General features: G+C 35.1%; 2 protein-coding genes across 2 annotated transcripts; one reads left to right on the plus strand and one right to left on the minus strand.

Moving 5' to 3' along the window:
- Nucleotides 1-25,297: 25,297 nt before the first annotated feature.
- LOC129256807 (protein phosphatase 1H-like) lies at nucleotides 25,298-87,670 on the plus strand. Its single transcript, XM_064097574.1, has 9 exons — nucleotides 25,298-25,525; nucleotides 29,861-30,137; nucleotides 45,484-45,610; nucleotides 53,403-53,669; nucleotides 58,144-58,256; nucleotides 58,866-59,069; nucleotides 68,198-68,369; nucleotides 78,121-78,272; nucleotides 83,114-87,670. The coding sequence occupies exons 2-9, from the start codon at nucleotides 29,893-29,895 to the stop codon at nucleotides 83,310-83,312; spliced, it is 1,479 nt and encodes a 492-aa protein (XP_063953644.1). The 5' UTR covers nucleotides 25,298-25,525; nucleotides 29,861-29,892; the 3' UTR covers nucleotides 83,313-87,670.
- Nucleotides 87,671-91,619: 3,949 nt separating this feature from the next.
- LOC129256806 (striatin-interacting protein 1 homolog) lies at nucleotides 91,620-130,958 on the minus strand. The gene is made up of 21 exons (XM_054894993.2): nucleotides 130,944-130,958; nucleotides 130,298-130,367; nucleotides 126,617-126,691; nucleotides 125,964-126,095; nucleotides 124,231-124,351; nucleotides 122,229-122,297; nucleotides 120,800-120,906; nucleotides 120,085-120,212; nucleotides 119,399-119,581; nucleotides 115,245-115,408; nucleotides 113,048-113,113; nucleotides 112,611-112,674; nucleotides 111,600-111,671; nucleotides 102,272-102,346; nucleotides 101,721-101,818; nucleotides 101,250-101,376; nucleotides 100,432-100,532; nucleotides 99,919-99,985; nucleotides 99,217-99,321; nucleotides 97,226-97,430; nucleotides 91,620-94,945 (listed from the first exon to the last, which is right to left on the minus strand). Exons 1-21 carry the CDS (start codon nucleotides 130,956-130,958, stop codon nucleotides 94,674-94,676), a joined length of 2,316 nt encoding a protein of 771 aa, XP_054750968.2. The 3' UTR covers nucleotides 91,620-94,673.
- Between the last annotated feature and the right edge of the window lie 13,221 nt (nucleotides 130,959-144,179).

The following is a 144,179-nucleotide window of genomic DNA, read 5'->3' on the forward strand; positions in this document are numbered from 1 at the left end:
GTTTTTTGGTTGCGCATGGTATCCACTCGTCAATTTAAGTGCCCCCCCCCCCCCCCCCCCCGGAGTACAAACTTGTTATGGTAAGAGCACTGAGCAGCACAGTGTTAGTACAGACGTAACCTATTCCACCCATGGAGAACAGCTAAACCGAACCACATGCATATTAATATATTTGCCTTCCTTGCATGATCTGTACAGGCCTTTTCTAAAATTGAAATGGTGAAGCTACATTGGTTGTTTATCATGTTTGATTTCTTACATTAAAACGATATAGTTGTACAATAGTATAGTGTATAAAAGAAAATTAAGATTTCAAAATAATGTTCATATAAGAAGGGAGCAGTTGGAAATTTCTCTATCCATACACTGCTTCAGACACCATAAGACATTGAGAATTGTGCGCATATGTTTCATTGCACAGTAATTACTTTCTTTGAACTTTTTCTTGAAAAAAATAGGGAGTATTTATTTGCTCCTCCCCCCTCTCTCTTTACCATATTTCTCCCCATCTCAGAGTTTTCTTTGGGCTTTGTTTCTAGAAAGAACTGCCTTCTTCAGATTACTTTCTTGTCTCAATATCTATTCCACAATTATAGACATCTTCAATATTATGTAAATCTACAATTTGCTATTATTACACTACAGGATGCCAAACTCTACAACCTCACAAAATCACATATGTCACTATACATATCTGTTGGAATCATATGCTGATTACAAAGAAGAGAGTGATAATCTGGACTTTTTTTTCTTGAACGAGTCAGTAGTAGAGACTGATCACTCTAATTTAATGTGAGTTTGCTGAAAATAAGATTGAAAATCCAGATGATCAGAATCACTTGTTTCTTCTGACCCTGAATCTGATCCTGACCCTGATATAGAACTGCCATCTCCAGATCCAGAGAAGACATCTGCTGATCTCAAGATGGGTATTAAATTATGCTACCTTGATCCATGAATGTAGTGTGACCATGACCGATATATGGGGAAGATAACCAGCCAGCCGTGATGTGAAAGGCATAGCAGACCCTACAAGAAGAGTACAATGAAATATTAATATTTATCATTACATCCAGATGCAGATGTACAATTGCAAGAGGCAATCCCAGACAAAACGGTAGGGATGTGTCCTACTTCCTTTGGGGTAAATGCATTAGGGGAGCGTTTCATGAAAAGACTAATCCGACAAGTCCTCTTTTATCCAATAGTTACCATATAGTAACAGCGTTTCTCAGCCAATCAAAATCAGTGAAAATTGAATTGTCTGACAATTTGTCAGACAACAAATGTTAATGAAACGCTCCCCTGTTACTCATAAAAATCGCTTTAATTCAGAGGTTGACTATATGACCAAACTTCTGAAAAAAAAACTTTTGTTTTATTACTGCGAGGAAGTTCGTCTAATGAATTATCCTCAAACTGCAAATTAAAGTATCTCTAAGCAATTTATACAGTACATTTTGGAAAACGGTATATACCTTTGATAAATCATCCAATATCATACAGCTTAAAATTTGTTTTCCGCTCGCAAAATGTATTTTTCAAAAGAAGTCCTTTCTATAAAAAAAAATAATTAAGTAGGCCTACGCCAAGGCAAAACCGATTAATGTTTTTCACGTTCAAATTCCACCACTTGAAAACAGTTACATAATAGTTGTAAATCATTTTATCACCCGATGGTGACTTTATATAGACCTTTATTGTAAAATTCCCATCAATTTCATTCATTATTCATTTGATTTCTATTTAGTAGACCATGCACTGAACACGATATCAAAATCCCTGAAATAAAAGAGAACGCAAATAGATGTATAAAATAACGATGAAGTTATATTTAAAAAAAACCGGCACTCACCTTCATGCAGATAATTTAAGGTAAAAATGATCAACATCAAACCGAAATGATATTTCATGATGATTCCTTGAATAAAGAAGGCAATTACTAGGGCGAAGATGGGTTAGCTGTTGACTGCCTATTTATATCATAAATGACCTTCCTACAATAGCAATTACCAACTTTATATTATTTCTCTTCTTGGTATAACAAACAAAAATGGGGAAAAGGTCAACACCGGAATTGCGTGGTTTATCATGAAAACGAATTTTTCTTTTTCACCATTTCCTACATTGTCATACGTACAGGAAGGAGACTGGCTATACATCCAAAACATTAACTCTCCTCCCACTTTTCTTTGTCTCTGTCGCTTGCTTACAGATGGCAGTTCCATATGGACACACCCCCCCCAAAAAAAAAAAATAATGATAAATAAATAAATGAATAAATAAAATAATGAATGAAAAAAACAAATTAATAAATGAATAAATATATAGATAAATAAATAAATAAATAAATAAATAAAGATTTAAAAAATCACGACCTAAAAAGGAGAAAAGAAGACATGGGTAGAATATGACATCATTTTCTGAATGTTAGGTCAATATCGATATCACAAAATTAGATTTATGTAGGCCTACTAAAATCGTCAAAAATCCTGCTAGCTCGCTCCGCTTACCAGTGGCGTAGCTACGGGGGGGGGGGGCTTGGGGGGCACGTGCCCCCCCCCCCTGAGATTTGATGTGCCCCCCCCCCCCAGGTGCCCCCCTGAAAAAATTGGCGGAGCAAAAAAAAAAGAGAAAGAAGAAAAGAAAAAAAAAAGAAGGGGAAAGACAGAAGGAAAAAAGAAGAGGAAAATAAGAGGAGGAAGAAGAGTGAATAAAATAATGCTGTGGGAAGACTTGCAAAAAAAATCTTCCCTGTTATACTAAATAAAATTTTCGCTCGCGCTTTGCGCTCGAATTTCCTGTTCGATGAGATTCATATCTTGCTCAATAGGCTGATATGGAGCTTCAAATATCAAGTTCATATACTAAACATATTTCATCTCGGACATCGAGCTTTCATTATTTTTTTCCATATACAAATATTATGCACTCTGTAAAATGTCCGTTAATATGGTCTACATATCAACATTTTAAGATCACGCTGCGTGGTCGCATTATCTGATTTGCCAAGTTCCTATTGTCTTCGTGTATTCCATAAAGTTCTCAAAATATCCATTTTCAGATGTGACTGTTAAAACGTAGGCCTATAAGCTAGCGCTGCGCGCTCGCATTTGATTGGAAAGTACTCTATCAATTCTATATATTAAGCAAACAAAAGCCCCAGCCCTTTTTATTACATTTTATTTAAAAATATTCAGCTCGCGATTTGCGCTCGCATTGATTGTTAAAAATGAATTAACCACTGTAATGCGTATTCATAATTACAAAATGCTTAAAATTTATAGTTTTCAAGCCTTAAAAACAACAACTTCCACGCTGTCATTACGCATATTAGATAAACAAATAGAAAAATAACATTTTCATAAATTCCTGATAACTAAATTGGGTCTTTTCAGAATGGAATATCGACAAGCTTAGGAATAGTAGGAAGATAGTCACCATTTTCATATGACAAAATGTCCTTAGAATGTCCTTTGTTAAAATGATTTTAAAAAATATCAGATCGCGCTTCGTGCTCGCATCATTCATTAAGTGTGATCCACATCCACTTCACAATTTTCCTACACAGTACTTCAATAGTTTTTTTAATTGACCCTTTTCAGATCGTAATATCAAATGTTTTCAGCTCGCGCTTGCATTATTGATCTTCATGATTACAATAATGTATTCAGAATGCCAAGATTCTAGGTCTAAATCTAAAACATGCGCACGCATGTTTATTGAGATAGCCTGCATGTTAATTCTTTATTTAAAATATGCTTATCCAGTTTCAGATCAGAATATCAATAATTACAATGTATCTGCTCGCGCTTCACACTCGCATTATCAATGATACCCAATTAACCATATCATATTCATAATTTACAAAATATGAATAAAGTGTCCCGCTTTTAGGTCTAAAATCTCAATTTATTCACGCTCGCATCAATTATTGTTTAGTTACATACCTATCCAATTTATGATTACAAAAAGTACATAGAATGTCAAATTTTTAGGTCGAAGTGCCAAAAAGTTTTAGCTCGCGCTTCGCGCTCCCATTATTGAAATATGTACCGTATTCGTGGGTAGCTGTAAACAGTCCTTAACAGGTCTGTTTCTGATCATGCTAGAACATTTATTTAAAATGTCTGCTCGCGCATCAAGTTTGTAGTAATGATCTAGTTACATATACGCATCTTGTTCAGGATCACAAACAGTGCCTAGAATGTTCAATTTTCAGGACAAAATAAATGAAAGACAAAAAAAGAATCGCTCGCGCTTCGTGCTCGCACTTTTTATATAGGGCTTATGATATTATTTCATATTTAGGTTGTTTTATAAGAATAAAGCTAAGAAGTGATTGATCGCGGGTAAAATATAAGTGAAGATAATTTCGGACCCCACCCCCAGTCGGATCTGCCCTTGTGACATATACACACACACACAGAAAAAAAATGTTGCCCTCCCCCCCTGAAAAAGCAAGGACCCCCAGTGCCCCCCCCCCCCCCCCCAGGAAAAAAATCCTAGCTACGCCACTGTCGCTTACATGCGCAGCTTTAAAAAAAATCTTGCCCCATGTGCATGGAACAAAGGCACGGAAGCGTCGTGGTGTAGAGGTTCGGACTCTCGCCTTGCAATCAGAGTTCGAATCCCACCGCGGCCTAGCGCCCTTTGGCAATTAGGCGTCAATCCACACTGTGCCACTCTCCACCCGGGTGTTAGGCCCTTTGGTTAGGCCTAATACAGGTAGGATGCGAAAGCCGATATGTAGTTAGCCCCTTGTCGAGGCCCTGTCGGCTGCTTTCCGAGCGAAAGTACATGGTTAAGCAAGGGAGAGAGCGAAGCAGAGCGAAGCAGAGCGAAGCAGAGCGCCGCGAGACCTAATTCGCGCCAGGCCTAATTCGCTTCGCGAATCGCTTCGCTCGGAAAGCAGCCGCCAGTGCCTCGACAAGAGGCTAATATGTAGTATGCCTATAGCAATTGAGTCTTGGAACTGTTGGAATGCTTCCAAGGGAATGGAGAAAGTATACACATTGTGTGCGGACATTTCAGGATCCAATGACCGGGTGATAATAATTGCAATGCTTCGAAACAAAATGTCTAGCCCCTCAATTAAAGTTCTGGCTCATTACACCACTGGTCTCTGACTCTTGATCTATATCTGCATGGGCGTCAATCGGTGGAGGACGGGGGAGACGTGTCCCCCCCCCCTCCCGTGATTTTTTCAGGGGGGACACAATATCAAATGTCCCCCCATGTTTTTGTCACAAAAAAAGTGTGACCATCTGGGGGGGCGGGGAATATGTGCATACCTTCTCAAGGAAATGAGAGTTGATTCCCCTTAAAAAAAAAAAAAAAAAAAAAAAAAAAAAAACTGTCATGTAACTTTTCGATACAAATAACGGTGGGTAAGCAGCGCAGCTAGCCGTCTATGAGCCGTTCCTGTACGTACGACGCCGGGGTACACGTGAGCACCCACATGGAGACCCGCACGTGCGTGGTGGGGTTTTTTTTCATGTGGGTATGCACAGCATGAAAGCATAGGCGGATCCAGGGGGGGGGGCCGAGGGGCCCGGCCCCCCCCCCCCCCTATTGGCGGAGCAAAAAAAAGGAAAAAAATAAAAAGAAAGAAAAAAGAGAAGATCAAGACGGGAAAAGAGAGGAGAAAAAAGAAAGGGAAACATAAAAGGAGGAAGACGTGAATAAGATAAGGGGAATATAATTAAGACTTGAAAAGTAATAATAAAAAATCTTTCATGCCGGGATATCATTTTCGATCGCGCTTCGCGCTCGCATCGCCTTTTAGGTGATTTACATATCTTGCTCAATATGGAGCTTAAATATCAAATCTTGAAGTCAATATACAAAACATATTTCAGCTCGAAAATTTAACTTTCATTATTTTGTTTGATTTGCAAATTTGATTTTTTTTTTAAGTGTTCTGTAAAAAATTTTGTTTTATGGTCTGAATATTAAAACAAACTACTTAAAATCCCCATTTGATCACATGCAGTTTATCAGAAATTTCGGCTCGCGATTTCCGCTCGCATTGATTGTTGAAATATATCAACTCATGCATATATCTTATTCATAATTACAAAAATTCTTTAAATGTCCAGTTTTCAGGCCATAATATTAAGAGATTTCGCGCTCTCATGCTTAGGAAGAGAAATAGGAAGATAGTCATCATTTTCATATGATGACATAATGTCCCGGTCCTATGTCAAAACTCAAAGTAATAATAATGAAACTTATCAGCTCTTTTTAACTGTGATCCACATCCACCTCACAATTTTCCCACAAAGTGCTTGAAAAACAGAGCTTGAATTGACCCTTTTCAGAGCGGAATATCACATATTTTTAGCTCGCGCTTTGCGCTCGCTTTATTGATTTTCATGATAAGAAATGTATTTAAATTACCCTAATTCTACATGTTCTAGGTCGAAATCTGAAACACGCGTTTATTTAGATACGCAGCTTGTTCTCTATTTAAATCATTATCCAGTTTCAGATCACAATATAAAAAATTGTCTGCTCGCGCTTTGCGCTCGCATTATTAATGTAGGAAAATTTCCAATTACTCATTTTCATGATTTACAAATCATGAATAGAGTGTCCAGAATTGTTCCGCTCGCGCTTCGCGCTCGCTTCAATTGTTTAGTTATATACTTATCCTTTTTACGATTACAAAAAGTGCTTAGAATTTCCATTCTTGAGATAGAAATGTCAAAATTTCCAGCTCGCGCTTCGCGCTCGCATTATTTGGTAGTTAAAATATGTAACGTCATCATGGCTAACACGCAGCCGTTAACAGATCAGATCAAAGCGTATATCAAAAATAAATAAAACAATTTGTGCTCGCGCTTTACGCTCACATTATTAATGTAGGATTTGTAGGAAGCCGATTTCCAATTACGCATCATTTTCATGAATAGAGTGTCCAATTTTTAGGTTTGAATCTCGAATTTTTCAGCTCGCGCTTCGCGCTCGCATTAATTATTTAGTTATATACTTAACCTTTTTCATTCTTCTGGTAAAAATGTCAAAATTTTCAGCTCGCGCTTCGCATTATTTGATAGTTGAAATATGTAACGTCTTCATGGCTAACAAGCTGCCGGTAACAGATCCTTTTTTATCAGATGAAAACGTATATTAAAAATGTCTGCTCGCGCTTCGCGCTCGCAGCAATTATTTAGTTAGATACACATCTCGTTTATAGGATCATAAACATTGCCCAAAATATTTGAATTTTAAAACAAAATACATAAAATAAACAAAAAGCTCACACTTTTTAAATAAGGCTTATGATATTATATATTATATATATATATAAATATATTACCCCTTCAAAGAAACAAACAAAAATTAACTTCGAGCGGCCGATCGGGGAAAATGTGGGTGAAAAAAAAATCCGGCCCCCCCCCCCCCCTATTGACGAAGGCTGGATCCGCCCCTGTGACATACGGTACATGTAGCGGTGGAGTATGAGGAAAGTGTAATGGATCTGGAAAGTATACCTATAAAAGTGACATGCTTGCATGTTGCTATTGTGTCCCCCCCCCCCCCATGCTCAAGTTTGGATTGACGCCCATGTATATCTGCATCCTCCTCCCCCCTTCTGATCTCTCCAGTCTTTCTTTCTTTCTCTCTCTCTCTCTCTTTCTCTCTTTATTTCTTTCTCTCTCCCCCCTCTCTCTCCCTCTCATCTCTCCCCCTCCCCCTCTCTCTTACACAACTACAAATCAGTATTGATTTTATGTCTCCTTGTAATACACCAATTATTACTAGTTGCGACGATCTATTCTGAATGCCTTTCATTGGTTAGCGTGGAATGTTCTTTTGAATTGAATTGATCACTTTCATCAGTTATTATTACACAATTAGGGCCTACCCAACCTTGGTATTGAGGTTGGAAGAAAGCAGAAAAAGAATGTAACATGATGGTGAAAATTTAAAAGAAATAGGTCTAAAATCATAAGATAAGAAAGTCAACAATGTTTGAAAAACGTGAGATCACCAAGTCGATGTTATTTGCAACCTTGCTAGCAAATTGTGACAAAATTAGAAAATCTTTCCCATTTGTGATGTATATAGTTATAAATACTCGGGAAATACAGTTGTCAGGTTTTTGTCTCTAAAGCACCGTTTCTGTAGTCCTCGTTGAAAATAAGATTCTTACTAAGACTGTTAAGTTTGAAATAGATTAAATTTTAGTCATTTTGTGTATATAGTTGTTCCCCAACTCTTCGATGCATTTAGGCCTATATAGATTTCTTTGTCTGATTTTGTTCCTACTTTAATCGGCGTTTCTGAATTATCCTTTATCTATCTTCTCAACCAAATCTGCCGGTTTTTTTTCCTTTTTTTTTTGCTTGTCAAATTTTCATCGGGGAAATGTTTCCCCCTCCATTGAAAAATCCTGGATCCGCTCCTCTGGTCAGTAGTATAGATGCAACACAGTTGTGTGTCGGTAGATTTATTCAAATTTGCAGACTAGATCAATAAATTATTAGTAATCAAATGAAGCTAAAATATTATCCGCGTTTTATTCATTATCAATGGAGTGACGTTATCAATTATAATGAAAATAAAGAGATTGACTATTTAATATAAGGACGCTTATTATCTATATCAAATAATTTGCATTTATATATCTCATCTCTTTTGAGTCCCAACTTATCTTTTCCTTCTTAGTAAATAATTTGTATATTCCTTTTTAACAAAACAGACACAAAGGAAATATGCTAGTCACACCCTTCATCCCTTTGTTTCCCATGCAGTTTCCCATGTAGTTTCTCAGTAATGATTACTTTTAAAAAGCGGCATACTGCGCCCTTAAAACTTCTGACGCATTTTTTTTAATTGAGAAAATAATTCCTTAAATGCCCGCCCCCGCATTTTATCAAAACAAAATAAAATGAATTGCAAACTTAGCATCGACGCGCATGGGCGGAAATCTGTCCCGAAGGGTAGGGGGGGACAACAGGGGCTGATCCAGCCTTCGCCAATGGGGGGGGGGGCGAAAAATGTTTTCAGCCAAATGTTAATCCCCGATCGGCCGCTTGAAGGTAATTTTGTCCGTTTCATTGAAGGAGTCCTCAGGGTCACTTTTTAGCTTTATTCTTATAAATCAACATAAATGTATAATATCATTGTTCTTATTTATATAATGCGAGCGCGAAGCGCGAGCATAATTTTTTGGGCAAATTTGTGTATTTTTTCCTAAAATTTGAACATTCTGGGCAATGTTTGTTATCCTGAAAAAGATGTATATACAACTATAAATATTTACTACGAACGCCAAGTGCGAGCAGAGGTTAACTGATGGAAATGGTACCTGTTAAAGACTGCTTGCAGTTAGCCATGAAGACGTTACATATTTCAACAATCAAAATAATGCGAGCGCGAAGCGCGAGCTGAATTTTTTTGAAATTTTTACCCAAAGACTGGAAATTCTAAGCACTTTTGTAAAACTTAAACATATAATAGGTATAATACTAAACAATTGATGCGAACGCGAAGCGCGAGCGAAACATTTTGAGATTTAGACCTAAGAACGAGAAACTCTATTCATGTTTTTTAAATCATGAAAAGGTTGAGTAATTGGGGGTCTTCCTTACATCCGGTCCTTACATTAATAATGCGAGTGCAAAATGCAGCCAGAAAACTTTCATATACCATTTATACGTTTAATTTGAATCGATCGAAAAGGTACTTGTTAAGGACTGCTTGCACTTAGTCATGAAGACGTTACATATTTCAACAATCCTTACATCCGGTCCTTACATTAATAATGCGAGTGCAAAATGCAGCCAGAAAACTTTCATATACCATTTATACGTTTAATTTGAATCGATCGAAAAGGTACTTGTTAAGGACTGCTTGCACTTAGTCATGAAGACGTTACATATTTCAACAATCAAATAATGCTAGCACGAATCGCGAGCTGAAAATTTTTGACATTTCTACAAAAAGAATCGAAAATTTTAATCAATTTTTGTAATCGTGAACAGCGTAGCTATATAACTAAACAATTGATGCGTGAGCAGAAGAATTCGAGATTTAGACCTAAAAACGGGACACTCCACTCATGTTTTGTAAATCATGAAAAGTGTGAGTAATAGGGGATCTTTCTACATTAATAATGGATAAAAACTGGATAATGATTGAAATAGAGAACAAGTTGAATATCTGAATAAACATGCGCGTGTTTCAGATTTAGACCTAGAATCTCGGCATTCTACACATCTATCAGCGAGCGCGGAGCGAGCTTAAACTATTTGATATTCCGATCTGAAAAAAGAGTCAATTTTAGCTGTATATTTCAAGCACTTTATAGGAAAATTGTGAGGTGGATATGGATCATTAAATTAATATCTTATTTATTAATGCCTAATGAGGGCGAGAAATCTGATGATATTATGGCCTGAAAACTGGACATTTCAAGCACTTTAGTCATTATGAATAGAATGCATCAGTTAAAATATTTTTAACCATTAATGCGAGCGCAAATCGCGAGCCAAAATCTTTGATAAGCTCTCATGAAAATCAATATTGAGACATACATAAATCGCCAATCAAAATGCGAGTAGCGCTATCTGCTACGTTTTGACAATCAGACTTTAAAAGGGATATTTTTCAATACTAAATGGAATACACAAAAAAAAATAGGTTCTGAATAAATCGAATTTTGCAAGCGCTCATTGCAAGTAGAAAATGTCAATATTCAGACCATAAAGCTGTCTCTTTTACAGAGCACTTTTTGAAAAATCAGTTTGTAAATCACACAAAATAATGAAAGTTCGATTTCCGAGGTGAAATGTATAATGTATATTGACTTCCAAACTTGATCTACAGTGCGTATCAAAAAAAAAATTACACTTTGAAAAAGCCCTGGGAATTAAAAAATATACAACATGTGGGTAATTTTTTCACATATAATCTTGGGTTTGGGTCTCATCTATCCAATGAAAGTAAAAGTTTTGACGGAATGTTACACTTGAGTGAGCACTGTCCATTTTTGTAAAGCTCGCAGAAATCTGTTTGCGCAGAAATGCTTGTTTTCACCGCTGTGTCAAGGGGAAAGGGCAAAATCAAACTTACCCTGCTGAACATTTCTCATACATTTCCCTTGCACTTTTAGTCAATTGAAATAAAACGGATACATTCAAGCATTTTTAACAATTTTGCCACCCAAATTGAAATTTCAACACTTAGTAAGCACAACCTTTACCCTTTTTGTGCCAGCTGGATCTGAGGACATAACTGAATCTGAACAAAAGTTTATATCAGACATCTCCAGCATTTTTTCACTAAGTTTTTATCATTTAAAGTGGGTTTACGTTTCATTTTTCATTTAATACTTGTTTCTCCACACTTTTCCCAAGGTTGACAATGATTAACAAAATAAAAATCAAGCCTAAGCCATTTCATGTAAATCACAGCTCAGTGAAAAAGCAAATATCGTCACGATGGCCTCGATGTGTGGGGGAGTGGGGTGGGGTGAAATGCACTTTTTGAAGTGTTTTGGGCAAAGAAACAAGTCAAGAAAGGTAAAAGATATCTTCAAATCAATTTTACTAGCTAAATTCCACTTGTTCTTCATGATTAAGGTCTACTTTTATTCGCATAACTATTTCAAAGTTCTGCGCAAATCATTTTTCACAAACTGTTCAAAAGTAAGTGGTGCTCACTCAAGCAGAAATATTTTTCGACAGTTATATTGTCATTTGCTTAAATGGATCTGTACCAATGTTCAAATGTGGAAAAATCTTCAGGATATTACAAGTGTATAATTTTACAGGATTTTTTCAAAGTGTAAACTTTTTTTTGATACGCACTGTATAAGCTCCATATTGAAAAATCATCTAACAGGCAATGCGAGCGCGAAGTGTGAGCGAAAATTTTATATAGTGACATGAAATAGTCTTCCCCTCATCTTATTTTATTCACTCTGGAAAACTTGACAAGCAAAAAAAAACAAAGGTTTTCACTCAAAATGTAAGGACATTTAGTCCAAAATACATGTATTATTTCGAATGTGAATGATGCATTTTTCTCCACCATAAAAGACCAAAAATAGTAGGGGGGACATTTGATATTGTGTCCCCCTACTATTTTTGGTAGGGGGGACACGTCCCCCCTGTCCCCCCTGGGATTTCCGCCCATGTCGACGCGAGATGTTAAGTTTATCCTGATGAAAAGTTGATTCAGCAAACAAGTGAAGTTTTTGAGGAAAATGCATCAAAGATTTTTAAAGTTATTAGAATTTTTTGTCAGACGTCATTATGTAAGCAACTTTCCCATTTATCGCGTTATATAAAATTGATCACGGAAACGTCATTTTCTAAGTATATAGGCCTATATCAACAGACAAATCGTGTTTTTTTTCAATTCAATTCAATTTTATTTCAATCATAAAATCATAAAATATATACAAAGTAACATGCAACAATCGAGATTTAATCTAATGAATGAAATTGGAGACTAATATGAAAGTAAAAAAAAACTTGTAACTCATAGTCCCCCAAAACAGGGAAAAGAAACACATGTTACGATATAATACAATCACACATAAACCATCACACACACATACTATGACACGCATGATACATAGGTACTAAAATAGAGTTACAAGGAATAGGAAGAGACGAGCTGTCTCTTCAATATGACCTTAAAAGATGACAATGTTGCATGACATAAAATTATTAGGTAAATTGTTCCAAATACGGGGACCGTTGTGTCTAAAAGAGTTGAGTAAGGACTGAGACGAAACCTTTGGGTAATGGTATTTTATACATGAGCGGGTATTATGGGAATGGATAGATTTATTAAGAGTAAACATTTGACAAATTATTTTAGGTGCAATACTATTATTATAACTTTAAACATCATTATGGCAATTAGGAATGTATATATATCATAAATCGTAAGTGTTTGAAACCTAAAAAATAAAGGACGAGAGTGAGCTTGAAAATGAGAATTTGTACATATTCTAAGGGCTTTTTGCAGTTTTTATAAAGATTCTAATTTAGTTTTCCCCACTGCTACCCAGGTAATGGTACAATAATATAAGTATGGTAAAATTAAACAGTTATACAACATCAATAATACATTTTGAGGTAGGGATACACGTAATTTACGGAGGATACCAATGTTTTTAGATATTTTGTTTGCAATATGTTGTCGATGGTCCTGGAAAGATAAAGTGTCATCAAGAATTATTCCTAAAAATCTAACTGAAGTGCACACATTCAAATTAACATGGTTTATAAGTATTCTAATATTATTACAATTATATTGGTTGGATTTTCTATTAAAATATAATACACACGTTTTGTCATTGTTTATAATTAATTCATTAGCATCAAACCATTGTATAACATTGTCTAATTCTCTATTTACCTGTAATATTAATCTATTGAAATCTTTATGACATGCAATTAAGTTGGTATCGTCGGCAAACAGTATAAAACGAAAAAAGGATGAAGAAGAGCTCAGATCATTTATACAGATCAAGAAAAGGAGAGGACCCAGTATAGAGCCCTGTGGGACTCCACACTGGATCCTCTTCCTATCGGAAACAAAATTATTATAACATGTGAAATGATTTGATTTGATTTGATTTGATTTATTGTTTTCTTCTGCATCCATATACATTCGTATAATACATTTCATAGGCGGATCCAGCTTTTGGCGAAAGGGGGGGGGGGGGCGCACTGCCGAGCGGCGCACATATTTTTGCACTTCACCGGCGCCATAAAAGAAAATGTTGAAAAAGGGGGTAAAGTCTGACCCTACCAAATGCTCTTTTCAAAATGTAGGATTTCCAGTCATGCCATTTTGCATGACCACACGCAGATAATATTTCCGGGGGTGGGGCAAGACTCGAAAATTTGGTGCACATCTCACATTTGCACATTTTCATAGTTTTCATGAAATGTTAATGAAAAAAAAATTGTTTTTCACAACAGCAGATCGCGAATGTGCCCCCCCCCCCTTTCCCCTTGCTGCGAACGACAATTCCCTGAAGTCCACTTAAACATATCTCATTATAACATAAATATACATCAATCTAAACATATAATCTTTCTAAAACATATATAGAGAGAGATTGAAAAACTTATTAAAGAAAGAAACAAGCAAAAAGTAACACAAAGTATGCATGTTATGTGCGATTTCAAAATATCGTGTAATAACCCTTTTATTGCGATGAGGCCAATACTTTTGTATACTAATAGAGATACAAGTTTTTTTTTACTATATGTATATATATATATACACAGGGGCGTCGATCCTTTTTTTAAGATTTGGGGGGCAAAATCATGAATCAACTTTCCAAAGGCGCTCAATATCACACAAAACAAACAAACTCACACAAACACACACACACATATGCATATATATATATATATATATATATATATATATATATATATACTTATATGACTCATGAGATAGAAACACATATCTCACCAACAAATTAATGCGAGCGCGAAGCGCGAGCTGAAATTTTTTAGTATACTGACCTGAAAACAAGAAAAAGATGCCTGTTTAGGACTGTTTGTAGTAACTCATGAGGAGGATACATATTTCACTACACAGATAATGCGAGTGCCGAGGACGAACTGAAATTTCTTTATATTCTGACCAGAAAGCTTGATATTCTATGCATTTTTGGTACCAATGATTAAGATGGGTATCTAAAAAGACAATAGATGCGAGCGCGAAGCGCGAGCTTAAAATTTTGATATTTCGATCTGAAAAAAATGACAGTTTAATGGACGTTTGTAATAAAGAACAAGATTGTATCCAGCAAAAGATTATTGCAAATCGAAGCGGGAGTTCTTTTGACGTTTAGTCCTGAAAAAGGGACATTCTATTCACCTATTTAATCATGAAAAGTATGGGGTTTTGCCACAGAAATGATGCGAGCGCGAAGCGCGAGCTGAAAATTTGTATATTCCAATCTGAGAAGCGGATAATTTAAGCACGATTTTAAATAAAGAACGAGTTGTGTAGCTCAATCTCAATATACGACTGTTTGCGTAATTATACACTCCCGGTACTAGCAACGGGTTTTAGCAAAGTTTTGGGCTAAACTATCGAATCATCTTCATAAAACACTATAGAAGCTGTCTTAAACTAAAGGCCATAGAGGTGGCACAATGTGGAATGTGTAAAGAAGAAAAGTGACTGACCTTCTTTTTATTAAAGCATTGGAAAATAAGATCAAATTAAAGGATTTGCTCTACGCTTTTGTATGATTCTGGGATTTTTAAAATAAATTAAAGATTTCATGACATCTGTCATTCTGTGGGCAACTGCCCCGCCCAAGTCCACTCTGTAAGGGCATGCGATAAGCTTTGTTATGAGTTATGACCATTCAACAATAAAATGTATAACCAGGTGCCGCTGATCATTCTTGACCCGCGCCGATCTAGATTTTGTTGGCAATATAGGCCCTTCTCCATTATTCTACCGGCGCCTATTTATTGGAACCAGGAGACGCTGATTATTCTTGACCGGCGCCGATTTAGAACAAGTAGTGCTGATTATTTTTACCGACGTCACGTAAGATTCAGGCAGTGGCAATTCATAATTGACTGGCGCCGATTTAGAACCAGGAGGCGCCGATTATTCTTGACTGGCGCCAATTTTTAGCCAGGTGGTGCTGATTATTCTTGTCCGGCGCCAATCTAGATTTGGGGATAATATTAGGATGTGTTTAAGTGATGATGATGTAGAGATTTATTTGAGATTGAATGTATTACTCTATGCTGACGATCGGCTGACGATACCATTGTAATGGCAGAGAGCCCGCCTGACCCGGAACTCCAAAAATCCCTGGATGCTTTACGTATATTGTGACTTATGGTATCTTGCTGTCAATACAAGCAAAACAAAAGTGGTTGTCTTCTCTAGGGGTAAAATGGAGAAAATGTTTTAGATATTGTTGATGATTATGTGTACCTTGGTGTAAATTTCAATTACAATGGCAACTTTAAAAAAGCAATCTCAAAACAAGCAAGCCAGGCAAAAAGAGCGATGTTTAGTGTACTAAAGGTCAAGTCCATCCCAGGAAAATGCTGACTTTAATAAATAGAGAAATATCAAACTAGCATAGTGCTGAAAATTTCATCAAAATCAGATGTAAAAATAAGAAAGTTTATTTATTTATTTATTTTATTTTGTTTTATTTATTTTATACTGCAGGGTAGGCCTGTTCAGTTCTTAAAACTGCTTTACAAAGGCGCCCTGCAGTTTAAAATACATGTCAAGATAACTATGAACAACAACAACAACAAACAACATCAAAAATACAAAATACAAAATATCTAACATCAGAAACAATTAACACCAAAATATAGAGTGGGAAGTGACAATTTAAACATACATAGCATTGTAAATCAATGGAATATAATTTCGCTCTTTATCAATTCGTATGAAAGGCTTTGCATAATTTTTTAAAACTAACAAGGAGGTACAAACTTGTAAATTTGAAGGAAGTGCATTAAATAATTTGGGTCCGACATATGCGAAAGATTTTCTTTTATGTTCAATTCTAGCTTTGGGAAGCTGAAGGGGGCATCGTAAAGAAAACCGTGTCCTGTATTTCACGGGCCGTTTACATACTAAAGGTTTTAAATAATTTGGAACTAAATCATTCATTATTTTATATACAAGAACACAATACTGATATTTTATACGCTGATCTACTGATTGCCACTTCAGTGACTGCAACAAAGAAATTGGTGATGTATTATAATCTTTTTTCAAAAGCATTCTGGCATATTTATTTTGAAGTTTTTGTATCTTATCTAAATGTATTTTTGCACTGCTTCCCCAAGATGTAATACAGTAATCAATGTAAGGTAAAATCATAGAAAAGTACAGCTTCTTCATGATATAAAAGTTATGACATTTTAAAGTTTCGCTTATTTTTCACAAAACAGTGATATGCACAACTAGGTGAGTCAGTCGATGATGTCCATCACTCACTATTTCTTTTGTTTTTTATTGTTTGAATTATACAATATTTTCATTTCTTATAGATTTGACAATATAAGGACCAACTTGACTGAACCATATGGTATTAAATAAAGCTAATTCCACATGTTCAGGGAGGAATTAATCGTTGTATCACTTGACAATGAGGAGAAAATTAGAATATTTCATATTTCATATAATAAAATACAAAAGAAATAGTGAGTGGATGATGTCATAGTCTCCTCATTTGCATACCAGCCAGGATGTACATATAACTGTTTTGTGAAATTAAGCGAAACTTTAAAATGTCATAACTTTCTTATTTTGCATCCGATTTTGATGAAATTTTCAGTGTTATGCTTCCTGGATTTTTCTCTTTTTATTAAAATCAGCTTTTTGTTGGGGGTGGACTTGTCCTGTAGCCATGGGCGGAAATCTGTCCCGAAAGGTAGGGGGGACAACAGGGGCTGATCCAGCCTTCGCCAATGGGGGGGGGGGGGGCGAAAAATGTTTTCAGCCAAATGTTAATCCCCGATCGGCCGCTTGAAGGTAATTTTGTCCGTTTCATTGAAGGAGTAGTCCTCAGGGTCACTTTTTAGCTTTATTCTTATAAATCAACATAAATGTATAATATCATTGTTCTTATTTATATAATGCGAGCGCGAAGCGCGAGCATAATTTTTTGGGCAAATTTGTGTATTTTTTCCTAAAATTTGAACATTCTGGGCAATGTTTGTTATCCTGAAAAAGATGTATATACAACTATAAATATTTACTACGAACGCCAAGTGCGAGCAGAGGTTAACTGATGGAAATGGTACCTGTTAAAGACTGCTTGCAGTTAGCCATGAAGACGTTACATATTTCAACAATCAAAATAATGCGAGCGCGAAGCGCGAGCTGAATTTTTTTGAAATTTTTACCCAAAGACTGGAAATTCTAAGCACTTTTGTAAAACTTAAACATATAATAGGTATAATACTACAGTGGCGGATCCAGGGGGTGGCGCAGGGGGCGCGCACCCCCCCCCCTAATATTTGAGCGGCGCCAAAGGCGCCGCTAAAAAGAAAATAAAAGAAAGAAAAGGCGCTGCTTGAAAAAAATAAAGGAAAGAAAAGAAAAGGCGCCGCTTAAAAAAGTTATACACAGATATAATATTAGCAACAGTAAGGAAAGACTATCCCCAGCAAAGCACAATAATATCATCTTCCTTATCTTTTAACTACCCTTTTCCCAACAACTTCGCCGGTTAAAAATAATCAGCAGTGCGCTGTCTGCATATAACTGGCGCAAATCAAGAATAATCAGCGCCACCTTAATCTAAATCGGCGCAGGACAAGAATAATCAGCGCCATTTGGTTATAAATCGTCGCCAGTCGAGAAAAATCGGCGCTGCCAGAGTCTTAACCGGCGCCGATCAAGAATAATCAGCTCCACCTAAATCTAAATCGGCGCCGGGCAAGAATAAACGGCGCCATCTGGTTATAAATCGGCGACGGTAAAGAAAAATCGGCGCTGCCTGAGTTCGTAACCGGCGCCGATCAAGGATAATCAGCGCCACCTATATCTAAATCGGGGCTGGTCAAGAATAATCAGCGCCATCTGGTTATAAATCGGCGCTGCCTGAGTCTTAACCGGCGCCGATCAAGAATAATCAGCTCCACCTAAATCTAAATCGGCGCCGGACAGGAATAATCAGCACCACCTGGTTAAAAATCGGCGCCAGTCAAGAATAATCGGCGCCTCCTGGTTCTAAATCGGCGCCAGTCAATTATGAATTGCCGCTGCCTGAATCTTACGTGACGTCGGTAAAAATAATCAGCACTACTTGTTCTAAATCGGCGCCGGTCAACAATAATCAGCGTCCCCTGGTTCCAATAAATAGGCGCCGGTAGAATAATGAAGAAGGGCCTATTGCCAACCAAATCTAGATCGGCGCCGGTCAAAAATGATCAGCGGCACCTGGTTATACATTTCATTGTTGAATGGTCATAACAAAGCTTATCGCATTCCCTTACAGAGTGGACTGGGGCGGGGCAGTTGCCCACAGAATGACAGATGTCATGAAATCTTTAATTTTATTTTTAAAATCCCAGAATCATACAAAAGCGTAGAGCAAATCATTTAATTTTGATCTTATTTTCCAATGCTTTAATAAAAAGAAGGTCAGTCACTTTTCTTCTTTACACATTCCACATTGTGCCACCTCTATGGCCTTTAGTTTAAGACAGCTACTATAGTGTTTTATGAAGATGATTCGATATTTTAGCCCAAAACTTTGCTAAAACCCGTTGCTAGTACCGGGAGTGTATAATTACGCAACCAGTCGTATATTGAGATTGAGCTACACAACTCGTTCTTTATTTAAAATCGTGCTTAAATTATCCGCTTCTCAGATTGGAATATAAAAATTTTCAGCTCGCGCTTCGCGCTCGCATCATTTCTGTAGCAAAACCCCATACTTTTCATGATTAAATAGGTGAATAGAATGTCCCGTTTTCAGGACTAAACGTAAAAAGAACTCCCGCTTCGATTTGCAATAATCTTTTGCTGGATATAATCTTGTTCTTTATTACAAACGTCCATTAAACTGTCATTTTTTTCAGATCGAAATATCAAAATTTTAAGCTCGCGCTTCGCGCTCGAATCTATTGTTTTTTAGATACCCATCTTAATCATTGGTACCAAAAATGCATAGAATATCAAGCTTTCTGGTCAGAATATAAAGAAATTTCAGCTCGCCCTCGGCACTCGCATTATTTGTGTAGTGGGATATGTATCCTCCTCATGAGTTACTACAAACAGTCCTAAACAGGCACCTTTTTCCTATTTACAGGTCAGTATACTAAAAAATTTCAGCTCGCGCTTCGCGCTCGCATTAATTTGTTGGTGAGATATGTGTTTCTATCTCATGAGTCATATAAATATATATATATATATATATATATGCACATGTGTGTGTGTGTTTGTGTGAGTTTGTTTGTTTTGTGTGATATCGAGCGCCTTTGGAAAGTTGATTCATGATTTTGCCCCCCAAATCTCAAAAAAAAGGATCGACGCCCCTGTGTATATATATATATATATATACATATAGTAAAAAAAAATTGTATCTCTATTAATATACAAAAGTATTGGCCTCATCGCAATGTAAGGGTTAATACATGAGATTTTGAAATCGCACATAACATGCATAATTTGTGTTACTTTTTGCTTGTTTCTTTCTTTAATAAGTTTTTCATTCCCTCTCTATATATGTTTTAGAAAGATTATGTTTAAATTGATGTATATTTCTGTTATAATGAGATAAATTATGTTTAAGTGGACTTCAGGGAATGGTCGTACGCAGCAATTAAGGGGGAAGGGGGGGAGCACATTCGCGATCTGCTGTTGTGAAAAACATTTTTTTTCCCTTAACATTTCATGAAAACTATGAAAAATGTGCAAATGTGAGATGTGCACCAAATTTTCTTGCCCCCCCCCCCGGAAATATTATCTGCGTGTGGTCATGCAAAATGGCATGACTGGAAATCCTACATTTTGAAAAGAGCATTTGACAGGGTCAGACTTTACCCCTTTTTCAACATTTTCTTTTATGGCGCCGGTGAAGTGCAAAAATATGTGCGCCGCTCGGCAGTGCGCCCCCCCCCCCTTTCGCCAAAAGCTGGATCCGCCTATGTACTAAACAATTGATGCGAACGCGAAGCGCGAGCGAAACATTTTGAGATTTAGACCTAAGAACGAGAAACTCTATTCATGTTTTTTAAATCATGAAAAGGTTGAGTAATTGGGGGTCTTCCTTACATCCGGTCCTTACATTAATAATGCGAGTGCAAAATGCAGCCAGAAAACTTTCATATACCATTTATACGTTTAATTTGAATCGATCGAAAAGGTACTTGTTAAGGACTGCTTGCACTTAGTCATGAAGACGTTACATATTTCAACAATCAAATAATGCTAGCACGAATCGCGAGCTGAAAATTTTTGACATTTCTACAAAAAGAATCGAAAATTTTAATCAATTTTTGTAATCGTGAACAGCGTAGCTATATAACTAAACAATTGATGCGTGAGCAGAAGAATTCGAGATTTAGACCTAAAAACGGGACACTCCATTCATGTTTTGTAAATCATGAAAAGTGTGAGTAATAGGGGATCTTTCTACATTAATAATGGATAAAAACTGGATAATGATTGAAATAGAGAACAAGTTGAATATCTGAATAAACATGCGCGTGTTTCAGATTTAGACCTAGAATCTCGGCATTCTACACATCTATCAGCGAGCGCGGAGCGAGCTTAAACTATTTGATATTCCGATCTGAAAAAAGAGTCAATTTTAGCTGTATATTTCGAGCACTTTGTAGGAAAATTGTGAGGTGGATATGGATCATTAAATTAATATCTTATTTATTAATGCCTAATGAGGGCGAGAAATCTGATGATATTATGGCCTGAAAACTGGACATTTCAAGCACTTTAGTAATTATGAATAGAATGCATCAGTTAAAATATTTTTAACCATTAATGCGAGCGCAAATCGCGAGCCAAAATCTTTGATAAGCTCTCATGAAAATCAATATTGAGACATACATAAATCGCCAATCAAAATGCGAGTAGCGCTATCTGCTACGTTTTGACAATCAGACTTTAAAAGGGATATTTTTCAATACTAAATGGAATACACAAAAAAAAATAGGTTCTAAATAAATCGAATTTTGCAAGCGCTCAGTGCAAGTAGAAAATGTCAATATTCAGACCATAAAGCTGTCTCTTTTACAGAGCACTTTTTGAAAAATCAGTTTGTAAATCACACAAAATAATGAAAGTTCGATTTCCGAGGTGAAATGTATAATGTATATTGACTTCCAAACTTGATCTACAGTGCGTATCAAAAAAAAAATTACACTTTGAAAAAGCCCTGGGAATTAAAAAATATACAACATGTGGGTAATTTTTTCACATATAATCTTGGGTTTGGGTCTCATCTATCCAATGAAAGTAAAAGTTTTGACGGAATGTTACACTTGAGTGAGCACTGTCCATTTTTGTAAAGCTCGCAGAAATCTGTTTGCGCAGAAATGCTTGTTTTCACCGCTGTGTCAAGGGGAAAGGGCAAAATCAAACTTACCCTGCTGAACATTTCTCATACATTTCCCTTGCACTTTTAGTCAATTGAAATAAAACGGATACATTCAAGCATTTTTAACAATTTTGCCACCCAAATTGAAATTTCAACACTTAGTAAGCACAACCTTTACCCTTTTTGTGCCAGCTGGATCTGAGGACATAACTGAATCTGAACAAAAGTTTATATCAGACATCTCCAGCATTTTTTCACTAAGTTTTATCATTTAAAGTGGGTTTACGTTTCATTTTTCATTTAATACTTGTTTCTCCACACTTTTCCCAAGGTTGACAATGATTAACAAAATGAAAATCAAGCCTAAGCCATTTCATGTAAATCACAGCTCAGTGAAAAAGCAAATATCGTCACGATGGCCTCGATGTGTGGGGGAGTGGGGTGGGGTGAAATGCACTTTTTGAAGTGTTTTGGGCAAAGAAACAAGTCAAGAAAGGTAAAAGATATCTTCAAATCAATTTTACTAGCTAAATTCCACTTGTTCTTCATGATTAAGGTCTACTTTTATTCGCATAACTATTTCAAAGTTCTGCGCAAATCATTTTTCACAAACTGTTCAAAAGTAAGTGGTGCTCACTCAAGCAGAAATATTTTTCGACAGTTATATTGTCATTTGCTTAAATGGATCTGTACCAATGTTCAAATGTGGAAAAATCTTCAGGATATTACAAGTGTATAATTTTACAGGATTTTTTCAAAGTGTAAACTTTTTTTGATACGCACTGTATAAGCTCCATATTGAAAAATCATCTAACAGGCAATGCGAGCGCGAAGTGTGAGCGAAAATTTTATATAGTGACATGAAATAGTCTTCCCCTCATCTTATTTTATTCACTCTGGAAAACTTGACAAGCAAAAAAAAACAAAGGTTTTCACTCAAAATGTAAGGACATTTAGTCCAAAATACATGTATTATTTCGAATGTGAATGATGCATTTTTCTCCATCATAAAAGACCAAAAATAGTAGGGGGGACATTTGATATTGTGTCCCCCTACTATTTTTGGTAGGGGGGACACGTCCCCCTGTCCCCCCTGGGATTTCCGCCCATGCCTGTAGCCTACTAAATAAGGTCAAGAGACTAACATTGACTAACTTTGCCAGTTGATATATTGCTTGTGATTTATTTGATAAATTGGTAGTCCCGATCGCTTTGTATATATGGCAGCGAGGTATGGGGATTTGAGAACTTGGTGCATATAGAGGTATTTTATAGACAATTTTTACGGAATATTTTGAGAGTTCATAAATCTACAGCGAGTTGTATTGTTTTTGGTGAAACAGGGGGGCGTTTCATGAAAGGACTTGTCGGACGTTTTATCCGACAAGTCCCATTTTATCCGACAGTTACCATAGTAACAGTACCTCTCAGCCAATCAACATCAGAGAAAGATATCAGATCTGACAACTTGTCGGACAAAAATGTTGATGAAACACTCCCCTGGTCGCTATAATTTATAAGCTGTCAAAACTGGTAGAAAGCAGAATGATAAGCTTCTGGTGTAGAATATTAACTGGGAAACAAACAAAATTATCTTATATGTTGTATAAATTAGTTAACATTTTACATAATGATATAAATAAACCCTTTCATTCGAAATGGATCACCAAATTTTGAAATATTTTAGACACCTGTGGGTTAATTGGGAAACGTTTTGGCACAACAGGAAGACGTAAATCACGCCCTTCATGGTGTTTATGCTGGTAGGTCTGCTCCCAAATCTCAAATTTGCAACCCTTTATATGATGGCGTAGATCTATTCATGATTTGCACCCCTCAATGGCGTCATCTTTAGCAACCCTAAATGGCGTGAAGAGAGAGAGAGAAAAGGGCTACCCTAATGGCGATTTACAAGCGAATATGGTGCTGAAATGCAACCTTTTTTGCCAAAGCCGTCGACGAGTCTAGTACGCCCGAGTGCCTGAAACGGGACCCTATAGCTTTTCGACGCTTTTGCTGGACGCGGGTGCGTAGCAGTCCATGTGGAGAGTGACCTCCCAACCCCCCCCCCCCCCCCCGGGCATGTACCATATCCAATTACCCAGGCCCTAAACGAGTTTTTCTCTCATGTGAAAAAAATTCACCCCCCTAAACAAGTTTTTTCGCGGGCTTCATTTACATATTTTGGCCCCTAATAAGCCCAGTGCAGTTGAGGTTTATACCACAATCGAGAAGAACGTTACCCGAACACTTTTCAGAATCGAGGAGGAAAAAGCCCCGGGGAAAAAGCTATATGGGGAAAAACCCATCATATGAAGAGTTTAGTTGCAAAAGGGCTTAGGTCCACTTTGGACCATTTTGAGAAAAACCATGTTTTTTATTCTCACTTACTGCAATATTCTTATGAGAAACTAAATTGTCATGATGTACTACCCTATCATGTGAACATAAAATTGGGTATAAAAGAAATCTACCTGTCTTCAATTTTTTTCTATAAATTCTTTTAAAATTTTCATTGTGGACCTAAGCCCTTTTGCAAGTAAACTGAAATGAATCCAATCTATTTTGATAAAAAAAGTGATTTTTCTTTGCCACTTTTTTTCACGTTTTCCTGTAAATTTCAAATTTTCTTTGTTTTCATCAAAGCGACTAAAAATTTAGAGGTTTTGAGACAGAAAACAATAAAATTTATGAACAATGGACCTAACCCCTTTTGACGAATGAGCTCTGCAGAAGAGTTTGTTTGCAAAAGGGGTTATATGTGATCCACTCCATGCAAGAAAATCATTTTTTTTATTCTCCTATATTGAATATTCTTATGTGAAACTAAATTTTCAAGATTCCCTACCATGACAACATAAAATTGGGTATAAAAGAAATCTACCTTTATTCATATTTTTTAAAATATTCTTTTCCAAAAAATTCGGTGTGGACCTATAATCCTTTTTGCAATTAAACTGAAATGGACCTAACCCCTTTTGAAAAAAAGTGATTTTTCTTTGCCATTTTTGATCACTTTTAAATAGGAATTTCAACTTTTCTTTGGTATCATCTTCTAGAGCTACTAAAAATCTATACATTGAGACCAAAAAATAAAATTTGATGAAAAATGGACCTAACCCCTTTTGCAAGTGAGCTCTTCAATATAAAAGTAATATACCGGTATCTCTAGACTATATGGAACAAATATAAAAGGACGTTTGGTTTGTCTTTAAAATAAAAAAAAAGCTTTGAAAAAAACCCATACCCCATACGTTTGACCTCACGATGATACCATTGACTAGTCTTTCAAAACCACTTTTTTTTGAAAATCTGTATTTTTGATACCCTTCACTTCAATTCAGAGCTAGCTAGCTCCAGGCCAGCTAGCTCTGAATATGAGTCAGTTCGCGTTCCATGTTCGGATCGGACACAAGTCAGCTAATAATAAAAAATGACTACATATTAGGAATAGAAACAGTTTTGTTGACAGTAAGTATAGGTCTAACTGTAATTTGTATCAGAATTCATATTCTAATTGTTATTTACTGTACAGCATATGGCATATTTGGTTGCATTTTCTATCAAAGAGTGACTAGAAACGGATAATGCCAAAATCCCCGGACAAAATCCGTCGCGCAATGAGATGTTTATCATTTTCTTGCACGACCACACGTTAGAGCGCTGGGAATTCGGCTCATGTGCAATTCGAATTACTGTATCACAGAAATGTGACATTTCCATTGAAAATGTTGTTGTTGAAAATGTCTACATAAGATATTGCACACGCCAGTAATTGAAATGGTGCTTCGTGTGCGCCATCTGAGTCGAAGCTCTTTAATAAGACTTTAGTTTAAGTTCAAGTTCGTCTTTTTAAATATTTATCCATATTGTTTTGTTCACAACTTCAAGTCAATAAACCAGGGGCGGGTTTCTGAAAATCGTGTTAACTTTTGTGTTAAATAAATTGTGTTATCTCTCTGCTGAATAACACGCCACTAAAGTAACTAGGCCCTACCTCCAAATAGGTATTCTGAAAACTGTTTGTTAATATCTGCGTGTTATCTCATTTCGTGTTATCTTCAGCCCACTCTGCATCTAGGAAAGAGTTCCACTTCCATATGCACCCCCCACCAAAAATAACAAAAGATTGTTGAGACTTCCGGTTCGTTCACTTAAGATTTTTCTATCATTTCTTTTACTGTTAATGTTATAGCAAGTTCCCCTAAGTCTGCGCTCAAAGCAGTCCCCCTTGTCTGCGCACACGCGTATCTGCGCAATTCTAGAAAAAGAAGATACGCTACGAACACTGACTTTACACATGCAATACACAGACAAATATTCATTAAAAAATCAGACTCAAAATGGTGGAAAAATAATGAATTTTGGGCATTTCATGTAAAGGCCTCAAAATGCAGCATTTCTCATCAAAATCTCTGAATCGTGTGCAAAGTGAATGGGTGCGCAGACATGGGGTACCTTTTTTTTTTCAATCTGAAAATGACTGCCAGAGGTTTTTTCCAAGAAAGTCCTACATTTCTTTCAAATTTGTATGAGATATTTGGTACACTTATACTCATAATAATATAAGGAACAATACCGGTACTATCTGAAAGATTTTGTGAAATAAAGAAATTTATGTTAAATCTTAACTCAAATTGTTGGGTGCGCAGACTTGGGGACCACCATCATACTTACCTTAGTTGGGACTCAAACTCACCTCATTTTATCTGCAGTCAAGACCTTTCCCGCTATGCTAGCGCGAGAAGCGCTGATACCTATACCGGAAGGGGTATTTTAACGATTATCAGCCGATAGTTCGACTAGTCTTGACTCACAGACCCTTTACTGACTAAATAAACCGATGTCTATGGACAATTACACGCACTTCTACTAGATCCTGCTCGAAATTTGACGGAATAAAGCCATATTTTGGTATGTATTTCCACTCCCCCATCATATATGTTCTATATTAGGGCTAGATATATTATTCTGAACCTTTTCCATATTTTTATTTTCAATTTTAGTGGGGGGTGCATATATGGAACTCTTACCTGCATCCAATCAAATGGGCTGTTAAAGAAACAAATCACGCAAAATTTTAAAGGAAAAGGGGAGTGCGCGAACGGTGACACGAAGCCTGATAGCCTTGAGGACTTCGTGATGATATTTTTAAATATTTTGATGTATACCAGTACTTCTTCATCACAAAGCATTGAATGAAACCCCTGTCATAGGCATATAAGAGAGGCATGTAAACAAAGATGGTGGATTTCCCTAGGAAATCCATCTTTGAAGATAGAAATCACATAAATTTGGTTCATTTTATTTATCTAGACACCTTCATCATGTTCATACACCTAATGCGTATGAAGGTGCAAAAATCTGTTAATAAAAAGAGGAACAATGATAGGTTTCTTACCAGACCAATCTCGTGTAGATCCCTCGATCCGTTTGTCAATAAAGCAAATAAAATAGGCTTTACCCTTGAACCGCTTCGTTATGACGTATCTTCGATTAGTGATGTTAGAACTATTTATAGATAAAAATTATGATTTAACAAATAATGAAATATGAAACTTGATTAAAAATAATTATTATAATAATAATAATTATCTATAATCAAGTATTAGATTTTATTATTTGTTAAATATTATAATAAGTTTTATCTATAAATTGTTCTTCAAAACAACATTTTGTAACATCCCTTGTTTATCCGAACTTAATACATAAACATATGGCCGTAGAGTCCCCGTACAGATCGAGTTAGAACTTCAGTCTCTGTAATTGGTGAGTGGAGCCAACAGAGTTCAGCGGAACAACCAATATAACAGAGACCGAAGCTTTGGTCTAGGTATGACTATGAACACTCAAGGGTTCATTAGACATTACATGCCGCTGTGCACAGAAAAATCAAGCTATAGAAGTCGTGTGTTGATGATGCCAGAAGTGGCGTCGCAGCACGCGTGACCCACTGGCTAGAAATCCACTGCCAAACGCGGTTCTTGGTGCGAGGTTTAACATTATGAACAGGATTTGTTATGATTGTGTGATTTGTGTCCAAGCATTGGGGCGAAGCAGCTCAATGGTGATAAGTGCAAAGATCAAACGTCAATGAACATTGGCATGTTGGGGGTATACATGTACATGTAGTTGAATTGCCATCATAACTTTGAAAGTTTATTTATCTAGTTCACGAAACAAGGACGAAAGGTAATCAAGTATCACTTATTGTTTTGCACGAAGTCGTAGGTCACATGATCAAGGTCTATTAAGAAAATGTCATTTATGGTACATGTAGTGTTTTGCTATCATTATGAATGGTGTTTTTTGTGAATAATTATTCAACATTTGTTTTGAAAGTCAGCACTGCTGCTATACTGAATCACGTATTGCAGGCAAGACTGCCAGAGGCATTCCACTTGTTTAATTTATGGAGGAAAACATTTAAATAGAAAAATACAAAAGAACAAGTGGGGGTATGACATCAGTTAGCTTATTAAATATTCATGAAGACATGCATACACGTAGAACTGTTCCACCAAAATAATGCAAATCTTTAAAATTTCATACAGCATCACTTCCAGCACATGTTTGTTAAATCACTGCATTGCACTTTTATATAGCAACATCATTGATTGCAGCTGAAACCTTGTTGCAGCGAAACAGTGATTTCATGTGAAAGTCTTTAAAATCAAGGGGCGGTATTCTGAACATGTATTGTCTTTTCTCCATATTTTATCTTTTCTCAGAGATATGACAAAATCGGTATTCTGGTGAATGTCATAACTTTTGTCACAAAAATTGTCATAAATTTCGTCTCTTCTCTTTAGCGCGCACCAAAAATACGCGGCTTTAAATGCGCGTAATCCTTTTATACAAGCAAAAGATATGACAAAAGTTATGACGGGGGTAGCAGTCATAAATTTTGTCATATCTTTTAATACCAAATATCTCGATACCCTGCCGACTGAATAACAAGCATAATTATATTATTTAGATTAGATCCTGGTATTAGTTTCACTCATCATCCATGACAATTTTCAATATTATATTTTCATGCTACAATTAGTTAGGCCCTACATATTAATTCCTCCTCTTTTTCTGTTTTCCTTCTCTTTCTACTTCTCTAAAATCCTTCACAGCTCCCTGTCTCTGTAATTAAACGCATCGATATTCGCGTAGTTGCGCGATGCCAACAACTGTATTGGGGATACGCCCTACCTGTCACGGGCCTTCCTATTGGCTAGAATGGCTCCAACTGGGAACTAACAATGATTTTGATTGGTTTGCTTCCGAAAAGATGGGCGGGAACTTATAGAGATATGACAGGGGAAAGACAATGTTCAGAATACCGATTTGTGACAATCATAGCGGTGTCACATCTCGGAGAGAAATAACAAAATTTATGACAGTGTTCCAGAATACCACCCCAGGTCAATTGCACTATTGCAGCTCTCATCAATTGATATATTTTTGATTTACTATTTTTCCATGGACTTTCATTCATATTTTTTTAATTGTTGCAAACGGTACACTGTATGTCAAAATTTTGTCTCTTTGTTTCTACCTTCACTCTAAAGTTTTATGGAGATCATATTTAGTCAAGAAATGCTCATTCTGCACTTATGTGCAAGGGTAAATTGAATGTTGTAGGTTTTGGGAATTGTTTTAAAATAAATTTCATTTTAAAATGTATTAGTTTCATGTCTGTTCTCTGATTAAGCTTTTGAAATGGCTTCACTGGATTGTTTTTACACTGGCAAAGTGAGACAATGTTATATTTGAATTAGCTAGCTTTGGGTTTTTTCCAATATTTTTCTGCAGCCAATCTGTGAAAGGAAGCGCTTTGACGGAGGATGCATCGTTTTAGACAGGCCGTGAGTAATGTGATGGCTAATGTAGCCACTATACAACACTCTGGCATTAATAGAGAGAAGACTATGGAAGGAGACCCAGAGAAGGAAGAAAAATATGAATATTCTAGAGCAGAATTCCTCCAGCTCAGTAGTGAAGAGGTTGCCATAGCAACAGACATTATCATTCGACCTATAATGGTTCCTCGAGATCTATCTAAACTACCATGGTACAGTGGTTATGCAGAGTAAGTATCAATGTGCGTTAATGGAGGAGAGGGGGAGGCGAAGGGGGATGTCAAGACACTTCAAAAAAATAATACACACTCTTTTGTATCTATATGGAGTTGACAGAACAAACATGTACATGCATAAAAAAGCATAGATGACTGGGGACAAATGCTTTATGTCTATGATATTATTAAAGTTCTTAAAAATGCAAAACTCCTTTAATAAATTATTGTATTGTCTGGAATATAACCTGTCCAGACATGCAACATGTTTGCCAAATGCAATAGTATGAAAGATACAAAAGGTTGATTTTTTTTCAACATCGAAAGTTTTATGGCATTTAAGTTTGCTTAAAATATTTGATGACAATATTCATTTTAAGTTTATCCTTAAAACCCAGTTGGTATAATTTTGGTGGTGGTATAAAACTATAAATTGAAAAATTCTTGTATGAAACCCTCTTACCAAATACATGTACATGTAAGGCCTACATGTACTCAGTCAGACCGCAGGTCCCTATGCTAATGAGCAAAAAGGCCAGATTCATCCAAATCATCTCGTGGCTGAATCCTCCTCCTTGCAAAATCTCGTGATTCGTGAGATTTTCTTTCTCTAAGAATTTACCTGTTTTAACCTCAAGTTAAATTAAATATTATTGCACCATCAGATAGAGTAAATGTTAATCTTTCATATTGGTCATTTATTTTGTATACAATATTTCGTTAAAAAGGTAAATTTCTGGCCTGAAAATGTGCCTCAAAACTGAATTTTCTTCCTCTGTTTTCTTTTGCAAATTGTGCAAAACTTTTTATTTTGAGCCTTAATGATATCTATATCACCATAAAGCTGAACTTCTGTACTTTCTCACAATGCCACTCTTGATATGCGGCACCTTTTAATCGGGTCAAGATCAGACTTTTCCCACCAAGGTACAAGACGAGATTTCTGAAATTTTGTACTTGAATGAAATCCAGAGTTCTGATTGGCTGGATAAGGTTCACAGAACAACAGGCGCGGGGTATTTGAGGAGATTACCACATGGGAAGTGTGACCTTCCCATGAACACAGGCACTGGAACCGTTGGAATTTGACACTGTGTGGTCTCTTTGACCAATCAGAGTGCAGTATTCTTGTTTACAAGGGTCAATCCACGTCAAATCAACCAATTTTCAGACAATTTGTCACCCGACCCCCTTCGATTTTCTTTAAACTCGCACCAAATGTTCCCCCAAGTGTCTGACGGAAAAATCTGAAATATTTTGCCCCAAGGTCAAACGGTTGCTAAGATACGGCCTCCCTTAGCAACCAATGCGTGACCAAACAACCAAATTTAAAAAAAATTTACTATTTTTGATTGACTGCTGCAACCAAGTTTAATGAGGTAGAGTGCTTATTTTCTGTAAATTGGAAGAACTTTTTAGTCTTAACATGCACAGTATATTACGGCACAGATCTAACCAGCCGTTATTGCGCACGAGGTGGCCGAAAATGGTGTTAAGCATCCAAGTCAGTGATTTTGGGTGCATGTTTGGAAGCTCATAACTTCCAAATTCAATTAGCTTAGAGCCCAATATTATGCATATTTGAAGACTACCACTTGCTCAACAGACCTACAAAAAATTGGCCCAAACGTGCTCGTCAATTTCTTGTAGGGCGCCCTCAAATTTGGATTTTTTCTAAAAGTTGCCAAGTTCAAGGTCACGGATCATCCCTCGTCCCATCGAGGAGCAACACCAATTTCTGTATACTGATAGACAATTACCTATATTTTCATGGGATACTTAAAATTTTTTGTGACCGAAATGTTTAATAGCTGGTTTACGCATTCGAAAATGGTCGTAAACACCCCCAAACCAATGTAAAACGATACATAAAGGTTTATCAGCACATTTCAAATTGCAATAAATCAAAAATGAAAAGCCAACAAATACTGGTATTGTCTGTAATGGTAGTCTGTAATTAGTACTAAAAGGATATGCATCACAAATAATTTGACTAATTGGCAATGACCTTGAAATATACAGCTGAATATCATCAAAAACAATAAATCAGGTCGATTTTCTGTGATTATAGGGCGCTAAACTGTATTTACAGGTACTTTCACTTGTGTGTCATTTCAACACAAATGATGATTTTAAGCTGATAATTGCAAATCTTGTTCCTGTCAGGTTCTTCTTTAATATCCAAATAATACATAAAGCAATATCTTTACCTTTTGACCTTGACATTGATCTAAAAATAGCTGTAAATGCCTTAAAATGAGCATATTCACAACACCCGTGAGCTTTACAACACATTTCAGAATTGATTTTCTCATAGACTAAAAGCCTGATCATGTTGATATTTGCAGTATTGGTAGTCCATAATTAGTACTTGGATGATCTAGTATTAATTCATTTGTTTTACAAGACAATGACCTTGAAAAGATGGCTGAAATTCACCCAAAATTGTTAATATGCCAATATCTCATCGTTAGAGGTTGTTTACACTGACTTTCACTTATGTGTCATTTTAACACAAATAATGATTTTAAGCTGATAATTGCAAATCATGTTCCTTTTAGGTTGTATTTTAATATCCAAATAATACATAAAGTCACATTTTTATCTTTTGACCTTGACATTGATCTAAAAATAGCTGAAAATGCTTAAATTTAGCATATTCACAACACCCATGAGTTTTACAACACATTTCAGAATTGATTTTCTCACAGACTAAAAGCCTGATCATGTTGATATTTGCAGTATTGGTAGTCCATAATGAGTACTTGGATGATCTATTATTAATTCATTTGTTTTACAAGACAATGATCTTAAAAATATGGCTGAAATTCACCAAAAATTCTTAATATGCCGATATCTCATCATTAGAGGTTGTTTATACCGACTTTCACTTATGTGTCATTTTAACACAAATGATGATTTTAAGCTGATAATTGCAAATCATGTTCCTTTCAGGTTGTATTTTAATATCCAAATAATACATAAAGTCACATCTTTATCTTTTTAACTTGACATTGATCTAAAAACAGCTGAAAATGCCTTAAAATTAACGAATTTTCAGCTATTTTTAGATCAATTTCAAGGTCAAAATATAAAGATGTGACTTTATGTATTATTTGGATATTAAAATACAACCTGAAAGGAACATGATTTTAAATTTACAGCTTAAAATCATCATTTGTGTTAAAATGACACATACTGTATGTGAAAGTCGGTGTAAACAACCTTTAACGATGGAATATTGGCGAATTAAAGATTTTGGGTGAATTTCAGCCATCTTTTCAAGGTCATTGTGTTGTACAAAAATGAATTAATAATAGATCATCCAAGTACTCATTATGGACTACCAATACTGCAAATATCAACATGATCAGGCATTTAGTCTGTGAGAAAATCAATTCTGAAATGTGTTGTAAAACTCATGGGTGTTGTGAATATGCTAATTTTAAGCATTTTCAGCTATTTTTAGATCAATGTCAAGGTCAAAAGATAAAAATGTGACTTTATGTATTATTTGGATATTAAAATACAACCTGAAAGGAACATGATTTGCAATTATCAGCTTAAAATCATTATTTGTGTTAAAATGACACATAAGTGAAAGTCGGTGTAAACAACCTCTAACGATATGATATTGGCGTATTAACAATTTTGGGTGAATTTCAGCCATCTTTTCAAGGTCATTGTCTTGTAAAACAAATGAATTAAAACTAGATCGTCCAAGTATTCATTATGGACTACCAATACTGCAAATATCAACATGATCAGGCTTTTAGTCTATGAGAAAATCAATTCTGAAATGTGTTGTAAAGCTCACGGGTGTTGTGAATATGCTCATTTTAAGGCATTTACAGCTATTTTTAGATCAATGTCAAGGTCAAAAGGTAAAGATATTGCTTTATGTATTATTTGGATATTAAAGAAGAACCTGACAGGAACAAGATTTGCAATTATCAGCTTAAAATCATCATTTGTGTTGAAATGACACACAAGTGAAAGTACCTGTAAATACAATTTAGCGCCCTATAATCACAGAAAATCGACCTGATTTATTGTTTTTGATGATTTTCAGCTGTATATTTCAAGGTCATTGCCAATTAGTCAAATTATTTGTGATGCATATCCTTTTAGTACTAATTACAGACTACCATTACAGACAAAACCAGTATTTGTTGGCTTTTCATTTCTGATTTATTGCAATTTGAAATGTGCTGATAAACCTGTATGTATCGTTTTACATTGGTTTGGGGTGTTTACGACCATTTTCGAATGCGTAAACCAGCTATTAAACATTTCGGTCACAAAAATTTTTAAGTATCCCATGAAAATATAGGTAATTGTCTCTCAGTATACAGAAATTGGTGTTGCTCCTCGATGGGACGAGGGGTGATCCATGACCTTGAACTTGGCAACTTTTAGAAAAAATCAAACTTTGAGGGCGCCCTACAAGAAATTGACGAGCAAGTTTGGGCCAATTTTTTGCAGGTCTGTTGAGCAAGTGGTAGTCTTCAAATATGCATAATATTGGGCTCTAAGCTAATTGAATTTGGAAGTTATGAGCTTCCAAACATGCACCCAAAATCACTGACTTGGACGCTTAACACCATTTTCGGCGACCTCGTGCGCAATAACGGCTGGTCAGATCTGTGCCGTAATATACTGTGCATGTTAAGACTAAAAAGTTCTTCCAATTTACAGAAAATAAGCACTCTACCTCATTAAACTTGGTTGCAGCAGTCAATCAAAAATAGTAAATTTTTTAAAAATTTGATTGTTTGGCCACGCATTGGTTGCTAAGGGAGGCCATATCTTAGCAACCGTTTGACCTTGGGGCAAAATATTTCAGATTTTTCCGTCAGACACTTGGGGGAACATTTGGTGCGAGTTTAAAGAAAATCGAAGGGGGTCGGGTGACAAGCATTGGTTGATTTGACATGGATTGACCCAGCTGCTTTATGTACTTGGCAAATGAAAAGTGTGATCTTGACCCGATTAAACCAATTCTTATTTTGAAACCTATATCATTTTAAAGCATACATATTCAGCCTTATCATGATCTAAAAATCATTTGGGCTCAAACAAAATAAAGTGTAAAAATAGCAGCTTTTGTCAGGTGAAAATAATTATTTTGTAGCATATTTTAGATCAAAATTTTAATCTATATTACAAAATCTTTGAATAAATTCAAACACATGACCTGAAATAATGATTCTTCTTCTTTACAATGACACCAAATTCATGAAATTCGATGCACAATTAGAGCAGCAATGACCGAATGAAAAGAGGTGTTTTGGTCCGCATCAGGCTCATTAAATATGCAAAACATCTCAAGTCATGAATATCACTTGGATGAAAGAAGCCACTTTCTTGGGACCTGCCGTCTGACTGTACTGTACATAAACCATGTAGCCCCAGTTCTGACCGGATGACAGATACTGTGCATGTACATGTAGGCCTACCTCTAATTCATTGTTCACTTGTGCGTGAAATTTATGCGTGTATTTTCCTATAATATGCTTTTCATATTATGTATACAAAATTGCCAATTCTGCCAAAGACATCATAAAACTGCTGTTCCCTTCATTAGGTGATCTGTCAATCGACACACCATAGGGATTTTTATTTTTCTGTCCTTTTCTTGTTTGCACAAAATCTCCAAATCTACATCATCAATTTTCTTCAAAATATCATCAGTTATGGGGACTTCTCATGTCATATGTGTATATTTGTCTTATCATAATTGATTATTAATTCATTAGCATGGAACCAGTTAATAATCTTAGTTAATACTTCATTTGTATTTTTAACAAGTAAATCAAAATCACAATTGAAAGCAACTAAATTTGTACCATCAGCAAAAAGGGTAAAATTTAAGAAAGAATTGAGAAACATTGGACTCCACACTGGACCCTCTCATGAGAAACAACATTATCAATAATACAATATAATGAAAACAGATAAATAATCCTTAAATCATACAAGGGCAATGCCACGTTTACCAAAATGAGCTAGTTTACTAAGTAAAATATTGTGGTTGATAACATCAAAGGCTTTGCTTCATTCGAGAAAAATACCAAGTGAATGTAGATTGTTAGTCATATTATTAAGGATGTGATCATTAAGGTTAATAAGTGTAAGCTCGCATGAGTACATATGATTTGATCTAAAACCGTATTGTGAATTATTTGAAAGAGTATTTTCATCATTGTGCTCTAAATGAACATGATGTGAAAATTACAAAATCATATTGTATATAATTTTATAATTGTAAAGTGAGTATTAATTTTATACAAATGTCTTAAATTTGATGCAATATGGTTCATTGAACTTGTAGATATGAGCTCTCTTTCAGCGCTCATCAGAATACATCTCAATCCATGTTTAGATTACGTTGAAAAAAGTATGTAGTCCAATAAGAGCTTCATCAATTTCCTTTCTTTCGATTTTGGGCTGGCAACTTGCGGGGCCCATACTTAAATTAAAAAAAAAATTGAAGGTTTAAGAAAATTGGCTTGATATGTTTATCAACATTATATATTTAGTCAAACATACAAATTATTTTAACAATAACAGGGAAATGAATTAAATATTTTTTTTAAATCCATGATCTCATCTTGAAAGTTCTGTATTTCCATTTATTCTTTTCATAAGCAAAAAAAAAAAAAACTAGATTTTAATTCGTCATGCGGACGAATTAGGTGGTCTGTCGTATAGATAGATAAACAGGAAAAAAATATTTAAACAGATATTAGATTGAAAAATAGATAGACAAACAGATTTACATAATCAAACAGATACATACAAGAAAGATAATTATATTAGATGGATGGAGTGATGGATGGAGAGATAAATTATAGGTGGTTATATTAATAAAACATAGACATATAAAGATAGATATAGAGAGACAGACATATAGATAGAGAGACAGACATATAGATAGATAGAGAGACAGACTTATAGATAGAGAGATAGATTGATAGATATATAGATATATAGATAGATAGAGAGATGATTGGTGGTTATATTAATAAAACATATATAAACATATAGATAGAAAGAGAGACAGACAGATAGATAGATAGACAGATAGATAGACAGACATATATATAGATAGAGAGACAGACATATCATGAAGCTATTACGAGCTATCTCGTAATAGCTTCATGCTGCGTGGTCCTATCGCGTTATGTAAGCGGGCTCTAACTTTCGCCTGGCGGCTCGCCAATTGATGTTAGATATCGTTCCTTCGCCCGAAGGAAGCGATAACAAAGGATTAAGAGAGAAATTGGAAGATGGTTCTCCTTCTCGTGATAGCTTCATGGATAGATAGACAGACATATAGATAGACAAACATATAGATAGACAGAGAGACAGAAATATAGATAGATAGAGAGACAGACATATAGATAGATATATAGATAGATAGATAGATAGATAGATAGACATATAGATAGATACAGAGACAGACATATAGATTGATAGAGATCGAGACAGAGATAGATAGAGAGACAGACATATAGATGAATAGAGAGACAGACATATAGATAGATAGATAGATAGATAGACAGATAGATAGATAGATAGAGAGACAGACAGACAGATAGATAGATAGATATATAGATAGATAGATAGATAGAGACAGGCAGATGGATGGATAGATAGATAGACATATCTAAACAGATAGATACATATATATTAGACAGAGAGAGAGAGAGAGAGATAAACAGACAGATAGATATACAATGTAGGTAGATAGACAGACAGACATATGGATAGATAGAGAGAGAGGGACGTATTCAAACAGAAAGATATATATTAGACAGAGAGATAGATATGTCATGTAGGTAGATAGACAGACAGATAAATAGATATGATATAAAAAAGTAATTATAATCTGTTTTATTTTGCAATATTTTAGCTATTATTTGTTAGAATTCTACGAAAGACCATTAGTGCCACGGAGAAAAAAAACCCACACTTTCTACTAATCTGTTATAACAGATTACGGTATTTCTACTAATCTGTTATAACAGATTACGGTACTTCAACTAATCTGTTTAAACAGATTATAATCTGTAATAACAGATTACGGTATTTGTACTAATCTGTAATAACAGATTACGGTACTTCAACTAATCTGTAATAACAGATTACGGTACTTCAACTAATCTGTTTAAACAGATTATAATCTGTAATAACAGATTACGGTATTTGTACTAATCTGTTATAACAGATTACGGTACTTCAACTAATCTGTTTAAACAGATTATAATCTGTAATAACAGATTACGGTATTTCTACTAATAACAGATTACTTCAAATAAACAGATTATAATAAACAGATTATAATCTGTAATAACAGATTACGGTATTTCTACTAATCTGTAATAACAGATTACTTCAAATAATCTGTAATAACAGATTACGGTACTTCAACTAATCTGTTTAAACAGATTATAATCTGTAATAACAGATTACGGTATTTCTACTAATCTGTTATAACAGATTACGGTACTTCAACTAATCTGTTTAAACAGATTATAATCTGTAATAACAGATTACGGTATTTGTACTAATCTGTTATAACAGATTATAATCTGTAATAACAGTTTACGGTATTTCTACTAATCTGTAATAACAGATTACGGTATTTCTTCTAATCTGTAATAACAGATTATAATCTGTTATTACAGATTATAATCTGTTTAATAACAGATTATAATCTGTTATTACAGATTATAATCTGTTTAAACAGATTAGTTGAAGTACCGTAATCTGTTATAACAGATTAGTAGAAATACCGTAATCTGTTATTACAGATTATAATCTGTTTAAACAGATAAGTAAAGATACCGTAATCTGTTATTACAGATTAGTAGAAATAGTGTTTTTTTTCCTCCGTGGCACTAATGGTCTTTCGTAGAATTCTTATAATTGATCGTGGGCAAGATAGCTAAAAAAAAAAAAAAAAATCATGTTCACCCGCGGACTCGAACCCCTGCCTGCATGATGGAATGAGAAGTAAGTCTGACGCCTAACCGATTGAGCTAGAATATTTCCCATAGACTAATAACACGTAAGCAAAACACCAGAATCTCAAATCCAATCTTGCAAGTGAATTACGGGCATGATCCCGACATCTGATCGGAAAATGAAGGAAACGCAACCGAAAGCTTAGAATCTCAGCTACAACATACTAAAAGCTCAGGGATAACTAGCAACAAAAATTGGAGATATGGCTTACGAAATAGAAGAATGTAGAATCTAGTTTTGAGAAAAAGTCATGTCCCATAGAGATTACACGCAAAATGAGTAAAAATGACATGCCATTATTATTTGCAATTTTTGAGGATGATTTGTCTATCAAAATGAAAAATAAAGGCAATAACTCAGAAAGAGTAAGAACTAAGCTACAACATATCAAAAATTGGGTGAAAATTGACCAATATTCACGGAGTTAGAGCAAGATTTGCATAATTATAATGACGTCATAATAGGCAAAATGGATTTTTTGACTTCCGACGCCATTTTGATGACGTCATAATATAATTGAGGGTCAAATGAGACATGAAATTATATCTCTAGTTCATACTCTATCAAAATATGAAAAAAAAATTGGGGGTCCCCACGCGTTCTGAAGAGCTACAGCGGATTTTCTATAGGCATGTTTTTGCCCATATATGGCCTATAGTGAGAGCTCGCGCGCACACGTGCTGCAAACTTTAACGGGTGTTAATTTCCTTATTAATGGTCGTAGAAGGTTGATCAAGGTATCAAATTGCTCAAAATTATATGATCAATGCAATGAAATAAAAAAAACGGTGTTTCTGAGTTGCATTAAAGGCGTTACGCGCGGAAACGCGCGCGCATACGTTTGCGCGCGCAATTTTTTGAAATGCTTAAAATGACCTAAAACGTACTCTGTTTTGGTCAAAAAGTGATTTTTAGCATTTTAAAATTTTGACGCGCGCGTCGTGACCTTCAGGTGACCTTTGATGACATGACCTGATGACCCTTGATCTGAAGTTTATGTCATGTGAATTTGATTTATTTTTGATAATTGATAATGGAGATATGATTGATAATGTGATTTTACAAAATGGCGTCTAGATGACGTCATGATGACGTCATGACATTAAGATTCTTGCAGAATTGAGGTCTTATTGATGTTGATATGTGGTGATATTTTGATGATTATTGAATATGAACTTTCTGAGATTTGCTGTCCACAAGAAATGGAGGAAATAAAAATAAGAAATAAATAAATAAACTAGATTTTAATTCGTCATGCGGACGAATTAGGTGGTCTGTCGTATAGATAGATAAACAGGAAAAAAATATTTAAACAGATATTAGATTGAAAAATAGATAGACAAACAGATTTACATAATCAAACAGATACATACAAGAAAGATAATTATATTAGATGGATGGAGTGATGGATGGAGAGATAAATTATAGGTGGTTATATTAATAAAACATAGACATATATAGATAGATATAGAGAGACAGACATATAGATAGAGAGACAGACATATAGATAGATAGAGAGACAGACTTATAGATAGAGAGATAGATTGATAGATATATAGATATATAGATAGATAGAGAGATGATTGGTGGTTATATTAATAAAACATATATAAACATATAGATAGAAAGAGAGACAGACAGATAGATAGATAGACAGATAGATAGACAGACATATATATAGATAGAGAGACAGACATATCATGAAGCTATTACGAGCTATCTCGTAATAGCTTCATGCTGCGTGGTCCTATCGCGTTATGTAAGCGGGCTCTAACTTTCGCCTGGCGGCTCGCCAATTGATGTTAGATATCGTTCCTTCGCCCGAAGGAAGCGATAACAAAGGATTAAGAGAGAAATTGGAAGATGGTTCTCCTTCTCGTGATAGCTTCATGGATAGATAGACAGACATATAGATAGACAAACATATAGATAGACAGAGAGACAGAAATATAGATAGATAGAGAGACAGACATATAGATAGATATATAGATAGATAGATAGATAGATAGATAGATAGATAGATAGATAGACATATAGATAGATACAGAGACAGACATATAGATTGATAGAGATCGAGACAGAGATAGATAGAGAGACAGACATATAGATGAATAGAGAGACAGACATATAGATAGATAGATAGATAGATAGATAGACAGATAGATAGATAGATAGAGAGACAGACAGACAGATAGATAGATAGATATATAGATAGATAGATAGATAGAGACAGGCAGATGGATGGATAGATAGATAGACATATCTAAACAGATAGATACATATATATTAGACAGAGAGAGAGAGAGAGAGATAAACAGACAGATAGATATACAATGTAGGTAGATAGACAGACAGACATATGGATAGATAGAGAGAGAGGGACGTATTCAAACAGAAAGATATATATTAGACAGAGAGATAGATATGTCATGTAGGTAGATAGACAGACAGATAAATAGATATGATATAAAAAAGTAATTATAATCTGTTTTATTTTGCAATATTTTAGCTATTATTTGTTAGAATTCTTATAATTGATCGTGGGCAAGATAGCTAAAAAAAAAAAAAAAAAAAAAAAATCATGTTCACCCGCGGACTCGAACCCCTGCCTGCATGATGGAATGAGAAGTAAGTCTGACGCCTAACCGATTGAGCTAGAATATTTCCCATAGACTTAACACGTAAGCAAAACACCAGAATCTCAAATCCAATCTTGCAAGTGAATTACGGGCATGATCCCGACATCTGATCGGAAAATGAAGGATACGCAACCGAAAGCTTAGAATCTCAGCTACAACATACTAAAAGCTCAGGGATAACTAGCAACAAAAATTGGAGATATGGCTTACGAAATAGAAGAATGTAGAATCTAGTTTTGAGAAAAAGTCATGTCCCATAGAGATTACACGCAAAATGAGTAAAAATGACATGCCATTATTATTTGCAATTTTTGAGGATGATCTGTTTATCAAAATGAAAAATAAAGGCAATAACTCAGAAAGAGTAAGAACTAAGCTACAACATATCAAAAATTGGGTGAAAACAGACCGATATTCACGGAGTTAGAGCAAGATTTGCATAATTATAATGACGTCATAATAGGCAAAATGGATTTTTTGACTTCCGACGCCATTTTGATGACGTCATAATATAATTGAGGGTCAAATGAGACATGAAATTATATCTCTAGTTCATACTCTATCAAAATATGAAAAAAAAATTGGGGGTCCCCACGCGTTCTGAAGAGCTACAGCGGATTTTCTATAGGCATGTTTTTGCCCATATATGGCCTATAGTGAGAGCTCGCGCGCACACGTGCTGCAAACTTTAACGGGTGTTAATTTCCTTATTAATGGTCGTAGAAGGTTGATCAAGGTATCAAATTGCTCAAAATTATATGATCAATGCAATGAAATAAAAAAAACGGTGTTTCTGAGTTGCATTCAAGGCGTTACGCGCGGAAACGCGCGCGCATACGTTTGCGCGCGCAATTTTTTGAAATGCTTAAAATGACCTAAAACGTACTCTGTTTTGGTCAAAAAGTGATTTTTAGCATTTTAAAATTTTGACGCGCGCGTACGCGCGCGTCGTGACCTTCAGGTGACCTTTGATGACATGACCTGATGACCCTTGATCTGAAGTTTATGTCATGTGAATTTGATTTATTTTTGATAATTGATAATGGAGATATGATTGATAATGTGATTTTACAAAATGGCGTCTAGATGACGTCATGATGACGTCATGACATTAAGATTCTTGCAGAATTGAGGTCTTAATGATGTTGATATGTCGTGATATTTTGATGATTATTGAATATGAACTTTCTGAGATTTGCTGTCCACAAGAAATGGAGGAAATAAAAATAAGAAATAAATAAATAATAAAGAAAGAAAATTCGGACAAACATAAGAGGTGATCTGTCATAGACAGACCACCTAATAAAGAAAGAAAATTCGGACAAACATAAGAGGTGATCTGTCATAGACAGACCACCTAATTATGTAAAAGAAAACCTGTTCAAAATAAAATACAAAAATGCTTGAGCTTCATCCATGCTCTCTTTGATTTAGTAAAATAGATTAACAAATCTTATTCGCTGAACCTGACTACACATACTAACTAGTATAAAAAAAAACTTGGGTGGAGATGTTTCCTGATGTGTACATGTAAATGAACAAATGCTTGTATATTTGTGATTATTATATATTATCTGACCCATTGAAAACCTATCAAATTGCTTATGTTGTATACAATGTGCTATTACATAACATTTGAAGAGTACCATGTAACTGTTAAAAAAAAGTTCAAAGATTTTCTTTAATATTTGAACATTCAATTTCATGAATGTTGAGGATACTTGTGTAGTTTTAACTCTACTTCCCACAGTTCATTTACTAACTTGATGATTCAATGAATGAATAATAAGCTACCTTTTTGTTTACCCATGTTTTAATGTAAAGCTGAATATTATCCATCATAAATAGGATTGAAGACAAAGGACATACATGTATCTTTCAATCAAAATTGAATTCTATACTTTTCTAGTCTTGCATTGAACAGTATGTGATGGGTTATGCAATATGCACTACATAGAAGAGTGTTGCTTTGCTAAAGATTAGGTTCATGAAAGAAAGCAAAGGGCTATAAAATTGACAAGGAATTGATTTCTATTTTAATGAAGTCAATGATATGATACCATTTTTGTCTTGCCTACATAGCAGAGCGAGACTACAGGCGCCGCTTTTCTGACGACGGCTGCGGTGACGGTGTCAACATCAAATCTTAACTGAAGGTTAAGTTTTTGAAATGACAGCATAAAGTATATAGACCTAGTATATGAAACTTGGATATAAGGTTTATATAGTCAAGTATTACTGAACAACTTGCCTTAGATTCAGGTCACATGACTTAGGTCAAAGGTCATTTAGGGGCAATGGACTTTTATAGACAATGTTGGAGGAATCAATATCAAAATCTTAACCTAAGGGTAAGTTTTTGAAATGCCATCATAACTTAGAAAGTATATAGACCTAGTTCATGAAACTTAGGCATTAGGGTAATGAAGTATTACTGAATATCCTGCCTGAGTTTCAGGTCACATGGCCAAGGTCAAAGGTCATTTAGAGTCAATGAACTTTGGCCAAGTTGGGGGTATTTGTGGAATTATCATTATAACTATGAAAGTGTATGGACCTAGTTCATAAATCTTGGTATAAGAGTAATCAGGTATCGCAGAATATCCCATGCAAGTTTCCGGTCACATGACTAAAGTCCAATGTTATTTAAGGTCAATGAACTTTGGCCATGTTGGAGGTAATTGTTAATTTGCATTCATAACTTTGAAAGTTTATGGATATAGTATGTGGACATGAGGGTAATCAAGTATCACTGACAAGTCTTAGGTCATATGATCAAGGTCAAATGTCATTTAGGGTCAATGAACATAGTATTAAATCATTATATGAATCATGTTTTTTCTGAATAATTACTTTTTATTAGTTTTCAAAGTCAGCACTGCTGCTATATTGAATCACGTAATGCAGGCGAGACTGCCAGAGGCGCTCCACTTGTATAAATGTACAACTTCCTAAATATGTCAACAGACATCTGTCTGATCTGTAGATCATGTTTTCTAGTGAAATTAAGATAATTGAAATCATCATATATAGCAGCTATGCCATGTCACTGATGCATGGGATGCTTATTCATCCATGCAGCTCTTTACACACCTGTGCACATCACTTTACATAGGCCTACAATAAATGAAAATCTTTTTGGTTCTGAATACACGTGAGTAGCTTTTCAAATCGTATGATTTACGCATGCAAGAGACTCATTGCACCCCTTTTAGAAAAGTAAATGAGGCAACAGCAGTCAGATATGGTTTGTCCAGAATCGTTTGTAAAAAATCGCAATACTGGTTGAAATCCTTACGTACAGTGTTGCATATTATAAATGAAAGCATATTGTGTCATCTCTCAGAAAAATAGGAAATAAGTCATGTTCATTGAAACATTGCATACTACATTTATGCTTCAATGATCACAGCAATATTTGAAAATGTGCATTATTGCACATTATGATTCATTATCATTCATGTGTGACCGATCAAAATTTGCAACTAGATTCAAAACAAAGGCTGCCCTTCTCTCTTTCATATGATATATAATTCATTATATTTTTATGTTGGCCAAGTTAGGAATTTTTGGGTTCCAACATAGTTCATCTTCTCATTTTGCATTGCTGTATGAAGTGTACAAATAATTCTTGTAGACACTTCACATCAATTACATGTTGTGCTAAGTTAAATGTTCTTTTCTTTCAGAGTTGTGAATGCTGGGAAGAGTAAACTAAATGAAGACCAGGCAGCTGCCAGACATATGTTTATCAATAATGAACACAGTCTAGAGAAAACACTTGATACAAGCCCTGGTAATGGTCTTCTAATCAAGGTAGGCAATTTGCACAAGTTTTATGCCTAATAAATTTTACATGATGTAGGTTTAATACAAGTATGCATGTCATCGGGTCATAATTCATGAAGTCATTGCAATGCTTTATGAACAATTTGGATAATAATTGTTGTGTTATTATTATTGATGTTATCAATGTCAGAAAAAGTGGTAGTAGTAGTACTTTAATAGTAATAGTACCACTAGTACTACTACTACTAGTAGTAGTAGTGGTAGTGGTAGTAGTAGTAGTAGTAGTAGTAGTGGTGGTGGTGGTATAAGTAGTAGTAGTAGTGGTGGTAGTAGTGGTAGTAGAAGTACTTAGTAGTAGGTCGAAGAAAAACCAGGAAAAGGCGTAGAAAAGGTTTGAGCAAGAAATGAATGATTTAAAGGGAATGTCTCTTTTGTCCCTCAATGTGAGAGGGATAAGAAATAAAGAAAAAAGAAGGTTACTATTTCATTCTTTGGAGAAGAAAAATACGGATGTTATATTCTTACAGGAAATGTTTTTCACAGAAGATCTAAAGAACATTGTTAAAAGAGACTGGAATGGAACAATTTTTAATTCATATGGAAGCAATCATAGCAGATGTGTTTCAATTTTAGTGAAAAAGAATACTCAAATACCTGTTAATTTGATTTACTCATCAGACGACGGAAGGTATATGGTTTTAAAGATAGTCTTAGGAAGGATACTATTAAAAATAAATGACAAAAATGTATTTTTGGTTAATATTTATGCTCCGACAGAGAAGAAGAATAAAGAATATTTTTTCTTAAAGTTGGAAAAGATTGTGAGTAATTATGATTGTAAGACTACTGGTTCACATGTTTTAATCATAGGAGGTGATTTTAATTGTGTTAACGATCCAAGTATTGACGTGAACGGTAATATTAAAACAATATATAAGAAACCAAATGGATATATGCAATTTGTTAAAAAATTTAAGATGGTTGATGTATGGAGAAAAATTAACAAAAACAAAAAACAATATACCTACATGTATAGAAGTAAGTATCTAAATATGTCATCGAGGATAGATAACTGGCTAGTTCAAAATGAGTTTGTTGATTACATTTACAATATGTCCATTAAACCGGTCTCAATGTGTCCAGACCATTGTGCTATTACTATGACAATACATTCATCACGTAATGCTGCCCATGGCTCTTCATTCTCGAAAATGAATAACTCACTCCTGGAAAATGGTGATTATAAAACTGATACTAAAATGAATTTAAAGCAGAATGTGATCCTCATTATATTTGGGACCTATGTAAGTTGAGACTTAAAGATTATACTATATCTTTTGCTAAGAAGCTTAGGAAAGCCTGGAAGGAAGAATTAATTTCATTGGAAAAAGAATTAGAATGTTTATATGTGCAACTTTGTGCAGGTAATTCGGAGATAGAAGAACGGATGATTAGTGTTCAAAGAAAAGTTAATATGTATTACAAAAAGCAATGCGATGGTGCAAAAGTTAGGTCTAGAGTTACACATTTTGAAGAAAGTGAGAGCAATATTTCATACTTTTTAAATTTAGAACATAGGAATAGTACAAAAAAATATATATCAGGGATAAAGATAGGAAAGAAAGTAGTAACTGATAGGGACAAAATTATAAAGTCAGTAGAAAAGTTTTATTCTTCATTATACACAACACAAAATCCCGATCTTTTGTTGATCGAAGCGTATCTTAAAGAAATAAATCATCCTCATTTATCTGGTAGTGAAGCCAAAGAATGCGAGGGACTGATCTCAATTAAAGATGCCACAAATGTGTTAAAGGGAATGAGTCTCAATAAAACACCCGGTATCGACGGATTAACAGTAGAGTTTTTTAGGGAATTTTGGGTTGATATACAAGATCTTGTTGTAAATAGTTTAAATGGAGGTTATAGCAAAGGTAAGCTTATTTTTTTGCAGAGAAAGGGTGTTGTAACTTTGTTATTTAAAGGTGGAGACTCGATGGAATTAGGTAACTGGCGACCAATTACATTACTTAGTACTGATTACAAAATACTTGCTACAGTACTATCAAACAGACTCCAAAAGGTTTTAACTCATGGGCCCGTATTCTGATAGCAGGTTTAATTTAACCATAGTCTAAAGTTAACCCTGGTTTAACGAAACCTCCTCTAAACCTCACCTCTGGTCGAAGTGTAGTTTAATTATTTTGGTATTCTGATAGCCAGGTTTAACTAAACCTGGGTTAAGCCCTCTTTTAACCAAGACTAGCACCTTTTTTAATTTAGTAAATTACTGCTGCAGGGATTGTCTGCAACAAAGTTGAAAAAAGTCACTAAAGTTGTTTTTCTCAAAAATTTGGATTTTATGGAAACTAATTACAACTATTGTAGTGAAAGAAAAACATTCATCACCCATATATGGTAAGAATTTTTCATTCAGATTATCTTTATTTTTGTTAATTACTAAAACATTTCAATCCCAAACCAATTGACTTACACAGTTTTTTGTGTATCAGTCCCATTTATTGCTTTTCATGTTTGTCAAAATCTAAATTGAATAGATTCCCCTCACCCACTCTAGAGTCTAGACTAGATCTAAAACAATAACTTAAGAGGTCGACATCTTTATTCTAACTATAAGTAAGGGAAAATTTTTGAAACTTTTGAGACTAGTCTTGGGCCTAGGCCCAAGATCTACAGCTAGTATCCATCTGTTTGGAGGAGAATTGAACAATGTTTTGACTTTTTTACTTTCCTGAAGCAAGACGTATTCTAGTGGAACAACCGAGACAGAAGTGAAGCTACATATTACTAGTATTGGTCTAGGTCTATTGGTTGTTCCGCTGAACTATGACAGTCTACGTTGGCCTCTCACCAAGGCAATGTGATATGCCAGTAAAATATCCGAAATTTTTAAATAAATCCCCAGAAACGACGGTTATTCCTGTCTACAGTGTTACTGTTAGATCTGACTATCGCTATGCCCATGCATTGCTTGCCAACTAGGCCTGGCTAAAGTTAGAATTAGTCCAAGACATCTAAAACTCTACTCCTGTTTTTTAGGTCCATATCTGTTTCTTTGAAGAGTTTTTATTTTATTTAAACATTTGGGGGACTTGTTTAGGTTTCTAGGTCCAGGACTAGAAAACGGGCCTAAACCTAGACCAACAGCTCAGTCTAGACTAAGGCCTAGATTTATGTAAGAATTTAGATCTCGGCCTAACGTTAGTCTGTGCTATCTATTTATTCTAGATTATATTTCTAGCCTAGCCAGTAGCCCTAACGTTAGGACTGGCTGATCTAGTCTACTGTTTGATCTAGAATCTCTAACGCTGGCCAAGATCTAGACTAGATAACTTAGACTAAAAGTTAGACCCTATCTAGATCTATATCAATCTAGGTCTACATGTAATAGGTCTAGATCTAGAGATTTGTAGACTCTCAATGTAGATTCTTAATGAAAAAATAGTAAATATAGGCTAGTCTAGATTAGACCAAAAGCTTCAGTCTCTGTATTTTGGTTGTTCCGCTGAACTGCGTTGGCTCCACTCACCCATAGTAAAATGTCAGAAATTGTTAAATAAATCCCCAGAAACGACGGTTATTCCTGTCTTAGTCTAGATCTACTCATCTAACGTTAGGCCTGAAAAAGGAAGTAGGCTAGAGATCTAATGTTGGATTATTTCTAGGACTAGATCTAGGCCTAGATCTAAAGCTAGGGACTGTAGTTCCAGATCTAGAGGTCTAGCAACCCCCCTTAAAACTAGAACTAGAACTAAGACTACAGCTACATGTACTATATGTAGTTCTCTATGTAGCCAAACAAAAGTTTAATAGCATTGACCATTGTCTTAATCTTATTTTGGTGTGTGTAGTTACCATACAAACACATATTTTGATGAATAAGAAAATGTGTCTTGCAGATTATTTTACCTCAAAACATATGTTATCTAAATTTCATGAGCTTATGCCTATGTCATAAAATGAAGAAGTAGTTCAATCTACAGGATATGTTTACACATTTATTGATTTAATATGCTGTTACCATGGCAACAGTTTCCAACACACACAAATATATGTCTTGCAGATCTATACCTCAAAACCAATGTGTGAGCCAACTTTTATAAGAATTGGTTGAAAACTAATGAAAGAGTTCAAACCACAAGATTTTCACCTAATTTCATTATATAATATGTTGTTACCATGGCAACACGATTTCTGATACAGGCAAAAATATGTCTTAGACATCTTCACCTCAACATTAATATATGTGCCAAATTTTTAAGAGAATTGACCAGTTGGAAACTGATAAAGTAGTTCAAATCACAAGATTTTCATCTAATTTTTTATATTTGATTTGTTACCATGGCAACATGATTTTTTTATAAAGACATGAAATATGTTTTGCACATCTTCACATTAAGACTAATGTCTGCCAAATTTCATGAGAATTGGTTAAAAACTGAGAAAGAAGTTGGAATAGCAATATTTATACAAATTTTGTTTCCATAATATACCGTTACCATGGCAACACAATTTCCGACACATGCAAAAATGTGTCTTGCAAATCTTCACCTCAAGACTTATGTCTGTGCCAATCATCATGAGAAATGGTTTAAAAATTACAAAGTAGTTAAAACCACAAGTTTTTCACCTAATTTTCGTTATTTAATATGTTGTTACCATGGCAACACAATTTTTTATATATGAATAAAATATGTTTTGCACATCTTCACATTAAGACTAATGTCTGTGCCAAATTTCATGAGAATTGGTTAAAAACTGAGAAAGTAGTTGGAATAGCAATATTTATACATAATTTTTTCCATAATATACCGTTACCATGGCAACACAATTTCCAACACATGCAAAAATGTGTCTTGCGCATCTTTACCTCAAAACCAATGTGTGAGCCAACTTTCATTAGAATTGGTAGAAAACTGATAAAGTATTTTAAACGGCAAAATTTTGGCCAAAATATAATGTTACACTGGCAACACAATTTCCGAAAAAGCAAAAAAAAATTCTTACACCACCTTTAATACCTTAAAGTGATTGGTTAACATTGGTTTGATTTAAAAAAAATCTGAGCTAGAAGGTCACACTTGTCACCTGTGGCTGTGATATGTTACAAAAATGAAGCCCAAAAAAATTGCGTTCGAAAATAATAGTGCTTCAAAAATTGAAATATAAAGTGACCGAAAACACCATCTTAATTTCATCCCATACACTTATGTGTACTATTTAGGCGTCTATAAGACGCCTATTTACAAAATCAGGGTTTGCCTTGTAGTTATAGCTTTTCATTCTCAATAATGGTTGTTTTCAGGGTTTATTAGTTCTAATACATGCACTTGTACACATGTTTCATCTTGGTTTGAGAATTTTTTAAATCGGCTGCTCACAAAGTACAATGTAGCTCCTTCATTTTAACACCTGGTTGTATGAATAAAATGATAGGAGTTGCACATCTATGTATCTGTTCGATATGGTACTCTAAAAAAATATCATTAGAATCTTGAATCGATTTTATAGGAAACTGGGCTCGATCAATATTTCTTCAAAATTTTATAAGGCTGTTTTGCCATACATTACATGAACAACACAGTGAAAATTTAAGTATTGTGTTATTGCCTTCACTGTAAGTATGGTGATACGTACAGAATGTGTTTGTCATTCAAATATTTTTTTTCATCGTAGTTGTACATACTGTAGACATGAAATCTCATTTACATTATAAATATTGAATGATATGAATCACAGTTCCAAACACTTCACATCTTCTTAGTCATTGGGTCAACAAACTATTCTTGTCCTCATAATTTATTGTGCAAGTAACTCTTGTGTCATGATTGCTAACATACCTGTACAGAAAAATTAGTATAGGTGCAGCACCAAGATATTTTGTGGCGGCGGGGGCAAGATGCCCTAAAGGTGATAATATATTTTTTCCCAATTGCATTATATACATGTAGGTAATGCACAGCCAGGATACCTCCTTTTTATTCTCTTTGTTCCATTTCTTTTCTTTTTTTTTGTTCAGGGGGGGGGGGGTTATGGGGACATTTATTCTATATACTCTTATAGGCATTTTCTTTTATCATTTTTTTTCAGTGTTTGCAAGTATACACAGTAGTCTGTGGGTCTGTTTATTCTTCCATTGCAGAGACAGTATCAGCATTTTCAAACGTCGTTTCAGAACGCCGATCGCAAACGTGGTTCTGGGAGTGCTGTTTATGCTTACTTTTTTCAGAGGCAAAATCTTGATGTGCAGAAAGTGAGGTCAAATTGGGCGCGCCTTTTTTCGATTTTTTTTTTGGTGTCGTTATGGCCGACTATTATTTATACTTCGAACAATTTCCGATATTTTAGTGATTGCATGGAGCTACTTAAATAGATTTGCCACCATGGTGAGGCTAATAGTAAGACAAAATAATGAATATTTAAGTATAAAAATAATGAGACATCTACATGTATTTGTTTATGCTACTTGGGCTTATGCTACTGGGCCTCATCATAACTCATGTTCCAAGTTTTTTGTAAATCCCTCAACATTAATCTCGATGACAAGTAGTAATAGTGATAGGAATTAACTTAATAATCACACATATGCAAATGTACATTGGTCATTATTAGAACCAGAGAGATAAAAGTAATTCCGTGGAGGTAAGTCCCTGTTAGAACCGTGCGACTACATTTGCCTGGGGATTTTTATCTCACCAGAAGCATGTACCAAATGACGTCATTTAAACACGTTTTTGATCGTGGTTCTGTTTTTAATTACCCAGAAACCCTGATTCTGGTCAAACAACGTTTTGAAACGTACATTGTGAAGGCAAGACTTAGGGATCCAAATGTCGTCCGTCCGTCTCAAACATTATGACACATAACTCCGCAACCGTTAGTTACTTTTCAACCAAACTAGGATGGTAGATGTACTGAGGGGACCTGCATGTAATGCTGCAGTTGGAGGTCACATGGTAAGGTCAAAGGTAATTTTCAGGTCAACGTTCAAGTTTACGTGCAAGACTCATTTTCAACCAAACGTGGATGGTGGATGTACTAAGGGGACCTGCATGTTATGCTGCAGTTAGAGGTCACATGGTAAGGTCAAAGGTTATTTTCAGGTCAACGTTAAAGTTTATGTGCAAGATGACAAATGTTATTCAATCCCAGTTATTTTACAATGAACTTTTGATGCAATTCTGTTGCGTGCCCTCGCAAATCCTGATATTTCCTGGTTACTTTCACAAATGGGCGAGACACAATATCGCTTATGCCTTGTTGTAAGTTTACGATCGGCATCCTGAAACGTCGTTTAAATGAAAGTAAGCATGGACGCAACCGTGTTTTGTACTAATCACGTATAAAAACGCTGATTCTGGCCTGAAAAGTGGAAGCATATACACACCCTTTAACAACATGGCCTATATGCATTAACCAAGTAAAAAATGAAATAAATATTTGTGGGTAACTTTTCATTTGTATGAGGTGCATCATTATCAAAGTTGTATAATTTTTTGTTATCATACATTACATATTCTTTGAGGAGTGAGACCAGAGGTTTAGATACTGTCATATGAAATGCAATTTAACCTATTTATGCACTCATTTCTGGGACGAATTGACACAAAATGGGATGGTACCTCAATAGCATACTACATGTACATGTAGGCCTACCTTAATGTACTTGATGATACTCAATATTATTCATCATTATATTTATTGTTCTTTTACTAATATTTTGATAAAGATATAGTTTCCTGCTCATGAATGAATAATGAACATAGTTTGTCACTTTGTCTCTTTTTTTTTCACTCAGGATTCTGATCAGATTCCGCTAACATATTTTGCAATCTTTGATGGTCATGCTGGATCAGGAGTATCAGTAATGGCATCTCGTGTTCTTCATACACGAATCTTTGCTAAACTAGAATCAGTATATGATCTCCTTGCTAATAGCTCAATAGAACAGAGACAGTTTACAAGGTCAGGTGATCAGAGGCCCAATAAATGGCCATTTACAGAGAAGGAAATGTCTGTAGAAAGCTTAGTGGTTGGAGCCTTGGAGTCTGCTTTTGTTGAAATGGTGAGTAAACAACTAATGAGGGATGAATGATCTTGCTTGTATTTTGGAGTGTGTTCTGTCATTGAACTTGTGTGCTCTTTCAAAGAACTATTTCTTTTTAAACTCTTCAATGAAAAAATAATGAAGCATTTGTGTTCATTAAATCTAAACTTCAGAACCAATTTTAATATTCTCACATAATTTCACTTATTTTCTTACCTTGCATTGCAGTTCATGATGTTTACTTTGGAATAAATGTCTGTGGACTAATCAGAGAAGGGTAAAATGGGTTCGGTATTATCAGATTAATTGCACATGAAGAATGATGATGCTATAATATGCGATGGAACTTCCATCATGGAAGTATGGAACAAATTACTAGTAGCACAGGACAATCATTCACTTTTGGTGAATGCTTGTAAACTGTATTTTATACAGTATTACAGTATGCTGATGTTATTATATTGGTTTAACTTTTACTTTTTTTTTTAATTAATAAGATTGTATGTTTGTGTGTGGAGGGTAGGGGGAGTATTGGACTATCCAGTTTAATAGAGATTCAACCTGTGTACTATAAAAAGGATTTTAATATTTTGTATAAAATATGGAGCAGAATTTATGATGCCATCTCATGAGTCAACCCAGTTGTAAGAAAGATAAAAATAGGTCCATGGAAAGATGGTGCACCTGTCTCTGGGAAAGGAAATGCATTATTTGAAAAATAAATTATCACAATTTAACAAATAATTGGATTTTAGGGATATTGTGAACTCTTCAAGTTCGAAGTTGGTAATTATGATCGCTTTTAAACAATAATCTGTGCATTTTGATCTCTTATCTGCCTGGTTCTGTAAAGTGCGAACCCCATCTCATTTGGAAATATTTTTATCATCTATCATCGGCTGTTTTCCTATGTGTAGTTTGGATGTTTTATGAGCTCTAAAAGCTGTAAAGCCATTAATTTTTCCCCTTGTATCATTGTGAACATATTAATTGATTTGAGATTTGATTTGATTGAAATGTTATTGCACGTTAAACAAAATAAACATATTATCCATCTGAACTTATTTTATTGATATGAAATATATTTTGACAAAGAAATGCAGTATGAAATATAAACTTTAAAAAGCATACATGTAGGTTGTAAAAGAGAGGTTTCTAGCAGTTTGAAGTGACTGTGTGCTGTGATTTTGACCGTTGATTTAGAGAAGCCTACTGTCATGTCTTTTGCTTCAATATTAACAATGCAAGAAAGTGTAGTAACCACAGAAGATTGGGTATAGAGTATCTAGGGAATAGTGGTTTGTTTGGTTTGGGTCATGTTACTATGCATAATGCATGTACTGCTGCACTGCATGCTATTCTTCATCCAATGCTCTACGTTGTACAGTGTTGCCTACATCAACATTAAAGAGGTATTTTGACATCCTAAATTAAGTTACAGTTATCTTAAGATAAATCCTTTTCAGAATTTATTATCAGATGAAATGAAGGCTTACATCACTAAACACATGTAAATACATTGGTGGACTTCATCCAGGATTTTGAAATAGAGGGGGTGCAAAGAGTCAGTTTTGAAATAGAATGAACATACATGTACATGTATATATGACAATTAATCTAGATTTATTTGTACTGTCTTCAATGGGGGATTCTCAAAACATAGAGGGGGTTTATAGGGGAAGGTGGGGTAAGGTGAGCCATTTTTTTTCATGTTAGAACTTCTATGACTCATAATCTTGTAGACATAAGTACCTTGCCTTTAAATTTTATTAATGGGAAACAATTTTTGTCTCACCTGCATAGCAGAGCGAGACTATAGGCGCCGCTTTTCCGATGGTGGCAGCGGTGACGTCGGTGTCGTCAACATTAAAATCTTATCCAAGGTTAAGTTTTTGAAATGTCATCATAACATCATAAGTTCATGAAACTTGGGACATAAGGGTAATCAAGTATTACTGAACATTCTGCCTTAGTTCCAGGTCACATGGTCATTAAGGGTCAATGATCTTAGACCCTGTTGGGGGACTCAATATCGAAATCTTAAAGGACAAGTCCATCCCAACAAAAAGTAGATTTGAAAAAAAGGAGAAAAATCCAACAAGCAAAACACTGAAAATTTCATCAAAATCGGAAGAAAGTTATGACATTTTAAAGTTTCGCTTAATTTCACAAAACAGTTATATGCACATCCTGGTCGGTATGCAAATTGGCAGACTGATGACGTCACCCACTCACTATTTCTTTTGTATTTTATTACATGAAATATGAAATATTCTAATTTTCTCCTCCTTGTCAAGTGAAACAAAGTTTTGTTTATCCCTGAACATTTGGAATTACCATTATTTTAGCAGTTTATGGTTAAGTTAAGTTGGTCCTTATTGTCAAATCTATAAAAATTGAAATATTGTATTATTCAAACAATAAAAAAACAAAAGAAATAGTGAGTGATGGACATCATCGACTCTCTCATTTGCACATCGCTGAGTTGTGCATTGAACTGTTTTGTGAAAAATAAGCGAAACTTGAAAATGTCATAACTTTCTTATTTTACATCTGATTTCGATGAAATTTGCAGCGTTATGCTTGTTTGATTTTTCTCTATCGATTCAAATCAACAATTTTCTGGGGTGGACTTGACCTTTAACTAAGGTTAATAAGTTTTTGAAATGTCATCATAACTTAGAAATTATATGGACCTAGTTCATAAAACTTAGACATAAGGGTAATAGTGTTTCACTGAAGATCCTGCTTGAGTTTCAGGTCACATGATTAGGGTCAAAGGTCTTTTATGGTCAACGAACTTTGGCCATGTTGGGGTTATTTTATGAATTGTCATCATAACTTTGAAATTTTATGAATCTAGTTCATGAAACGTGGACATAATAAGAGCAATCAAGTATCCCTTAATACCCTGTGCGCGTTTCAGGAACATGGCGAAGATCAAAGGTCATTTAAAGGTCACTGAACTCTGGCCATGTTGGCAGTTTGTGTTGAATTGGCATCATAACTTAGAAAGTTTATGGATCTAGCTCATAAAACATCGACATACATGTAAGGGTAATCAAGTATGAATGATTGTTTTGCACATAGTTCACATGTCATGATCATGGTCATAGGTCATTTTTGGTCAATGGACATAATATTTTAGTATCATTTTAGTGTTTTCTTCTGTAAGTAAAATTAATTTATTAGCTGTTTTCAAAGGCAGCATTGCTGCTATATTGAATTGCGTAATGCAGGCGAGACTGCCAGAGGTGTTCCACTTGTTACCTATCTTTATAACATTCTACAGCCACACTGAAAGTCACTGTCACCTTTGAAAAAAAAAGATGTCAAATGTCAAAACATTTCTTTCGAATCTATCATGTAAAAGACTATGACAAGAATGAAGGTCCATACCTGGACTAACAATATTGTTCTTATGCCTTATTTTATGTAAAGATGCATGTGAGTAAAAAATTTCAAAAAAAAAATCATACTTTTAAAATACTTTTTTGACTGAAATTTGTGTTTTTCCCTCAGAAAAATTATTTTTGTTTCAACGTTGAAAACAATGTGGTGGGGTTACTAGGGGTTATGCAATGGGCATCAATATACATGTATGGCACCACCACAATTTCTGACTCCTTCATTATCAGCCTGGGGGTGGTGCCCGGGGGGGCCACTTACATTGACGAGTGGATACCATGCGTGACCAAAAAAACATGTAAAAAGGATGTCTTTTTCAAGATAAGGCACGTTACGTACGTAACGTGATAAGGGTGTCAAAAACACAAAAATAATGAAAAAAGGGTATCTATTTCGCTAGGAAAATTACGTGTTTAGGGTCGAATTCGCGGGGATGATAAAACAAAATTAAAATGTTTTATAAAGGATGTCCTTTTTGCCCCAACACTTCGTGTTTAGAGTCAGATTTGCGCGAGGTGTAGAAGGTGGGGTCGTACTAAACCAAATAAGGTAAAGCCTTCGGCCGAAGGACCCGTAACAATAAAACATTCCTGTACTTGTTTAGGGGTTCATTTCAGGGAACATTTGCCAAGAGTATCGTTTTGTTACTAATACTTGTTAAGGGTAGGGTTTCACACGCCAATACTTGTTAAGGGGCGCATTTTCAGAATATGGAAATTACGTGTTTAGGGTGCTTTTCGAGACCCCATGGTCGCGCATGGTATCCACTCGTGAATGGAAGTGGCCCCCCCGGGGGGTGGTGGCTCAACTTACCCCTATGCTCAACTGATCCTGCCTTCCCCTACAGGTAGGCCTACATACGTGTAAGCTATACAATCATGTGGTTTGTTTTCAATTGAACTTCATTATTGAAAATATTCCAAACGTGTTTTTTAAGTAGCGTGTGGTGATAATATAGCACAAATCATACATGTATGTCTCTGCATGGCATCATCTTCCAAAATATCTGTACATTTTGGCTAACAGGATTGGTGCTACAAGGTACAATGTAATTTTACTATTAAGTTTCTGTTGTGTATTACAGGATGAGCAAGTAAGGAAAGAGAAGTTAGACTATCACATACCAGGTGGTTGTACTGTTCTAGTAGCTATCTTTCTCTTGGGGAAGCTCTATGTAGCCAATGCAGGAGACTCAAGGTAAACATTGACAGGATATCAGTCACATATTTATTCAGATCTGTCTATTATGGTTACACAAAGAAACATTAAAGTGTGCTGTCTGTTAACTGCAGATTGCATTTTTTTTTCATATCTTTTAAAGTATTTCTTTAAAAGAGACAAAACATGGATGGCCACTACTATAAAGTTGGTCTCAGATTTCACATGTAACTCTTTGGACAGGTTTGATTGTACACTGTATTTCAATTTTTCAACACATATTTGAAAATCATACTATTTTTATAGAATGGGAGTTTTTCAAATATCATTTGCATATAAACATGACATTCACTGAAGGAATAAAGTAACATTGGAGTCCAATTAGTATGGATTTAACCCTTCTGAGGTCTCAAGTTTATGAATTCATAATGTGATATTATCAAAATAATTAAAAAAAATGTTAGTAAATTAGATGAATGTACAACTTTATGAATGTAGATTGAGACATCATTTCTTGTAGCTACATGTAGTAGCAACATGTATATGTGTCTATTTGTTATGCAATATGAAAATTAATGAGTTTATTCAAGAATTCTGAATCTTTTGTAACCTTTATCCATTTATTTATTAATTCCTGATCATATCTAGAGCTATCATCTGTCGTGAAAATAAAGTACTACCAATGTCAACAGACTTCACACCTCTTAGTGAAAGACAGAGATTACAGATGGTAGCAAGCACCAACCCACAGCTTCTTGGTTCAGAGTTCTGTTGTCTGGAGTTTCAAAAACGGGTCCAGAGGAAAGACCTTGGCAAGAAGCTCATGTATAGAGATCAAAACATGACTGGATGGTGAGTATCATATTCCCTTTCCATTATCACTTGCTGTCAAACTAAATCTGCTTTCAATAATTCATCCTCAAAATGTCTTAATCAGAATATTGTGGATTCAGCAATAAAAATCGTTTTAAATATTTTCCAAAATCGCTTGCACTAATTTACATTGTAAGCAGTCAGTCCGCAGCCCGTCCGAAAGTGCTCTATTTTATTCAGCGGTATGCATAGCCGTCCGTGGTTATGCATACGTAATGAGCTGTGAAGACGAACTTTCCGATCGGTGTTTTTGCTCTTAGAATCGTTCATTCCTCACAAAATTGGTCTTATTTTATAGATACGGCTTTGAAATTCCTGATCAGTTAAATAAAATGCACATTTAACGTATTTTGAAGGCAGATATTTAGCTTAGAAAAAAGGATTTTTTTCAAAAAATATATGTGAATAAACGGAGCGTATTTTTGCATAGAAATCACACTTGCGTCAAATTGATATTATAATCAATATAAAGCGTAGACATTCTTCTTTATGACTGAAAAGGAATTATGAAATTTCATGATGTAGCAAAGTCAGGAACCACAAAAAACCACGGCAATGTCCATCGCAAAATGATTGGAATTGCAGTAGAATTGCTGACGCGTTCTGATTGGTCAACAGCGGCGCACAGACTTACAACATTTCATATATAATTAAAAACCCGGAAGTGATAAGAAAGCGATCTATGGCGACTTGCGTAAGCACAATGTTTTGCTGCGTGCAGGGACCCTGGATCGAACCCGCCGGAATGTTTTTTGCTTTTTTTTTAAATCATATTCCTTCCCCGTTCCTACCCAGCTTTATTCTCTTTTTACTTTCATGTGAGTTTCTATTTAGGCCTGTATTATTAAATCATGGAGCTATTAATAACTCTATGATTAAATCTTACTTCTTCTTAATCACTTTTGATTTTCAAGTTCTTGATTACACTTATTTGGGCAGGAGTGGGAAGGGAAGTGAGTTAAAGGTCAAGTGCACATCAACAAAAAATTCTTTGAAGAAATATAGAAATTTCCCTTTTTTAACACAAAACAGTTATATACACAAAACAATGGTATGCAAATAGAGTTGATTATGTCACTCATATCACATTACTTTCTAAATTTTGGTTGCATTTTATTATATCAATTTTAGCAAATTTGATGTAAAACTCTTCGTCGAATCACAATAGGTTACATTCATGGAAACTACGAATGTTAATGGAGAAATTAAATCCCGCTCAAAATTTGTCAAAGAAAATGAGAAAATCAAAATAAAATATATGTCATGAACATGTATCAAACAAAAAATACACAAGAAATTAGAGTGTGTGTGACATAATCAGTTCTGTAATTTGCACATTGACCAAGATGAGCATATAATTGTTGAATAAAATTAGGCAAATTTCTCAATGTCAAAATAGTAATTTTTGTCTCGCCTGCATAGCAGAGCGAGACTATAGGCGCCGCTTTTCCGACGGCGGCAGCGGCGGCGTCAACATCAAATCTTAACCTAAGGTTAAGTTTTTGAAATGACATCATAACTTAGAAATTATATGGACCTAGTTCAAGAAACTTGGACATAAGGTTAATCAAGTATTACTGAACATCCTGCCTGAGTTTCAGGTCACATGACCAAGGTCAAAGGTCATTTAGGGTCAATGAACTTAGACCATGTTGGTAGAATTATTTTCAAAATCTTAACCGAAGGTTAAGTTTTTGAAATGACATCATAACTTAGAAAGTATATGGACCTAGTTCATGAAACTTGGGCATACGGTTAATCAAGTATTGGTAAACATCCTGCTTGAGTATCAGGTCACGTGACCAAGGTCAAAGGTCATTTAGGGTCAATGAACTTTGGTCAAGTTGGGGGTATTTGTTGAATTACTATCATAACTTTGAAAATTTATGGATCTAGTTCATGAAACTTGGACATAAGGTCAATCAAGTATGAGTGTACATCCTGCCTGAGTTTCAGGTCACATGACCAAGGTCAAAGCTCATTTAGGGTCAATGAACTTTGGCCAAGTTGGGGGTATTTGTTGAATTACCATCATAACTTTAAAAATGTATGGATCTAGTTCATGAAACTTGGACATTAGGTTAATCAAGTATTACTGAACATCCTGCCTGAGTTTCAGGTCACATGACCATGGTCAATGGCCATATAAGGTCAATAAACTTTGGCCGTGTTGGGGGTATTTGTTAAATTACCATCCTTACTCTGAAAGTTTATGGATCTAGTTCATAAAACTTGGACATAAGAGTAATCAATTATCACTGAACATCCTGTACGAGTTTCAGGTCACATGACCATGGTCAAAGGTCATTAAAGGTCAATGAACTTTGGCCATGTTGGGGGTATTTGTTAAATTACCATCCTAACTCTGAAAGTTTATGGATCTAGTTCATAAAACTTGGGATATAAGAGTAATCAAGTATCACTGAACATCCCCTGTGAGTTTCAGGTCACAAAACCGAGGTCAAAGGTCAGTTAAGGCCAATAAACTTAGGCCATGTTGGGGTAATTGTTGAATTGCCATCATAACTTTGAAATTTTATGGATAGAGTGAATGAAATGTGGACATGGGTGTAGTTGACAAGTCTTAAGTCACCGTTCAAATGTCATTTATGGTCAATGAACGTGGTATTATGTCATTATATGAATGGTGTTTTTGTGAATGATTATTTTATAGTAGTTTTCAAAGTCAGCACTGCTGCTATATTAAATCGCGTAATGCAGGCGAGACTGCCAGAGGCGTTCCACTTGTTTAATTTTTGAATCATAGTTATTAAATTTTCTGCAATACTTTATTTTTCTTTAAATTCAAATTAATTTTTGGGTGGGGTGGACTTCTCCTTTACTCTTTGCATGGAATGTAGGGAATGCACATTAATATTTATCCACGAACAAAATTGTCTAAACATATGCAAATCAGTAATTGGACACATGTTCACTTTCCTTTCATCCAGGCCACTCCCTCACATCCACCAGGTTTACAGTCTTATAACAAAAATGATGAATTAATTATAATACCATCACACCATAGCTCCATGATCACACAACATTCACACAGTGCTTCACAACAAATATTTTACTTCTGTTCATACATGCAATAATTACTGAGGAAAACATAAACAAGGCGTAACCACATTTGAATACCGTTTAAAAGGACAAATATATCATACCTTTCGAGAAAAAAATTGTGAACATACATAACACTTAACCTTCAGCACATTAGATAACATTTAACAGAGTTGCTTGAGAACAAACTATAATTATGGGGCATTGCAAGAACTTATGTTCAATTGCAAATCAACTGCATGTTTGTGTTTAATCAAAGGACTTACCCTTGATTTTGGAATGTGTGAATGAGTAGAAAGTTTCTTGCAATGCACTATTAGTAACATTACAAATGTTCTTTGGTTTTAAATTGTGTATTCTTATTTTTGTCAAGCTGTATTCCTGTCCACGTCAGTACTCTTAGTCCTCCCCAAAACTGTGCTCTAATTTTTGTCTCGCCTGCATAGCAGAGCGAGACTATAGGCGCCGCTTTTCCGACGGCGGCGGCGTCAACATCAAATCTCAACCTAAGGTTAAGTTTTTGAAATGACATCATAACTTAGAAAGTATATGGACCTAGTTCATGAAACTTGGACATAAGGTTATTCAAGTATTACTGAACATCCTGCCTGAGTTTCAGGTCACATGACCAAGGTCAAAGGTCATTTAGGGTCAATGAACTTAGACCATGTTGGGAAAATTATTTTCAAAATCTTAACCAAAGGTTAAGTTTTTGAAATGACATCATAACTTAGAAAGTATATGGACCTAGTTCATGAAACTTGGGCATAAGGTTAATCAAGTATTAGTGAACATCCTGCTCGAGTTTCAGGTCACGTGACCAAGGTCAAAGGTCATTTAGGGTCAATGAACTTTGGTCAAGTTGGGGGTATTTGTTGAATTACTATCATAACTTTGAAAATTTATGGATCTAGTCCATGAAACTTGGACATAAGGTTAATCAAGTATTAGTGAACATCCTGCCTGAGTTTCAGGTCACATGACCAAGGTCAAAGGTCATTTAGGGTCAATGAACTTTGGCCAAGTTGGGGGTATTTGTTGAATTACCATCATAACTTTGAAAATTTATGGATTTAGTTCATGAAACTTGGACATTAGGTTAATCAAGTACCACTGAACATCCTGTACGAGTTTCAGGTCACATGACCATGGTCAAAGGTCATTAAAGGTCAATGAACTTTGGCCGTGTTGGGGGTATTTGTTGAATTACCATCCTAACTGTGAAAGTTTATGGATCTAGTTCATAAAACTTGGGATATAAGAGTAATCAAGCATCACTGAACATCCCCTGTGAGTTTCAGGTCACAAAACCAAGTCAAAGGTCAGTTAAGGTCAATAAACTTAGGCCATGTTGGGGTAATTGTTGAAGTGCCATCATAACTTTGAAATTTTATGGATAGAGTGAATGAAATGTGGACATGTGTGTAGTTGACAGTCTTAAGTCTCCGTTCAAATGTCATTTATGGTCAATGAACGTGGTATTATGTCATTATATGAATGATGTTTTTGTGAATGATTATTTTATAGTAGTTTTCAAAGTTAGCACTGCTGCTTTATTAAATTGCGTAATGCAGGCGAGACTGCCAGAGGCGTTCCACTTGTTTTGTTTACAATATCGATAAAGATCAATTTTCTGTTGTATCATTATCAGTTCAAAATTTGCAAACGAAAAAATGGCTTTGTCCAAATCAGTTTGACCGTTATAGTACATGATGGAATCTCCCAGAATGAAGTAGCGAGCAGAGACCAGAGTCAGCAATTGTGCAGATCTGTGTGTAGAAGAGACAAAAAAAGAGAGAAATAGTCTAAATTACTAAATAATCATTCAAAGTACATGTATGAATTATTTTACATGTAAGTCAAGAGACTAATAATGGTACTGTCTGCGACAGCCACAATTTTTTTATTTGAACAAAATGGTTTATAAATACTACTGAGTACGGTAGTACCAGACTTTTTAGTTTGACTTTAAACTGTTTATATACTATAAAAAATTAGACTATAGAGTAGACTGTCTAAGCTAATCATCATTTCATTCTTAACCGCAGCCTGGGGCAAAAATCATCATGGGACTCAACTTCGACTAATTAAGAAAAAAGGATAACATTTTTTTCAACATAAATCAAGAAATATCTCAATCTATAAAAACTTGATAGAATTCGGAAACCTGATATACATTAAATAAAACTTTAGAAGAAATCTACTTATCGAGCTTCGTTTATATTAAGTCTTAATTACAAAAAAAAAAACAGGTCCACCGTCCACAGTCACATAAATAATGCGAGCCATCTGTCATCATTACAGAAGTTTCAACGTATGGGACCAAAGGTGAAATCCTACCAACCCGCGACGAACGTAATTTTTGCATTATTTAGCGCCATCGTAGAGTGAACGAGAAGGTTACTTCCGGGTAAAACGTAAATTTCTTGATTTTTAGGGTATCATTTTCTCTAAAATAAAAATATAAGGTGAGTTTGCGTCAAATTGGTTCTGACATATTTTGAACAGTGACTTTTCTTCTTTATAAAAAACCCCCATCGAAACAATTTGGTTATGTAGCAAAGTCAGGAACCAAAAGTGAAATTCCGACTACAAAATCGTAGTTAAAATATTATTGAAATAAGCATCAATTAAAGAGGTAAAAATGGTAGGTTGAAAATGTCGAAATATGAAAAATTATATATCAAAATGTAGATGAAGGCCTTGAGAATAACTTACCACAATTCGTTTCGACGTAAACTGAAGTTAGCGACCAGTACAGAGCTATAACTTCAGCCCCTCCAATTCACTGGGAAAATCAAGCCAAATTGATCGCACGTTTTCCTACGGAGACCGCTAGAGGGCTGCTGAATAAAACTTCGTGAATATGCTCATTATCGCGCGAGCTGCGGTCTGACTGTACATGTAAGTGCAGCAAGGAGATAGTCTGGATTATCATCATGATAACAGCAAGTGATAAAACCAGCAAAATTTGATGAGCGATGGAATTGTTTGCTTGCATTGCAGTGCTTTCGTGCACAAGAAACAAATACCACAAATTCTGCATCATTTGAGAATCCTGTTTATTAATTCAAATTCAAGTGCACCTACAGTGTGGAACAAAATTTTTATGATAGCAGCACTGAAAATAATGGAATATTCTGGTCCTTGACCTATCATTAACTGAAATAGAACGTATAATCAACTCCTATTCCACTACTCTGTTCAGCTCAGCACTGAAAACAAAATCATTCAGGATTCTCCATCATTCCAGAGACCTTGTCACATAACTGATAGATTATATACTTTCCTGTCAGACATGCATAGTGCATGTAGATTAGTCACTAATAAGGGCTATTAAAATCTGACTTCTTTGAAATCATTAAATTTGGGCTTCAACTCAATTGCTTATAATTATTTGTCACAGTATCTGATGTATGAAATAAAACCTATTATTTTCAGAGAATTGTATAAGTACCATTCTTAGCTTATGTTGTATTATCAGTTTGATATGTACCTGTCTGCAAAGCGAAATGACAATGTACTTATTTTTATACTGTTCACAAATTGATAATAAACATAAGTGAAGATAATATTTTTCACTGACAATAAGTATGAAAAATTATATGGGGGTATTTCATAATTTCTTCAATCAAATATGTGATGTTTGTTTGGATGTATATTTGTTAATTACTGGAATATATATTTGACAGAGTTAATGTAATGAATGAGATGTACTATGGCATACTCATTATAACCTTGCCTGGAGGGTGCTTATCATTAGGTTGCTAATTGGGTAACCTTGTTGTGTCTAGTATTATGAGTCAAGAATGAATTATGTTTGATCCATCAAGCCTCATGCCCTTTACCCCATGTCAAGATCATTTAATCTCTCAATTGATACTTGAGCACTCTACATTTTGTGCTTCAATATGAGAGAGCTGGTGAAGGGAAATCCTCCCTTTATAGATTCATGAATAAAGCTCTCAAAAATTCAATTTAATTCAATTCAATTTCATTAGTTATTGATAAAAGTAAAAAACTGAATTGTGCATGTTTTATATTGGTATAAAATAAATTTACAATTGATAACATTGACATAAATTAGAAATTGCACAGAGAATCATTGATAAAGAAAATAAACATTAAAATATGCATTGATTGATAAAATTACCGGTATTAATGATAAAATGTCCTCTTAAAAACGTGATAGGTTAAGATATGATAGTTATAAAATCAATTGCACAATTTGCCAAGAATTTAGATTTAACGTTGTAGAATTTTCATCTCAGGGGCCGCGGAAGCAGGGGGGACTTCAGCCCCCTCCCCCCACTTTTTTCCAAAACAGTGTACAAAAACATAAAAATTACCATTTGATTGAGATTTTTGCATGGTCAGCCCCCCCCCCACCCCACTGTGAAAACCGTTCCGCGGCCCCTCCATCTAACTTGAAGTTTATTTCCAAAAGTCTGAATTTCTACTCTCTTTTTTTTTTACATACAAAAGTATGACCATTATCTATTCTTTCACTTTTCAATTAATTAATTTATTGTTTGTTTTTCTCTGGGTGACTTCACATCACAAGCATTCTGTTTTGATTTGTATCAAACTTTCCTTTAAATAACTACTGCATTACATACATTTATTGTGTAATAGCTATATATTTTGATGCTTTATGTTTGTATTTTATTTTGTATATCTTTATGGTAATAACTGTGAATTCAATATGATATAAGTAGGGGAAGGCGGGATAAGTTGTGACACTTTTTGCTTTTTGCATGTTATAATTGATATGATTAATAATCTTGTAAAAATAAGTACCTTGCCTTAAAATTTAATTCTTCTGAAATATTTTTCACCTATATATAACTTTCTACCCCCACACTGAAAGTCATTGCCACCTTTGAAAAAAGATTTGTCAAATGGCTCAACTTGCCCCATCTGTGGGGTAAGTTGAGCCACCTTCAGGGGTAAGTTGAGCCACAAAAACTATGTACAAAATGTATGGGGGAAGAACCAACATGTCAATTTTTTATTTCAAGTCTTTTCACTTGCGAATTCTCTATACATTTATACTAACATCTTCTAAAAGGAGTCATGTAAATTTGCTCTTTTCTGCCTACATATCGATGGCTTTTTAAGTTTTTTTAAATTTTATATACATGTACATTACCATAAGAATTACCATGGCTCAACTTGCCCCATGTTTGCTGGCTCAACTTACCCCAGTCCGACAATTTTGCGACAATTTTGCATCCACACATTTCTTATGCATCCATCATGTAAAAGACTATGACAAGAATGAAGATCCATACCTGGACTATCAATATTGTTCTTATCTCATTATTATATTTAAAGATGTGTGTTTGTAAAAAGCACTTATCTATTTCACACCCTTTTTTTACTTTTTTTGCTGAAATTTGTAGTTTTCCCTAAAAAAAAGTACTTTTTGTTTCAAAGTTGAAAATAATGTGGTGGGGTTATGCAATGGGTCATCAATACATGACACCACCACAATGTCTGACTCATTCATCATTGGCCTGGGGCTGGTGGCTCAACTTGCCCCTATGCTCAACTTACCCTGCCTTTCCCTATTTATCGTTAATCAGGGTGGTGTTTCTTAAAGCTTTTAAAGTTCTGTCTGACTTTAAACATGACTGGTGACCATTTAAAAAAAAAAACTTACATCAGATTTACGATAGCTGGTATTATCTAAGGTAATATATGATCTGTTAAGATTCAGATTCTTTTTGTTTAATTCTATTTTGTCAAAAATCTACTCCTGTTTTAAAATGGATAAAATTAGGGTTATTTCACTTATCTCAAGGAAGGATCACTTGTCATCCTTAAACTTACGTAGAACTGATGAAGAGCTTTAATAGAAAGGCCCTTTAATAGGGATCCTAAGCAAGAGAGAAAGTAATATATATCCACTCAAAAGTGAGAATTGTGGGTGCAGTTTATTTTTTCTTCCAATTACCCACTTAGTGATTGTGATTTTATTGCAGTAGTAGTAATAGTAGTAGTATTTTGTTTGGTTGATATCTTCTCTGTATTCCTGGCAGGGCATATAAGGAAGTGACGGAAGAAGACATCAAGTTTCCACTCATTTATGGTGAAGGAAAGAAAGCCAGAGTACTAGCAACCATAGGTGTAACAAGAGGGTTTGGTGATCATGAATTGAAAGTTCATGGTACAGATGTATATATCAAACCATTCCTATCACCGGTACCAGAGGTAAGAAGCTATTTATAATTGATACAGCACAGTCCATTCATTTGTATCTGATATGAATTAATAATCCAGTTCACGGTTAGCTCATAATAAGATTTCTTCAATGACCTATCCCATTTTTCATCACAATCAATCAAATCAAATATTGCATAAGCTTTCCTGACCTACCATCCTGTGGTAGTCAAATTCTTTGAAAGAAAGTCCTGGGGCGGTATTCTGAGGTCATTTTATCTTTAAAATATTTTATTTTATCTCTTAAAATGAAATTGGTATTCTGAGATGACATTTTATCTCTCAGATAAAATTTAAAATTTTATCTTGCGTATAAATTCTATCTTGCGTAACAATAGATGATACGCAACAGAACAGTGCCTGCGTAGACATACCCATCGCGTATCTGGGTATTGCAACGCGGGTGATGTGCTTGCGCCCAAGTAACTTTGAAGAAAAAAAAAAAAACTTAAAAGAGGGTAGGGGCTATTTTATCTCCGCGACGTTGATTTCGTCAATATTTCTAGGTGAATTAACTCCAAATGTTGAAATGAAAATGAAGAAAAATGATATATTCATTGAGAACAACACCTTAAAGTTATTCCTATACAATCAGGAAGCATTTCGTAAGACTTTTCTTGACTAATATTGTCTTTGAAATGATGCTTGAAAAGATGCGATATAGACTTCGAAAAAAAGATGACAGTATTGCCATTTTTGTCAAAAAGAAATCACTGTAAAGACGCGCAAGCGTGTAGTGCAAGCGTATTGAAGTCAATAAATTGACGCAATCTCACTCCTTCGCCACACCTCCTAGCGGAATGGATTTCCATTGGTTGAGTGATATGAGAGAGCTATAAAAGCGCGTTTCTAATTGGATATTGATTAAAAAATTGGTATGTCTTGCAGATATAAAATGAAGATAAAATTGTTCTCAGAATACCAATTTGGAGAGATTTTAAGGGTATTTTATCTCACTGATTTTAACGGAGATAAAAGATTTTATTTTATCTGAGATAAAATGGATCTCAGAATACCACCCCAGGTCCCTGTGACACATTAATGACAATTGAAAAATAAACCAGCACATCAATGATATCGTGCTCATCCGGCATCTCCAAGTTTCACACAATATTCAATTTCTGCCCAGTTGACACTGTCAGGGATGTAGTCGATTTGACAGTCCCATAGGCTCAATACACCAACCTAGAAATGTTCTTTCCGATGAAGTTTTTTTCTTGATTTGTGTTCCTATGGGGTTCGAGAACAAATTCAGCTTGGTTGCTCAAAGTTGCCGTTTGGGCAATTTTGCTAATTTGCATAAATCCAAAATGGCCGCCAGATGCCATCTTAAAGACTTAACTTTTGAACCCCTTGCCCCCAAATGATGAGTAAAGACTCTTTTTAGAGGTCTAGGTGGATGTAGAATCGATTTCTTTAATAATGTTTGCAATATAAGGTCATCTTAAGGTCAAATCCAAGATGGCCGCCAGATGCCATCTTAATTGAAATATTGACTTTTTATCCCCTTGCCCCAGAATGACGCGTAATACCTCTGTTTAGGGGTTTTGGGGTGTGTAGAACCTCTTTCTGCTATCTATTTTGCAACATAATGTCATCTTCAGGTCAAATCCAAGATGGCCGCCAGATGATGCCATTTTGAAAAAAATAACTTCTGAACCCTTTGTCCAAGAATCATGAATAATACCTCTTTTCGTGAGTTATTTAATATGTTGAATCCATTTCTGGTAATAATTTTGCAATATAGGATCATTCAGAAAAAAAAAAAGATGGCCGCTAAACGCCATATTAAAAAAACTACTTCCCGAGACTATTGAACTTTGAACCTTGAAGATACTCTCACTCTGCGCCTGGCCCTGACACTCATTGGGATCTTCTTCTTCATGCTTCCTCAGTATGCATTTGGTGGATGCACAGAATGCATCTACATGTATATCCGTACCAGAGCAGATGGGAAACTCTTCAACATCGACCGGCTTCGTGCCAAAACAAGGGTCACGATGGTTCTCATTCGTAAGATGTTGTACGGCAACGACGTGACGTCGCCCTGCCTTTTTATAAAGAAGCGGTAGTAGGCCTACAAAACCTAGTAATACAGCCAACTGTTCTGTGCATGTAAGGAGTTTGGATCACCCATCAGCCTGTAAGACAGAAATCCTGATAGACTGACTGTCCTCCAGACTCTCTATAAACAGCACGCACTCGTCTGGTTGCGGTGGACTCCTCACCTACCTTGGATTGACTATCTCCCTTTCACTGGACAAGGAGATAAGCACCAGGATGGGAATATCTGTCACAGCCATGGCCAAGCTCTTGAACGGAAATAAGTCCTCGAAAAAGTAAGCCGATCAAGAAAAGCGGCTAAACACCTTCCATGTCAGCTGCCTCGGACGTATCCTGCACATGAAATGGCAGGACAGAGTGAAAAATAAAATGCCCTTCAGCGTACGTGCATGCTGGCATCACCAGCTTATTCTCGCTTCTTAATGAAAGGTGCCTCAAGTGGTTGGGGCATGTTCGCCGCATGAAACTTTGGCAAATCCTTGAAGGGATTCACCAATGTAAGCTGAGATATGTGATTGGTCCCCAGATAGATCACACCTCCGTTATAAACACACCTGCAAACGTGACATAAGACTTGGCCTACATAAACACTAACACTTTTGAAGAATGATGTAGATGATAGTCGTCATCTATGGAGAGCTACTAAGTACAGGGGTCAATACGTCAGAAAATAATCAGAATGCTACATTGGCAGGCCGAATACATGAAAGACCAAGGAGGAAGGCTAGGGCAGCATCACTATCTGAACCTGTCTCAGCGCCATCCTCCTTCATCTGTACAAATTTGCTTTAGAGACTGCCACTCTAGAGCGGAGCTCTACAGCCACTCTCGAAAATGTAAACCCTAGCGACCCTAGACGAACTGATGCCTACCTATCATTTGACACTTTGATTTAGGAAAAATATGGAGAAAATACTTCAAAAAAGACTTTAAAGCCTCTTCAGTACAAAAGTATGGATGGACATTAAAAGAAATAAAAGTACACGCGAAATTGATCATAGCCCAAACCAAACGAGGATTCATTCCAAGGTGAGCAGTTAATGTCGAACGTCTGACGACATCTCAGATCTGGCTTTCCCTTGAACTAAAAATTGAGAATTAATAAAAAGACATGAGTATTCTTACTGAAATCCCCTTACATGAGCTCTTAAACTATAAGCCTCGGAAAGTAATTTTTGAAGATGGCATTTGGCGGCCATCTTGGATTATCCTTTATTGCAAAATTACATCAGAAGTTGAATCAACATACCAAATGACTAACGAATAAAGTTTTTATTCATGATTCTGGGGCAAAGGGTTCAAAAGTTAATATTTCAAGATGGCGTATTCTGGCGGCCATCTTGGATTTGACCTGAAGATGACCTTATATTGCAAAATAGATAGCAGAAATAGATTCTACACACTCCAAAACCCCTAAACAAAGGTAATGCTTATCATTTTGGGGCAAGGGGTTCAAATTCAATTTTACAAGATGGCATCTGGCGGACATATTGGATTTGGCCTGAAGATGACGTTATATTGCAAAAATAATAATAGAAATGGATTCTACACACACCTAAACCCATAAAAGGAGTTATTCCTCGTCATTTTAGGGCAAGGGGTTCAAAAGTTAGTTTTTTAAGATGGCATGTGGCGGCCATTTTGGATTTATGCAAATTAGCAAAATTGCCCTAATGGCAACTTTGGGTAACCAAGCTGAATTTGTTCTAGGACCCCATAGGAACACAAATCAAGGAAAAAACTTCATCGGAAAGAACATTTCTAGGCTCGGAAAATGTCAAATCGACTAATGCCACTTTTCCGTATTTATACGGAATTGCGGCTTTTTCCCTGCTATCTGTCTTATTTCCGTATTTCCGACTTTTTCTGTTTTCTGTGTATTAAAAAAACGGAAAGTCCTCCTTTTTTCCCCCTATCTCTCCCGATTTCGATGCATGTCGATCGACCGAGTGAGAGATATTTCCCCGAGATATTCAGTCAGACCGCAGGTCCCTATGCTAATGAGCAAAAAGGCCAGATTCATCCAAATCATCTCGTGGCTGAATCCTCCTCCTTGCAAAATCTCGTGATTCGTGAGATTTTCTTTCTCTAAGAATTTACCTGTTTTAACCTCAAGTTAAATGAAATATTATTACACCATCAGATAGAGTAAATGTTACTCTTTCATATTAGTCATTTATTTTGTATACAATATTTTGTTAAATAAGTACATTTCTGGCCTGAAAATGTGCCTCAAAACTGAAATTTCTTCCTCTGTTTTCTTTTGCAAATTGTGCAAAACTTTTTATTTTGAGCCTCAATGATATCTATATCACCATAAAGCTGAACTTCTGTACTTTCTCACAATGCCACTCTTGATATGCGGCACCTTTTAATCGGGTCAAGATCACACTTTTCCCAACCAAGGTACAAGACGAGATTTCTGAAATTTTGTACTTGCATGAAATTCAGAGTTCTGATTGGCTGGATAAGATTCACAGAACAACAGGCGCGGGGAATTTGAGGAGATTACCACATGGGAAGTGTGACCTTCCCATGAACCCAGGCACTGGAACCGTTGGAATTTGCCAGTGTGTGGTCCCTTTGACCAATCAGAGTGCAGTATTCTTGTTTTCAAGCTGCTTTATGTACTTGGCAAATGAAAAGTGTGATCTTGACCCGATTAAACCAATTCTTATTCTGAAACCTATATCATTTTAAAGCATACATATTCAGCTTTATCATGATCTAAAAATTATTTGGGCTCAAACAAAAATAAAGTGGAAAATAGCAGCTTTTGTCAGGTGAAAATAATTATTTTGTAGCATATTTTAGATCAAAATTTTAACCTATATTACAAAATCATTGAATAAATTCAAACACATGACCTGAAAGAATGATTCTTGTACTTTACAATGATACCAAATTCATGAAATTCGATGCACAATTAGAGCAGCAATGATCGAATGAAAAGAGGTGTTTTGGTCCGCATCAAGCTCATTAAATATGCAAAACATCTCAAGTCATGAATATCACTGGATGAAAGAAGCCACTTTCTTGGGACCTGCCGTCTGACTGTATTTGCTTTTATACAGTACATAATTTATAAACGCGCGCACTGCCTACTACGTTTATTGAGTTATGCTTTTATCAAGGCTTTCTGATTAGAATTATCGATATCCTGGCCAATCAATGCGAGCGACAAGTTCCGAACGCACGCACATAGACAAGCGCAAAGCAGCGGCACGAATCGCGGTATAATAGCGACTGGTAAATACGTCTGTAAAGATGATGACGTCATCCAAGATGGCAACTTACGATGACCAGTACCAACAAAGGAATCGAGGATGACTAAGTTTTGATCATCATTTGAAAGGAATTAGCGGTAACTGCGGTCTAAGGTACGATGTTTCTGAATTTTATATATTTTCTCGTAGGTTTGGATGTAATTATTTTTTTATAATGTGACATTTTATGTACCAAAAACGATCCGAAAATCGGGTTTCCGCCGAATGTTAGATCTAACGTTACTGCTGCATGCTGATACGGAACCCAGGGAGCTCCGGCCCGGAAAGCGGCCCGGAGCTCCTTGGGTTACGTATCAGCTAGCCCAGGGAGCTCGCGGGCCGGAGCTCCCTGGGTTAGCTGATACGTTGTCTTTATGTACGGGCCAACAACTCTTCAGTCTATGTATTGGTGAGTGGAGCCAACGCGGTTCAGCTGAACAACCAAAATACAGAGACTGAAGCTTTTGGTCTAGCGTTCTATGAGAAACACAACTAACTACCGTCAGTTTTTCAAACCTAATTGACTTCAAAGTCATCGATCACAACAAGGTAAGAAGCCACTTGGTCCTCCCCCTCCCCTAAATTTGAGGTGGGGGCGGACCCCCCCCCTCCTATTTTTTTTTTTTTTTTTTTTTTTTTTTTGCTTGTCCATTTTTTGTTGTTGCTTGTCCAATTTTTTACCTGTGACATGTGTCCATCCCAAAATTTAAGGTGGACCCCCCTAAATTTTTTTTTTCTTGGACACTGTCCCGGCCCGCGATAAGTTTCAGTATTTTTGGAGGACACCTAGTGGCATCCCAGCACTGTAGTGAATTATGTTGGTGACATAAATTGAGGAAGTGTGTATTAAAAATCTGATTAAATGTTATGTTGAAATTAGACACTTACTTGTACATATGAATAAAAGTTAGACAATTCAATTGAATTTCACAACTCAAGTTCAAAGATTTTGTGCCATGAAATTAAAAGGAAGTGTGGCTTCAGCGGTATTACTCTCACCCTTTGAAGTGTACATGAATATATTTTTAGGAAGATATATTTAATGTAATGTTTATTGTTTTTATTAGTACTGTTCTGGCCGCGCGTATAGGGTGAATGCCTTTTTTATCATGTTGAATTTTTTTTAAATGCACAGTTTAAATGATGATACAGGGCCAGTAGAGCTTGGAGGAAGGATGATGCAGTCGTTTTCATTTTTTTATTATAAAATCATCCACTGAGCCTAAAGTTTCATTGCAAATATATGCTGAATGTTGTTTCATATCTATGAAGGAAAAAATAAAGGGTTTGATGGAAAGAACAATGTTTTGAAAAGTTGATTGGTTGAGCAGTATTCTTCTTGAATTTTTATACTTCTATTGGTGAACTGAAATAATAATGTGTAGTCAGGGGAATTTGAGGAGTGAATTTTATGTTAATGATAAAAATGAGAATATTGCCCATGGAGAACATGAATATAAGAAATTGATTACATAAAACAATAAAGCAGGAATCCACTTACATTTTGTTACTGTTAAAATGTTAGATGTCTAGACAACAGCGTAGATAGTCTTGTGGTCAGACCAGGCACAGAAGATGGCTTTAACTGTTAACATCAAGAGTTTTAGCAAATACCAGATCAAGAAGTGAACCTGAGGTTGTTGTTGCTTGATGCAAGTGTTGAACATGTGAAACGATCCTTCATAAAGGTCAATAGTACTTGATGGCCTTAGAAGAGATCAAAGTTGAAGTCTCACAGAATGAGGGGAAGTGCTGTACTTGTACTTATACTTGGTAGAAGTTCTGTAGTACAGAATCTGTACACATTTTTTCTACAAAGGTAGAATACTGGCACGTGGGAACTTTGTAGACAGCAACAATCTGAAGTGTTTTTTTTTCTGAAAGAGTTATCATTGAAAATTCAAATTGATCAGAGTTCTGACATTTGCCCATAGATACTTCACACTGTTTTGATACATAGATCACCTGGCTAAGGGGTGGTCTGTTGGTGGATGTCTGCTTCTGATCATTGCGATATGTCTTGAATCCATCAAGATCATATGAGGAGTCACTGTCAGAGTTTGTCAGTCGAGATTCTGCAATATCATCTGCAGCTAAGATACTGTGATCAGCTCGAGATCAGGAAAAGTGTTTGTGAAGTGACCGTGCATTTTGTAAGATTATTTTACAATATCCGTCTTTGACTGTTGGTGTATAACACAGACAAAGTGATGCTTCAAACTCCAAACGTGTCATTTGAAGTGCTACTGCTTGAGTTACCTTGATACTCTTTTCATTTAGTTCTAGAACGTGGAGTCCTGCCAAGCTTGTAACTCTACTCAAAGCAACATAATGGCTATGGGGAATTGTTTGTGAACTAATGTCAATCACCACTTCATTCATTGTATCTCCTTGAGACTTGTGAATTGTCTTTGCTGCAGCTGGCCTGAGTGGAAACTGGGTTCTGATCACTGGGATACGGCATCAGGTGACAAGGAAAGTATGCTTGGCAGCAAATATGGGTGTCCATTTTTTGTTGATTCCTTAGTTAAAGTATGGTTTGAATTGTGCTCTTGTTTGCCTTCCGATATCTGGACTCTCAAATCGCACCAAGATTATACTTGGGATGGGGCTATTTGGTTCGAGGTAGTGTATCTTCTTTAAAACACAGCTAGAACCATTGGTGAGTCCATCATCAATATTGATATTTACAACAGTCTCGTATAGCATCTCGTGTGCTACTTTAGTTCATGTGGGAGACCTGCTGTATGAGATGGGTCCTTTGAAAAAAGAAATCTTGTGCACGTGCAGGATCACTTGCTGTTGTTTGCAATTTGCCTGTGTCTTGGGACTCCATGACTGAAGTATCCTAATATTTTGCCAATGCATTGTGGAGTCTTGTTATTGTCCCTTCTACTCTAATATACATGAATCAATTTCTTCAGTTATTTGGGTGATGGCATCTTGAGCTGCTTGTAGAGATAGTCTTTGGGCTTTCATTCTTGCTACAACTCCACTAAGTTGGAGTGTGCATGACCTCATGTTTGCTGCAGGTATCTGTCTTAAGCTAAAATAAAAATGATAACACGAATAGTCACATAAAGGCACTGTATGAAGAGGCAGATTCAATTTTCAATGGATCTTTTTTCGGTTGTTGCATTTATTATATCTATTTGAACTTTCCTTGAGGCTGGATACATCTAAGCACAATGTGCCTAATTGGCTTTTTGAAATAGAAATAAACAGCATGAACGAGAGTGGCTAAATCTTAACCTGTGAAAATTAAAGTGAACAATAAGATAGAGATGCTTAAAAACAGCAATTAATAGAAGGATACATGTATGAGTAATTTTTCTTTCAATAATGTGCAGCGATAAAATGCAGTTTTGGTTGTGGTTCAGATGAGGGCTGGTAGATGATTTTGATAATGTATTATCACAATTAGCCCGTAGTTCTATTAAAAATGCATGTTCATGAAAACATAAGATTTAAAATGCTAAATATAAAAATAGTAATAAGTCATGCACATCAACAGAACAAAGAAAAATAATCTTTTTGATGATATGATAACCTGTCAGGGGTAAAGTGATTTATAAGGAATATAGAGGTGAAAAGCAGCAAGTATATTAACAGTAAAAAGAAATATGTAAAAAATGATGAAAACACAATATTAGTACCATATTTATATTCAGCAAATTGACTATTATTAGAGCTATTGTGAATGATTGTGAATACTACTCTTCAGTGGAAGTAATAAAAAGAATGTTTTAAAAGGAATGTATGAATAATAATCAAATCATGAATTCTTATGTCTGTGAATTTGAAAATCACCTTGATGGTTTATCTCAAATGACCTTTTACTGTTCATGCGCATTTTACAACTATGAGTCGGCTTATCCAGCTTAAATGTTATATGAAATGAGCAGTGAGAGTAAAATTAAGTAAGAAAACCTCAAAACGAATCATAGAAAAATGGATTCAATATGATAAACTTTCATATGTGTAACTTTTGCATTATGTTTGGTGAAACAGTTGTATGCATATCATCACAAATATTTGAGTGAATCCATGTTGTCACCCCAATTTTTCTTTTGCATATTATTATATGAAATTAGTATCATATAATTTTCTGCATTTGAATATTTAAACAATATTTTACTCCTCATCTAGAGATCTTCATTGCTGTAACTTATTTTGTTATAAGGGGATATCTTCATATACCGTATATGTATTGGAAGCATATAATAATTTAAATGTCAAATTCTTGGAATAAAAGAAGAAACAAGGAAATAATTACTTGACATCAGTCTCTTATTGCTGCATATATATTTATGATACATACAACTGTTTCACCAAAGTATAAACCAATAACCAATATACCCAACTTTGGCTGTTTAAATTGATGATATTGTCTATAAATGATTATTTTTCAGGTGAAAGTGTACAACCTTTTTGACCGAGATAATTCTGAAGATGATGTACTAATTATGGCTTCAGATGGATTGTGGGATGTGTTGTCTAATGACAGAGTAGCAGAGGTTGTGTCAGAAGTTCTCAAAAGCTTTCCTCCTAATGATTATAAGAAGTAAGTTGTTTATTCATGTGACAGACTTTTAGTTTCAAATTTTTTTTCATACACCCGTCTCGACGGGACGTATTATAGTATCACGCTCGGTGTCCGTCCGTTAACTTTTCCTTGTAATCGCGATAACTTCAGTTTAACTTAACCTAGGCTCATATAATTTGGTATGTATGATACTAGCATGGATCCCAGGAAGCCTATTGATTTTGAGGTCAAAAGGTCAAAGGTCACAGTGACCTATTTTTATTGTACCCTTCTGCAGTCCTTGTAAACGCGATAACTTAAGTACAACTTAACCTAGGCTCATATAATTTGGTGTGTATGATACTAGCATGGATCCCAGCAAGCCTATTGATTTTGAGGTCAAAAGGTCAAAGGTCAAGGTCACAGTGACGAGTGACGTATTTTCATCATACCCTTCTGCAGTCCTTGTAAACATGATAACTTCAGTTGAACTTAACCTAGGCTTATATAATTTGGTGTGTATGATACTAGCATGGATCCCAGGAAGCCTATTGATTATGAGGTCAAAGTCACAGTGACCTATTTTCATCGTACCCTTCTGCAGTCTTTGTAAACGCGATAACTTAAGTTGAACTTAACCTAGGCTCATATAATTTGGTGTGTATGATACTAGCATGGATCCCAGCAAGCCTATTGATTTTGAGGTCAAAGGTCAAGGTCACAGTGACGTATTTTCATTATACCCTTCTGCAGTCATTGTAAACGTGTTAACTTCAGTTGAACTTAACCTAGGCTCGTATAATTTGGTGTGTATGATACTAGCGTGGATCCCAGCAAGCCTATTGATTTTGAGGTCCAAAGGTCAAGGTCACAGTGATGTATTTTCATCTTACCCTTCTGCAGTCGTTGTAAATGCGATAACTTCAGTTTAACTTAACCTAGGCTCATATAATTTGGTGTGTATGATACTAGCATGGATCCCAGGAAGCCTATTGATTTTGAGGTCAAAGTCACAGTGACCTATTTTCATCGTACCCTTCTGCAGTCTTTGTAAACGTGATAACTTAAGTTGAACTTAACCTAGGCTCATATAATTTGGTGTGTATGATATTAGCATGGATCCCAGCAAGCCTATTGATTTTGAGGTCAAAAGGTCAAAGGTCAAGGTCACAGTGACGTATTTTCATTGTACCCTTCTGCAGTCATTGTAAACGTGATAACTTCAGTTGAACTTAACCTAAGCTCGTATAATTTGGTATGTATGATACTAGCATGGATCCCAGGAAGCCTATTGATTTTGAGGTCAAAAGGTCAAAGGTCAAGGTCACAGTGACCTATTTTTATTGTACCCTTCTGCAGTCCTTGTAAACGCGATAACTTAAGTTGAACTTAACCTAGGCTCATATAATTTGGTGTGTATGATACTAGCATGGATCCCAGCAAGCCTATCGATTTCGAGGTCAAAAGGTCAAAGGTCAAAGTCACAGTGACGTATTTTCATTGTACCCTTCTGCAGTCATTGTAAACATGATAACTTCAGTTGAACTTAACCTAAGCTCGTATAATTTGGTGTGTATGATACTAGCGTGGATCCCAGAAAGCCTATTGATTTTGAGGTCCAAAGGTCAAGGTCACAGTGACGTGTTTTCATCTTACCCTTCTGCAGTCGTTGTAAATGAGATAACTTCAGTTGAACTTAACTTAGGCTCATATAGTTTGGTGTGTATGATACTAGCATAGATCCTAGCAATTCTATTGATTTTGAGGTCAGAAGGTCAAAGGTCAAGGTCACAGTGACCTATTTTTATTGTACCCTTCTGCAGTCCTTATAAACGCGATAACTTAAGTACAACTTCACCTAGGCTCATATAATTTGGTGTGTATGATACTAGCATGGATCCCAGCAAGCCTATTGATTTTGAGGTCAAAAGGTCAAAGGTCAAGGTCACAGTGACGAGTGACGTATTTTCATCGTACCCTTCTGCAGTCCTTGTAAACATGATAACCTCAGTTGAACTTAACCTAGGCTTATATAATTTGGTGTGTATGATACTAGCATGGATCCCAGGAAGCCTATTGATTTTGAGGTCAAAGTCACAGTGACCTATTTTCATCGTACCCTTCTGCAGTCTTTGTAAACGCGATAACTTAAGTTGAACTTAACCTAGGCTCATATAATTTGGTGTGTATGTTACTAGCATAGATCCCAGCAAGCCTATTGATTTTGAGGTCAAAAGGTCAAAGGTCAAGGTCACAGTGACGTATTTTCATTGTACCCTTCTGCAGTCATTGTAAACGTGTTAACTTCAGTTGAACTTAACCTAGGCTCGTATAATTTGGTGTGTATGATACTAGCGTGGATCCCAGAAAGCCTATTGATTTTGAGGTCCAAAGGTCAAGGTCACAGTGACGTATTTTCATCTTACCCTTCTGCAGTCGTTGTAAATGCGATAACTTCAGTTTAACTTAACCTAGGCTCATATAATTTGGTGTGTATGATACTAGCATGGATCCCAGGAAGCCTATTGATTTTGAGGTCAAAGTCACAGTGACCTATTTTCATCGTACCCTTCTGCAGTCTTTGTAAACGCGATAACTTAAGTTGAACTTAACCTAGGCTCATATAATTTGGTGTGTATGATACTAGCATGGATCCCAGCAAGCCTATTGATTTTGAGGTCAAAAGGTCAAAGGTCAAGGTCACAGTGACGTATTTTCATTGTACCCTTCTGCAGTCATTGTAAACGTGTTAACTTCAGTTGAACTTAACCTAGGCTCGTATAATTTGGTGTGTATGATACTAGCGTGGATCCCAGAAAGCCTATTGATTTTGAGGTCCAAAGGTCAAGGTCACAGTGACGTATTTTCATCTTACCCTTCTGCAGTCGTTGTAAATGCGATAACTTCAGTTTAACTTAACCTAGGCTCATATAATTTGGTGTGTATGATACTAGCATGGATCCCAGGAAGCCTATTGATTTTGAGGTCAAAGTCACAGTGACCTATTTTCATCGTACCCTTCTGCAGTCTTTGTAAACGCGATAACTTAAGTTGAACTTAACCTAGGCTCATATTATTTGGTGTGTATGATACTAGCATGGATCCCAGCAAGCCTATTGATTTTGAGGTCAAAAGGTCAAAGGTCAAGGTCACAGTGACGTATTTTCATCGTACCCTTCTGCAGTCCTTGTAAACATGATAACCTCAGTTGAACTTAACCTAGGCTTATATAATTTGGTGTGTATGATACTAGCATGGATCCCAGGAAGCCTATTGATTTTGAGGTCAAAGTCACAGTGACCTATTTTCATCGTACCCTTCTGCAGTCTTTGTAAACGCGATAACTTAAGTTGAACTTAACCTAGGCTCATATAATTTGGTGTGTATGATACTAGCATGGATCCCAGCAAGCCTATTGATTTTGAGGTCAAAAGGTCAAAGGTCAAGGTCACAGTGACGTATTTTCATTGTACCCTTCTGCAGTCATTGTAAACGTGTTAACTTCAGTTGAACTTAACCTAGGCTCGTATAATTTGGTGTGTATGATACTAGCGTGGATCCCAGAAAGCCTATTGATTTTGAGGTCCAAAGGTCAAGGTCACAGTGACGTATTTTCATCTTACCCTTCTGCAGTCGTTGTAAATGCGATAACTTCAGTTTAACTTAACCTAGGCTCATATAATTTGGTGTGTATGATACTAGCATGGATCCCAGGAAGCCTATTGATTTTGAGGTCAAAGTCACAGTGACCTATTTTCATCGTACCCTTCTGCAGTCTTTGTAAACGCGATAACTTAAGTTGAACTTAACCTAGGCTCATATTATTTGGTGTGTATGATACTAGCATGGATCCCAGCAAGCCTATTGATTTTGAGGTCAAAAGGTCAAAGGTCAAGGTCACAGTGACGTATTTTCATTGTACCCTTCTGCAGTCATTGTAAACGTGATAACTTCAGTTGAACTTAACCTAGGCTCGTATAATTTGGTGTGTATGATACTAGCATGGATCCCAGGAAGCCTATTGATTTTGAGGTCCAAAGGTCAAGGTCACAGTGACGTGTTTTCATCTTACCCTTCTGCAGTCATTGTAAACGTGATAACTTCAGTTGAACTTAACCTAAGCTCGTATAATTTGGTGTGTATGATACTAGCGTGGATCCCAGAAAGCCTATTGATTTTGAGGTCCAAAGGTCAAGGTCACAGTGACGTGTTTTCATCTTACCCTTCTGCAGTCATTGTAAATGCGATAACTTCAGTTGAACTTAACCTAGGCTCATATAGTTTGGTGTGTATGATACTAGCATAGATCCTAGCAATTCTATTGATTTTGAGGTCAGAAGGTCCAAGGTGAAGTCGCCATCTTCCACTTTTCTTGCTTGACCAATAGCTCCATTTTCCGCGTTACAGACGGGCGTATTATGTGCTCGCCTTAGCGACACTCTTGTTAAAAAATATTTCTATAAATATTGAAGTACATGAGAAATACTTTAGTATTTGTGGAGTGATTATTAATGCTCAGTTTTCTTTGTTATTCTAGCAAGTTCCTAATGAAATCAGCCCTTTATTTTCATATACAGTGTATTTAAATTTTTCAAACACATTTTTATAAATCATTCATTCATGGCAACATTTTTTGTCAAGATGATATATTCACCATTTCATCTTTTACTCTGGTCAGACCGTTTGATAAATGGCAATGAAGTGAAGTGTGGTAGTTGACTTGTTAAATTAACACAAAATATATACAATCTTCAATATTTTCCAAACACAAAATTACTTGACTTCTGGGTTATAAATGAACTCCTTCAATAATATATTTCGTAGAAGTTTGTAAGCTTGCCAAAAGTATTAACAATTATTTTTTATTTTTTTTATGTCAGGTATGCATCAGCAGCTCAAGAGCTTATCATGGCAGCAAGAGGAGTATTAAGATTAAATGGATGGAGGACATTAAAAGAAAATAAATCAGGCTCAGGTGATGACATCACAGTATTTGTGATTCCACTCAATAAGCATACTAGTATGGACAGACAAAGCAGTATGACAGAATCACATGATGCCAGCCCTATGAGCAGTTAACATTATCAGCAATATAAAGACTATTATTAGCTGGCTGTGTATGTTTATATGGAGAGAGTGATATTGATGGTGCTATGAAGAGATACCACAAAGGAGAACCAATGAAACATCACCATTTACTTGTAGATGAGGAAGAATTCTTTGATATATGGATATGCCAGCCTTGGTTATGACAGGGAGATGATCATTCTGAAATAATTTTCTTTCATGAAGAGATAGTTTGAGTCAAGTCTAACTACGATCTAAGTGACAAATAATCCCAAACGAAATGGTTAGGTAATTTTTACTTACAAATAGAGAGAAAAAAATGCAGAACTGAAATTCTGTCATTCACAATACCGGTAGTTTTCTTGCCATTTGCATGTAGAAGCTTTCATTGAAGCATTTAGGATGTATTCCCTCAATAGTAGTTTGTTTTATTTAGTATTTATTCAGATTGCAGATTTGGGCTGGTTTGCACGGCACCATAATTCCTTGATGTTTGGTTAGCAGCTTGGTGGAGAATAGCAATGTGATGCTAAATGATGTCAGTACTGCAGTGGAATTGATCCCTAGATCTTTTGGTTCAGTCTTGAAAATGTCATCCTAAAACTGTCACAAATCTGAAAGATATTCAATTGTTACATACAAAGGTTTAGGTAAAAGAATAAGAATTTATAATGATTTGTAATATATATACAATTTTATTTATTGTGTTGATTGACAAAAGGGGTGTTGCACAAACATTTTGCAATCAATTCAATTAAATTGATCACTTTTTACTTAAGAAAATAAACTTTTGTTGCAAAAAGCTGACTAAAAGTCAATTGAAAATAAATCGCAAGACTTTTGGGGACCTAGGATTGACTTATCCCTTATCGGGTTTCTAACTTGATGTATCAATCTGTCATTTTGATGGCTACATGTACATGTATATCTCAAACGACCCTGAAGTAGTATTTTGAGATACAAGACAAGTTAGATAAAGGATGTCTTAGCTCATGGATGAATTACTGCCCTGTCAGTATGGAATAGTTTGAAGCATTGCTGAAGAATTAAATAAATGATGTTTGTAGACCTTCCTTCAGTTGTTATGTGATCCATTTGATGATAAATGCTTAGGATGAGAGATGACAGTATTGAATGGAATGCATAGTAAGCATTTGTAGTTAAGTGATTCAGTATGCATTATGTTCCATGTGTGTAGATTTTTGAGATATTGTATCATTTGTAGAAATGTGTGTTTTATATGATTATGTACATGAAATTCAAGCCAAAAGAGATTGTTTTCTATTTAATCTGTAAGAGGTACTTTTTAAATTGTACTGATCATGTTTTAATTGTGGTATAAAAATGCTATGAATATTTTTATTGAATCAGTACTTAAAAAAATGAAATATAATTTTATCAAATAGATAAACGAATCATCTTCCATTGCAATTGATCAGATGTTTTACATGCAGTCATGTATATAATGATAGCATGGTTGAAAAAAAATTCTGCCGAATAATTATAATTGTTCACTGTGATGATATTTGGTGAAATGTATCCTTGCCTGTTTTTTTGTGAAAATTTATTTGTTTATTGTAATATAACTTATAGTGTGTGGGAGAACTGTGTGATATGACTTAACTTCAGTACACCAATATTACAATGTCATAGATGTATGTATGTACACTATTTATTCACTGGATAGTGAATGGCTTTAAAATGTTGGTATGCTTTAATAGAAAATGATGTGATTGTACATTGTGTAGCATCGCTGATGGTACTCAGCACATGTAATTCATAGTGAAAGGAACCAAAAGTGATAATGAAATTAAGTGAAATTTAAAACCAAATTCGAATAATGTATCATTCACACAGGCGTCACATGTTTATTTTTGTGGTCTAAAAGGGAAATTACAAACTACTAGTATAACTCTCTTCAATACACAAGTATGGAAGTATGGATGCACAATAACATAATTTCTTTGCCATTCACTGTTATTGTCTCGCCCACCAGAGGTGAAGGCGAGACTTAGGGACCCAAATGTCGTCCGTCCATCACAAACATTATGACACATAACTCCACAACCGTAGGTCACTTTTCAATCAAACTTGGATGGTAGATATACTTAGGGCACCTGAATCTTATGCTGCAGTCAGAGGTCACATGTTAAGGTCATTTTCAGGTCAACGTTAAAGTTTCCATGCAAGACTCTTATGACACAACTCTGCGACCGTTAGTCACTTTTCAAAAAAACTTAAGATGGTAGATGTACTTCGGAGACCTGCATGTTATGCTACAGTTGGAGGTCACATGGTAAGGTTAAAGGTCATTTTCAGGTCAATGTTAAAGTTTACATGCATAACTCTACACCCGTAAGTCAATTTTAAACCTATCTTAGATGGTAGAAGTACTTCGGAGACCTGCATGTAATGCTACAGTCAGAGGTCACATGGTAAGGTCAAAGGTCATTTTGAGGTCAACATTTAAGTTTACATGCAAGACTCATACGACAAATGTTATTCCATCCCAGTTATTACACAACAAACTTTTGATACAATTCTGTTGCGTGTCCTTGCAAATCACAATATTTCTGGTCATTTTCACAAGTGGGCAAGACACAACATTGCTTATGCCTTGTTTATAACTTTGATGTTTGTATTTGATTTCAACTTGCTCTCATGGGAGTAACATTTTGAATTCAGGATTTTAGTTTTTTTTTTTTTAACATGGAATGACATGAAGTGAACATCATTCATTTTAGTTGCATTCTATGTGGTGCATTGAATTAGACATCTGTGATAGTATGAATAAATGTAAAGTGTAATGTATCTTTCTATTGCCAACTCTTTTTATAACCTGCCAACTATTATTCTTCCTTCAGTGTATCATTCATTACTCGGGATGTAGGAATTTAATATTTCACGTGTGTCTAGTGTTATGTGTTTATCATGAGAGTGTGTTCAAACCAGATTAACAAACAAATCTCTAATGAAAAGTCACTTCAGAAGGAGTCTTATTTTCCCTAGAATTTATATCTTTCAATTCTCACTATAGAGGAATATTTTTAATAAGCAAAAGTAATTTGTATGAATAAGTTTTCCCTTGAATTGAAATTGCTGCATGTTTGTATGTTGTTTACATGTATGTAAATGGAACATAGCTTTATAGCAATATAACCAGAGATTGAACTGTTTTTAGATTAAATAATTTGTGAATATGTCAACCCAGTATCTAAGTTTGTTATTGTGAAATTATTCATCTTATGACTGTTATAACCTTACCTGTATTTCTTTGAAATAATGTAAAGAAATACATTATTATCCAATTTTATTGAGTCTGATAATTTCCTGATCATGCAGAGACGAATGTGATAGAATTATAAATGTATTTCTCATTTAGTTATTAGTTATTCAAATCATTATTGTAAATCTATTATTTAATTTCACCTTGTAATTCATTAGTCAAAGCCTTGAAAAGGGAATGTCACAAGTCAATAAAATTTTCAAATTTTTCACAAGGATTAATAAAATTGAATTATTACTTAAGCCTTTGAGATGTGAATGTAATTACAATCAGCTGATACAAGATGTGACTCTTTATGGTTCATTTCCTTTAATTGGTAACAGGTTGATATTTCAATGTAATGTATGAGAAGTGCATAAGGAATATAGTATGCAATACATATGTAATAGTGTGGTCTTGTAACTGCACAGTGGGGTCAGTGACACTATCCCATAACTATAGATGTGAAAACAGAAATATTGTTAGATATTAGATTCCAATTAATCACTGCAAGAAATGAAAGACTACAGATGAGATCATGAAGTTGATAATTGTTCAGAACATGTGCAAGTCCATCATAATCTTATGAATGCTTTTTTTTGTTACTAAAAGTTGATCTTTATCAGCATACAGTTTGATCTTTGTCTGCAAGGGTAATGTTTGGTACAGGCTGCTCTAATTGTTGAGTGCAGTATGACATGAAGAAGTCTGAGAAGGAGCATTCTTGATAGTACCGTAATATTGATAACAATAATGATGAATGTTTTTTTTTTACAGTGCATATCATGTAACGTACATTTTACTGAGTTTACTTCGTCAAATTGGGGTACACTTTTCACTTAGTTAGTTTTTAATTTATCTTGTGTATCAGTTGCTTTAAGTGAATGAGGATGATTATTTTTATGCTGAAAATACTTTGTAGATTATGTTCATGATTTAACATGGTTGATGTTGACTTTGGATTAAGTTTTACAAATTTGATATGCTATTATTCTTTCACTTCATGATTCCACTTCAGAGCTGCCAACCAGTACGTTTTTGCAACCAAAATACAATGTTTTTCTTAAAAAAATACGATTAAAATTTTTTTTTTACAAAATCGTAATCTATTGAGAAAAATCATCTCTATATGTCTCTATTTCATAAAACTTACACAAATATGGTTATTGGATGAATAAAATTTCAGGTAACTTGGTTTTTTTTTTCAATCATTTTGTTAAAACCAGGGTGAGATATACACATGTTTCAATGTTTTTTTTTTTTCATCTGCAAGAGCATTTAAGCTTGCATGCAGCTTTTCAAATGTTGGCAGGCCTGCTATCTGCATAGCAGTGCGCATTTTATTATGAAATACAATTTTTTTTTTGGGGGGAATACAGTTTTTTTTATCACAGAATACAATTTTTCATTCCCAGAGGTTGGTAGGTCTGCATGTGATGCAGAAACATGTCTTTTATATTATCAATATCATTTCAGTAATTTGCAAGTGGGTTTCTTTTCATACTGCCATATCTTTCCATGGGATTCAATGAGGGATTTTGTTGGATAGGTTTCTTTAAAATTGTGAATGAGTTAAGTAATGAATCATAATTTATTAAAAAGTGAAGTTTAACCCTAAAATGGCCGGGGGGGGGGGGGGGGGGTTGAATCAACCCCCCCCTCAACATTTTTTGCGATCATTCCGCCGCGCGAAATTTTTTGACCGCGCCACTCGCAGAGTTTATACTTTTAAGTCTCGCGCATCTTTTGAGACCAAATTTACGACGCCCGGGTACGTGGTTCCGAAATTACGCAGCATTTTGTAAGTGCATGTCAGACCAACAAGTGGAATGCCTCTGGCCGTCTCACCTGCATCACGCGATTCAATATAGCAGCAGTGCTGATTTTGAAAACTACTATAACTCGCACAAGATGTTCAGTGATACATGTACTTGGTTACTCTTATTTCCACGTTTTATGAACTAGACCAATACACTTATAGAGATATGATGGCAATTCAACAAATACCCCCAACGTGGCCAAAGTTCTTTGACCTTACATGACCTTTGACCTTGATCATGTGACCTGAAACTCGCACAGGATGTTCAGTGATACTTGATTACTATTATGTCCAAGTTTTATGAACTAGACCAACACACTTTCAAATTTATGGCTGTAATTCAACAAATACCCCAATTTGGCCAAAGTTCATTGACCCTAAATGACCTTTGACCTTGATCATGTGACCTGAAACTTGCACAGGATGTTCAGTAATACTTGATTACTATTATGTCCAAGTTTCATGAATCAGATCCATAAACTTTCAAAGTTATGATGGTAATTCAACAGATACCCCCAATTCGGCCAAAGTTCATTGACCCTAAATGACCTTTGACCTTGGTCATGTGACGTGAAACTCATGCAGGATGTTCAGTGATACTTGATTAACCTTATGTATAAGTTTCATGAACTAGGTCCATATATTTTCTAAGTTATGATGACATTTCAAAAACTTAACCTTAGGTTAAGATTTTGATGTTGATTCCCCCAACATGGTCTAAGTTCATTGACCCTAAATGACATTTGACCTTGGTCATGTGACATGAAACTCAGGCAGGATGTTCAGTAATACTTGATTAACTTATGGCCAAGTTTCATGAACTAGGTCCATATACTTTCTAAGTTATGCTGTCATTTCAAAAACTTAACCTCAGGTTAAGATTTGGTGTTGACGCTGCCGCCGCCGTCGCCGTCGGAAAAGCGGCGCCTATAGTCTCACTCTGCTATGCAGGTGAGACAAAAATTGTTCCAAAACGTGATTTTGTGTACAAAGTCAATGCAAATTGAGTTTTCTCATCTTATTCATAAAGATATGATTATTTTTACTCTAAACAGCTGAAAGCAATTGATTTTAGCATAATTATGCTTCAAAAAGGTTGTGCAATGAATCTGGTGAAAAAAACAAAGAAAAACAAAAGGTTGAAAAACAAAGAAGTACATAAGAAATTCATAAAACAATAAAATACATAAGAAACTGATTTCCAAACCGAAGTTTTGTTCAATTGCCATTGTTAAGAATGCTACAAAGAATATCTTAACCAAAAATTAGCATTCTAGGAGCTTTATTTAGTGAATTAGAGCAAAAAGTATGAATTATGCATAAATTAGCATAATTAATTCATATAAAATAAAATCTCATTATTTTGGAAAATTTTACCATTCAGCCTTGTAGATTACATCGCACACTACCAGCGTGCAAATTTTTGCGGCGCTCGCGCGATCAGCGACCGAGATCTCAGGGGGGGGGGGTTGAATCAACCCCCCCCCCCCCCCCCCGGCCACAGAACAGCCAAAAAAGCCCGGCCTAGTTAGGGTTAAAGTATGAAACAATATCCAAAGGGTTTAGAGACAAGTCTCATAGATTGGGATTTAATTTTTGTTAAAGGTCAAGTCCACCTCAGAAAATGTTGATTTGAATCAATATAGGAAAATCAAACAAGCATAAAGCTGAAAATTTCATCAAAGCTGGATGTAAAATAAGAAAGTTATGGTATTTAGAAATGTCAGTTTTTTCAAAGAACAGTTATATGCAAAACTTACTGATATATACAAGTGTCGATGATGTCCTTCATTATTTCTTGTTTTTAGTTTGAATTATAAAATAATTCAATTTTTACAGATTTGACAATGACCAGCTTGACTGAAACACAAAATGTCAAAACAGTGGTAATTCCATATGTGCAGGTAGGAATGACACTTGGTTTCATATATCAAGGACAAAATCAAAATACCGGTATTTCATATATTTCATAATGAAATACAAAAGAAATAGTGATTGGGTGATGTCGTCAGTCCCCTCATTTGCATATTGACCAGGATGTACATATAACTGTTATGTGAAATTAAGCAAACTTCAAAATGTCATCATTGCTTCATGGACACTGGATTTCTAATGGCAGTTATAACTTATTTTGGCACAAATTGAATTTTACATCAATGCGAAGAATACCTGATTGTCTCATGGTATCATATTATTTGAGAGAAAATATTCTTCATGACATTGATGTGTTAACAAAGACTTTCGTTGAATTTTCAATTTGTCAGGTGTAACTTTTTTTAAACTTTCTGGGTATACAGTTCTTAGCAATAATTTTATTCAGAACCACATTTTCAACTCTGAAAATTAGGAAGTACGCCCTCATTAATTAATAGAAAGAAAAAGCCATAACAGATGTCATCAGTAAAGAAAGTATGATTTCATTATGAATGGACACCTAATGTCACTGAGTCTATGAATAATCCTATAAATTATCCAGTATCATGTGTTAGCATGTAGATCAATGTTGGCCAGTAAGTGACCATCACTGCTTGGTAACAGAGTATTCTGATTTATGTTGAATCAACCTTTGTTATGTTTCCCCAAAGTTCTGTTGAAAAAAAATGTATTTATCAAGTTAAATGTGATATCTTTATTGAATAAAAATATCATAAATGACAAGTGTTTTCTTTTTCATTGCTGGTGTTATGATATGAAGGATGAATTACAATAGTCATCAGAAAGCAATCTGATTTTTAATCCTTACCCTAAATTATTTCTGATTTTCATCTTAACCATACGTATCGTACAAATAAATATGGGTTATTTTCTGGGAGAAAATGTAATTAAACAGGAAGTGTTGAATATTTAACAAAAATTGACACTAATTGACTTGAAGACATTAATAAGTTGCACATGACTCTACACACGACTGGTGACCCTTTTTTTTAATGGTAAATCAGATTCTCAATCATTCTCATCAGCTTAAGTTGAAATTTGATCTTTGTAGATTAAATTATTCTTGTATCACGCATTTGAAAGCGTTTTATTAGCCAAGATTTGATGAGAATCATAGAAAGTTCACTAATATGATATCATATCAGAAAATTTTGGGTATCTCATTAGAAAGGATCACCAGTTGTGCTTACAGTCACGCATAACTTCAAAACAGCTTTTTGAACTACCCCCCTGATCGATTTAGGGTTGGTAATGAATCAAAGTGAAGGCAGAGATCAATTGGCATGAAAAAAAAGGGGTATGGTTTGTATACATATAGATCACACGAGGCATGATCTCTTTTATTTTAAATTAGATCAAACTATGTACAATTACAAACATAAAGCTATACATTAAAATATTAAAGTACATATTACATGTAAAGAGCGAATCCAACCCATTTGTCAAAATCTACAGAAAATAGTCGTCATTGCAAAGAGTCAGTGGTATTACTACATTGAATTCCATTTGACCAAGGAAGAAACTTAAAGAGCCTGACTACATGTATATAATCTTTAATATTTTTTTCCTCCCGGGAAAAAGGTGGCACATAGGATTCTTGATGAAATAAAAGTAGTGGATTTTATGAGTGATTTTTGCCTATAGATTGTCAGTTGTCCATAAGATTTTGCAATATACCATACTAAAACACAATTGTACGTGTGCTGAAAAAAAAATTGTTGACATAAATATAAAAGGGCCCTTTCATACACTCAATTGGACCAATCAATTTGATATAACAATGTTAATGAATGGAATATGAAGGAAATGAATGATATTCATAAATTACATAAAGATCAAGTGGAAAAGTCTCCTCTGTACATAACAAATTTTGAAGACTTTCAAAAAAGGAATTTACCGTGAATGAATCACTCTACTTCATGTTAGTCTAAATACCTTGCATGAGCTGACCTTCCAAATGTCAAATATTTACCAAAGTCAGAGTAACTTCAGTAGATGGGGGGGGGGGGGCATTTCATTAAGCTAATCATAAGTTAAGAGTGAATTTAGGAACGACTGGTGATCCTTTATGGTAAAGGATATTCACCATTAAATGTTTATTGGTGATTATTTAGCGCGCGTAAGAAAGGTTCACCAGTCGTTTTTAAAGTCGCTCTTAACTTAATAACAACTTCAAGAAACACCCACCAGACAAAGCAAGACAAATAATTTCTCCAAAGTCAAACAAAAAATACTCCCAAGAGATCTCTGATATTCAGATACAGTATACTAACAAAAGAACATCTTGATTTACTAAATATCAAACATATGAGGCTTTTCAAAGAGTAAATGTTTATACATTGTACAATGCATTTGAATTTAACCAATTGTCTAAGAAATTTAGCTAACAAATCAAAATTGTGCATGAGTTTGATGAACATGTATCACACTCAAATCCTTAGAGCTGAGAAGAAGCTTTGCTTAATACTTTGCTTTAAAACATGTGAGAATGAGGTACACCTCATGGTTCCTTTTCAGGAATTTTCTCCTTGTGAAACTGCAAAAAGGAATACAATTTCGGGTTAAGACATATACCATTCCTACTCTTTTTTTTGCTATCTAGAAACAAATTCAATTATTCAAACAACAGAATTCAGATTATGAACTAAATCGTGCAGTAAAGATTTAATGTTACCTCCTAAACAAAATTAAAGACAAATAGATTTATTGCATATGGCATCTGTTTCATTGACCAAATCTATGATAAAGTGGTTCCATAAGTTCAATCATATCTATGAGAAAATAACGGATACATGGAGCATGGCTGTGGTAAAAAAAAATCATAAAAATGATATCAAAATACAAATATATATGATGAATAATGTTTTGTAATGCTGTAAAATGCAAAATACCAGTATTCAGCAACATTCTTCTGAAATTAACAATGAGTTCAATTTTTAAAAAAATCGATCAACGTCACATATCCACAAATCCAAAAGTTTAAATTTCAGAGTAATTACATATATCTGACATCTAATGTTATCAAAATTTAATTCTACCATGTCCTAGACTTGGTACATAACCATTTTGATTTTGTTGCCATATTCTCATCCCATAATACAATTCAAATATCATATATAACAAGTTCTCAATGATATTCTTTAAATCTATATTAGATTTTTATAATGCAAGGGGCAATTCTGTATTATGTTCATCCATGAAACAGAAAAAGGTGTAATGCTATCAAATCATCACGGCTTGCATCGTTTATGAAGAGAGGTAAAATTGAGAAAATGGGTACAGAACTACAGATGTACAAAATATTTGATTTTATGGTATGACCAAAGGTCTTTTATCATGGATGAGAGCAGTTTCACTGAATTTAAATAATACTGTGTTAGCCAGTGGATTGTGAACAGATGATGCTCTTAGTTTGTGCTAGATTCAACATAAATGAAGATTTTCTTTTGAGTAGGAAATGCAACTTTTATTCTTTGTGTGTACCCCTCTTTTCCACTCTCATCTGAATATAGAGGTCAATATAAAATAGGGTGACCTATGTTTTCACTTTATATCATCCCTGATCACAAGTATTGCACAGATGATCCTTAGATAGGGATTCTGCAGAGTGATTCATCATGACAGTGATTTTCACTGACAAATTTGCATTGAACCAATCAGATGCATGGATTTCAGTAGCTTATAACAGTTGTCAGTGAAAATATCTGGCTATTCATTTTATGAAACGCTCCTCTGGTGTTCCCAAATAACAGAGCATGTCCAAAGGACTGTTTCATTTAACAGTTTGTAAAGTTAAGCATGACTTCATTAACAATTGGAATATATCCCCATGCCATATCAGATTCTACATCACTTTTAATTTGCCTCATCTTAAGTTGAAAAAAATATGGTACTTCAGAATTCTTGTTATTAACAAACAATTCATTGTGAAGTCAATTACTTGTCAAAATCTTATCAGGTTTATAGGGCATTCAGTCCCACTTTGTTAATACAATATTGTAAATTTGGCACAAGAACCATTTGTTCTCTCAGTTATGCTTAATTCAAAGAAAAAAATCTGTAACAACCCTTAAGTCTAGAAAGATGTGGTCTCTGGCCTTTGGTAATGTACATTTTTTTGGTTTTTGTATGGACTACAAACTTTAAATCATTGCTACATTGGTAACCACATGTTCAATAACCTCTAAACTCAGTTAAAAAAATTAGGGTTTAACATGTGTCCTGATTTCTAGTCTTTAAACACAGCAAAGCAGATCTAATCTTAAGATTCAGTCTCACTGTTTTGCCACACAAAACCTTGCCTATGGTCTAGAATTCTGGTACCTGATCTTTCTATTAGACCAGTCTTGAATCTCTATATACAGACCTGGTCTCTCAAAAGTAAGTCCCAGTTGATTTGTGTTGAGAAGACTTCTCTATCTAACCAAACTTCATAGTACCGTTGAAATTCTTCACTCAATTCCACCTTCTGACTAAGTACACTCTGTAAGTTATTATCAACAGGAGCAAGTTCTGGATGAAGACATGTTGAGTTGTTGTGTTCATATCTTCTAGAGTTGAATCTATCCACACATGCTCTTAATGCACATTCCTCTGCTTGAAAGTCCCATGGTCTAGCATCCATGTCTGCAATTCAAGGTAATAATAATAATGGTACTAACAAGATGGGTTCCAAAAAAAAAGCAAATGGAAGAATATGAATTCAAGATATGTAAAAAAAAAAAAAAATCAGTATGTGTACACCATACCAGATCGATGGAGTAGACAATTAGTCAACTTTCAACTTCATAATCATATTATATTCTATTCTGTGAACAAGATGTGAATAGCTTATGAAATGACTTGCATTGCACTGTTAATTTACTGAAATATGAACATGAAAGCCTTTGTAATTTGTGCAGTCAAAAAAATACTATTATTTATAATATTTGAGTTCTTTTTTAGTCCTACCATTGCAGTAGAGTCCATTGGCAAGATATGAATGTTCTTTGTTACCCCATCCCTACCTGTCCATCCAGGCATTAGACATGTACTTAAAGGTACATTGTATGTAAAATCCATGTGGTTTGCTCAGTATGGCCAGAAAAAAAACACAGAGTACATGGCAAAAGTCATACCCTGGGAGTGGAGATGGCATTTGCAGATCAATGACTTGCCTTAGAACATAGTGCTACTGTGAGGATTTGAAAACTGACTATGTTGGTTCACAATAGGTTAATCCCCAATCAAACATAAAAGAACACATTCTTTCATTTGATTCTTTATTGAAAATCACACATATTTTTATCTATTCTATTTAAAACGGTTTATTACAACAAGGGTATCTACAGTGCGTATAAAAAAAAGTTTACACTTTGAAAAAGCCCTGGGCATTAAAAAATATACATGTGGGTAATTTTTTCACATATAATCTTGGGTTTGGGTCTCATCTATCCAATGAAAGTAAAAGTTTTGACAGAATGTTACACTTGAGTGAGCACTGTCCATTTTTTGTAAAGCTCGTAGAAATCTGTTTGCGCAGAAATGCTCGTTTTCACGCTGTGTCAAGGGGAAAGGGCGAAATCAAACTTAACTTGCGAAACATTTCTCATGCATTTCCCTTGCACTTTTAGTCAATTGAAATAAAACGGATACATTCAAACAATTTTGCCACCCAAACTGAAATTTCAACACTTAGTAAGCACAACCTTTACCCTTTTTGTGCCAGCTGGATCTGAGGACATAACTGAATCTGAAGAAAAGTTTATATCAGACATCTCCAGCATTTTTTCACTAAGTTTTTATCATTTAAAGTGGGTCTACATTTCATTTTTCATTTAATACTTTTTTCTCCACACTTTTTCCAAGCTTGACAATGATTAACAAAATGAAGATCAAGCCTACGCCATTTCATGTAAATCACAGCTCAGTGTAAAGCAAATATCGTCACGATGGCCTCGATGTGTGGGGGAGTGGGGTAGGGCGCAATGCACTCTTCGAAGTGTTTTGGGCAAGGAAACAAGTTAAAAGAGGTAAAATATATCTTCAAACCAATTTTACTAGCTAAATTCCATTCATGATTAAGGTCTACTTTTATTTGCATAACTATTTCAAAGTTCTGCGCAAATCATTTTTCACTAACTTTTCAAAAGTAAGTGATGCTCACTCAAGCGGAAATATTTTTCAACAGTTATATCGTCATTTTCTTAAATGGATCTGTACCAATATTAAAATGTGGAAAACTCTTCAGGATATTACAAATGTATAATTTTACAGGATTTTTTCTAAGTGTAAACTTTTTTTTGATACGCACTGGATAGCGGCTGAAAAGCCGAATTGCATAACACTTTAAAAAATTTACCTATATAAAAATACATTCAAAATCAAATCAAAAAGCTCAATTTACATGATTTCTACATCATACATATATATAAGAAACATCAAAACACATAGGAAGGTTGTTTATCACGTTGGGGATGCATGTATTAAATTATGACATGCATCCCCATCATGATAAACCAAAATTGAAAACAAAAATGCAGCCAAATAACATTTAAAAAATGAGTTCTGACTAACCAGAAAGTAGCACGGAAGGGAGGGGAAAAAAAAAAAGAAAAAAAAGAGAGGAAGAGAGAGTGTAAGAGAGAGAGAGTGAGTGTTACAATGAATTACCAATTCATGACAATTAAATTTCAACTACCTGACTATATATCAAAGTTCCAAATTAGTGTATCATGACCACATCATTTTATTAATTAATGTTTCAAAACTCACATACTTATTTACTGTCAATATTTACTGAAACACAAAAATATATAAAATCATATTTATATTTCATATAGTGATATAATAAGCAAATAATATGTTAATTTTCAGAAAATTTGAAATGCTGTTTTATTTAATTGATCATAAAATGATATGACTTACCATTGCCATATGCCCAGTCATCATTGAGTCTATGACGAACCTTCTGATAAATAGCTGACATAGTCTTCATATTACTCTTCCTCCATTGACGACCAAGATATTTAGTCTGTACTTTCAGAAGCTTTAATACATACAGCTGCATCATTGCTTGCTTAACCTTCAGGGCACGCTTCAAAATTGGAGCTGATTTGAAGACGACCAACATCTTAAAATTGAAAGAAAAACCCAAAATAAGTAATTTGTTTGTAAAAAGTTAACTAGAAATCTCAGTTGATTTATATCTATTTGGTTCTTTGCTTTGCCAAGTTGTCCGACAGTGTACAAAGGGAGAAAGATAACTTTAAAATGAGCACTACATAATAAAATACAAGGGTCATCATTGTAATCTGAAACGAATAACTATAATTCCACATATTCCATAATAAAGAACAAATTGTTTTTATCACCATATCTGTTACCTGGATAAACAGAGAATTTCAGGACAAAAGACTCAACGTTGCCATTTTAGTAATACAAAGCAACACATGTTAGAAAAAGTATTTTTAGAACAATTCTTCCTGAATTCATCAAACACATTTTGCAATTGGTTTCATCCAGATTAAGCATAATTTCCAGTTGCAGTAACAATCATAAAATGACTTCGACCTGAATCCAACAAAATGACCACCCAAGTTGTACAATTTTAGTAGAACAATTCTTTGATGGTGCAATTATTCATAGGTACAATTTTTTAGAGATAGAATGTTTTTAAGGGGGACAATTCTTTTAAAAAACATTTACATTTGCCAAATAATTCTGTAAAACAAACAATTGCTGAATAATAAGCAAAATACCCAAGGCATTCTATAGACTGGACAGGGTTTTTTCAAACTAAAATAATATGCATGCCCGACTGTGTTAACATGTGTTGGCAATTTTAGGCATATCCAGGTCTCAGGCTAGATAGCATTTTTCATGTTAAGTTTGGTTAATGTAAAGTTTGTTTAAATTACTAAAACCATATTCATGAGCGTATGCTGATAAATAACCTCTAGATTTTAAAAACTTTCCCTAGAATTTATTGGCCACTATGACTGCATGGATTTAAAAAACTGATTGAATTGTAGAGGGAATTCCCCTGATGTTAGCATTACGCTGGAATTGGCCAAATACTGAAATAAGCAGAAGAATGAACGCCTTAACCCTAAATAGACTGGGCTATTTCGATGCCTAAGAAGACTGGGGGGGGGGGGGGGCTGATTCATGATTCAGCCCCCCCTTATGATCTTGGCTGTCGATCGTGCGATCACGACGAAAATTGGCATGCGCGTTACACATGGCATTATCTACAAAACAATAATATCAAATTCTGCGAAATATCTCATTGCTCATTAATTATGCTAATTTATGCGTTAAATCATAAGTTTGCTCTAATTAATAAAATAATGCCCCTAAAATGCTAATTTTTGTTTCACATACTCTAGATAGGCATCTGATAAAATTTATTTTTCAAAAATTTCAAAAAAACATTTATTTTCTTATGTATTCTATTGTTTTCTAAATTTCTTATGTATTTCTTTGTTAATACTAAATATCTTTTAGTATTTCTTTGTTTTTTTACTTTTTATTTTTTATTGTTTTTTCAATGGAAAATGTCGGGGACTTTATTTTGACCATAAACAAGATAAAATTAATTGATTTTAAGCAGTAAAAGGAAAAATAATAATACATTTATGAATTTTGGCTAAAAACACTATTTGCATTGGATTTGTACACAAATTCACGTTTTTGAAGAAGTTTGGGTCTGCATGCACTTACGAAATGTTGCGTAATTTCGGAACCGCGTACCTGGGGGTCACAATTTTGGTCTCAAAAGTTGCGCGAGACTTGAAAGTAAAAAGTCAGCGAGCGACGCGGTCAAAAAATTTCATGCAACGGATTTATCACGAAAAATGTCGAGGGGGGGGGCTGAATCAGCCCCCCCCAGTCTTCTTAGGGTTAATGCTTCTTACCATGGTTCTTGAATGTTTCCATTTGGTGAGCTTGTTGAGTATTCTGAGCAGATTAATACATGAGAAGAGATTTCTCCAACAGTAAGGCTGGCTATCTCCAGCTTCCTATAAACACAATCAAAATACTTCAATAAACTATTGTTCAAAGATGATGTTTATGGCACAGCATGTTGATTTTGTTTTGTATGCACACATTAAACTGACTTCTGCAGACACTTGTTATCACCTTTTTTCACATTTTCAATATAGCAAAGTAATTTGATGAACAAGAGTGTCGCTAAGGCGAGCACATAATACGCCCGCCTGTAAATGGAGTTATTGGTCAAGCACGAAAAGTGGAAGGTGGCGACTTCACCTTTGACTATCTAACCTAAAAAATCAATAGGCTTCCTGGGATTCATGCTAGTAACATACACACCAACTTATATGAGCTTAGGTTAAGTAAAACTGAAGTTATCGCGTTTACAAGGAAAAGTTAACGGACGGACACCGAGCGTGATACCATAATACGTCTAGACAGGCTTTTTATAAAAATCAGTTGATGTGAAAAAAAAATCATGATAACAATGCAATTACCCAGCATTGTAAAAAAATGTCATAAATCATTTACATCAGCTTTCTTCTTTTCATCAGGACATCATACATGTAGCTAGGGAATGAAACTAGAGAACTATTATCATTGGTATCAGAGCTTCTACTTACTAGACTCTCTGCTGTAAGCTCAGGCTGATCACCAATAACACATGAAGGGAAGTCTATCACATGGATACTGTCAAGTATAAAACACATCAAAATCACTCAATGACATTTTCATCTTTTTTCATGCAACAATTTGTGGATATTGATTGGGTATGCCAAGAGGAAGTGATGAAATGTCATCTTTACCCACTGAGTAAGATTTTTATCTTCTGCAACCACAGATCATGATACTATTCATTTTTTTGTTTTGTTTCAGGGATCTATTGGAACTGATAAGGCCAACTGCCAATTAATTCTGATTATTATTTGGTAAATTACGAACTCATAAAATATTTGAGTGAGAGGCCCATAAAATCTTATTACACCAAAGTACCACTACACAAGTGGAAATAAAAGCATCTAGAAAGAAAAATATAGAAATGCTATCTAAGCTATTAGTAGATTGAAGTTTATCATCAATCATGGAAGTGATTAATGTGTGTATAAACCTGAGAACTAAAATACAATGACACTCACCTGTTCTTAGCACCCACATAGGAGAGGATGTTTTGATTGAAGAACTTGAGCACTAGAGGGATGCAATTAGCAAATACCAGGTGTTGGCTCATGAACTCAAACTGAAACAAGCAAAGAGAAAATAGTGTTTGGAAAATATCTTGTTTAAAGCATAATGAATTTAGAAGGGGTTTATTTTATCATGGATTGAGATCATTAAAGGTCAAGTCCACCCCATGAAACAGTTGATTTACATATTATAGAGAAAAATCAAACATGAATAATACTGAAAACTTCATCAAAATCGGATGTAAAATAAGAAAATTATGACATTTTAAAATTTCCCTTAATTTTCACAAAACAGTTCTATGCTCAACTCAGTGATATGCAAATGAGAGAGTCGATGATGTCACTGACTCACTATTTCTTTTGTTTTTTGTTTGAATTTTACAATATTTCAATTCTTACGAATTTGAAAATTAGGACCTCCTTGCCTGAACCATAAAATGTTAAAATAATGGAATTCCACGTGTTCAGGGAGGATTGAAACTTTGTTTCACATTACAATGACGAGAAAATCAAAATATTTCATATAATAAAATACAAAAGAAATAGTGAGTGGGTGATGTCATCGGTCCCCTCATTTGCATACCGAACATGATGTGCATATAACTGTTTTGTGAAATTAAGCGAAACTTTAAAATATTTTTAATTTTAACTTTTTTATTTTACATCCGAATTTGATGAAATTTTCAGTGTTATGCGTGTTTGAATTTTCTCTTTCTATTCAAATCAACTTTTTGTTGGGGTGGACTTGTCCTTTAAAGACGTTTCATTACCTGATAGACATGGTTAAGCTTGAAATGCTTGAGAAGGATGAGTAAGAGAGCTGAGATAGCCTTCACAATAATCTCTTTATGTCTGTTGACATCAACTCCTAGTTTCATGCTCTGTAGAACAGTGATTCTGAAATCAGAACAGATGGATAATACTAAATTTTCAGTATCTAATGAGTCTAATGAGTCCTTATAAAAGAAAAGTAACATGTATTCCCTTTAATAACTACTGGTGTGCCTATACAGAAATGTAAAGTTTGGAAATTATCACTTACACTTATCCCTTACATGTAGTTATTGACATCAAATAAGGGACCTACAGATCCAAGAATACAGGATAACTAGCTACCAAATAGTAATATTTCATATCAAATAAAAACCAATGTAGTTCATTAGGAGAATGACCTATAAATTCCCTTCTCTTGGAAATTTAGATATGTTAACGTTGAAAGAATGTTAGGTATGACTACTTACGGCATTTCTTCTGGTAGAACATCAGCTAGGATATTAATAGATTCAGTTTTGGCTTTAGATGTTGGAGCAGCAGCAAGAAGAATCTTCAGGAGCGATATCTGTAATGTATTACACAAAAGAATACTGGGGGAAATCAGTATTTTCCTGCTTGTGTTTATTCCAAATCATATTTTTATTAAGCAATACAGGAATTAACAATATAAAATATGCTATTTGTTAATATTCTAGGGCTAAATCTATGCCTGTCCATGTATATCTTCTTTTGCTGGATTTATAGCATGAGAAGACAAGACCCACATGTAAAACAAAGAAGATTAACGATTTACAATCAGCCCTGTTCTTTGCTGTGATATCATCACCCTGTGGCTCCTCTATATATGATAGTCATTATCTGGTACACATCAACATAGCCTCAGGTCCAGACGCTGCAAGTGGGACATTTTTAATATTTACTGCACATCACTGTCTACTTGTTTAATTGACTGATTGAGTCTCACTATGGAATAAAGTACAAGTCTATCAAGAAGAAATGACAAGTAGTGGTGTCTTACCATATACTGGGGCAGATTAGGTAGCATGGATTGATAGAGGGATTCAACTGAAGATGATACATAATCTCCTTCTCCCTGCAAATATGAACAACACAAAAATGAGATAAACAGGTATGTCCCAATTGTGGATCGCCTCTGGCAGTCTCACCTGCATTACAATTTCAAGGTAAATCTCATTTACCATATCTTTTTTTTATTTCAAAGTAATCTTTATTTCTCCAGCCCCACCAGGGTTCTGTAACATGAAACTTGCAATGGCCAATCAGACTTGAAGTTGCATGCTGCCACATGTTGAACAAACCCAATCATAATATTTTTACGGAATAATGCACATAACCTTTTTTTCCCTTCATCTTATACATTTATCTGTAGCAAATCTTATTAAAGGAGAAATATATTATGAATATGGCCTTATTATATATCAGTGGACAGGTAATGATGTGGGGATTATTATTTGGTCATTCAAAAATAAAGAAAATAATACATAAGGTGGAAATCCCCAATTAAAAAGCGCTAAAATGCCTCTCCGAAATATGCTTCGCATCGGTCTCTGAATTGACTCGAATTTGATGACGTGCATGAGTGTACGAGAGACGTGATTGGCTCTCCCACGTCAAGCTCCACTTGCATGCAAAACCTGTTGCGAGGGTACGTTTTCTCCACACTGTCACCGAATACTTCGATCACGAAATGAAAGAAAACCCAGAAGTTTATCTAGATTTGGATTTTCAAATTGATGATTTTGAAGATGAAGTTTCTAGCTCTAGAACAACAAAGTGACATGGATGGAGGTAAATTAGGGGAATTACGCCGGTGATGATGAGTCGGACAATTCAACTTGCACGCCGATTCGCTACCAACTCATGCTGCTGCTAGCTGCACCACGGGTCAAATCAATGAAAATGAATTCCAGCATGACCACATCCAGACAGAGTATCTTCCTTCTATCAACAAAATACTGAGAGTCAAAAGGGGCCTAAGCTTTCGATCCTAGCAGAATCTTCGTCGGAGGCAAAAAAAAAATAATAATGAGAAGGAAAATAATGATATAACTGTACTTACAAACAAGTGAATATATCCGAACCTGAAGACAAATCAACTCAACGAATAACAGCAGACGATATGCACTGACGATGAACTTCACGTGGCTGGGATAGATTGTCACTCGTTCTGTTAGATAAAATTTCTATCTCATTATTTTGACAAAATTACGAAACTCAGGGAATTATTTTTCTATATAAAAATATAGGAACACCTGGTACTATTTTTTAAATTATGATAAAACCTTTAAAATTAAAAATTAAAAATTAAAATTAAAATTAGATATAAAAGATCATCCGCCTAGCTCGCATGCGATTGTAAACAAACCATCACAAACACAGGGCTAGCTTGCTCGCCTTGCTGATTGCTTACAATCGCATGCGAGCTAGGCGGATGATGTTTTATATCTAATTTTAATTTACCTCAAGTTTTTGCTTCAAAAAGGGTTTTATCGTAATTTAAAAAATAGTACCAGGTGTTCCTATATTTTTATATAGAAAAATAATTTCCTGAGTTTTGTAATTTTGTCAAAATAATGAGATTTCAATGAAATTTTTTCTAACAGAACAAGTGCAGAGCTGCCAACCTTGTGCAAGCAAAAAAAGGAATCATTATGGCCAAAAAAAGGAATTTCCAACAAAAAAAAGGAATGTGTTAAAACGAACCTTAAAACCACACACGACAAACATCCAATGCAAAAAGTATGTATGCAGTGATGAGTCATTCAATTCAACATTAAGAAAACACACATTTCAGAGAGGCAATCAACAGGGGTCCAATTAGTAGCTCCATATATTAAAGAGAAATTCCAGTAGTTGCAGTAAACACTGATTTCATGAGAAAGTCTGTAAAACCAGGCTTAATTGTCAGTATATCATCGAGGATCTAGATCTGGTACAGTTACATAAACTGAACTTTGTGAAATCTTGAAATCTACGCTGAAAAATGTTCAGACTGAACTTCCCCAACACAGATAAGCGCACGTGGGACTGTGTATAATAATTGCTTTGAGCGTCGGGCCCGACGCTCTACCCGAATCCTGTGCTTATTTGCTGATTTCTCAGCAATTACACAATTTCTTCCAGAATCCTTTGGCACATGCGTTTTATTTATACAAACAGACACTTTGGTGGTCATTTTATTGGATTCTGTACGAACTCATTTTGATATCGTTACCAAAACTAGCATTTACCTTTAAGTCCTAGTTTATTGGTTTATTACATATGATTACATATGATGATGTCTGTTCATACGTTCCGTCATGGCTGTGGAATTTATTTTACTCACGAGTAGAAATTTATCCAAACATTCAGTTCTTTTAGAGATTTCACTTGTTCATATATTCAGTCCAGGCTGGAAGATGATTTATTGTAGGCAGAAGCTGCCTTCTTGCACTTCTCAAGCAACTTGTCATTGAACTTCATCTGGTGACAGCTGGTTTTCTTAGCACAGCTATAGACTTTCTGTGTCAAGAAGTCAGACAAGGTAGGTGTGGCAAGGCTTGGACAAAACTCAGTGGAGTTTTTACGCACAAGACTGAAGATCCTTTCATCTTCTGCGTTACTGTGTGGTACTGAAAGGATAGCACACATGATTCTTGGCAAATATACATACTTCTCCTTGGAGGTAATCTTGTCCCGAATCTGTGAGATGGCCATCCATACTTCATCTATCCGTTGGTCAAGAGACACATTTTCAAGTTTGTCCACCTGGTAGTGAGCAAATTCAAGCTCTAGCTCATCTACTTGCTCTTCCAGAAGGTGGAACTTCTTTACAAAGTAAAGCACTGAAGAAAACTGTACACTCAATCTACTTTTGGGATCAGCAACACTGGCATACTCAATGAACTCACTTTTCAAAGGGAACTTTTTGATGGCATAATCACATACAGACACAAAGTACTTCCTGATAGATGAAAAGAACTCCTCCTTCTGATGCTCTGTGAAAGTTTTTGAAGACAGGAAACTCCTGACATCTCTTCCTATGATGATATCATCATCTGCTTTCTGGTTAGACTTTTCCCTGTAATTGCACTGCTCAGGTGATGAAGAAGATGCAACTACAGATGGTTTCACAAAGCGGAGCAAAACATATTGAAGGAAGCCATGTAATTTTGCCTGCAAGACATGGATCTTTGGGGCTTCTTCCTGAAGTTCAAGATTGAGTTTATTGAAGAGAGGCAAATTCTGCTGGAGGAACAGGCAATAGAGTTTGTTGTATTCATTCAGTCTTCCAAGGATCTTGCCTGCTTTGTCCACAGAAACTGAGCATTTATCACCTGAAGATACATCTACATGTACTTTGCTCTCGCTACTTGAGAAATTTTTTCCTGGAGATGCAGTCACTTTGTGTGGACCTTTTGAAGCTGTGTGGGAAGGTCTAGTCTTGGATGTCATCTTGGAGGAAGCTTGCACAACATCACTCTTGGATGTGTAAGGAAGAAAAAAAAAAATCAAAATTTGTAATTATTTTATACATCTTTTCTGGAGATGTATTATACTGTACAAGTGTACATCACTGTTGGAATTAAGCTATTGGGTGGATTAAGCAAACAATTATTGTTGATTCCCCTCTCCTTTTTGTTTTATTATTATTATTTTATTTGGCATTTCAAAAAACATAGAGAATACAAACAAATCAGAGACAAGATCAATCAAAATTTTACATGATAGAAATATAATTAATTACCTTTTAGGGCTACACCACTTCTGGCTAGACTTGTCTGATTAGAAAGCAGAGATGTCTTCTTCTTAAATAAGGCTTGTGCTATACTACAGCTGGATGGAGTTGTCTTCTTGGAGGCTAGTGCTACGCCACTGCTGGATGAAGCTTTCTTCTTAGATGAGGCTAGTGCTACACTGCTGCTGGATGGAGCTGTCTTCTTAGATGAGGCTAGTGCTACACCACTGCTGGATGGAGCTGTCTTCTTAGATGAGGCTAGTGCTACACCACTGCTGGATGGAGCTGTCTTCTTAGATGAGGCTAGTGCTACGCCACTGCTGGATGGAGCTATCTTCTTAGATGAGGCTAGTGCTACACCACTGCTGGATGGAGCTTTCTTCTTAGATGAGGCTAGTGCTACACTGCTGCTGGATGGAGCTGTCTTCTTAGATGAGGCTAGTGCTACACCACTGCTGGATGGAGCTTTCTTCTTAGATGAGGCTAGTGCTACACTGCTGCTGGATGGAGCTGTCTTCTTAGATGAGGCTAGTGCTACACCACTGCTGGATGGAGCTTTCTTCTTAGATGAGGCTAGTGCTACACTGCTGCTGGATGGAGCTGTCTTCTTAGATGAGGCTAGTGCTACACTGCTGCTGGATGGAGCTGTCTTCTTAGATGAGGCTAGTGCTACACTGCTGCTGGATGGAGCTGTCTTCTTAGATGAGGCTAGTGCTACGCCACTGCTGGATGGAGCTATCTTCTTAGATGAGGCTAGTGCTACACCACTGCTGGATGGAGCTTTCTTCTTAGATGAGGCTAGTGCTACACTGCTGCTGGATGGAGCTGTCTTCTTAGATGAGGCTAGTGCTACACCACTGCTGGATGGAGCTTTCTTCTTAGATGAGGCTAGTGCTACACTGCTGCTGGATGGAGCTGTCTTTTTAGATGAGGCTAGTGCTACACCACTGCTGGATGGAGCTTTCTTCTTAGATGAGGCTAGTGCTACACTGCTGCTGGATGGAGCTGTCTTCTTAGATGAGGCTAGTGCTACACTGCTGCTGGATGGAGCTGTCTTCTTAGATGAGGCTAGTGCTACACTGCTGCTGGATGGAGCTGTCTTCTTAGATGAGGCTAGTGCTACACTGCTGCTGGATGGAGCTGTCTTCTTAGATGAGGCTAGTGCTACGCCACTGCTGGATGGAGCTGTCTTCTTAGATGAGGCTAGTGCTACACTGCTGCTGGATGGAGCTGTCTTCTTAGATGAGGCTAGTGCTACGCCACTGCTGGATGGAGCTTTCTTCTTAGATGAGGCTAGTGCTACGCCACTGCTGGATGGAGCTTTCTTCTTAGATGAGGCTAGTGCTACACTGCTGCTGGATGGAGCTGTCTTCTTAGATGAGGCTAGTGCTACACTGCTGCTGGATGGAGCTGTCTTCTTAGATGAGGCTAGTGCTACGCCACTGCTGGATGGAGCTGTCTTCTTAGATGAGGCTAGTGCTACGCCACTGCTGGATGGAGCTTTCTTCTTAGATGAGGCTAGTGCTACACTGCTGCTGGATGGAGCTATCTTCTTAGATGAGGCTAGTGCTACACCACTGGTGGACGGAGTTGTCTTCTTGGAGGCTAGTGCTACACCACTGCTTGATGGAGCTGTCTTCTTACTAGAAGCTAATGCTACACCACTACTGGATGGGGCTGTCTTCTTACTAAAAGCTAATGCTACACCACTACTGGATGGGGCTGTCTTCTTAGATGAGGCTAGTGCTACACCACTGCTGGATTGAGCTGTACAATTCGGGGGGGGGGGGGGGGGGAAAGTTGACATGTTTTAATGAAAAATAATAATTTTCCTCAATGCTTAAAACAAAAAAGCATTTATAAGTTCTGGTGACATGTAGGATTATTAAGAATTAAAACCATTGTCACTGATTGGAAGTCCATGTCTTTAAAATTTGAGTTTTAAAAATGTCAGATTATTAGAATATTAATTCTGAAGATATGCACTTGAAAACAGGTTGTATATGAACATACAATGTAGGTCAATGACATGACATTTAAGTACCAGTACTTGAAATAAATTATGAAAAATCCAAATGTTATGATGATATCGTTATACAATAACACTTATTTAGAATAGAGATACATGTATGCATTGCTATCTAAAAATCTAAAAATGAAAGAAAATCAATTATGAATGAATTACCTTTAATAGCATCACTGCTGGCTAGAACTGATGGAGCAGATGAAGTCACAGAGGAGGTCTTTTCTACACTGTTCTTCGACAGGAAGAATGGATTATGTGAGCTTGTCTTGGATTGAAGTGATGTGCTAGCACTTGAAGACACCTTCTGTTTCTTCAAGTTCTTTGGGACATCTCTGTCTGAACTCCTTTTCCTGCTAGTGGACCTTGCTTCACTGGAAAAGTATTGTAACAAAGGATCCCATTGCTCGATAAGTCTTGTCAGTGCCCTTTCCAACGATAGCCAGCGGGTGCAAACATGCTTCAATATAACATGCTGTTCAACATCGCACATGATCTGAAATTCCTTAAACTCCTTGTTCCTTTTACTTGATTTCTCTAGATAGTAGAAAATTGGTACAAGCAAGTCAACAGGAGAAAATGGTAGCTGGCTAGCTCCTTTCTCAGCTGCCAGATGAAGGAGATGACAGGGACATCCCATAATGAATGTACCTGGATTTGTCTTTGTTACAAATGCAGCTACGCCATTGTGAACCCCCATCATGACCGCTGCATTATCTGCTGCAAAACAAATTACGTTTCTCCATGGAATCTTGTGCTTTGTGAAGACATTATTGAGAAGCTGGAAAATGTTCTGTCCAGTAGATCGTTCCTTTGTAGTGGCTATTTCCAGCAAAACACTAAGTACTCTGTTCACTTCAACATCGAAGTATCTGACAATTATTGGATACAACTGTTCTTGTGCCCCACGGTCAGAGCTCCTATCTGTGGACACAGAGAATGGTGCTTCTCTGATCTTCTTTAGGATTTCAACAATTAAAAAAGGAGAAATATACAATATAACAGTAACTATAAAAAAATACCAAGTCAATAAATAATTCATTCATTGCATTGTAGATAAACTATCAAATTATCACTGAATCACATAGAGTTATTCTATTAGCATGACCACTCAAATGTACATGTATGCATGATTATTGTCAGTAATCTGATCTCGCACTACAAACTTGTGTACAGGAGGGAATTGCCTCTCACATGAAGCATGTTTTCTCTACCTGCCTGTTTCTCACTTTAAAAGGATTAATTTCTACATTGCACAATACTTTGCTATTTTTTTTCATTAATTAATATAATATGGCATTTCATTTTCATATAAAGAAATTCAATTAACCCATTCAGGACAATTAAACACATTTTGTGGTTTCGGTCAAAAACTTTTGTTTCAGAGCTCTAAAAAATATTAGGCGTATTAGGAATAAAAACGTGGATCAACACTCCCACTTTTTCAAAAAAGTTTTGCTGAAATGGATATCTTGGGGGTTCCCTTTTGGTTTGCCGTTTCTACATTGCTGTATACCCAAGCATGTCTAGAGTCTAGGCTACGTGATGTCAATATCATAATAATATCATATCATCTCATAGCCCTCTAGGCTAGTTCTAGGCCAGGCTCCATAGTCATGGTGATCAAGTTTGGGTATGCGAACAATTAAAAAAAAATTAATCTCTAGGCCTAGTCTGGGCTAAGGAACCTGGTTACTTAGCGTAACCAAGTGTTACAAATTGGACCCTTAGTCTACTCTTCTTGGGCCTGTTTGAGATAATCTTCCAACTTTAATTAAATCAGTACGGTAGTCTACTCTCATCAGTCACGCAGAATCAAACTAGATTTCTTAATAGGCTCTAGATCTAACAAAAAATAATACTAATAAAACTAAAAAGGCAGACTAGTAGCAGTAATACAGGTTAACATAAAAACATACCTTTGCACTCTTGGCCAAGGGTCCTAGCTATCGATGTTGATTTTGTCCGTTTGCAGGCAAATTTCGTGGCAATTTTGCTGTCCGGGAACATTGCTTTGACAAGCTCACTCATATGATCAGAGGCAGCCATTGGAATGTTATGTTCCACAAGAAAATTAGCCATAAGAGTCTCTGCTCTGATTACAGAGTAATCAATACTATGTTGAAAGTACTGTGCAATATCACGACTGTTCCCTGCACTTTCTGCCATTTCGATATGTTTTTTCCTTCTGATGTGGGCTAGGATATCGTGAGCTCCTCCGTGGGCAATGCTGAAATCACACGCACACACTTGGCACCTGGCGGTGAAATCATCCTTCTTCGAACGGATGATAAATGCCCATCTCTCTGTATACTCTGTACGGAAATGTTGCCTTATTTTAGTCTTGGTGGACGCCATCATGACACGATTTCCTCTCCAACGTCAATGTCTTGATCGACTTGGATTTGGTTAGGATTTCAACCTTCGACTTCGTATCCCTGCGTGCAGAAAGACTGAGCATGCGATCGCGAACTGCTTTCCATCACACGCACACTAGACACATCGTACGAGCTACGGGGCATTGGCTGTGCGCCGTCGCGGCCGGCCCACCCGGGCCGGGTCTCCGGTCGCTGGCGATGAAGCGCATACCGCTCGCATATCAACTAGTATACGCACGCGCTAGTAAAGTGCGTTAACGTTGGAAAGCTAGTACGTGCGCGCAAGTACCAGGCTCATCTCGGGCTCAACACGCACTACACATACATACAATTAATTACGTACACACATTATTAAAATTGTAAAAAAACGTAATTTGAAGAAAAAAAAACATAATGCCGTAATTTTATTGAAAAAACGTAATGGTTGGCAGCTCTGCAAGTGACAATCTATCCCAGCCACGTGAAGTTCATGGTCGGTGCATATCGTCTGCTGCTATTTGTAGAGTTGATTTGCCTTCAGGTTCGGATATATTCACTTGTTTGTAAGTACAGTTATATCATATTATTTTCCTTCTCATTATTTTGTTGATAGAGGGAAGAGACTCTGTCTGGATGTGGTCATGCTGGAATTCATTTTCATGGATTTGACCCGTGGTGCAGCTAGCAGCTGCATGAGTTGGTAGCGAATCGACATGCAAGTTGAATTGTCCGACTCATCATCACCGGCATAATTCCCCTAATTTACCTCCATCCACATCACTTTGTTGTTCTAGAGCTAGAAACTTCATCATCATTATATTCATCTTCAAAATCATCAATTTGAAAATCCAAATCTAGATAAACTTCTGGGTTTTCTTTCATTTCGTGATTGAAGTATTCAGTGAGTGTGGAGAAAACGTACCCTCGCAACAGGTTTTGCATGCAAGTAAAGTTTGACGTGGGAGAGTCAATCACGTCTCTCGTACACTCATGCACGTCATAAAAAATCCCCAATTTCGCGGACGTAATTCTGCGTGTTTGAAGCATTCAGAGAGAGAACTTTAAACTATCAATTAACTGAGTTTCATCGGTTTCCATGATAATGATTTACACCATCGCGTTCTTCTTATTTTCTCCTTTAATTTGATATATGATTCTCAATTTTTAGGATTTGCAATATATTTCTACTTTAAATAAATAACTACATATTAACTTAGAGCAAACTGACCTTGGAAAGTGGATTTTTGTTGATTTCTTCCTCTCTCTTGACTTGTAATTCAGACAGAGACACATATACATGCTACAAAGAAAAAATATTAGTCTGACATTTGAAGATGTTGATATTTTCAGTTGATTATAAAACAATGTAGAATTATAAAATATTATTACCTATACAAAGCATTTAGCAGATTAATATCAAATTTTGCTCGCTACTGTTAATCCAAGACCAACGGGGTAAGCATTGGCCATGTTGCTCTTCCCAGGCTTCCCCCATAGGAATCTGTACAAAAACAGAGGGCAACATTGGCTATATTTCTGCTAGTGCGCTTGCGCAGTAGGAGCCAATTTTGATCACTAATATCAGTATTTGAGAAATCTGGTTGGAACCAGTTTGTGAACCAACGCATTGTATATAATTCGCAGCCAGTGCATACGCATTCGCAGCTGATCAAACTCGAGCACAGGATTTTACAAGTAAGTGTGCACCATGCGTGATGCAAAGTAACAATTAACGTCACAATTGCTTAGCAAGGATTACTTCGCCAAGTTCTTGAATAACCTAACATCAGAATTAGTGATAAGTAAACAGGCATATCAATTGTTCTAAATAATAGCTTGAATCAAATATTATACAGCTGTATAGGTAATAAAAATATTGACTGGCTCTCCTTTCGGTAAATATCAAACATATTGCCCTAAAGAACCATAATGCCCTCGTCTAAAGACTCGGGCCAATATGATTCTGTTGCGGGCAACATATTTTATGTTTCCCTCAAGGCCAGTCAATATTACATAAATGTAGAATTATTACATATCTATCAGTGAGAGTATGATTAGGATATCCATGGAAAGATTAGAATACTCTTGTATCCTTAAATATTAAAGTTATGAACTTTTGTTGTAGCTTTATTTCAAAGAGTCAATCAATGTCAGAAATGATAACTCAAATGGTTACCTGTTCAAACCAACAACACACCATAATGACGAGTAGAGAAAGGCAATTCTTTAGATAACTTACTTTTTTAAGAATCTGAACCCCTTCATGGATGGGTTGGGGAAGACCAGCCAGGGTTGTTGTGTCACTGCAATGAGAAAACATATTTACCAATCACAAAACTTGTTTTTCAGCCACAGATAAATAAACAGAGATATAGACAAATATATAGTTAATTTCCTCCATACATGCCATTAAATGAAAGCCAAGAAATTTTGGAAATCCATACACTATCTGCCTACAAATAGAAGCAATATAGCAAGGCATGAATCTGAGCACAAGATTGGCCAACAAATTTTAATGGGATTATTTTTTTAATTAGTCAACACAAACGATATCATTACCAATATTGGCAATGAAATCATTGAACATGATAGGAGAAGAATATACATTTGTACTTTTGTTTGATTTTTATATTTGTTCCATGGCAAAATGCATTTCTTTGTCAATTTGCGACTTACCTTTGAACTTGATACCCTACAAACTTGTTCCTGGTGTGATCCAAGAAATTATCAAGGTCTCTTTGCCTGTCAATAAAAAGTATATGAATGGTTAAATTGAATTGTGTCTTACATACACAACTAGATGCATTTCTAAAAAGAAAGTTAATTGAAGTCCTCCATTGGGTCATCTACACTTTATTTCTTTCTTTTTTGCTCTTTAACTGTTGGCCTTTAGAATGCTTTCTACAAATCTTTGAGGGTACATTTTTTACTCGCTCTTTTGCAACATGGATATTACTTTTGATTTGTACATTGAATGAACACATTGCACTTGGTTATCAAAGTAATCCTCAATATTTTTAATAGCAATATTGAGCCTATGTGTCTGGAAAGAAGAATACTAAATGTAGTCTTGCAAAAGATTCTTCAAATCTAAATGTAATGGAGGATATTGGGAAGAACTGATACAGCCCCCCCCCCCCCATTCCCACCCCTATAAAGCATCATGTATTTTCACACTGACTTTGACACCCTATACACTACAATTTCCTCCCTAAAAGGACTGGGGGGCATGATGGTCCCCCCTCGATGCTTTGCGCGATATTTCCGAAACGCAAAAAGATAGCGCCGCAAAATTTAATGACTTTTTTCTTTGAAGTCTTGCGCAACTCTTGAGACCAAATTCGCGACATATGGGTATAGCATCGCGACGTCATGTGACTTTTTACGAGACAATGTAATGCCGAAAATGGCTCATTTTCATACTTCGCGTATAAAAAAGGGTGATTATTTTTCGTCCTAATTGGTCTGCTTACTTGATTTACGGTTTAATTTAGTTGTTAAATGGTCTGTAATAATTTCCGTTGAAAAAAACAATGAAAAAACAAAGAAATATATAAGAAATTCTAAAAACAAAGAAATACATGAGGAAAAAAATTGGCTTTCGCAATTTTTCTATGTGGAACCCTTTAAATCAGATTACAAAGATGACATCTGCAAAAAGGAAGAAAATCCGAAGTGAAATTGGGTGTTAAATATGCAAATAATGTTTTTCATGAATAACTTTGCATATTTTATTAATAAATTTTTTTTTTCAGAATTGTTTTTTCTACTAGCTTATAGTTTATGTGGTAAAGAATGTGCGTGCTAAATTTTGGAGCGATCGCGCGAACGGTGGCCAAGATCAGAAGGGGGGCCATCATGACCCCCCCCCCCACATGGCAAACTGTGTATCTGAAAATTTTGACTTTTTCAGGTTTTGACATATGGGAGGGTTTTTCAGGGAGCTCTTTTCATTTATCTTACTCTCATAATTACAGGTATTTTAATTTTCAAGATAGCTTGGGCTATCAGCAGTACATCTTACAAATTTGCCAACTTGTATTATGGTAAAAGGATGTATCTTACAGATACACTCCTAAAATGCCACAGTAGAGTGCAATGTTTTTCGGTAAAAAGGTGTATCTGTTAGTTACACTTTTCTGCCATCAAATGAGTGAGCGCACCCAGCTTCGTGAAATATGGCAAAATGATGTATCTGCAACATACATCTTTTTACCTTAATCGGTGAGCCACGAACATCATAGACTAGTTGATGTAAAAAAAATGTATCTGCAACACAAAAATTGTGTGCCACGATATTCAGACACTAGTTTATGGCAAAATAGTGCATCTGCAACATACATCTTTTTCCACAAATTGTGCCCCCAAAAGTCACAGACTAGTTTATGGTACTAAAACTGTGTATCTGCCAATTACACCCTTTTACCAATTGTCATGTCTTTAGTTTTAAAGGCTTGTTTCATGGCCATATTGATTTGACCATAAACCCAAAATGATCTGCAGATACATCATTTTGCCATTATCGTATGACTAATATGGACAGTTGGATATTTTGGTTAAATGCTGTATCTACACAAAAACAGTTATTTTGAGTGAAAAAACAAGTTAAATGTTATAAAAACTATTAAGGATGATGATTTCAATCACATTCAAATAAATCTAACTAAATTCAAGACTGGGAAATTTTCTTTTGAAGAAAGACAAAAGCTGTAACTTCAAAGTGATTTTCTACGAATGTGCATTTTGCAGACACATCGTTTTGCCATGTAACGGCCACCCAGTCCTCAATACATCTTGAATAGCCCAGTCTTTTAAGTCCAGATCCACCAATATATCACTGATGGATGATTAATTTGAGTACAATTTGATTCACCTGACTTTAGGTGTCCATGGTAGAATTCTAGGTTCTCTTGGTGTATCAGGTGGTCTTCCATTCCCATCATCATCTTCTTCACTTCCATTATCTTCTTTACCATCATCTTGATTGGCTGGATCCTCAGGCATTGGTTCATCTATTCCATTCTGCTTCACCAAACCCTGTGTAACACAGAACATCCATCTTCATTATCAAGATGAGATATTCATATTCACCATGGTAACCAATTTTCTTCAACTAAAGACTCTCATGTGTGTACCATTCTACTTGATTTGTGAAAGTGTTCAAATTACTTTTCATCAACAATGGTATCATACCATATCATGTGAAGGTCAAATTAGCAACAACAAACACATAATTCAACAGTTTATGTATTTTATTTTAAGTGAGGCTGAATAAATCAATTACATGTACAAGTACATTGTCTAGCAAACATAAATATGAAATCATTGTGAAAACCAGTCATATTAGTAAGTCAATATTGCCATATGATGGGAAGACCTACTTACTTTAAAAAGCAATTAATAATACAATAATAAAATGTTGCATCGATTTGTATATGAGATTATTTTCTCTTCAGATTTGAAGTTGAAATTGTGATAGAATTTGAAAATGACATTTCAAATTTAATTCAAGGAGACTACACACTTCTAAGGCTTGAATAGGACAAGATACCCATATTATTCAAAACCATTTGTAGCCACAACTCTCAAGAGTTTTAAAATCCATAAACCAAGTTTCAGATTAGGCTTTCTATTATTTAAAAGTAAATGTCATGCATTACATGCAATGTTAACGCTGTGTTTTCTGAAGTGCAGTCTAATGTTTAATACATGCACTGATAATCGCTCTTTACATATCATAACCAATACATTGTTGATACTGTGTTTAAATGGCCTGCAGATAAATCTTCTAGTTTTAATGACATTAAATTCTCTTCATTCTTAAAATGCAGCTCCTATAGCTTTCAAGAAAATTGAAATCCACCATACAAAAATTACTGAAATGAAAATGCAAGATCAAAATCCGATAATTTGATTTATTTTTCACATTAAGGAGATGCCTGCATAAAATTCCATTTAAATTTGTTTTTGCTAAAAGTGAATAATTTTTTATCCCTCCACTAAGGATGAAAAAGAAATCACCATGAAATCAAGCTCCAATGTTTCACTTGCCTGATTGGACTATAAAAACATATACATGAAGGGGTACACATATTGAATGTTTTTCTCTTTTTTTTAAAGCAAAGAATTCAATAATGTTATGGTATATCTCTTCCTGCTGTTACTAGAAATGGGAATAAAAGATCATGTATTTTAATGCATTCAGCTATTTAATAAAAATCACAAAGATACAAACAATCCATAGCTTCTTTCATTTAATATTGATTCCCAAAGTAAATCATTAAAAATAAAAGCATGCAAAAAATTTAGACTCAAATAAAATTGAGCAGGAGGCTGAACAAATACTGACATTTGACACATAAATTTACTGCCAACATAATGATGCAAATATTGGAAACAATTGAATGAATGTATACAGAAACATTACATTACTGTAGTAACTACTCAACACTCCACGTACACGAGAAGCAAATGATGTCAAGGGTGGGTCACGGTGATGGATGATGGGTAACCGGCAGCGGCAGCAGAATCAGGTCAGGTCAAGGGTGAAAGGTCAGGGCAATTAGTTGATATCCACAATAAACAAAGGAGAGTGTGTGTGTGGGTGTGTTTTTAATTTGTTGGAGAAAAAAACAGAGGACACCATTGAGGAAAGTGAAGTGGAAAGGATAATGGCAATATCATTCATATCGTTAAACAATAATTATTTGCAAGACTGACTGTTAAAAATTAACTTTAATCAGCTCACAGAAAAGAAGACATTGAAATTGGTTGGATAAAAGATTTATCTTGGCCAAATTTTGTTAACTTTGATCAGCTCACAGAAAAGAAGACATTGAAATTGGTTGGATAAAAGATTTATCTTGGCCAAATTTTGTGAATGAGTTGTCAATATTGCTAGTTAATATCTTTTTCACCTCATAGTTGACAATTTATGAAACAAATAACAACAGTTAGGATTTCACTGTTGTAACAATCTAATCTAATTGGAATAGTATAGGTGTGCTTTAATTTGATAAGTGTTAATTTTCAACCCAAATGACCATGCAAGTCAGTATTACTACACCTATGGGGTAAAGAAATAGAACAAAAACAAAGAGGTTAGGCAAGAAATAAAATAAAACCCATTAAACCACACAGATCATTTCTTTTCAGCATCTGTAAAAAGCAAGTCAAAGATAGATTTGAAGGCAAGAAAAACAAAGAGACTTTTGCAGCAACACTCTGCATTCATGTTTTCTACAGCCTTCAAGTTTTCTCCTCTACCTTTGCCGTGCAATGAAAATCTGCATTTAGTTACCACATATATATTGTAAGATGATAAGCATTCATGCAATAAAGACCAAGCCCATTTGACTGGTAATAACAATGTTACAAAATCTTCAGCACTGATAAAATAAGAACAAAGTATATAACCTAAGAACTTTCCAAACAATTTGAGAAAATGGAAATAATTGGTTCATTTTCATTGTTATATAAAGAACTCAGTCAAAACAGATTGATCATATATCCCTTGAGCACCAAGAAAGCCCACTAATACTCTATAACATGTGATGAATGCTCTAAGAGTGAAAACAGCTATATATTCCAAGTCAAACACAATCTAACTTTAAATGAATAAAAGCATTTATAAGCTGTATATAAAATAATAAAATGTATGTCAACATTAACATGTTCAAGGAAAATTAATACATTTAATAGGAATATTAACGTAAAAGAATAGAATCAACACACAGGTACAGATTAAAGGAAAGAATGAGAAAATCTTAATATATAAAAAAAAAAATTATCAAAACTTCCACGTTGGGACATGGTATGGAAAAGGCAAAAGAACAGCACTTTACTAGACTATTGCAGCTTCATTATATCTTGGCATTAATTCACCAATATAAAATATGATTTAAAACAAACTGTAAGATTAGAAATTTACTGGCTAAAATTTGGCATATATACCAAACAAATCTACATGATATCACACACATAACCACAATATGAGTGGTAATATGTTAAATTACAGATGTGCGGTTACTTTTTCAATCCTTGCTGAATTTTACTCAAACTTTTTGAAGAATATGTTCAACATGAATCTCATGATGGAATTATTTCTGAAAAGTAACAATGCTGCAGATTTCAAGAATTATGACAGGAATAATGCAGAAAAGACGGTGGGGAATATTCAAAGCGTATACAGGGATGATTTGAAAGTAAATATGAGAATCAGATAAACTGGGAATGATTAATAGGGACAAAGTAAAAATAACACATCAATTGTTACTGAATAAGGATAAGAGATACATTGAGAAAGGGTTTATATGGGAAGGGGGGGCATTATCATACTTTATCAAAGGAAATCTTCAATTTTTAATTTGTGTATCACATACAAGCATATATATAAGTAAGATTATTCTCAATAATTTTAAACAATATGGTTTATCAAGGTCTCCATCCCAAGAAGTAATCCACTTTTGATGAAAATTGAGTGCATATTATTGATAAATATTAGACTACATGTACATGTATATGTAAGATAGTTTAACCTCAAAAGACAGCAACTATGAGAACACACATTCTATTTTTTCCATAGAAGCCTATACAAAAAAATCCTGTACACATGTTTTCTCTGAAATTAAAGGAGAAAGAATCCCTTGACACCAACTGAATTATATACAAACTAAAAAATCAAAGAAATTGATAAATGAAAGTTTCTGAAAAAATTGAATGAATAATAAGAAAGTTTTAAGCACTTGAATAGTGATGCTACATAGATCCTCCCTTTGGCAATGCAGCCAAGATCTGTGATTTCAACGATGTATTCTTTGATTTTCTTTTTGTTTCTGCACAAGAAAACTTGTGTTTCATTCTATTTCAAGATGGATGTATCTCTTGTACAGGTCTTCATATAATGGAGAGTCTGTATAAATTTCTCAATATAATTGGAAACTATAAAAATATCACTAGTGCTAGCTCTTTGTTTTATTTTTAGAGTGAATGAGGCATAAGGAAAATTGTGATCATGTATAACAATACCCTTCTTGCTTGTCTGGATGACCTCCGCTGGGGGTCAAAGACTTCAGCTGCTGCCATCGGAGGAGAGGATGCCCTCATCGTCTTTGCAACACACATTGTATCTTCTCTGACAGGGGGTAGACCTGCTGATTTTCTTGCTGTTTGTTTCATCTGTGAGTAGTCTGACAAACCACCTAGGGAAAACTATTAAAAAAAAATACATTCACAGCAATAAAGTAGCAATGTACTTTTCGGCCCTAAAATGCAAGATATGGTCAGTGAGAAGCAAACATATTTGAGTAATATTCTTTCCTCTTGCAGGTTGTTCTATCGGTGTCTAGTGGCTTATCATTTTAGATAAACAATCAAAGTATACATACTTCTTTAGAGTGATCCACAAAATAATTTTTCCCATTGATATTCCCTTATTATTAAAAAAAAACACAACAAGGTATCATTTCAGAAATCAAATTACATGTAACTCAAAAGAAAGCGGAATATTCTTATTCCTTTGATTAAATCTAATGCAGCTTCATAGGTAATTATCAAACAAAAAAAATATGATTGGCAATTTAATATCATTTACAATTTTTTGTTCCCATAGATAGATAAGTTCAGGAAACATACAAGTTTTTGTATGATATTTTTCTTCACATATATGAGCAATATTGATAGAGATAAGGTTAACAAAAGATACACATTCTTACCAAAATAGCTTTCCAGAGCAGCAGGAGAATCTTCTTTATTGGGAAATGTGGAGCATGTCCACTGCAGAACTTAGTTACCATGTTGAAGAGGATGATACAAAGAGAGTCATCATTCTTTACTGCTTGACCTGAATGGATCATCATAATCATGCACATATTATTTATGTGTTGAGATCCCTCACACTAAATTTTTTTTAACAGGTGTTATGGATCAGTTTTTCTATTAGATAAAACTGACTAACACTAATTGAGCAGCTGCCATTTGTACTTTGTTGGAACACCAGGAGAGTGTTTCATATAGCTGTTCATAACTAGTTATACTGACTTTACACACAATTGGAACATTTTCTTAGGTGCTACAATGCAGCTACATAAGTCATAGGGATATCATTTAGTTCAAGAAAGGGTCACCAGTCCTGTGTAAAATCATTCATTAATCACAAACAGCTTTATGAAACACCCACCAGAAGTGAAAAGCATTCCCAGAATATTTACTCCTGATCAAATTTGGACAAATATCAAACTTACAATCATATGCTTGATAACAAGAATTTTAATCTATAAAGATCAGATTTCAATTTACAGTAACTGATAAAGTTAAAAATAATTGAGAATCTGATTAAACTCCCAAGAAAAGTTCACTGTCTTTGTTCTACATTCAAACAACTCCTTGAAACCACATCCATGACAGAAGACAGAAATTTAAGGCACTCACCTATTTCTATTTTGAAGATGTTTATATATGCTTTCATTTCATCTGTATCCTCAGAATGTTCTGTCCGAAGAGTTTCAACCATGATGTACAGCACACTAAGTACCACTCTATCAACAAACAAATTAATAATACAATGGATTTTTATTTGCTATTATGCTTCTACCGTGTGAGTAAAAAAAAAACTTGACACCACACAAAGCCTGGATTTCAGAAAGAATATGTCATGAACGCATAATTATTATATATGGCTGGAAAGAGCATCTTCTCCCAAATAATTTGATACCATATTTATGTTGTATGTCTTCCCGCTTGGATAGTCAGTAGGTATTCTTTGCAGTAATGTAAACTTTGACTTGCACCAAATGAATGAATCCAGATTCCAATGATGTCAAAATCCTTGAGAAGTTCATAAACACATTTGCTAATCCATTTTCAATGGAATTAATTTGAGAATTGATACTAAAATGTGTTTATTAAACAATTATAATGAAAACTGCTGAAAAAATGTTTTTAAATCGATTTCAATGCAATCACTGTAGGATTATGACATCATTGACATCTAGATTCATTCATTGAAGTCATGCCTTAGTTTGGCGCAAACCAAAATTTACATCACTGCAAAGAATACCTCCTGGTCATCTAAGCGTTAACACATACCACATGAATATGGTATCAAATTATTTTGGAGGACATACTCTTTCAGGCCATATATAATAATTATGTGTTCATGAAATATTTTTTCATTATCAATTTTTTTTTATTCACACAGTATAATAATCCTAGAAAAGAATACTGTATCTAATTGAGGGACATTTTCATCTGTGGACAGGGTATGGCATATAAAGATCAAGAAAAAAGTATTCACAGACACTATATCTATGTGTGTTTTATATCATGTCATAGACTCAATCTTGAACATTTACAACATGCTTTGACACTCAATAAGTCCTTAAAAATGAGGGAGGGTGTATGAGCACTAAAAAAGGGGGGTTTACATGTCAGTTTCATGTTTTGTGCAAAACAATGTCTCATTGGAACAAGTCCCTATCAAATGGGTCTTTTACAGTTGCATATGCCCCTGTTTAATTGTATTTTATAGAAAAATTTCTGCCAAAGTAGTTGAGGTACTTCATGAAATTAACCTTTTGAGAAGAATAAGTGACATATGTATTCTTGAGAACATAAACATGAATTTATATCACTGATGTATAAATCGAATCAATGAACATTACTCAAATATGCATCCCCATACAGAAAAAGTATTCAATACTATATCACAAAGCTATGGATTCTCCTGCTGCTCTGGAAAGCTATTTTGGTAAGAATGTGTATCTTTTGTTAACCTTATCTCTATCAACATTGCTCATATATGTGAAGAAAAATATCATACAAAAACTTGATATGGATAATATCAAGAAAAGAATCTTACCTGAGATCTGTACTGTCAACTATTGATACAGCAGGTTTACGGAGAGCAGTTGAAGCTGCAACAGAGTTCCTTTAAAGAGAATACAAAAATCTTTCTTAATCTTAGCCTGTTGTACATGATTTTTCCAGTTAAATAAACATTTAAAATGTATCTGGGAGATAAGGCTGAACAGATGCTAGTAACATGCTAAAAAATGTAGAGTTGAATAAATTCATTATGTATACTCAACTTTCAAAATACATGAATATGCCACCTTCATTTGAAAAACAAGGCAAAAGCGATTTTGTGTCTTGCTCACTTATGAAAATAACCAGAAATATCGTGATTTGCGAGGGCACGCAACAGAATTGTATCAAAACTTAATTGTGAAATGACTGGGATGGAATAAAACTTGTCATAAAAGTCTTGCAAGTAAACTTTAATGTTGACCCCAAAATAACCTTTGACCTTAGCATATGATCTCCGACTGCAGTATAATATGCAGGTCCCCCACGTCCATCTACCATCCAAGTTTGGTTAAAAAGTGACTTATGGTTGCGGAGTTAGGTGTCATAAGAGAGTCTTGCATGTAAACTTTAACGTTGACCTGAAAATAACCTTTGACCTTACCATGTGACCTCTGACTGCAGCATAACATGTATGTCCCCCACGTCCATCTACCATCCAAGTTTGGTTGAAAAGTGACTTACGGTTGCGGAGTTAGGTGTGATAAGAGTCTTGCATGTAAACTTTAACATTGACCTGAAAATGACCTTTGACCTTACCATGTGACCTCCGACTGCAGCATAACATGCAGTTCCCCCACGTCCATCTACCATCCAAGTTTGGTTGAAAGTGACCTACGGTTGCGGAGTAAGGTGTCATAAAAGAGTCTTGCATGTAAACTTTAACGTTGACCTGAAAATGACCTTTGACCTTACCATGTGACCTCTGACTGCAGCATAACATGTAGGTCCCCCACGTCCATCTACCATCCAAGTTTGGTTGAAATGTGACATACGATTGCGGAGTTAGGTGTCATAAGAGAGTCTTGCATGTGAACTTTAACGTTGACCTGAAAATGACCTTTAACCTTACCATGTGACCTCCAACTGCAGCATAACATGCAGGTCCCCAAGTCCATCTACCATCCAAGTTTGGTTGAAAAGTGACTTACGGTTGCGGAGTTAGGTGTGATAAGAGTCTTGCATGTAAACTTTAACGTTGACCTGAAAATGACCTTTGACCTTACCATGTGCCCTCTGACTGCAGCATAACATGTAGGTCCCCCACGTCCATCTACCATCCAAGTTTGGTTCAAATGTGACATACGATTGCGGAGTTAGGTGTCATAAGAGTCTTGCATGTAAACTTTAACGTTGACCTAAAAATGACCATTGACCTTACCATGTAACCTCCCACTGCAGCATAACATGCAGGTCCCCCACGTCCATCTACCATCCAAGTTTGGTTGAAATGTGACCTACGATTGCGGAGTTAGGTGTGATAAGAGTCTTGCATGTAAACTTTAACGTTGACCTGAAAATGACCTTTGACCTTACCATGTGACCTCCGACTGCAGCATAACATACAGGTCCCCAAGTCCATCTACCATCCAAGTTTGGTTGAAAAGTGACATACGATTGTGGAGTTAGGTGTCATAAGAGAGTCTTGCATGTAAACTTTAACGTTGACTTGAAAATGGCCATTGACCTTACCATGTGATCTCCGACTGTAGTATAACATGCAGGTCCCCCAAGTCCATCTACCATCCAAGTTTGGTTGAAAAGTGACTTACGGTTGCGGAGTTAGGTGTCATAAGAGAGTGACGGACGGACGGACGACAGACGACGGACGGACGACATTTGGATCCCTCAGCCTAGCCTTCACCCAATTTATAATAGTTACCATTCTCATTTACTCAACGTCACTTGCAATGGTTTTGTATGATATTATTTCTTTCTTTTGCAAATTAAAAAATCAAAATTACAAGTAAAATGTCTTTACTTTCATATACACTTACTCTGCCTCCATGCACAACAATTCTACAAATGTGGTAAAGATGCCACATCGATAGAGAAGAAAACAATTGTGACGACACCATTTCACCTGGTCCTCCTCTGATGAACATTCACTGAACACACCTTCAAACAAAAATAGAAGGAATTGGTGCTAGAAATTGATACATTTCACTGATACTAATAAACAATCCATCAAAATTTGTTAAACCTCTGTTGATTTTATTTCAAGTCATAATCAATTCTTAGGGCCACTGCACACCTTACGACCCGATTGGTCTACGACTGGCTGGCGACTGAGTGAGGGGAGATGTGAAGTCACAGCTCTTGTCAGTTTGAAAGTTGCAGACCGGTCAGAGACAAATCGCAAGGAAAATCGTAAGGATTTGACATGTTGAATCCTTATGACTGGACCGCAAGCTCAATCCAACTTCCAGCCAATCAGACAGCAGAGTTGCATGACGTGTATATGGTATACAACACGCATACGCAGTAGTAAGGGTCATTTTCTAAGTTGCTATGGCAAAGAGCATGCGTGAGTCGCAGACAGCATGGTAGTTGGATTGCAAGGTGTGCGGTGTCGAGGCTATTGACTACCTTGCAATCCATCTCTACTCACTCAACCGCAAGCCAGTCATAGACCAGTCTGGTCGTAAGGTGTGAGGTGGCCTTTACATGTTTGAAAGTAAACATACATGTACACATTTGACAAAATTTAAATAAAGAGTATCAAAAGTACTGTCACAATTTGCAGAAAGTCTGGAAAACATTTTTGATCCTATGAACCTCTTTATTTTAACACCATATCTTTTTGAATTTATAGAGGACCTCTCCCCAACCAATGCATATGTTACAAAGATATACAGTTTGGGAAATAATCATTAGATCACTTTCCTACTAAGCGCCTATATACAGTTGAGGCCAGACGTTTACATACACCTAGGAAATTCAAAGAAAAGCTGACACTTGCCAAACATCATAAAATTTACTGTATCTTATAAAATATTTGTGCTATCATGACAAATTCAATATCAAACAAATGAGTATGTCATGCCCCTTCATCACATAGCTTTGTCACCAGGAGTTGAAAAATATTTAGGTGTCATTTTTCCCCAAAAATCTTCATATTTTAGACAAATAAAAAATAAAAACTTGACAAAAACATTTCATATTTGTGCTAGTTACTTCTCAACACAAACATTTCAGATTACACTTTTTTGTTCAGTGATGACATGATAGAAAATGTAATATAAATAAATCATAGATTTGACATTTATATATTTCTATGAAACGATGTTGGAAAATATGATAACAATAGAATACATTTGGCACGAATATTACTTTTTTTCTTCAAAGAAAATTCCACCTGAAATACACTTAGATCCCAATGGCATCCCGATCATGTGAAATAGCTTAATACGCTCTTTCATTTGATACCAAATTCGTCATGGTAGTATTTATATTTCTGAAGATAAAGTAAATATTACAATGTGAGGCAAGTGAACAAATTTCACTGAATTCCATGGGTGTACATGAACAGTATGTAAACTTTTGGCCTCGACTGTATATAGTACATGTATTGATTTCCCAAGATGTACATCACCAACTATCATTCAGAGCGGAAATTCCAAGGACAACAAATATATTTCTTTGGCTTTGATTTGTTTCTACAGAGTAACTGTTAATATCCTTTATACCATCTCTTTTGATGAAGAAATGTGATAGCATAGAATATTACCTTGAGCAAGATAAAGAACAGCTCTGGCTGTTTTCATCCTCTGTTCTCTCTTGGCACATTCTAAACTATTCTGTAGCCGTAATATGTGCATCACATGACGACTCTCGTCCAGCTGACTCCACTTCTCGTCAACTAAACATACACACAAAATCAATCAGATAAAAGAAAAATCTATGAGGATTCTTATCTATCTTTAATTTATATGTCTTGTGAAGTATCACTGGATATGAAATAAAATGTTTAACTGAATAGCTTGCTGATTTATAGTGATGTTATTTCATTGCACTTACTGTATAAATGATGATGAACTACCATCTACCTCATGTCCAAATCTTTTTACAGGTGAGGAAAAAACCCAGATACTTTGGAGAAATTGAAATAAAACAGTTATAATAAACCAAACCCTTTTTCTGAACACAAAGCAATAGGCATCCAATGAAAACAAAATATCTAGAGTGGGTCATTATTAGCTGTGATATACTTATATGTGACAGGGCCTTTTATTAAATTAGCTTTTACTAAGATGTGACTGCAAAACAGGTCTGATTCACCCAAAATTGGGCAGATCTGGTTTCCAAAATTAAAAAGCAGAAAAAATATGGGTCTTATTTTTAATTCTGAGGAAAACACAGAGGAAAATACAATAAACCTACCATAAGAGTGGAAATCCTCTTCAAAACATTTCTGTCCCAAAGAAAACTCTGGTTCTTCAGTGTAACTGTATAATTCTGTAGGAGGCAAATTAGATACATGCAGTCAAATTATAAAAGCAGTATTTATGCTAAATTTGGTACTTTCAAAAGTGCAAAACTTTTAATTGCCCTTAAATGGATACATAATCATTTACCCATGAACAAATAAGTCCATTGAATACATTGTCATTTTCAGATCTTTGTTTAAATAGGTGGTCTGTCTCTGACAGATTACCTCTTAATTTCGTCAGAATTTTCTTTCTTTATTTATTTTTAGCACCAATGTTTGTCGCCAAGTTTTCTCAAAATCTGTTCGGTCATTTTCTGTCAATCTATTGTCATATATAAAGTCTATAATAGAGACGCGGAGTTAAGCTTTTCAAGGTCATCAGGTCATGATGACGTCATCTAGGCGCCATTTTGTAAAATTCTTTATTTGATCATATCTTCATAACGGATCATCAATAATCCATCATATTAACTTTAGGACAAAGTTCAACTGTCGATGTCATCAAAGGTTATGCACAGGTCATGACGCGCGAGTACGTGCGCGTCAAAATAAAAAAAGCGAAAAATCGTCCATGATTAATTTTGGGTACGTTTCAGGTCATTTTAAGAATTTCAACATTTTGCGCGCACGTCTTTGTGCATAACAGCGTTACGCAGCAAAAAATCGCTGTTTTTTCTATCTGTATCCATTAATGATATAATTCTGATCAAATTGATACCTCGATCAGCTCTCTACGATCATTAATGAGGGAATGAGCACCCACTAAAGTTTGCAGCATATGTGCTCGCGAGCTTTAACTATAGGCCATAGATGGGCAAAAACATGCCTATTGAAAATTCATTATAGCTCTTCAGAACGAACGGGGACCCCCAATTTTTTTTCATATTTCGATAGAGTATGAATCATAGATATGATTTCATGTCTCATTTGACCCTAACATATATCATGACGTCATCAAAAGGGCGTCAGAAGTCCAAATTTCATTTTTTTTTTGTTATGACGTCATTATAATTATGAAAATTTTACTCTTACTCCATAAATATTGGTCAATTTTTGCCCAATTTTTGATATGTTGTAGCTTAGGTCTTACTCTTTCTGAATTATGACCTTTATTTTTCATTTTGATGAACGGATCATCCTGAAAAATTGCAATTTTTAGAGGCATGTCATTTTTGCTCATTTTGCGTGCAATCGCTATGGTAGATGACTTTTTCTTAAAACTGGATTCTACATTCCTCTATTTCGTGAGCCATATCTTCACCTTTGCTTGTCGGTTTTCCTTGAGCTTTTAGTATGTTGTAGCTGAGATTCTAAGCTTTCGCAATTGTTGCCTTAATCTTCCGATCAGATGCCGGGATCATGCCCGTATTTCACTTGCAAAATTGGATTTGAGATTCTCGTATATTGCATACATGTAAAGTCTATGGGAAATATTGTAGCTCAATGGGTAAGGCGTCAGACTTGCATCTCATTCAGTCATGCAGGCACGGGTTCGAGTCCGAGGGTGAATATGAAATTTTTTTTTTTTTTTTTTTACTTTTTACTATCTCGCACATGATCTTTTATAACAATTCTAATGAATAATAGTTCAAATATTGCAAACTAAAACAGATTTAATTACTTTTTTTCATATTTTATCTATCCTTTTAATCATATCTGTCTATCTATCCGTTATCTATGTTAAAAATCGATCAATCTATCTGTCTAGCTATCTATCGATCTATCTATCTGTCTATCTATCTACCTACATGATACATGTATCTATCTATCTATATATCTATCTCTATGTCTAATATATATCTATCTAATAAAATATGTCTATCTATCTATCTATCTATCTATCTGCCTGTCTCTCTAACTATTTTCTATCGATCTATCTATCTATATCTGTTTGAATATATCTGTCTATCTATCCATTTAGCTTTCAATCTAATATTTATCTGTTTAAATAATTATGTATGTTTATCTATCTATCTATCTTCTATCAATCTATCCACCTATATTTTATTTATCCACAAATCCATCGATCTTTATATCTATTTATCTATCTATCCATCCATCTATCTATGTTATATCTATCTGTTTAAATATATATGTCTATATGTATGTCTATCTTTTTATCTTTCATTCTGATATCTATTGATCTGTTACAATAATTATGTCTGTTTATTTGTCTGTCTATCTATCTATCTAATATATATCTATCTATCTATTAAATCTGATTGTTATTCTATCTTTCTATCTATATGTCTATCTATCATTAAATATATACATACATGTATACGGTATATCTATTTTCTATCTGTCTGTCTATCTATCTTACTATCCATCTATCTATTTATCTATCTGTCTGTCTATCTGTGTTTGTACATATGTATCTATCTGTCTCTGAATCTATGTGTATAACAAATTTATCATAATCACTGTTATCATCATCATATTTGTCATAAATCATTATCATCATCATCATCGTAATTTTTGTCATTAATCATTATCTATTTATCTATCTATCTCAATATATAATATACCAGTCTATCTTCTATTAATCTATCCACCAATCATTTATTTCTCCATCCATCTATCTATCTATTTTTCTTTCTTTCCTATATGTATCTGTTTAAATATACATGTCTATCTGTCTGTCTGTTTATCTTTCAATCTAATATCTACTCATTTGTTTAAATAATTATGTCTGTTTATCCATTAATCGATCTATGACAGACCACCTAATTCGTCCTCATGACGAATTAAAATCTAGTTAATGAATTGAAATGCAAAATGCTTAAATGATTATGCTTGTTAATTTTATGTATTCAAGAACTGATATGCCACTCTTTGAATTTTTTTTGTATTCCAAACGATTCTCAAATTTTGCATTATGTTAGATGAATAAGATGAGAATAGAAATTTCCTTCATTAGGTTTCCTGAATTTCAGTTTTCATTGAATTTATCATTGAATTTATCAACCAGCAGAGATGCTATGTATTGTACATTGATAAAACATCAATATCTCAACTTTAAAAAAATGTATGAACAAGCTTTGATCATTGAAGCATTGCATGTCATTGCTCAATGATCGAATAAGTCTAAAGCCATCAATATGTCATATGGACCGTTACTACATTGGTATATCCCAATGACCACAATTACTAACCATCCATAGTTATATTTTTAATTTGGTATACAATTCAATAGGAATGTCATACAATAACAAGTGTATCATCAATTGTTTTATACTTTTAGTAGGAATATGTAGATAGTCATAAGTACTTCTATCTTAGTTCCAAGCAAAATAGTGCAATCTAATTTGTACAAACCTCAACAGAATTTCCCTGATATTGTTGGTTTTAAAATATTAAGTAAAGGAACCTTGAAAGAGACACATAACATCCCAGTGAGAGGAACCAAAACAATTATGTATCATGAACAATCTTTTGATGTGTAATATTCCTAAAAAATACTTGAAAATATTTTTGAAAATGTTTCCTAGATGTAGTTTATATATATGCTAATATTCAGTAAGGTCAGGTTAAAAAAATAACCCTACATAAATCCAAGGTCCAAGTATTTTGTTTGACCTATACTATGATACTCAAGCAGCTGCAAATAAGTCTGACAATGTATTATTTACCTGCGATTTCAGAGGTATATCTATGGGCATCATCATACTCAAAATCCAAGTCAGGTGTATCATTTTGGCCCTGAAATTATAAGATACAAATACAATATGAATGTGACTTCATCTATGTACATTAGATTTAAAACAAAATAGACAAGGAAAAATGCAATACGTGGAGGATCCACTCCCGGGAAGGGGGGTGAGGGCAAACTTTTTCTTCAAAATGCTCTGACAAGAAAAAAAGGGGTCAAAGGCCACCACATTTGTTTTTACTTCTCCCATAAATATATTTTGGCAAGTAAAAAATGGTCATCACTTTAATTGCAATCCCATTTGATGAGGGGTGGAGGCAAGAAATTAGACAAATTTCGATTCCCTTTGTCAAAATTTATCATATTTTTCCGCCTCTGCGTCACTGTGACAAAGTGCATGCATGTGCAATAAAATCATGAAGCATCACATATAGAGGTGATTTGGCTGAGTGGATATGTCTCTGGACAATAAACTACAAGATCCAGGGCTCAAATTCTTTTTCATTGCAACTCTCCACCTCGTTGTAGTAAATTGGTACCAGGTAGGAAGAAATTCCCAAAGTGCCTGAGTGCTCTCACTTCACTTTTTTCTTTGGTTGCCAGCTGGGCAACCTATACCAATTTACCTTTCCAAATGGCATTTTAGGTTGCCATTATGAAGTTCAGGTAATAATTGATGATTGTACACAGAATGTGTGAACCATCGATAGCACACCCCTTCAAAATGTTGCATGTTTTACAAGACCTACCTGTATATAGTCTAATTGTTTTTATTCAATGTAATAACTGAAATTCAGAAAAATCATACTAGACCTTGTAAAACCCTTTGTTTTATACCAGTCACTCCTTGATATATATAGATAAGCTCATGCCAAAGGGAGCATTCAAATTTTCACAGAATCCATGAACGAGGTAGCGAAGCAAATTTTGTTTTCCTTCAGACAAATAACTGCTAGAGAGGAAGGTATTTCAAGCTATTTTACTCCTGTGTTTAATATAGTCAACCTATGAAAAGTATTCATTATAATATGATAACATAAAATACAGTCCGGCCTCTTTTATCCAGACACGTTGGGACCAGCACCAATCCGGATAAGGGATTTATCCGGATCTGGGAGTCCCAATATTAAATACACGCAGCTGTGCTGCTGGCTGCCTCCCCAGCCCAACGGCGGTAGCTACACATTATATATTGTAGTGGGCGTACAGACAGTATTCACTGCAGTGTCAGTGCAAATTATAGGCGGTATTTTACGGAAATGAAATCGATCGATGGCCATAACTGTTGGATTATTTACCTGCTAAAATGATTGAGGTATACATCGAGCATACCTCGAAAGAAAGAGAATGACTCGATGAAACTAAGTTTTACAATTAGATCGCGACGGGTATCGCAGCTTCGCAATGTCAGCCATTGTTACACTGACTGTAGGCTCAAACATGACAGATGGAGCAGTCCGTATTGAGGCTTAACATTAGCTAGCGAGACATGTGTTGTTTTTCCCAGAAAGCAAAAAGAGAAACGTGATGAAATGTTTGCGCTGCGCCCTGATTTACTGGAAATTATCATGCCTAAGTTCTTTCGGTGAGATATTTTCATGAAAAAAATAATTTTGTTGTAGGTAGACTATATTGGAAAATATATGTAATCAAAGTGAGTTTGCGTATAGGATTAAGTTTAGATTGAAATCTCATTTCCTCACGTACTAGATTGAATTAAAAAAAAAAAAAAAAAAAAATCTCGGCAAGTGTGCGTCTGGATAATAGAGAGATCCGGATAAGGGGAGGCCGGATAAGAGAGGTCTGACTGTAAATATATAAAATTTGAATATACGTGTTATATTTATATGTGTTACAGCTGAAGGTCTATTTGCAATGTAACAGTCAGACGGCAGATCCCAAGAAAGTGGCTTCTTTCATCCAAGTGATATTCATGACTTGAGATGTTTTGCATATTTAATGAGCTTGATGCGGACCAAAACACCTCTTTTCATTCGGTCATTGCTGCTCTACTTGTGCATCGAATTTCATGAATTTGGTATCATTGTAAAGAAGAAGAATCATTCTTTCAGGTCATGTGTTTGAATTTATTCAAAGATTTTGTAATATAGGTTAAAATTTTGATCTAAAATATGCTACAAAATAATTATTTTCACCTGACAAAAGCTGCTATTTTCACACTTTATTTTTGTTTGAGCCCAAATGATTTTTAGATCATGACAAAGCTGAATATGTATGCTTTAAAATGATATAGGTTTCAAAATAAGAATTGGTTTAATCGGGTCAAGATCACACTTTTCATTTGCCAAGTACATAAAGCAGCTTGAAAACAAGAATACTGCACTCTGATTGGTCAAAGAGACCACACACTGGCAAATTCCAACGGTTCCAGTGCATGGGTTCATGGGAAGGGCACACTTCCCATGTGGTAATCTCCTCAAATACCCCGCGCCTGTTGTTCTGTGAATCTTATCCAGCCAATCAGAACTCTGGATTTCATGCAAGTACAAAATTTCAGAAATCTCGTCTTGTACCTTGGTGGGAAAAGTGTGATCTTGACCCGATTAAAAGGTGCCGCATATGAAGAGTGGCATTGTGAGAAAGTACAGAAGTTCAGCTTTATGGTGATATATATATCATTGAGGCTCAAAATAAAAAGTTTTGCACAATTTGCAAAAGAAAACAGAGGAAGAAAATTCTGTTTTGAGGCACATTTTCAGGCCAGAAATTTACTTATTTAACAAAATATTGTATACAAAATAAATGACCAATATGACAGAGTAACATTTACTCTATCTGATGGTGCAATAATATTTCATTTAACTTGAGGTTAAAACCGGTAAATTCTTAGAGAAAGAAAATCTCACGAATCACGAGATTTTGCAAGGAGGAGGATTCAGCCACGAGATGATTTGGATGAATCTGGCCTTTTTGCTCATTAGCATAGGGACCTGCGGTCTGACTGGTAATACATGTATAATCCAGTTTGCACACTACTCGTTGCTCTGTCTGTCAAGCCTCTTAGTCCGGGATAGGCCCCATAGAGAATTGACCAAACCCCCGGGGGGGCCACTTACATTGACGAGTGGATACCATGCGCGACCAAAAAAACACGTAAAAAGGATGTCTTTTTCAAGATAGGGCACGTTACGTACGTAACGTGATAAGGGTGTCAAAAACACAAAAAATAATGAAAAAAGGGTATCAATTTCGCTAGAAAAGCTACGTGTTTAGGGTCAAATTTGCGGGGATGATAAAACAAAATTAAAATGTTTTATAAAGGATGTCCTTTTTGCCCCAACACTACGTGTTTAGAGTCCGATTTGCAAGAGGTGTGGAAGGTGGGGCCGTACTAAACCAAACGGTGTGTAAAGGTAAAACCGACGACCGACGGACCCGTGACATATCGCTGTACTTGTTTAGGGGTTCATTTCAGGGAATACTTGCCATGCAAGAGTATCATTTTCTTTCCAATACTTGTTAAGGGTAGGGTTTCAGACGCCAATAATACTTGTTATTGCATTTTCAGAATATGGAAAATACGTGTTTAGGGTGCTTTTTGAGACCACATGGTCGCGCATGGTATCCACTCGTCAATGGAAGTGGCCCCCCCGGGACCAAACCTTGTTTATTGTATATACAATAATTTTTGATGGTTTCTTGTCAATTCAAGGGTGCTGATTACGAATCTGGATGATGCCACTCGTCTAACCTTGAGCATTTTCCGCAAATTGACAAAATCCAATATGGCCGCCAAAATATGCAAATTACCCATGAAAATCATAAAATCGTCCGCCCATTGGCTATGAAATGCATGAAATTGTGTGGCAGGAGTGAAACACTCTCTGAAAAAATAATTTTTGACAAAATTCTATACTCTTTTATGTACAATATGAATAGGGAAAACTAATTATCACACAAATGAGCACTAAACTGCAAAAATCGCGTTGTATGAACGAAGTAACATATGCAAATCATCATTACTAACGAGATATATCATTTATCATGTCATATATGAGAACATTGCTGTATTTTGATGTCTAAAATAGCCGCCACTGGCCCAAAGAGTATTATGTACAATGGCAATCATATGGCCGGGGCCCAAAAAATGACAAGAGTGAGCACTGAATTGCATATTATTAAGATAAACGAGTGGAATACTGACATAATTGTTAATATGCCATTCATAAATAATTCATTGATAAATGCTGAATTTTGAAATTCAAAATGGCTGCCATAGGCCCTATATTTATCATGTACAATGCGAATGGAGAAACTAATTTTCACACGAGTAGAAAAATAAAATGCATGTAATTGTGATCTACGAGTAAAATATTGTCTGACAAGTAACATGTTTCATTGCAAGACATATCATTTCTTTTGTCATGCATGAGATAAATGCTGTATTATGAAATTCAAAATGGCCCCTGTAGGCCCTAACAGTATTATCTACTTCTACTATGTGAATGGGGACATATAATTTTGTAAGAATTTGGATTTGCTTGACTATGACATCCATATAATCCTGTTGTATGAGTAAAATGTTATTTGAAAACATATTTTTTATATAAATTATAGCATTTCTTCTGCCATATAGTTGATAAATACTGTATTTTGACATTCAAAATAACCTCTACGATGTCTACAAGCCCTAACTAAGTTATGTAACATGCGAACAGGGAAACTAATTTTCACAAGAGTGAGAATCATAAAATGCATATAACTGTGATGTACGAGTAAAAATATTGTCTTAAACATGATTTCTAACTAAATACATCACATATTGGTCGTGGAGGTAATAAATGCTGTACTTTGAAATTCAAAATGGCTGCCATAGGTCCTAAAAGTATTGTGTACATTGTAACATGGGACATATAAGGGCATATGGGCAGCCATTTTGAATATTGAAATATAGTATTTATCACCTAAATTACATAAGATATGATATATTTTGTTATAAATCATGTTTTCAGACAATATTTCACTCATACATCACCATTTGGCCAAGCAAAGCCAAATTCCGTTGAAATGATTTGTTCCCACTCACATTGTGCATAATACCGCAAGGGCCTGTAGCGGCCATTTTGACTTAAAAATAACAGTATTTATCACCTAACTCGCAGAATAAATGATATATCTTAATAGAAATTATGCTTTCAGACAATGTTTTACTCATAGATCACTACTACATGCATTTATGGTGCTCACTCCTGTGAATATTGGTTTCCCACTTTGCATTGTACATAATACAGTCAATGTCTATGGCGGCCATTTTGAAAGTCAAAATACAGTATTTAACACAAACTTAAAACCTGAATGATATATTTCGTTGAAAAATACGTTTTTAGAAAGTATCCTATTTAATTTATTACATATATATATGCATTTTAGTGCTCACTCACTTTTTTGTGTGATTTCTTTGCACCTCTTTCTCATTGTGCATAATACTTTTAGGGCCTTTGGCAGCCATTTTGAATATCAAAATACAACATTCATCACATACATGGCTTACTAATAATATATTTCGTTAACAATTATGTTTTTAGTCAGTATTCCACTCGTTTAATCTTCATAATAAGCATTTTTAATTTGAGGGCGCTTTGAAGATAATGTAGAAGGATTTTCTCTCCAAATCCACAATAACGGACCTTCTTTGAACTACTTCTCAGCATCATAAGGTAATATAATATCTGATTGACTGGATTTGCACCATTTATTGATTTTTGTCGCTTCTTATGTGTTGATAATGTCAAATACAAGATCTAAATCTGCCGCGTACACCGGCAAACTCAGTGACACGCCCATTTCTAATACGTACGCTACGGAGGAAGCGGTGTCGGACCAATTTGACAAATTCTCTTCAAAAGTTCTAGACAAACTTGATAATGTAACGGCAACATTATTATCAGTTCGAGATGAAATGAAAAATATCAAATCTTCTCTCCATGAAGTTGAGGCATTATCGGCTAATTCGGCGGCAAGAATCGATATATTAGAACGCGAGACCCTCCCTGGAATGTCAAGAATGCAGAAGGAATCCAACCAAATGATGCGTGACTCATCAATCGCGATGGAGATCCATGACCGTAAACAAAATCTTCTGTTTTATGGAGTTCCCTAGAGCCCACGAGAAAATACTACTGACACCCTGCGGAAGGTTATCGTAGAACTTGGTTTACCCGAAGACCAAGTTCGGAATATTCAATTTGTTAACATTCATCGTTTGCCGAGGAAATCTTCGACGTCGTCATCGGCGACCCCGTCCAACCCAGACCCGATTATCGCACGATTCGTAACGGTTTTTGATCGCGATGCTGTTCTTGGTGCATACCACGATTCGCTGAAACGAACGAGATCTAAGTCGGCTATCACGATTCGCATAGACTTACCACAAAAGCTCAAGCAGGTGCGGTACGAGCTGGAAAAGGCAGCATACGATTTGAGGAAGACCAAGGAAATGTCTACACGAATTCGTCTCATCGGCACGAAGCTAATTCTTGAATACAGACCAAAAGCACAGCGACAAGCGTCCTGGTTGCTATATCAGGTGTAATCAGGATAGATGTTACAATAAATCATGTACCGTAAGTAACAGTGTATTAACCGCACCTTTTTCTCGGCGGGACAGAATAAAACAAGTGGAATGCCTCTGGCCGTCTCACCTGCATCACGCGATTCAATATAGCAGCAGTGCTGATTTTGAAAACTGCTATAACTCGCACAAGATGTTCAGTGATACTTGGTTACTCTTATTTCTACGTTTTATGAACTAGACCCATACACTTATAGAGATATGATGGTAATTCAACAAATACCTCCAACGTGGCCAAAGTTCATTGACCTTACATGACCTTTGACCTTGATCATGTGACCTGAAACTCGCACAGGATGTTCAGTGATACTTGATTACTCTCATGTCCAAGTTTCAAGAGAAAGATCCATCAACTTTCCAAGTTATGATGGTAATTCAACAGATACCCCCATTATGCCCAAAGTTCATTGACCTTTGACCTTGGTCATGTGACCTAAAATGCGCAAAGGATGTTCAGTGATACTTGATTACTCTTATGTCCAAGTTTTATGAACTAGACCAACACACTTTCAAAGTTATGGCGGTAATTCAACAAATACCCCAATTTGACCAAAGTTCATTGACCCTAAATGACCTTTGACCTTGATCATGTGACCTGAAACTTGCACAGGATGTTCAGTAATACTTGATTACTATTATGTCCAAGTTTCATGAATCAGATCCATAAACTTTTAAAGTTATGATGGTAAATCTACAGATACCCCCAATTCGGCCAAAGTTCATTGACCCTAAATGACCATTGACCTTGGTCATGTGACGTGAAACTCATGCAGGATGTTCAGTGATACTTGATTAACCTTATGTATAAGTTTCATGAACTAGGTCCATATATTTTCTAAGTTATGATGACATTTCAAAAACTTAACCTTAGGTTAAGATTTTGATGTTGATTCCCCCAACATGGTCTAAGTTCATTGACCCTAAATGACCATTGACCATGGTCATGTGACATGAAACTCAGGCAGGATGTTCAGTAATACTTGATTAACCTTATGGCCAAGTTTCATGAACTAGGTCCATATACTTTCTAAGTTATGCTGTCATTTCAAAAACTTAACCTCAGGTTAAGATTTGGTGTTGACGCCGCCGCCGCCGCCGCCGCCGCCGTCGGAAAAGCGGCGCCTATAGTCTCACTCTGCTATGAGTGGCAATTTGCAGATAAGTGACGAAGCGCTGATTTCCCATCATTTTTTTACCAGTAATACTTCGATATTTTTTTTTTTTACATTTTTGGTTCTTGACTCTTTCTTAAATACGCATTTTTACGCTTTTTTTTTGGATGATTTTTTTTTTTTTTTTTTTCCATCCGAAAATGGGGGGTGCGGTTAATACACGGGTGCGGTTAATACACCGTTACTTACGGTATATAGCGATCAAAATTGAAATCTTTCAGTTGAAGTTCCTGTCTTCTTGTTATATCGCTTCGAGGCCCTTTGGCTAAGATCATGTATCATGTGTAAATTCTTCAACCACGTGCATAATGTTTGTAAACAGGCGACGACTTTCCCACGGGTGATTATGTTATTCTCCATTTAGGAGTGGCAAGACCCAATCGACCGCGATACTGTTTAAGTGCATTCCACGATTCGCTTAAACGATCAAGATTTAACACAGCTACTCTTGCCTTTAGCAGGTGCACCACGAGCTTTAAAGAAGCAAACGATTTAAAGCAATAGATCTGTGTTTGTATCCCAGATATTTAAGGGAGACCATAAATAAATGGATACATGAATTTGTCTTATTTTGCGCGAAACTATTCCGTTCATTACAATAAAAACGCTCTAGAGCACCAAGTGTCTTTGTTGGTATATCGAATGACATCGCGATCTGTGCAATATAGTTGTATACAGCGACCTACTGGGAAATAACCGTATGTTCCTATAAAATGTTTCTTCCTGGATCCTTTTCATCCCCTTCAAGCACGTGTCTAATGTTTATAAATACTGATTACTCTCCCACGGGTGACTATTCGTGCATGTATGTACATTTCCTCTTGATCCCGATTTTGGTTTTTAGGACCAGAATTAGTTTGGCTAAGTGATTATTATAGACTATACTATCAAGTTCACATATTTTATACTTGCACTCCTTTTTTTTTTTAAAACCTATGAATAAAACCTAAACGAGCTATAAAACGAAACGATTGCTAAATTTCTATTATGATTGATTCACCATGCCTAAGGAATTTTTAGAAATATTAAAGACTATGTGATGATTGCGGATTGATGTTTTTTCGTTTATTTTATGTACAGATTTATTGGATTAATAGTGTTTTTAAAAACACTTAAAGATCTGCTCTGTTTTCCGACTGATTCACAATATGGAGACTTTTAAATTATTTCAATACTATATGAAAAACATTCCATTAACATGAATGAAATTTGTATTGTGTGATAAACAGATTATATATGAATTCTTTTATAGATATCCCCTTTTTAGGAATCTGAATTATATTTATCTTATGTATGCATTTACTTTTGCTGAATGTGGTTTTGGAGGGATACCTTCATGACAATTGTAATATAATCTTAACAAATTTTCTTATTCGATACTGATTTCTGTTTTTTAAACCTTAGTGTAAGTTTGTATAAGATTTGTATTTTTCTTTTTTACACACTCAGTGCAGCTTTAGTTTTCGTAAATTGATATCATTATCTCTGTATCAGTATATTGTGTTTTTTTTTTTTAATTCTGCTCCTCTAATGAGAAGTAATAGTAATCTTTGTCATAACTGTTGTAAACTACAATCAATTGGAGTCAATGCATTCTGTGTTCCTTGCAGTTCAGAAATATTCCCTTTTAATCATTATCAAGATGATGATGAATTTATATTGTCTGTATTTACTTTTTTTCATTTAGGAAAAAAATATTAATGAAGAAAAATATAACTCTTTATCTGTTAACCCTCTTAGTCTAAATGATATTGGGAATGACTTAAATACATTACAATTCTCACTTGATGATGATGATGTAATAAATGATCTCTGTACGTATATGTTTTCTGATGATTTCGTCCAAAAATATAAATGTACTCCTCAAACTTTTTCAATACTACATGTCAATTCAAGGAGCCTGGTTCGGAACTATGATGAATTACTACTTCTACTCAATTCATTAAAGTATAGGTTTACAATTATTGGAATTTCTGAAACTTGGTTTCGTAGCAATATTCTAGTTCATATGTTTGAAATCGATGGATACTCACTTGTCCATATAGACTTAATAAACACGGAGGAGGAGTAGCTTTATATATTAGAGACGATATTGAATATAATTTATGTTCTGATATATCTTTTAGCCATGATCATTGTGACACTCTCTTTATTGAAATTCAACAACCCAAAAAGAAAGCAATTATTATTGGATGTGTTTACAGAGTACCTAATACTGATATTGCCATGTTTGAAGAAACACTCTCAAGTATTTTTGTCAATATTAATCCACATAATAAAGAAATATATATGTTAGGTGATTTTAATATCAATTTACTAAATTATGATATCAATTATAAAACTAGTCATTTTTTGGATACTCTGTTTTCATATGGTTTATTTCCATCTATTACTAAACCAACACGGGTAACTAGACATTCTGCAACTTTGATTGATAACATTTTTACCAATTGTATTCATATGCATAAAAACTGTGGTATAATATATTCCGATATCTCAGATCATTTCCCGATTTTTTGTTTGAAAGATGAATTACCAATTTCTATTAATCCACCTTCTTGTACAAAATCACGCGTTTTTACAAATGAGAAAATTAACTTATTTAAAAGTAAACTACACTTGATTGACTGGTCAGTCATTTACTGTCAAACAGATGTTAATATATCTTATGAACTATTCATTCATATGAACTTAGTCATTTATATTTTGAATGTTTTCCACTTGTAAAGAGGAAAGTCCGTAAAAAATACGATAAGCCTTGGATCACAAACGGTATTAGCAAATCTATTGAGAAAAAACATAAACTTTACTGTCGTTATCTAAAGAAGGCTGACATTTTAAATCGTGATAAATATGTTAGGTACAAGAATATTTTAACTGGTATCATTCGTCAACGTAAAAAATTATATTATGAAAACTTATTTAAAAACGTGAAAGGTAACATGAAAAAAACTTGGTCCGTAATAAACAAGCTCCTGGGTAAGAGAAAAAAGTCAATACCTTCTCATATGTACTACAATCAAACCAAAATATTGGGTAAAGCTTCTATTGCTGAAGCATTCAATAATCATTTTGTTGATATCGGTAAGATTACACAAGAAAGGATACCCATTTCCTCGTCTCATTTTCATGACTATTTATTCAACCGTGTACCAGTTTCACTATTCTTTAACCCAACTTCCCATACCAAAATACTTAATGTTCTCTCTTCCATGAAATCATCTGCCTCACCAGGTTCAGACTGCATTGCAGCACAGGTTATTAAGGCATGTATCCATTCTATTATTAACCCACTTTGCTTTATATTCAATGAATCAATGTCGCAAGGCACTGTTCCTGATAAACTTAAGACTGCTATGATAGTACCCATTTACAAAAAGGGTGATAAGCATGACATCATTAATTATAGACCTATTGCCCTTTAATCTTTCTTTTCAAAAATGCTAGAAAAAATCATTTATACGCGGCTTTTCAAATTCCTCTCGTCCAATGACATATTAATACCACAACAATTTGGATTTAGAAAAGATTTTTCTACAGAACTTGGTGTATTAAATTTAATAAACATTATATCACAAGCAATCGATGATAGCAACTATTGTCTTAGTGTATTTATGGACCTCTCAAAGGCATTTGACACCATCGATCATCACATTTTGATAAATAAATTAGAAAACTATGGTGTTAGAGGGGTTCCACTACAGTGGTTCACCAGTTATTTGATACGTAGAAGGCAACAAGTGGTGGTCGATGGTGTCAAATCTAATCTAAGTTATATATCTTGTGGAATTCCTCAGGGGTCTGTGTTAGGCCCCCTTCTCTTTCTTTTATATATAAATGATATAATTAATTGCTCCTCAGTTTTACGATTTTCATTATTTGCTGATGATACCACTGTTACACTTACTCACAAAAATATTAATGATCTTATATCATCAGCAAATGATGAATTGGATAAACTACATTGGATAAACTGTAATATTGTCTGGGGGCACACATTTAAAACTCACTTAGATACGGTAAGTTATGCATTCTACAAAAGAAAGCAATCCGAATTATATGTAATGCTGCATTTAATAGTCACTCCAAACCGCTGTTTACCCAATTAAACATTTTACCATTAAATAGCTTAATATCATTGAATTCTCTTGTTTCATGTACAAGTTCCATACTAAAATTTTACCTCCTACCTTAACCCTAAAATGGCCGGGGGGGGGTTGAATCAACCCCCCCCTCAACATTTTCTGCGATCATTCCGCCGCGCGAAATTTTTTGACCGCGCCACTCGCAGAGTTTATACTTTTAAGTCTCGCGCATCTTTTGAGACCAAATTTACGACGCCCGAGTTCGCGGTTCCGAAATTACGCAACATTTTGTAAGTGCATGTCAGACCAAAAATTGTTCCAAAACGTGATTTTGTGTACAAAGTCAATGCAAATTGAGTTTTCTCATCTTATTCATAAAGATATGATTATTTTTACTTTAAACAGCTGAAAGCAATTGATTTTAGCATAATTATGCTTAAAAAAGGTTGTGCAATAATTCTGGTGAAAAAATAAAGAAAAACAAAAGGTTGAAAAACAAAGAAATACATAAGAAATTCATAAAACAATAAAATACATAAGAAATTGATTTCCAAACCAAAGTTTTTTTCAATTGCCATTGTTAAGAATGCTACAAAGAATATTTTTTACCAAAAATTATCATTCTAGGAGCTTTATTTAGTGAATTAGAGCAAAAAGTATGATTTATGCATAAATTAGCATAATTAATTCATATAAAATAGAATCTCATTATTTTGGAAAATTTTACCATACAGACTTGTAGATTACATCACACACTACCAGCATGCAAATTTTTGTGGCGCTCGCGCGATTGGCGGTCGAGATCTCAGGGGGGGTTGAATCAACCCCCCCCCCCCCCCCCGGCCACAGAACAGCCAAAAAAGCCCGGCCTAGTTAGGGTCAAGAGATAATTTTGCTCCAAATTCATCAGTTCATACTTACAATACTCGTCAATGTGATCTCATTCGTCTCCCCCAAGTTCGAACTTCTGTCGTTTCTAATTCTTTTAAAATGACTTTCCCTAAATTATGGAATAAACTTCCCAATGACATTAAAAACAGCTCCACTATTACTTGATTTAAAAAAGTTATGCAGGGCAATGTTAACCTCTTAACCTTATGAAATTACCAATGTACTTTTTTTTTTTTTTTTTTTTGGCTGCATGAGTGTGTTATTATGTTTGTGTTTTTGATAATTGTTGATATATGTTACTTGGTGGCCCCTTTTATAAGCCTTGCTTCTCCGGGGTCACCTTACCATCATTGTAATTTGCCTTCATTGTTGTTAATTTGTTTGTATTGTTTTTGTATTTGAATGTTAACAATAAATTGAATTGAAATTGAAAAAAAAAAATGAAATCTTAGTGATCACCCTTGTGAATTTTTTGGCCCCCATTGCCATTGTACGCAATACCGTTTGGGCCAGTGGCGGCTATTCTATGAGGCGCCGAATGTACCAATATTATATAGAACAATTATTTGTTATATAATCATTATTTATTAAATAATAACTATTATTTATAAATAATTTACATTTTATTTGTAAATAACTACTACAATATGAAATAGCATTTCTAATTATTTATATATAATTCCAAGTAATACTTCATTTTTTGTAAATAATAATAGTTCGACATTCCATTATTTATAAATAATGATTATTTGTTTTTAATTATTTATAAATAATGATTATTTATTTTTCATTATTTATAAATAATGATTATTTGTTTTTCATTATTTACAAATAATGATTATTTGTTTTTCATTATTTATAAATAATGATTATTTGTTTTTCATTATATATAAATAATGATTATTTGTTTTTCATTATTTATAAATAATGATTATTTGTTTTTCATTATTTATAAATAATGATTATTTGTTTTTCATTATTTATAAATAATGATTATTTGTTTTTCATTATTTATAAATAATGATTTTCGTTTTTCCATTATTTATAAATAAGTTTTCTATTATTTATAAATAATAATTATTCATTAACAATGCCAGTGCACATTTCTTTATTTATAAATAA

The sequence above is a fragment of the Lytechinus pictus genome, chromosome 3 (assembly GCF_037042905.1).
Source record: "Lytechinus pictus isolate F3 Inbred chromosome 3, Lp3.0, whole genome shotgun sequence".
Lineage (NCBI taxonomy): Eukaryota > Metazoa > Echinodermata > Echinoidea > Temnopleuroida > Toxopneustidae > Lytechinus > Lytechinus pictus.

Excerpts from the sequence above, each read along its gene's own strand:
- LOC129256807 (XM_064097574.1), top strand. The coding sequence starts at position 29,893 with ATGCATCGTTTTAGACAGGCCGTGAGTAATGTGATGGCTAATGTAGCC. Across the intron at positions 30,138-45,483 it reads TGGTACAGTGGTTATGCAGA|AGTTGTGAATGCTGGGAAGA; the intron begins GTAAGTATCAAT and ends CTTTTCTTTCAG. Across the intron at positions 68,370-78,120 it reads TCCTATCACCGGTACCAGAG|GTGAAAGTGTACAACCTTTT; the intron begins GTAAGAAGCTAT and ends ATTATTTTTCAG.
- LOC129256806 (XM_054894993.2), bottom strand. Across the intron at positions 126,692-130,297 it reads ATATACCTCTGAAATCGCAG|AATTATACAGTTACACTGAA; the intron begins GTAAATAATACA and ends TGCCTCCTACAG. Across the intron at positions 97,431-99,216 it reads GGAAACATTCAAGAACCATG|ATGTTGGTCGTCTTCAAATC; the intron begins GTAAGAAGCATT and ends TTCAATTTTAAG.